We start from the raw sequence: 137,090 nt of genomic DNA, 5'->3' as shown, positions 1-137,090 counted from the left end.
TTTGATTCTGACTGTGCTTTGCAACATGCTGTTTGCTGGTTTACTGGCAGTTTCTCTGCTGATTTCTTTAACTTCAGCAGATGCTGCTGACCTGGGAGAGGATGAGTTGTGTATTTTTCTTGAAGCAAATGCCATCATTGATTGTTGAAAAAGGGTATCTCCACTGAGGAAGAGGAGTAACACAAACTGTGTAAGCCCAATTCTTAATGAATGCTGGTGAAATTGTTAACTTTAAAACTTAAGATTAGATCAGAATCTATTGTATATATGTAATAATGGAAAGTTCTACTTTCTTGGCATCATGCTGATGTACAGTGGGATGTAGAATAATTTTAGATATTTCTAAATATTTTAGATATTTCCAAACAAAATTTATTGGGTAACTTGGGTTCTTTTTTTACTATAACTTTGCTTAATGTTTTAAAACTAAATAGATACAGATTTTAAAATGCAATGGTCAGTTGCCTTAATGTCAGCTGTTCCATTTCCTCATTTATTCATGTTGTTGTTTGGTTGCTATAATAATGTTACATTTAAAACTCATTTGCAACTTAATCCTGAGGTGGATCTTTGAATTATATTTTAATGTTTATTTTGTTAATATTTATTTTAAATATTGTTTTAGTCATTGAATTACTATAAAGTTAATAAATAATCCACTGCTTTGATAGGAAATGTTTTCTTCTATATAAATAGATATTACAAAATACTTTGTCAGCTATTTACAAGTTATTGGATGCCTCATAATATAATTTAATGATAGATTTCAGTGTGGAAACAGAGAAAAATTGAATTGCTCTGTTAATGGAATAGTAAAACTAATCAGCTTATACAGTGACAAGTTAATGACTTTTAGAAAATAACCCATGGGAGAGAAAAACAGCATTTTTCAATCATGTTCCAAAACTGAAATTCATTATTTATAAAGCAGGAAAGAATACTGTGGTTACCTGATCTGTTCCCTTGCATCATACAGACCGTGTAATTTCAATGAAATAATGTATTCAGAAATTTTTATTTGAAAATTACTAGTGATGGATAAATGTACTACTTAATGTTCCGTTGGGCTCCAAATAACTTAATGTTCCTGTCAATAGCTTTTATATTGCATTCACGCTTTGCTTTTAGAATTACATTATGTTGTCTTTTAAGGTTTGCAACTATTTCATAGTCTCTGTGAACACAAATTTTCATCTTGTATTACCCTGCTACTGAGGTAATACTGATTTTTGTAATATTCATTAAAAAACCTTTTCTTTCTTTTTTCCTGTTTTTTGGAAAAAGAGCTGATACCTATTCTGAGAGCCAGTCCTTAGTAATTTGTGCTCTGAGTCACTTTCTTTAGCATGTCACTGAATTGTCTGATAAGTCATTTCAATGAATAGGAATGCTCTGCATGTGTAAAATACTGTTATTCAAAACTACAAATATAATATGTGTAGAGGCCTAGGTTTCTGTAATTATTCTTTTGATTGGTTGAACACCACTCCCAAACTGCCTTCTTGTGGAAATACCTAACGCTTGTCTGTAATAGTCTGTGATAGTTCTTCACTGTAGTCTCCAGCTCCAAAGAGACTGGGCCTGTGAGATCTTCTTGAAAAAGTCATCGGTTGGATCAATTATATTGTATTTTCCTTCTTAGAACTGTAAATCAGTCCTCACCAATCCCAATGTACAAAGAATGATGTTAAGACTATAGTGTAATTAGAAATGCTCTTTGGCCCACTGTTGTACTACAGTTCACATATTACTAATACCTTCTAATAGCTTTTATTCATTTTGAAAAAATAAATAAAAAAAATAAAGAAGTTGTTCAATTAGTTATACCTAAATGGAGCCTGAGGTGGTATTTTCACAATGAAGGAAATAGCTGATATGTTTCAAAAGGCAAACCTTCTGAAAGACAAAGCATGAGAAAATATATTAAAAATAAGATATTTTAAGTATTAGTATTAAGTAATTAGTATTAAGTCAGCACTCAAGAGCCCCAGCAGTGTGCCTTATTTTTCTGAAGACTGTTCAAGTGCTTGGGATATAATCCAGAGTCCAAATCCAAAATGAGATATTTTCTGTTGAATTAAATGATCTGTGGACCAGTTACACAGTAAGAGAGAACTTGCAACCAAAACACACGCAAGCTGCAAAGGACATGAGGATGGTGAAGGGACTTGCCAAAAGTCAGTCACTGGCAAAGAGGAGACTGAATCACCGGCCTCCTGCATCCTGTCTGCTCAGTTGCACTTGTCCACCTCTGCTCGCGGGGAGCTAGAACTGACACATTTGTGTTATGAAGTCTGTCACGCAAAGCAGGTGGCACAGTAAGTCCTGCCACCATTCAGCGCAAGCTGTTGCACGCTGCGCCCGCTGGCACACAACAACAGGATCCTGTTCCTGCTGCTACGATGTGAATTGTTTATTGATGAAACCCTACAAAGGCCTTATTACTTGCTCAGTTTTTTCTTGCAACACTTCCCATTACGGAGTGTCTCATGCAAGCAGAACAAGATTGTCATCCATGTTCTTCTCCACACCTTGGCTTACAGCTTTCGATAGTATAAGCCTTCCTGAACTGAGGAACTACTGAATCTTCCTCAAGAGACACCAATTCAAGCAATAACCTGGAAGATAGTATGGCTTTGGAAAAAACACATCTGTTAACAGACCAGAGAATTTTATGATTGGATACTCTGAAATGCTTATGATGAAAATAGGCAGGAGATGAAGCATTTGTATCAAAAGATAGTACAACAGTCAGAAATGCTGCATTCATTGATCAAGGTTTTTACAGATATCTTATACTCTGGAATAAACAGATAACAGGACTACCTCAGAGGAAGGCATCAAGGCTTTGTGAATTCTAGTTCTTAAAAGATGATCTCATAGAAAGTTTGCAATGGGGTACCATTGAACCAGAAGAAACGTAGCTGGTGAGAGTCGTGTATAGGCTTTAAACAAAATGTCTTATGATGACAGTATCTTATAATGGTCTTGTGTTTAGGAAAAGAGCTCTTTTTTTTTTTTTGATTAATTTCTTTTCCCCATGTCAGAGAGAGTCCCTGTTAATTTTAAATACTGTATTAATTAACATAATGTACATAAGGAGAAATAGAGGCTAGGCTTTCAATGGAATCACCGTGAAAACATCATCCATTTCACATTCAAGTTTTGCTGCGTAGGAGTCAGAGGATCCCACTGGTTTTGGGAGACTTGCTGGCCAGGCTTCAGGTAGATGGCGAAGGAAGTGCTGGTAGGAAGTGTGACTGAAGGTTGAGAAAGCATAGGGGCAGTGCTGCCCTCCTGGCCACTCTTGCAGGAATTATTTTTTGTGCTGACCTGATCCCAGGGCCTCACCATAAGGAGATCCTGGCTTGAGGAAACATGGGTGCAGTCTGGTGATGACAGGGAGCTGTAATCCTCATTCAGGGAGGAGGAGAACATGAGTACGTGGAATAAAACAGCAATGAGAGAAGTGGGAGTGCATGGGTAATACTTCTGAGGGCTAACTTTTTCCTCCCAACAGAAAAAAATAGAAATTTTGTTACAACTAGCTTCCATTTGCTTAGGTAGACATGGTATCCTGAAAAAGGAAGAGAGTGTGTTAACAGAACAAAAGTTGTTACATGTTCATAAGGGGAAGGGAATGGGAAAACATGGATGCCTGATCCGATAGAGATAAAAGCTAAACAGAAGTGACAGCTTGAGGGAAAGGTCAAAAGTTAGCATATGCAGTTGGCCATTTCCAGTGAGGTGTTTAAAGAAGTTGGTGCCTTCAGGTATGTTTCAAGACCTTGGGACACATTTTGCTGTCAGTGCACTGTAAATCTGGAGTTTTACAAAGTTCTTCTGTTGCCAGTGTAACTCAGAATAAGCTTTGGGTCCAGTTACATCCATCTCCAGCAAGCTGCAGCTTGCCTTATCCACAGAAGAATTCCTATTGACTTCATAAAATTTTGCATGAGTTAAGACATCTGGATTTGGTGCAGCAATACTTAACATTGGGATGCTGCTGTCAACACTAGGATATTTACAGAAATAAGAGAAGAATCAGGTCCTTGCTAACCATTTCACAGGAGCATAGGGTTTCTTCCAAGAAAAATATCTGAGAACTTCAGGGCGGCATTTGCTCACGGTATTCTGTTCTGCAGGAAAACCTATGTTTGGAGAGATAAAATTAGCTTCCCTTAATTCTTGTATAAAAATGCCAACTTGAGAATCTCCTCTGTCTTGCATTTGCTAATTGCACTAATTCCATGTCAGTGAAATTGCAATGGGAGCTGAGCGACTGTCTCCCATCCTTTGGGAATTCCAGACTTGGTCTACTCTGAGCCAGGGCATGCATGATTTGATAAATCAACACTTGGCCTCTGTTCCAAGTGAACACTAAGAGAGGTACTATGAAAATGGAAGATGAAGATGATGACTTTTTAGAAAAGGAAAGCTGTCTTTTAGATCTCTGTACTGTTGCATTTATGTTCCTCAGTTAGACCCCTTTGCTAAATACCATGCAAAGTATTCAATATCCATTCAAAGCAGATGATTTAGCTTGTTTTTCACTTCCTGCCGCTAATGATCCATTCCAGAATGCAAGTTTAAAACAGGTAACCACTGTGACATTTTGGAAGACAATTAGCACATAAAAGCCTTCATGAGCTGCTTCAGTTACAGTAAGAACTTGCTCATAACCTGGGAGGCACTTACTGTCTGCAATGTGGCAAAAGTGTTTGTAGCTCTCTGTGCCAGAGGTTAGCTGGCAGCAAGAAGGAGCTGTTGCTGCTGAGGTGGAATTAGCTGGCTGCAGCTTACATGGGTTGGTCAGGCTGCTGCTAAGCTGATGAATCAGCTGTAAACAGAGAGCTGGGACTCTCCCTATGCAAACCCTGCAAGCACAAGAAATAACCTTCTCTTCATTTTTCAAAATAACACAGCTTTCATTAACAATTCCAAAGGTCGTATACAAAACACAAGGTTTTCCTCAACTTGCCTGATACAATTAAAATTCTCCCTGACATGATTACCTTCTTGGGTTGTTAACAGCAGCCTCGAGTCTAAGAGCTTTTGCTGGAACCCTGTCCCTCATTTGCCAGAGTGGGGGCCGATGGTAATTCTTACTAATGCGATATGCTGTTTTGACAACCCTACTGGCATTTTTTTGTTTGATCTGTAACTGAGCTGTGGCAGACTAGTCAGAGCCAAGTAGAAATCTGTATTTGGGGATCATCTCTTCCATGTAACCAACTTTTTGGTTACATTTGCCATAACAGCAATGTGAAGCTATCATCTGTCTATTACTAATACAATACTCAGTGTTTCCTTGTTACTCTTCCTAGAGACTTTGTATGTATGCTAATGGTGGGGAAAGGCACAGTAGGAACTTCCTTTATCAGATCATTTTTCAGCTTAGGGGTTGCTCTTCCCACATTGCAAACAGGAGGAGGGTACTCCAGTCTCCTCCAGACAGACAGAAAAGTCTGTATGTCATTGTTGTTGTGTTTCAGGAGACCACTTTCAGATTAGAAACTGGTACTTCTGGTACTGGACTGCCTTTCTGCTAGTTCACCTGTAAAACAGGTTGAACTGTGAATGGAAGATGGTATTTCAGGGCCTTTGCACACTCATGAGAAGCAGTGCCAAAAAGTCATTTGATATCAGAGTAAACTCTAGAGCCTTCTGGTTCCAGCTGCCTTAATGTGCAGTTCATCAAAATTAGTGCCTCATACTGAGGGGATGACTGTCTCACCAGTATCAGAGTCTGCGGTAGACATTTCGCTGCTTCCCATCCCAACCAAAGCCATGTGTACCTGTGAACTTCAGTGTCTTGGTATCTATGGACTTACTTGAGTCAGACTCAGCACTGAAAATGGATGTTTAAGCTACCACACATTAACTTCAGCACCAAGAGTACCACTACAATGAAGAACCTGAAAAACTGTCTATGGATTTTCCTACCATGAACTCCACATTAGGATTTGGTCCTTGCACCATTTGCTAAGACCTGAACAGAAGTGTCCTGAATCCTTGCTGGGAAGTCAAAGGATGTTTGCTTTCATTCCTGTCTCAGTTCTGGGGACTCTGTGTCCCTGTGTTAGGCACAGATATGAGAGAATAGGTGATGGTAACTCTTGCACAAAAGGCATAAACATTGTGGATCTCTATGAGCCAAGTTCCAGTTCCCCAGAATCTATGTTGAGCAGTGCTAATGAAGCTGAAAATAAACATTAGATTACATTTAACAGATGCTCTGTTGTAGTTGTGAGGTCCCTCTATAAGCTGAAAGAAAGGATCCTCTGGTATTACTAATTTTGGAGCATAGGATAGGCCTGGTTCCTTGCTCAGTCTTCATTCAGACTGCTCTTCTTCTTGAGAAAGAGTTCAGACTGGAGAGGTTTGCATTACTATTATTTAATGTGATGTTATTTGTTAAGGAACTTGTCTGTGGGCAACTTGCATAAACAAAAAGCAGACTTCAGGCCTCAAAGTTGCTTAGATTATATAGTTTTCAAAGAAAGATTTTCAAGCTTACAATCTATTTCACAACTTAAAAATTGGCCTATGCTTAAAAAATAGATAAAGTAACTGTTAATGTTGGAAATTGTTTGCTATCATGTATAAATGGAAAGAAGAGTGTGATCAAAGTATGATCTGAAGAAAAGAATTTTTTTCTTAAAAATAAAACTTGAATATGAGCTGACCTTGTACTATACAATATACAGTTTCACGCAGAAGTAGGGGCTCATAAGGCATAACTGATAAATTGAGAACAGAATTGTTACCCCACTCTTGTTTCTATAGGTGACCTGGAATTTTTAGTCAGAATGTTTTTTCAGTACAATACCTAATTTCTGTAAAAATTTGTTTCAAGTCAGTTTCCTCTGACAGCGCTAGTCTGGTGCATCAAGGGATTTATGGGAAAGCTACAGTGAGTGATAAGAGATATATCACAGGAAAGCAAATATGGCTTACAGAAGAGTGAAAGCATGAGGTGTCTGCAGGGAACCATCCTGAGGCACTCTGGCCTCTGTACTTACATAAGCACAATTCTATGTCAAACTGAATTGAAATAAAAACATTTTCATGCATAAATGTCAAAAAAACTTTTTTTTACCTTTTTGAATCAGAATGTTCAGAAACCTTCCATTTTATAGAGAAGTTGCTATTTCCTATTCAGGATGAAGATAAAGATCAAAAGATCAGAACATCATGAAAATTGGAAATTCTGACTTTTTTGTTTTAGCTGTACTTATTTCACTGTATTTTTTGTGACTGAGCTACAGAGTAGTTTATTTTCACATAATTTTCAAACAAGCATTCTTTTATTGATCTTTAGGTAGAAGGGTTTTTGTTAAATCCAAATTAGGATGCAATATGATGAAGAGTCAAATTGGCCTAGGCTGTATAAACTTCACACTTAATTTTAATGTCTATCCAGAAATCAATGAAACCCTTGTCTGTACCAAAGACCTGACTGAGATGAAGATTCCAAGTACATTTTTTCTGAAAAAGAATCTTCCAATTCTAATAAGTACTTGTGTACATTAAACAAGTTAGATATTTTTGTGCCTTCAGTTGTGTGTTTTTTTCTTGTAATCAATATCATTTCATCTGATCTCAGTGACAATTACATATTCCTGTAGTCCAGATCACTGTAATAATGCAAAATTTCCTGAATTCCGATAGACAAATAACACTAGACCATGAATGTTGCTGAAATCAGTGGGCTCTCTAAAATTTAAATTGAATTCGGATGTCTCAATAGACATCTTTGCCTCAAAAGAAAAAGCAGAAATGATAAACTGTTTTCTCCTTGATTCTTTCTACCATTTTCCCCCTTTCAGTAATAGAGAAAATAAAAATTGTTAGTGGTAGCACAAAGCGACAACTCCAAGCTAACAACTCCATGCAAGAACAGGACATATGAGAATAAAAATTTTAAAACACTATCTAGCCAGTCACTTTTCTGAGGTCAGCTGCAAACATCTTTCTTTAACTTAATGTTATCTGATCTTTCCAAGGACTTTATAGGACACAATAGGAGCAGCTTCTCGTCTGGTGTAAATCAGTAGAGCCCCAGAGAAGTCAGATGGGGCAGATCTATCCTAAGGACTCTTTCCAGCATGAATGATGGTTATTCCTGTTACTGCGTTTGGATTTCTGAAACACTGAGGAGGAATCAGCAGGCCTCTGTCACTGTTCCCTCCAGCAATGGCTTGGAATCCTGGCTCATTTGCTGTTAATTTTGATGGAAATTATGTCAAAAATAACATGTCACAAGCCTGCAAATATGTGAGAGCCTGCAATGAAAACTTGGTCCTACTGTGGTTCTATAGCTGAATGAAAATGTGATGGTGACTAAAAGACTTTTATTTTCCCACTTTACTACATATTTTGCTGACTTATGAGAGACCAGTGTCCCTGTTTGTTGACTGACTACAGTCAGTAGTATACAGTGACTTGCATTTTAGGATGCAGGGAGAGATAATGCAGAAAGAACACAAATATGGTAAAATCTGGCTGTCCTTTGCATACATTTTTCTGGAAAAATCCTGCATGGTGTTTACTATCTTACTTTGATCTGTTACCTAGGGCTGGGAAATTTATTATTCTCTCAGCACATTAACCAAACATAACTGAAAAATACAATTTTGTGTAGGGAGAAGGGGGCAGAAGTTATATGCAAGTTTGGGTTGAATTTTGCAATGTGCTTCAGTCAAAACCAAGGAGAACAGAATTATGAAAATACTGAAACACTTTGCTTTGACATTTTGAATGACCTGTTTCATTTTGGAAAAGTCAAAAAAAAATTCTGAGGCCTTCAGAAATAAATGTTAGTTGTTTTTAAAATCACATTTCTCATTTTGTAATTGATCTAAGAAAAGAAATGGACATTTGAATTGATTCAAAATGTTCCTTTTTGTTGGTCTGCTTATTCTATCAGAGATAAAAATCCATTTAATTTCTATCCCAAACTTTTTTTTGGTTTTCTTTCTTAAGCTTGGCAATTGATTCAAAAAAGTTATTTGTCCAAATATACTGATAACACTTAAATCAACTGTTATGCTAGAAAGCAGTGTTTTGCAGCATAAACCAAACAGTAAAAAAAAGAGCAAGGTTTGCATTGTAGCTCCCTGACTCAAATTTAGAGGATTTTATTATGGCTGCCTTCCAGCACGGCAGATGATTAGAAAGGAAAAAACTCGTCCTTTGCTATTCCACAGTAAAACAACAAGAGAAAATCACAGTGCTTCTGCCTGCATGACTACAGAGCTGTATATGCCTAACTGGCTGCCCCAGTCAGCTACTAAAGCAATTCTGGGTAAATAGGGATATAAAAATACTGCTACTTAGTGATCTCCGTTAATGCATTTCTTGGCCACTAAGTGTGCTTCCTCCAGCTCTGCGAGTGCTGGTTTGCCTGCAGCAGCCAAGAGCTCGATTCTAAGGGAAGAGCCAAGCCCCCACATCAGGATTCTGGCCAGGTGGCTTTGCTGCTGTAGCACATAGCTAAAATTAATAGTTCCTTGTTTGCTTTAGTCTTTAGAAATGTAATGTTCTATTTTAGAGCCTGGAATACGTATTAGACAAGGTAGTAACATTCTAGATACAAAACAAGCTGATGCTAAAAACATAATAAACTGTCAAAAAAAAATCATTTCATTGGAGATCTTTGATTCACACCTGAACAACCCTGGGTGCCATGGTATTGCAAAAGGAAATGTTTATGTGTTCAGCATTAAAACAAATTTGACAGACTGCAGAACTAGGGTGGTAATATGCACAAAAGCCTGCTGTTGGAAAGGAACCTTTTTTTTCCTAAATACCATGTTTATTCCTCCTGGTGCTGCAGCTGTGCTATAGAAGAGTACACGTTTGACAGTGAAACAAACAATTCTGTATTTTCTCTATCTTTTATTGCTACTGCTGCCCTGTACTTGTTTTGTATTATTCAGTCTATCATCCCTGAGGACGACTGATATTTCCAGGAATTTTTACAATAGTGTAGAGTTTGCATAAACTTAATGTATAGTTTGAATAACTAATATTATTAAAAAGATATTAAGAGCATTTAGCAATGAAAGCAATTATGCATATTTTGCAAAACTGTAAATTTTCTTTAAAGGACTGACTGATGCTAATCAAAAAGTTAATATTGCTTGAAGTCCATGGGAGTAGATCTTCCCACAGACAAGGAAAAAACCTGGACAGGCTGGAGAGGTGGGCGGAGAGGAACCTCATGAAGTTCAACAAAGGCAAGTGCAGGGTCCTGCACCTGGGGAGGAATAACCCCATGCACCAGTACAGGTTGGGGGTTGACCTGCTGGAAAGCAGCTCTGCGGAGAAGGACCTGGGAGTGCTGGTGGACACCAAGTTAAGCATGAGGCAGCAATGTGCCCTTGTGGCCAAGAAGGCCAATGGTATCCTGGGCTGCATCAGGAAGAGTGTTGCCAGCAGGTCGAGGGAGGTGATCCTCCCCCTCTACTCAGCCCTGGGGAGGCCACATCTGGAGTACTGCGCCCAGTTCTGGGCTCCCCAGTACAAGAGGGATGTGGCACTACTGGAGCAAGTCCAGCGAAGGGCTACAAAGATGATTAGGGGGCTGGAGCATCTCTCTTATGAGGAAAGGCTGAGAGAGCTGGGCCTGTTTAGCCTGGAGAAGAGAAGGGTGAGAGGAGATCTTATCAACGTGTACAAATATCTGAAGGGAGGGTGTCAAGAGGATGGAGCCAGACTCTTTTCAGTGGTGCCCAGCGACAGGACGCGAGGCAACGGGCACAAGCTGAAACAGACAATTCCATCTGAACATGAGGAAAAACTTTTTCACTGTGAGGGTGACAGAGCACTGGAACAGGTTGCCCAGAGAGGCTGTGGAGTCTCCTTCTCTGGAGAAATTCAAAACGCGCCTGGATGCAATCCTGTGCAATATGCTCTAGGTGAGCCTGCTTGAGCAGGGGGGTTGGACTAGATGATCTCCAGAGGTCCCTTCCAACCTCAGCGATTCTGTGATTCTGTGATACCTTAAAGAAAGAATGTCACAGCTATAAAAAGGCCAAATTCAGCAGATTTATCTTTAGTGTAACTTTGAGAAAAATCAAATAAGGCCTAACAGCTTTCTCCAGTTACATTCTTTGGATTAATAACCATAATTATAATTTGTAACATGAATTAATGGAATATGTAAAAAATCAGGATAAATAAATATGTATGTTGAGGAAAAGAAGAGAAAACACTTTCCCAAATGCTACTTTCCAGGTCATTCTTTACTTTATACAGAAAAAAGGGGGCATCTGAGACTTCCTGAGTTTTAGACTTCAAACACTTTTCACTAAAAGGTCTTGGGCACTTTTGGTTTAGTGTCTTATGCACTGTGGGTTTAACTATTTCTGGAACCAACTGTTAGTTTGAAATTACTTTAATGAAAACTCATTTTCTTATCTCAAGCTGCTCCAGTTTGAGAAGTAACAGAGCCTGACTCCATAAGGATTTGTGTTTGGCCTCCTGCATCCACTCCTGTGCTGTAACACCAGTTTCTATTACTGCCTCCACTGCAACATGTTGCTTCAAGTTTTCTGCAGTTCCTACGTTCCTCCAAGAGATTGTGAAGCCAGAGTCCCAGAGCAGCCAGGTTGGGAGGGACCCTGGACACCAGCTGGTCCCACCTTCTGCTGAAAGCTGAGCTGTAGATGAGTTTATCCAGTCAAGCTAAGCCTGGAGCATGCATCCACCAGACCCCTTCAGCCCCGCTGCACTGGCCACTTGCGCCTGTGCTTGATGAGCCCTTGTCATTTGGGCCCCTGTGCCGATGGGGCTGCCAGCAGCTGACCTTCAGGGTGGAAAAGGGGAGAGAGAGAGCTGGCCCTTCTCTCTCTCAGCACTAACAAGGTTTTTCTTCTCCATCTACTTGTTTTACATGCTATTTTGTGGAACCTTAGATGTCTCTGAGACCTCTACCTCTGTCAAATTTGGTTGACACTAGCCTGTAAGCTCAAAAGTGGTCAGGACCAAGCTGGCAGATGGATGGTGTGATCACATGGCTTGCTTGGCATAACGCTTATATCCTAAGGCTCTTGTTGAATTCTCTGGGTACATCACTGTAATGTATCCAAGTTCCTCCTCATATGTACTAGTGTGAAAGCAAAAGCAAGCCCAGAGTATTTGCTTAAGGTCTCCCTCAAACTATTGCCTTCTGTGAAAGTGTAAGAGACAAAAATCAGTCTCCATTTGCAGTGTCACAGCTAGGCCCATATGTTAAGGCTGTAAACTGTCCAGAACAGGGACCATCTGGTAGTCCAAATAGTGCCTAGCACATGGCGGGAGAGTTCTCTGTTAGTGTCTCAGTGCTATCAAAATAAATATAACTATTATTAATGATAATGACTTTTAATGGAGCTGTGTGGTGTACAATGATAGAAATGTTCCCATTATGATGTTTGTAGAAACAGCACATGCTGACAAGTCTCCTGATATTTATTCATTTTCAGACTTCTGATGATGCACATGTCTTCGCAAACACAATACAGAGTAATTCTTCGATATAGTTGCAAGAACCTTTATCAATATTACGTTTGTTTGCCAATATCCTATTAGTTACACGGTATGACAGCCTAATGGGGACAATAAGATCATTGTAGACATGAGGTAATATTTTTTTCTTCACTTGAGCTATTAAACTGCTCTGTTTGAAGATCCCCTAAAAGCACCAACAAAATTAAGTCTGGGTTATTCCTCACCTAAAGAGTGCCTTTTTCACACAGCCCCTGTGTGAAGCTCCCTATTCATCAGTGTTAGGTCATATACACTGATATTGTCCGGAGCAGACTAATAGCTTTCCGGCTAAGTGCCTGAACTGAGTCTCAGATCTGTATTCTGACTCTATTATAGATATGCTTTCTGGCTTAAAATAAATTGCTTAATCTTTCTGTGCCTGAGCTTGCCAATGGCATCCTGGGCTGCATTAGGAAGAGCATTGCCAGTAGGGCAAGGGAGGTGATCCTCCCCTCTACTCAGCCCTGGTGAGGCCACAGCTGGAGTGCTGGGTCCAGTGCTGGGCTCCGCAGTGCCAGAGAGATGTGGGACTACTGCAGGGAGTCCAGTGAAGGGCTCCAAAGGTGATGAAGGGCCTGGAGCATCTTTCATATGAGGAAAAGCTGTGAGAGCTGGGACTGTTCAGCCTGGAGAAGAGAAGGCTGAGGGGGGATCTTATCAATGTGTATAAATATCTGAAGGGAGGGTGTAGAGAGGATGGGGCCAGACTCTTCTCAGTGGTGCCCAGTGACAGGACGAGAGGCAATGAGCACAAACTGAAACACAGGAAGTTCCCTCTGAACATAAGGAAAAACGTTGTTACTGTGAGGGTGACTAAGCACTGGCACAGGTTGCCCTGGGAGGTTGTGGAGTCTCCATCCTTGGAGATATTCAAGAGTCATCTGCACACAGTCCTGGGCAACACGCTCTAGGTGACCCTCCTTGAGCAGGGGGGGTTGGACGAGATGGTCTCCAGGGGTCTCTTCCAACCTCAACCATTCTGTGATTCTGTGACTCAGGTCTCTGTCTGCTATAATAAAGTATAAGGCTAATCAAATTTGCTTTGGTCTGTTTCATACTGTAAGATCTTATGATATTGCTTTATGTACTTCTGGTGCCTAATGCATTGGGGCTGCAGCTTCAGTTGTGGCCTCTATCCTGCAAATTTTCAGTACATTTATTGGGATCTTGTAGATCCAGGTCTCACAGCCAGACAAGTTCTTGAACTAATGCTTTAGTTTGCTGCAGGGATTGTGACAAACAGCTGATCAGACAGCTGCCCCCTCAGGGAAGGAGAGACAAGCCCCAAAGCCACAAAACCTCCCTCACCTCCTCAGCATGGATGTGGCTGAGATGCACGCGCACACTCCCAACTGCTGGGCCACACGCTTTAACTGGCCTGTGTTACTCATTTCACCCCTAAACACTGCTCATGGCCAAGACCCAGAAACTCAGCAGACCTGCCACATCTCCTGTTAGTGGTAGTCTGGTGCTTTGCAGTTTTGAGTGGGGAACTTCTGATCACTTGCTGGATAAATGATGACCTAATATGTGAGGGGCAGCTGTGCAGTCCGTGCACAAGGAGTTTGGTGCGCTGGGTGGGTCAGACCTATGGCACCGGCAGGATTGGGAGGACATAGTTTGCACAGATTGCAGGTCACCTGCTTTGGGACTGCTGAACCCGAGCACTTTACTACTTTACTGGGTCTGCACAGACCAGTCACACAAGAACAGCAAGATATGCTGGCCCTACTGTATTTGGATGTGACAATGTGGGCAGGTCTGGGCTAACTTCCATATTTTTGCGAAAAGTTCAGTGTAGCCTTTCATACCACAGATCCTGATTCAGCAAAGCCCTGAACACACGATGCAGTTAAAGTAAGTGCATGTGTCCCAGTGACTTGAGTAGGATTTGAGTTTTAATTGATGGATTTGCTGAACTGGGCCCTGGAACAAACTCAGTTTCACATATCATCTGGCAAATAACAGCATCAGAAGCACAGTGTGTTTGGCACCACCATATTTCAGAAAACCTGCTAGTTTGTGCGCTTTTAAAAACAGTTGTTTTATTTCCAAAAAGAAGAGGCTCTTTAAAGACATGAGAAAGAAATTCAAAATTAAAACTAAAAGCGTGCAAATGGAAATAGCTATAAGGTATGCAAAGAGTAATTTTCAGTTCATACATGCTTCTTCTTACCATCTGTTCAGGAACTGTCTCACTGTAACTATGTGATTGATCTCAATTGTTCACAGAACAATTACATTTAATACAGAATATGGGAATTTCTCTGTATCCACGTTGCTGTACAAAGATCTGAAGTTTGAAGATAGGTGGACTACTATATCCTTTTTAACTCTGGAGGACAACATTTTTGTTAATGTCAATTTGGTATGTTATGATTCTTTTTTAAAATTCTTTTGAAGTGAAGGCCAGCAAATAGAAAGCGATGCTAAACAGCTAATAACATTGTGCTTCACGATGGACAAAAGAGAGCTCTCACCGATATTTAATTAACAAGGGAAGAGGATTAAATGAAATAACAAAGGAATAATTTCAGTTGTTAGCCACAGTATTTTTTTTAAATAAAAATACACATTAAGAATGAACTAAAGGAGAAAGCTTCAGGACTATGGCAGTAAGAAACCATCTTGCCTGCAATGACAGAGTGCTCAGATAGGAATGAGAGGGCAGAGAAGACTGTGATAGATGAGTCTCTGCCATGGGGTCCTGAGCTCTAAGCCTGCTTTGCTGATGACTGCTACTCTGACTGCCAGCCCCGAGTCCTCTAGTCCTTTCCTTTTTCCCTATTCAGGGATCTTTCTGGTACCTACAGCTTTCCCTTTTTGAAGGAAAGATGCATTATTAAGTCATGCTTTAGATGAGCATAGTGAGCGATGGAGTGATGTGGCCTGGATCACATTTGGACCCTCTGACTTTCCCAGCCTGACAGACCTGGCTAGGTCAGTGGAAAGCACCTCTGTTGTGTCCCCATAATGATGGAGGTAGGCAGATGGAGATAGAGATGGAGAGAAAACTACTAGCAAGAGAAATACATTTTAGAGGTATTACACATGAAGGATACTGCTGAAATAGCCAGCTTACTTTCAATGATGTGGAGGATGCCTCATCAGATAAAGCTGCTGCGGCTGACTGATGGAGGGGCCCCCTGCGATGAGGCGCAGTGGAACCAGGCTGCATGCTGTCCTCTCCCCCTGGCGCACTCGCTGCCCTCCCGGGGCCTCTTCCCTCTTCTCTTGCTCAGGAGCTCTCTGCCCAGCTCCTCTGGGGCAGAGCTCCTGCAGCTCGCTGAACAACAGCTCCTTTTGGGCAAACCAGAGAAGTCCCAGCACAGAAGAGCTCAGTTTTTGCTCTGCTGCATCCATACTGAGCACTTTCTCACTGTTTCCTATGGCCCGCTGCCCTCCACTCCCCAGACACGCTCTGCCAGCATGTGGGGCCCTGCGCTCCCACGGCTTCTCCATCCCAGCAGCCTGTTTCCAGCCGCATCCCCTACAGCATCCGACTTTCAAATGTTGATCTATTTTGGTAGTGGGAGGTGAGATGAAAGCATTGAAAAAAAAAAATCATTTCTGATCATTTCTGAAAAAAGTATTATTTTAAATGGGAAAGGTGACATGATTCAAATTAAAAAGTGTTGGAACAAAACACTTCAACTTGTTCAAGTCCCTTCTCCATTTTAGTCAAAACTAGTTGCTGAACTGAGATGAGATAGTTTCAAGCCTCTCTCCAAGTTGAATTTGAGAGGAATTTGTTATTCAGAAGTGTCATGTTTAAAAATATAAAAACTTCAATGAGAGTCTGAATCAATGAATATTACAAGAATTTTAATCTGACCAATAACTATCCTCTCTTCTTTTGAGTTTGTCACAAGCAATTAGGTGAAGGCATAACCAATATGATTTGGAGCTAGAGATTTATATTCATCACAGAATTATATCTGGCTCCTCACAGGTTCCAGAACATTTAATAATTCAGACTGAAAACTGCTGGTCTACAACAACAAAAGACCCTTCTCATGCTGTCCAATACTCTTTTATAGAAGAAGGGTTTGTATCCCTATAATATATGTTAAACATTACTCTGAAACTAGAGCTGGCTGAAATTTTTTTGAACAGCATATTTTTGTTAGAAAAAACATGCTATGAAATTGTTTTTCTTTCTCCATAGGAATATATTGACTTGTAGAAAAAAATTAATGGAAAGAATTACTGCTTCGATAAAATTCAGTGGCTTCATTTTGAATTAATAGGGTATGAATAAGGTTGAAACTATTCCAAACAAAGGTCCTTTACTTTATGAGATGAAATACTTCAATAAGAGTTCTTTGACACTCTCCAATAATATTTTTTTGAATTCTTACTTCATGGAAGACTTTGAAAGTTTAATTTTTCCTTTCAATTCATGACAAAAGGAAAAGTCAAACTGGAAGTTTTCCACAGAGAAATATATTGACCAACTCAATTAAAGTACATTAGCTGAACTGTAGGTACAGTTGGAATAAGCAGCCATATATATTTCCATATGACTATAACTTCCTGTTTAATTTTTTTTCCAGAATTTAAGAATGCATTAAAAAAGTCACTAGCTAATGCAGGTAGGAAGGAAAACTTTAAACATGTTAACTAAATATAGATTTGTACTGCAATATCTCCATAAACCCACTATAAGGAGCATGCAGTTCATCTCTATGAATTAGTAAAATGAAGACTGATAATAATTTAAATGTATTGTATTACCTTTTCACTGACAATAATTTGAGTGGAAACACCAAGCTAATGTGTTTATCTGCCAGTAATGGATGGAATGACAAGCCATGGACGGGTGATAGCTGGGCTCGCAGGCTGCGGGGCTAGGGATGTGGGCTGTGGTCCAATCAGCTACCAGCTGCTCTTGATCCAGGTTAAGATCTTACTCTCTCCCAGCTGCTCCCTCTCCAAATCCTCATCTCTGCTGGTGTAACAGCTCAGCTGAGAGCTCCCTGACACAATTCTATAAAACAGTCTGGGTTAAAAAGTAAAAACAAACATTTTAAATAGCAGGGGGCCTTAATTTGGACCACTGTACAGAAGCGGGTTAGTGACTGAAGAGACAAATTGGTAAGCTAGCAGAGGCTGTTCCCAACATATTTCTTTACCACATACAATTCCCTTACCACAACCATTCCCTTAGGAACTGTTGCTGGATACATGTAATCCTTAATGTAACTTTTTGCTGGGAACACTCAAATAATTTTTGGATTCATGATTTCCACTCTGGTAACTGTAGTGTTGCCCAGTTTTGCAATTTTATTGTTAAATCTTTCAACACCATGATCATCATGGCTTTCACTTTAAGAAAAGTTTTTTCATTTTTATAGGATGCAGAAAGGCTAACACATGTACAGGCTTAAAAACAAAAGAAAATAGGAGATACTGAACTTCTGAGCTAGTGAAAAATCTGGGTTTTTAGCCAAATTGTTTCAGAATTGAAAGAATCACACCTCCCTGCCCCTCTCCAAATGTATCCTGCCTGTATATACTGCCTGTTTCCATATTTCATTAAAAATGCTAAAACATGAAACCTCAAATCCAAAACATTTTGATTCAGGATGGCACCATGTTCCCTGAAGTTATTGTTTGGTTATTTTATGGTCCGGTTCTCCGCTACAGACAAGATCTTCTGGTGAAGCTGCAATTCCTAGAATATGGAATGCGTTCTGAAATTTGTCATCTGTCCAAAGAATCCAGATTATACGGTACTGGATCTACAACTCCCGTTAGGAAGCAGTATTTAGAGATTAGGTGATGTTGTGATTTCAATATTGCTTTAAATAGGGTTGGTCAAAATGGTATTATCACTTTTCAGAAGATTATATTAATTTGAACATTCACAGAATTTTTCATTTAAAGTTTTTATGAAATTAAATGGTATTATTTTTATTTCAAAGCATTTAAATTTTCCCCTTTTTGTACCTTTTTTTCACTTAATTCTAATGCTCATAGAAAAGAGAGCAGATGAAAGAATGAGAGAAGTGTACTTCCTTGCAGTCTGTCATTTTTTCTATCCCTGGAAAGTCTGTAAAAATTAAAAATGTTTAAAAAGTGATGAAAATGAAAATTATTATTTAAAAAAGAAGTGCTAATTGGGACTTTCAACACTGAAATGGTCTTGTATCCTTTTCTAAATAACCTTCTGAATAGGAAACCATTTTAGTATTTAAAAAATTAGCAACCTCTCACTGACCTCTACTTTTCTCAAACAGATTAGTTCAGTATCAAATAATTTTGATTATTTTAGGGATGCCTGAATATCAAGTCTAGTCACTAGATCCTGTCCTCTTCAATGCCCGATACTATCAGTTCCACAGAGTAAAAGATCTGTGACCTTTGGGTCTAACTATATTATACTTTTTATTTTATATAACTGCCCACAGGTTGTCAAGGATGAAACACTATCTATATTATTGAGTGGAGTAGGTGCAGAAACAACGTTTAGGACCCAGATGTTCAGATTTGTTGCTGACTCTTACAGCTACATTTTTCTCCACTGCACAGTTCAGTCTGTCACAACACGGCTGCTGTTTGCAAGCCAGTATGTTTTGCATGCCTGTATGTGACAGAAGGATAAAGCTGAAGATGGGCACTGTTAGGCCAGCCTGAAAAGGCTGAGTGCAGGTTCCTTACTTGGGAGTTTATGAATCCTAATTGCTGTCATTTAATTGGTGTGTAGCCCTGAGCGAGGCATTTAACCATACGGCTTTCACATCTGCATTTACAAAACGAGAATAAGAACTTGCACTGCGAGTCCATGGCGTGACTCAGCAGGAACAATCCCCAGACGCAACCAGCAGAGGCTTTTATGGTCGCCTTACATTTATAGCTAGAAATCAAATGGATTTAGCCACAATTACAGAAGTAAAAGTCCCATTGGAACCCACTTGTGTTTTGCCTACAGTATTTGGGCTGATATTTCATATTATTTTTAGAGCAGCATGTCCAGAGTTGTGCACGGGGGCGGGGGGGAAGGTCCGTGCTGCTGGTAGTTTACATTTTAAATTACACATTTCTAATCCTGAAGGAAAACAAATAGCAAAGAATTTGTCTCTCTCTGACCAGACAGCATAATGTGGTACAAGAAAGCATGGAATAATACTCGATCCTAGAGGACCTATAACTAGGTGACATTTACAAGCATTCAGCTAATGAATTATGGGCTCTTGAAATAGAAGTCAAGTTTTCTAATGGAAGCAATATAATATTCCCTGCAGTAGAAGAGATTCCTTTCAAAGTGTTCATGCTGTGGAATCCTACGGCATTATGATAATAGCAAGAAAATTTATTATTCACAACAAAGAGGAGAAATACTTTTATATCAGAAGAGAAAATATTGTATCATATTCTCAGTGCTTCTGAAACATTAGGACACAAAATACAGTATCTACTTGACTGGTTGCAGATGGTTTCAGGAGGTTTATACATCAAGGGCAGCTGCCTCATGACAACAAGTTTTTATGAATGAGTTTGTTTCTTTAAAGATATATCTGAAATTCCACCAGGCTGACGTTAAGCAAAGGAAGAAATTGCTTTAACATTTTGGAAACTGCCTCGAAATCAGATGCTAGGTCTGAAAGTCACAAGACTGCAAATGTACCCAACAAGCAAAGTCTGTCAAAAACAATGTTTGTATTTGCTTCAGATTGTGGAAACAAGAGTCATTCATTGCTTCAGACCTTGTTATGAAAGTTGCCCACACAACAGCATAGACTTCCTTTAAAAACAGATAGCACAAAACCTTAAGCAACAAATGATCCTATTAAATTACCCCTTAGTTTATCTTGTGATTCAAAAACTTGGCAACCCAATGTCATCAGATCAATAAAATATTTTAAAGGGCATAAATAAGTCATGACTGCACCTGATTTTTTTTTGCCTGAATGCTCTTAGGACATTTGGTTAGACCTAATCTCAGCTCAGCTCAGCTCATCTAATGCTGGGGGCAGGAAGGACTGCACAGCCATACACTGGCACCACAACCAGCATGGCATGCACCATACTGACCACTGCTACGGTCAGTATGTTATGGGAGAACTAAGAACTCCTCAGCTTTCCCACAGGATAAATCTGCACAGTTGGTCTTGATGTAATCATAGGGAGTTATCTAGCAATGTTTTTTTTAGAGGGACTTGAATCTCTTTTCATTTGTATTAGTATAAATGGTAGCTCTGTTGCATTTACTTATCCACATGAGAAAAACTGATGAAGGAGGATAAGAAAGCCTTAAAAATGCATGGCCAGCCATAGATCTTCTTTGAAATGTGCACCCTAATAAGGTCAGCCTCTATTCACTGTAGTTAAATCCATTTTCGCTTTGATAGAGTAAGGTAGATTTTTGCCATACAGATTTTTTCGGTTTTGGAACAGTGACATGGTGTTTTTAGACTAATATATGGCCCAGGCCTTCTGTAGTCTTACCCAGTTGTCAGTGCTTACAATATGTTAGATCCAAAAATCTCAGAGGATGCAGTTCCCTGCTCCCAGTCAAAAAATTGGCCTGCCATAGGAACTTTTATGGCTACAAATGAAGACCTGCCTATTGATTCCTTCTGCAGACCTCTTTCTTCGGTATTGCACAATATCTTTAACTGGGACATTCCCAAACCTCCAGTACATGTGTTTATGAAGCAGAATGGATAGCTACAGCCCTAGTAACTTCCCTGCACAGCTGTGACTGGAAGGACTTATGGGCTAAAAGCCCGACCAGTGAAGCAAGGTTTTATTTTTGTCTCTGCAGCTGACCTGGATGTCCAGTTCTGGGTATGTTGCAAGGGTGTGAAAGGGGTAGAATTTCTGAATCCTGATCTGCTTTATTATGGATGGTGAAAGCTTTTTCCTTAATCCTCAGCCTTGCTTTTGAAATTCACTCTTTTTTGACACCTGGACATCTTTGTACTGGGACGATGCCATGCATTTCAAGGTCTTTCCCCAGATGACTGAGCACTTTGGGAATTCCCTTCCCAGCCCCAACCAAGATGCTGAGAGATTCACTGGCATTGGTCAGTGGAGTTCCCCAGCATCATTCTCAAGAACTAGATCACTATATATGGGGCTTGGACAGAGCGAAAGTTTTGCCACTGGAAAAAGGGAGTGTGCAGGATGCCTGATTTGACATGTGATTGTAGTCAGAAGTATTTAATATGAAGAAGTGGCCTATCTTCTCTTTGCAGAGAATACTGGCTCAATCAGCCTGTTTGGAAAGAAGGAGAGAAAAGATGGAAATTACTATAAAAGGCCAAATTCACAAATAGCTTAAAAACACACTGTTAATGTAAATCGATTTCTTAGTAAGCTTCTAAATCTGAGCATTCATTGTAATATTGCTCTCCTGGCTACACCCTTTTCCTAGTAGAATTGTTCTCTTCAGTATCGTATTGACAGCACAGTGTCTTTCATTGCAATAGCAAACCTGCCACTGATTTATCTGCTCCTTCAGTTTTGTCATGGAGAGCCAAAGAGGTACCAACCATTCTTTGTAACAGCCACTGTAGCTGTCCTTGCATCTGCAGTACACCAAAACTTAATCCATAGCTGAGATTTTTAGATGTATGTAGAAAGTTGCTCTATATGAGAGAATAAACTCTGACAAAACAATTACATTTGACCTAGATAAGCCAATAAGGACATTTCTTTTTGTCTTATCTGTCAATTTTAGAGACTAAGAAACAGAAATCTTTCAAGTGCATAAAGTAAAAGGGTATGTTTCAAGCCTCAGCTCAATTCTTAATGCATCTTCTAGCATATCTTTTATCATCCTACCGTATCACACTCTAATATGTACAAATAACCTTTCCCATTTTGTATGTGACCAGCAAATGTACTGGCATTGCTGATAAAAGCTCTGAAACATAACTACAGATGGAGCAGTCAGCAAAAAACCCATGGTGTTAAAGTGACATGTCCAAGTTTAAAAACCTTGTGACTTTCTTTCATTGTTCTTGTTCTTGTATGAACCCACCTGTGTGACTGAAAGCACAGACAATTAGGAATGAATTTTCAGACTAAAGGCTAATATCTTTTTGTGAATGATATTTAGAGCTTGCAAAACCTTTTGAAAAAGTTTTTTGCAAGAACTACATTGATTTTGCAGTGGTAGAAAATTCACTCTGGTGTATCCATACCAGCGCAAGCTGCCCCAGGCTGTCCATAGCTCTGTATGAAATAAATATTACCTGAAATGGAATACAAACTGGAGTCTGTTCACTCTCTTGTCCTTTTGCTGAAAAAAGCCCAAAAGGCTGCTAGTTTAGTAGTAGTGAACAGGTCATATTTTTGTGATTTTTTGGTCTGCTAGAGGAAGCAAAGGTCTCTAAATTAATTGCATTTGCTTATTAACTAGCTACTGGATGACTAGCCTTGGTCAAATTTTGAATTGTTTACACAGCTCATCAGAAAAGGAAAAGCTCCTGGTCTTTGTCTGCAGGCTCAGGCCACTGTTGGCCTCAAATGACTCTGAACCAGTCTCTGTACAGAAAAGGGTAGTGTTCTACAAGTCCTCTGAGTAGCAGATACTCCTCCTTTGGCTTCAGGACAAGCTGTGTCTTGTGTCTGTGGAGTAATGATATATTGCTTTGCATATATATGTGTCAGAGCCCTCTCTTGAAAGAAAACAGCTCCTCCATAGGGCCTCACAGAGCTGGTAGAGCTGTTCCTGCCTTTAACTAGTGACCCTGTGTTTCTAAACAAGCAGTTTTGTGCATAAATTCCTTGACCGTTTTTAGAGAAGCATAAAGAGGTCTTACAGTTGCAATTTTTTTTTTATTAGAACTGTACTAACTATGGCAGAATGACCAGAAATAAAAGAGACACAATTCCATTCCCTACTCACATGGTCTCTTACAGTCCCATCAAGCAAAAGCTAGCAAACAACAGGGAAGCAAACCCAAGTAAGTGATTCATAAAGTGATTCATTTTAAACAATGTTTTACATAGCCTGGTGCAACTTACCGGTATGTTTTTAAAGTAAAAAATGTCACACTGCCTTGAAGTTTGATTCTAATCACTGTTTGAAGACATTAAAGTTGAAATTTACTGTAAGCAAAAAACTTAAATGCACACATGTCATGCACGCCATCAAGGGTCTTGATTTCTTTGCCAGGGTACTCTTTTGGTTTAGCATGTATGTGCACAGCCCAACCAGATGTTCCTGGATGATACATTGCTTCCTGATCAGGCTTAATTATAGGGAGCTATCATGCCTTCCTGTGAGTGACCTGTGATAGAAACTAAAACTAAAGTTTTTTGTCTCATATGGTTGATAGTTTACTGGAGAACCAACCAGCTCTAATTGAGTTCCACTTAGTCCCTGCTGCTCCTTCTCCTCATGATGCTGCCAAAGCCAGAAATAAACTACAAGGCTGCATTACAGGCAATAGTGTGTATATGATATTTTGACCCTTGCTTCCCCTTGCAGCCCTCCATGGCACTGTCCAGTTCTATCACCTGATACAGGGATCTGATCTACAGCTCCTTTTCCTCTCAGATTTTAACACTGAAGTGGCATGTATCACACTATCAACTCAGTTTTGAAGTGGAAACTGAAAAGCAATGACAGGAAAAGCACTGGTGGTTGACTGAATCTTCCTAAGTTTTCTGAATCAATTGTCTGAGTCAATGCTAGCTAGCCTCTCTTTTACTTTTACAATCCAATAGCTCTCAAGTAGCAGCTTTATTTATAAAGCTAGTGATATAGCTTGGAATCACGGTATTCACTAAAAACAGAAAGATCATACAGTATGGCAAGGCTATCTAGTAAGACTATTGCAAAATATATGCAACAAAATTATTTATAGATAAAAATTGCTGAAGTGCAGCTACATATAACTTGTTAGTGAAAAAGAGAATTAAATCCAATATAGGTGTTGTTATATCAATGGCATTTTTATTTGTGTTTGATATGGAACTCCATCTCTGCTAAAAGCAGATTTTGTGCTACTAAACCTAGGAGCTACAATGGTCCTCCTGAACTCAGCTAGGTCCCCTAGATGCTATCATGTAAAACTCAGCCATTCACACAGCTCTTTTTGCAAATGTAGAGGCTGAGGGCCCAGGTCTTCCCTCTTTCCATTGTCGCAAATCAGACACAACTCAGTCAGGTTCCCCATGATTACACCATTACACAACTTAGGTAACTTAAGGAAGAATTCAGTCCTCAAGCACTGTCTAGCCTAGCTGCCAACCATAATGGTATCACATCAGAAAATGCACCACCACAGGGCGGACAGGGAGTCTTCCCTTCAGCCCAGGGACAGATTCCTCCTCTCAGACAGACCATGGAGAATGAAACCTGCGTAAAACAACAGGAGAGACCCACAGAGTTGAGAAGGGCCTCCTCCCCACAAAGGCAACCCATGAGTTGAAGAGGCGATATTGTATCCTGGGCACTGCACATGCGTATCGCACAGGAGGAGGTCTGGGTATCTTTTATTTAGAAGAACAACATCGTCCCTTCCTCAGCTCCTTTAACAACCCTACCCTACTCCTCCTGCCTGCATGACAACTGGAAGTAAAAGAGAGAGTGCAGAGAATGTAGAACTCATGAAGAAATCATTTTTACTCAAATTCACACTCTGTCCTAGGTTGTTAGCTGCTTCCTCAGAGTTTCAGGTGCAGAATCCTTTTTCCAAGTTAAATTAACTGGTGTACATCATTTCTGTGCTGTCATTTTGCTTCAGAATTGGTCTCATAAATGATTTTGAAATGGGGAAGCATTACCAAGATAATTTATCATCAGTTACATTTTACAGGAAGAGGTACCTCTATAAACAGTCTGTTGCTATCTCTCCAGCTAAAAAGAAACTTTTGTCAGTTGAAACCTTGGTTCTCGGGGGAGCACTGATGGCAGCTTTACTCATAACTGGAATCTTTGGAAAACTTTTGTTTCAGTTAAGAAGAGCAAACCCTCATATGCCAGCACTGCTGACTATAATGTATTTTCACAACTCAGAAGTAGTATCATGATCTGCTGATTCCTCTCTAATGTCTTACAATCTTTGGTCTAAATTAGCACAAGAGATCATAGGGTACGATAGGCTGCCATCTCTAAATAACCTTTATTTTGCAGATGTTTGTTTTTTTCATTTTGATACAGTTGAAGACTTCAGAGAACTAAGGCTTCATGATTTTGTTTACTTTCAGAGCAGACTAATTAATTAAGAATAGGAAGTATAAATTCTGTAATTTATTACAGCTATGTTGTGATTTTTTTTTACCTATGAAAAACTACTCCTAATTGACAGCTGTCACTTTTGAATCTTGAACATAAACAGCGAGTGCTTTTGTACAAAGCCACTGCTGAATGACTCTCAGAAGTCCTGGAACAGAGACTCAAACCACTAGCAGGATTATCCTTCAAAGATTATAATGACAATGAACATATCCACTTAAGAGAAGTTTTCATTCTGTATTTTTTCTGCTTTCAGATTGACTGATCCTTTGATCCTTTCTATCTTGCTGCTTCATAGCTCTGTAACTGATAAAGGAAGTCCAGTCTGGCATGATTAAAACTACATTGACTTGAAGGTAATTATATCCCAGTGCCTGGGCCAGAACACCAGACATTCCAAACATTGTAACAAAATATACCTGGCACCCATCTACCATAGTTTTTAATGGTTTTAAGTAGGTAGGTGGGCAATCATGTTGAAATTGAGACACCTGACCTGAGAACCATGTTAGTGTACATTTTCCTACCAAAAAATCCTTCTCATAATTAAAGATGGAATATGACAAAACAACACTAAACCCAAAAATTCACAAGAGTTTCTCTGATTCTCTTATAATATCTGTATGTCAGATGTTCTAAACACTTAAATATTACTACTTTCCAAAAGCTTTACAGAAAAGAATCTGATTCTGCTACCACGTCAAGTTTCCAGGCTATTTACAATTTTTTAATGGTAGAAGAGGTGTCCTTTTAGATAAGAGAGGCTTTGCTTGGAAAGGGATAACCATAAAAGTTTTAAAATAAGTATCAAATCTCTTGGTGGGCCTAGGCTGAACATGTGAACCTGAAAGATGCAAACAACTTCTTTTGAGGTCTCTGCTGTTTGAAAACATTCTGCTCTCAGATCTGTGCAGTGTAAATTGCATATGCGGCTTTGTGGGCAGATCTCAGCTGTTTATTTTTACAATTGCTAAATAAGAACACTCACGCATTAATATATCTACTTGCAAATGCATTTCGGAAGTATTTGTAATTTTTTTCCCCCTATCTCCATGTACAAAGAATTTCCAGACACAAATGCCTGCCAGTGAAAAACAACTGTGATTGTCAGGATTCGAAACTAGAAAGAGCTTAAGTAATTCATGTTTATTAGAAAGTGTGTCAACAAACAAACTGCATCTTTTTCTAGCATCAGAAACAAATATATTTTATTTCATGTAGAGTTACTAGTTTACAAGAAATTGTCTGCACACCTCAGTAACTGTCTTGGCATTTGATACAGGCTTTACTTCAGACTAGGAGAAAGAACTGAATTACACTGCCTCAAGAATCAATTTACATTTCAGTCTTCTGTTGACTTCAGTGACAGTGTCATGTACAGAACAATACTGGAGCAGATACAGATATTCATTTTCCATTTATGAGTAACCAGAATGAAGTTTCATTCATTTTGGACTTAAGCCAATAGAAAATAGCCTCTACAGTTGTTCATCCACCAAATCCTCAAGGGCCTTCTGGCCTGTAGGGCAGTAGTACTATGCCAAATTGCATGGTTCCAACTTGCCAGATTACCCTAAATAGCAGTTGATGAGAGAATGATGATGATTTTCAGGTGGAGTAGAAGGAGATTGCTCAGGGACTATAAGCAGGCCTATTCACTAATGTCACAGAAGCAGCAGATTCTTCTCTGAAAGACTGAATGATCAGATGAGATCAACTGAGGTATGAGAAAAGAAGTCCAAGCCACAGAAGTTCATTCTTCTCACTAAAAAGAAGCAATTTAAATAAGAAGCTCCACTTCCATCATAGGAGCTCAGTCCCAGCACCCAGGCAGTTAGAGAAAAAAGCTGTACAACACCCTATGTAATTAATACTGTTGATGCAGGTTGAACTCAGTCAGACACAGAGTATACCTCACCATGGTAAGAATAAGCAACACAGTGAACTTCACTTGTCCCATGAAAGACAGTACCAATAAGCAGTTGTGAAAACCAGTGACTGTCTACATGGATTCTGCCCAGCAATTTGTATAATTGCCTGCTGAGCAGATTAAATAATTTTGCTTAGCTTCTGTGAGTCATGAAGCAAATCCCTAATGTCTTCTGGAATTCCCTTAGCTAGATCATTATGTCCTGATCCTATAATCAAACCTGTGAAGGAAAAAAGGGGCCTGTTCTCAAGATCAAGGCTGTAATATAAGGATGGGGCAAACCTGAGAATGCTTATTATCGGAAGAGCTGATGCCTAGTATTAAGGTCATTTTATGCTTTCTCATACATCCCTAGCATGAAGATGGTGGCTTATGTTACATCTTTCTTTCATGTTAGAGTAAGAAAAGGTAAGAATCTGCTAAATCTTCTAATATTCTAGATGTGTAGCAGTCCAAACTTGGAACAGTCACATTTCTTTTTCTTACTCTCCACTGAACTTGGGTTAAATCCCAAGAGATGTAGGGCACCTGCCAACAGTTGGCTTGCTCTTAAACACAGCCTCTCTTAAACAGAAGTCTACGCAGATGGCAGAGAAATAAGGTCTTCAGAAATGGGGTGTAGAAAAACAAGTTTTTTAACAAGAAGTTTAAAGCTAGATAATACTACTGCTTGTGAATTAACAACCTAATCTTCCCAATTTGTATTTTTTGTGGCAATGAAGTATGTTTATATTAGTATGTTCCTTTTGAACCAGGTGTAAGGTCAAAATAAAACTGCTTTTCTCTCAGAACCACATGACACACTATATCACCTCAAAGCATGACATGCTTACCAAGAATAAATAATATTCTAAGGACCCTTATTGCAGCCATAACCTTCAAAATAATTTCTACCTGGCTAACGCCTCCTGTACATCTGGACTCTAATCCAAAGAGCCCAACCTGCACAGGCAGGCTCAGCACCCTGCACCTCCGGGAGCACGTCCAGGTTTCCAGCAGAAAAAAACATTTCGCACCACAGTGCACTAAAAGCCCGCAGGATCACCATAAGCCAAACATTCACTGTGAAAGGCATTACACAGGCACCACTAGTAACATTAAAAGGCATTTTTGAGTTGGTTGGCAGGAAATGTTTTGCTGAGGCAACTGCTTTAGCAAGGCCCAGTCCTGGAGCACAACACAGCCTCCACCAAAGCCAAGCAGGATTTGTTTAGATACAAAACAACAGCTGTGCTTGCTGCACCCTGTACCCAGGCCGTGACCTGTATGCTGTTACCCTCAGCGGCTGGCCACTCTGGCTCAGAAAACTCTGAAAAACGGTAACTCTGCTTCCACAGGGCGCTCCTTCCCGGGCAGGGCCCAGTTTCCACCCTTTCCACGCAGCTACCCCGGGCTGTACAGCAGCCGCCCCAGATCCCTGCCTGTCCCAGCCTCCCAGCCCGGCCCAACGGCCGCCGCGGACACGCGCAGATGGGAGCAGACACTAACCCTCCGGCGCGCACCGCCTCCCACGCACAAAGCGACCCGTCCCCCCCCCCCCCCACACCGCGCATGCGCCCGAGCGGCCGGGAAGGGCCGAGCAGGCGACATACGGGCACTGCGCCGCGCCGCGCCCGCGGAGCGTCGCCGCGGCGTGCCACTTCCCCGCCCCGCCCCCCGCGCCCCGGCGTGCCACTAGGGAAGAAAGGCCGCGCCGGCGCCGCGCGGTTCGGCTTGGCGCGCGCTCCCGCCCCTCGCGAGCGCCGAGGGACCCGCGCTCGCCGCCGCCGCGGCTCGCGGGCCCGGGCCTGGGCGCGCGCGCGCGGCTGTTGGAGGCGCGGCCGGTGGGGCCGCGCGGGAGCCCGGCTGGCGGCGAGGCCGGGCGGGGCGAGGGGAGGCGAGCGCCGCGGCGGCGGCGAGGCGCAGCGCAGAGCGGAGCGAGCAGCCCTCCCCGCGGCCCGCACCTCCTCCGCGCCCTCCTGCCGGCCGAGCGACGGCGACGGGTGAGCGGCGGCCGGCTGCAGCCGGCGGACGAGCCGGGGCCTGCGCCCCCGCGGGGCTCCGTCCCTTTGCTGGCCGGCGGCGGCTGCCTGGCAGCCGAATGGTAAACAAATGGCGGCCCGGCGGGGGCGAGCGGCCGGGGCCGCCCTGGCTGCCCGGCGGGGCGCGGGGGGTGGGGCGCTGCCCGCACCCCGGGCGGGGGCCGCGGGGCCGGTGTCCTTCCCCCCCCCCCCCCCGGCCTGCGCGGGTCTCGCCGTGCTGAGTGCGCGGTGGTGGTAACGCGCCGTGCGGGGCGGCCGCCCGGCCCGGCCCGGCCCAGCCCAGCCCAGCCCCTCCGCGGGCCTGCGGCCGCCGGGAGCCGGCGGGGGCGGCGGGGCGAGCCCTGCCGCGGCCGTCTGCGCCGCGGTGCCGCCAGCGCTATCCAGGGTGTCGGCGGCAGCACGTGGGAAGGGGCAGAACCCGGGTCGGCCTGGTACTGTCGGGACCGAAATCAGAGTGGCTCCTTCCTGCATGGAAGGAGAGGGGAAGAGGGCAAATAATCCAGAGGTATTGCTGAAATCCTTCTCTAATCCTCTGTGATTGTGTATTTCGAGCAGCTGCGCTCAGATTATGCAAGAGGATGTTTTCTCTCTGGATTTTTGTCTCTCTCTCAATTCCTTTCTTGAGGGGTTGTAGATGTGCACTGGAAGCTCTTTCTCCTTTATAAAGGTGAAGAAGGTTGCATAGCTGTACTCCTGTAACCCTAAAGATCAGCACTCAAGTGTATCAGGAGATAACAGTAACTTCTTTGAAGGGCATACACCTTACAACAGCCATGTAGCCTCACTTTCAAAGCTCCTGCTGCTGTTTGCAGCAGATCTTTTGAATTCTCCAGGGAGAAAACCCATGGGCTGGAGAGACATTTTTCTTTTGTTCCATAAAGTTCTACTCAGATTTGGCTGAGGAGCTTTTCATAATCCTTGTTTCCCTTTTGCTGGTTTTATTGTTAGTGTGCCAAAATAAGTGTGTATTAGCATACTAATCTAAAGCTGGGCCTGTGCTGCTGCAACATCACCTTGCTTGTGCTAGCACTCTGGACAAGAGAAGTCTCTCTGCCTTCTTTGGAATCAGTGTATAACACAGATGGGTAAGTCCTTTCCCTGGACAGCTGCTGTCTGCTGCTTGCTATTATCATACAGCTTAGCTTGTGCTGTGATTTGGAAGGTTAGGATTTGCACTTCTCCAGTGATACATGATGATGAGGATGTTAGTGATGCTTATTTATGGTTTTTCCCCTCTCCCAAAAGTGCAAAAATATTAAAAGAGCTTCAACCAATAGGCAAGTTAAATACCTAGAAGACTGGAAAGTGCATTGGGAACCTTAACGTGCTTTCCACTGTATATGCACCTAAATATTTTTGCGTATTTTTTTCTTAGCAACCCAGCTTCATCCAGAGGAGAAATAGATTCAGAGGGTAAATTTGGGTTATGTAGAGAGCTGCATCTTTTTTGTGGGATCTCTGTCCCAGCCTTTTCACAATTTGGAAAGTGTTCAGAGAACAGGAGAATCCCAGCTGAATGGGCAAAAACAATGTTTTTATTCTGCCTCTTGGTTGCTCTTTCTCTTAGGCACTAAATTGGTCTTTTAGTCAATTCACTTCTTAATCTTTCTTTATTTTCCTTGTCTCCTGCTTTGATGTTAGAAGTTTAATGGCCAAAAGAAGTGCTGAGTTCATTCCAACCAGCAATGCCTGGTTGGAAGCTTTCTGGCAAGCTTTCTGCAGGTTTTTGGAAAACCCAGTTTTTGACATAGGTACTAAAGGGCCTCCTGCAGTACCCTGGTGAAGAAAAAAATCATATTGCTGTTAGTCTTCAATTAAGTTCTTGAAGGAGCTCTGGATTTCACCTTGGTAACAAACCTATATGCTTTTGTATTCAGTCAGATTGACCTAAACTTAAAATAAAAAATTAAATTTTCTACAAATTGGTAAACCTATTTATTTGGTGAGCTCTCTCTCAAATGAAGCAGATGCTGTTTGCCTCTGGCAATGAGATCCAGTGATATAGAGATGGGAGCAGAGCATCAGGCTCTCATTAGTGGTCAGTGTATTAGTGACAAGTAACTTTCAATTTCCTTTTCTGCCCAATAAGAATAAAGATAACTTGATTTTTTTTTTTGATGTGTCACTTAGATTGTATAACAAATATATTCCTGAACAGAGCATAAATAAATAAATAGTTACATTATTGAGGGTTAAGAAGAAATACTATGTAAGCTTGCTTATGTCTCTGTCCTCTATCTAGTCTCTACATTGGATAAAGGAAAAAGATGGAAAAATCATGTAACTTAAACTGGTCTAAAACAAGACAAAATAGTTAAAATTGCAGGGGAGCTCTAGATTTTGACTTACTTTGCAGGGTACTGTTTTGAGCAGTTTTTGAGGTGAGTCTTGTAATACATACTTTGTGACACTTGATGTGTCTTTTATTTTATTCCAATCTGTTAATACCACTTGAATCTAAAATACCCTGCATGTCCTTAGGACCTGTAGAACATCTATTTGGGCAGACTGCACTGCTGTTTACCAAATGCCAAAAATTGATCCAAGTTCTTAATGTGAAATCATGCTGAAAGCCTGATAGGTTTAAACTTAAGGCATGAGGACTTGAGAGATACAGTGAGGTAAAATTCTAATTGGCATAGTCACAACTCTTGATATAAAACGTAAGTCAATGGTTCATGTTTTTCACTGAATACTGATACCTGGTTCAGACTTTTTATATAGATGCCTGAAGGTGGATGGTGGGTTTTTTTGTTTGTTTTTTAAGGTTAAACTTCATATTTTTCTATTTAGAAGCATTTTCAGTAGAAACTGTAGTTTTCCAGGAGTCCTAAGGAAGAGAGAAATTGGCTGGAGTATGACAGATTCTTAGCAAATAAGATCTTTCTGTGTGTGCTTGTGTGTGTGCTTTCTTTATAGTTGTAATGCTCTTACAAAACTTGTTTTAGCTGAGTCACTATTATCACCAGCTATGGAATGTATTTGGATGGGAAAGTTTGGCTGCAGTCTTTTTAAAAAAAAAAAAAAAAAAAAAAAGAATAGCTTCGTGCCTGTTGACATTTGGAAAAGACAGTCTACATTTATATTGGAGATCAGAAATTGATGACTCATTGTATGCCCTAAAACCCTACTACAAACTCAAAGTGCAGATCTTTGTGGGTTTTTTTTTTCCTCCTCACTTCTTTGTTCAAGTTAAAACACATTGTAGAGCTGGTATTTTGAAAGTTACCAGTACATGTTCATTATAAGATATGTTCCCAGCTTCCTGTCATCAACTATTTGGAATACGTTTTTTTAGAAAATAGTACAAAATACAAATTAAAAAAAATCTAAAGTAATATTTCCATTGCTTTTAAAACCAAGTAGTTTGGAAGAACAAAAAAAGTCTGCTAGGTGCTGCAATTTATATAGGTGCATATAAATATGCAAATAATAGGTGCATGTTTGATATGAAGGTTAAATACTTGAAAATAGAAAAGGTTGAAGTTCTGAATACCATCTTTGTTCTTGTTCTTCTACCCTTTCTATTGTGTTTTTAAGTTGCAAACTATTTTAGGACAAAACCTATCTTTTCAACTTTAGTATTATATCTGATCCAGTGGTGTCCTGTTAGAATGTTTGTGTTCTAACTACTTTTGGCATATCAGGCCTTATGCCACTAACAAGGCTATATTTTTAATAAAACAAAAAAACCCTACTCTGTACAGAGTGTATTACATCTGCATTTCAGCCTATGATGTGTTCACGTTCCATTTATTTTAAATTTGTTTTCTTATTTTGCTATGGGAACTGGTTAAACTTGTGTAGTAAGACCTGAAATGGTCTATTAGCAAGAGTTTTGGCCTGATCGCTATAAATATAGAGGTCAGGAGTTCTGCTGCAACATGTATGAATTAAAATATTATATAAGACGAAGGATGGATTTTTGGCTTCTTTTGGGTGGCTAAATCTGCCTACTGTAATATAGAATGAATTATTTTTGCAATAGTTTTGCTTATGACTTTTAAGAAATTTTTGATTGCTTCCTTTTTATTTATTTCTGGAATAGTTGGGAGCTGATGTCTGGGGATAAGGACATCACTTCTTGGGGAGTATTTCACCTCTCTACCATATCTATTAAGTTTTAATAGTAATCCATGGGTATGAACACATGGAAGAAGATTCTTTTTACTGTAAAAGTCCTTTAATATTAAGCAGCTATTTAGTAAGTTCTTCTGTCTCAAGAGTGAAGATGGATAAATTTTATCAAAGATAAAATGCAGTTTGTAAAAATAATTAAACTTTAAAACATTTTTTTTTTTAGTTTTCCAGCTGGTGCAATCTTGAAATTAGTCTTGAATCTTAATGCATTTTTTTTCTTAAATGTTTGCTGGTGGGCCACACCGAAGGACTAAGTGAAGCAGGTCATAGTAAATAATTTTTAATAGTCTGTTTTAGCCTTCAATGTAATGAATAACCGTCTAGTCTGACTAACAACAGGCAATAAACTAGAATGACAGAACATACATTGTGGTTGCAAAGTCTATTAAAAATTTGTTTAGTTTCCATAAAAAATGCAAATGTTTAACCATTTGTAGCTCCAGATACTGTAAGCATGTGACTTTTTCAAAGGATTGTGCATATGGAAAGCAATCTGTATACCTGAAATGAAACTTTATTTCTGATCTCATTTTTGCAGAGTCTGCAGCAATCAAGGAGTTGTGCTGAATTCAAATTCAGAAGTGCTTTACACATGAAATCTGCTGTCTCTCTAGCTGATTCTGTCCTGTCACCATCTCAACAGGTAGAGTGCTTTTGTGCCTGAGCCATGCACCAAGCATAGCTGTTCTCGGTGTGGTGGTCCTGTGGTAGTGTGTGGCTAACGGCACATTGAGACTTTTAGCCTTCTTATTTGGGGAATGTGTCAAGAAGTCAAGAATGCATGGCAGATCTGTCACAAAAGTACTCTAAGGAAAAGCTTTTTGATCTTTAATGTTCATAGAATTTGATAGTGATAGAAGTGTATTCCCATTCCATCAGAGCTTGCGTTCTAAAACAGAACAAGTCAGACTGATGGGGCACCATTGGAGGTCCACTTTAGTCATAACAGTGTTTTGTTTTCCCTTGAATTCTTTTTTTTTTTTTTTTTAATCTGAAATTATTTGGGAGGAAATACCTAGCTGAATCCTCTGAAGGGGAGGAAGGGGTTTAGCCCTGGGGAAAAAGGAGCTTCTAAAGAGTCACTGAAAAGAATACAAAATACAAGTCAGCTCCTATAACTAGGAAGTTTGGGGTGGGGGGGGGGGTAAGATTTGGAAAATCTTTTCTTTTTAGGGTTAAAATCACAGAAGCTACATTTTTAGAATTCTGCTGATCATTATTTTTGTTGTGGTTAGAGGTTTCTGTTTTTTTAGTCCTTTTTAACTTTTTAAATGATGCTTCAGAAAGCAGTCAGTACATGCCAATGCTTTGATCATTCATTATATGCTAGATCATTGATAAAAGTAGAATCTTGCAGGAGTGTGTATCCCCCTGTATATTTTCTTGCAATAAGAAGCTGTGTTTTGAGCATGACCTTTTTCTGCTGCTATTGTGTAGTATCTAGAAATTGTCATAGCCTGTGATGATAATGGTGAAGGTAACATACTGTTTGTGTAATAGTTTGGGCTTTAGTATTTCAAGCTCATTCTTATGAATTCAGTGATTTAAAAACAAACAAACAAAAAAACCCAAAACCCTTACTCTAGTGTGTCCCACATCTGCCAGTCAGTACCAGCCAGGGAAGATGCTCTCTTTTTTGTTATGGATCAGTTTACACTGTTTAAGAATGCAGTAAATGATGATTTATCCAAATATTTTGAATGTAGTTTTTAACAACTCCAGTCTGCCTAGCTGTAATGGAAGCTAGGGCTGTCCTGATGATCTGAGAGAAAAAAGGTGCTTTGTATCCCCTAAGGTTGAAGGTGGAAGTGTGGCACCTGAAAAAACTACTTCTTAAAAGCATGTCTGGAGTGAACTAATCTGGAGAAATACAGGGCTTCATAAAATTCCTTTCAGAACTTCTTTCTGAAAACAGAAAAACTGTATAAAAAATTCTGTGGTATGTAAAGCATAAAAGACAGCCAACCTATGCTACTGAGGCACATACCTTTTAAATTTATCACCTCTTGTTTCATTTTAATAACTAGTAATTTGTAATGTTGTTTGCTGTTCTTCTGAATTTAACATTTTAAAAAGTAGTTGGAAGTTAATGCAGCATTAGATTAACTTTGCTGTAGGTCCCTGCTTCCTATTGTGTTTCCTGTGGAGAAACATTTAATGAGAGTTTGAGGTAGCCAGCTCCCTAATGTGAGGCTGCACTGGCTTTGGAGAAGCTTCAGAATGGGGCTGCTTAACCTTAGTCATTGTGGAGTCTTGAGGAGTAGAGTTAGATCTGCCTTTTATTGCTCACTTCCAGCAGGGGTGGCAACTAGTGGTGGCACTTGCCATTTGTTGGGTTGAAACAATGTCAAAAAAGTTTTTATTGAACTCCCAGTTCACAGAATCCATCTATCATCTGAAAACTGATGAAACAAAAAATAATAATCAAAAAGTGTAACATGCACACTAGACAGTTAATGTGGCCATGCTTATTGTAGTAACAGACTGAGGTGTTTTGTAGATGTGAAAATTATTATACTTTTTGTGCCAGATAGGAATGAGAAGACATGAAAAACTCACTTTCTGGAAGACTACAAAGCTTGCTTAAGGCATCTGGTAGACCTAGTGGTCAAGGTGAATGATAGTTATTCTCCCATGTGTGGTACAATATAGAAAAATAAAATAGCTCGTTCAATATTTATCTGTTATCTACCAATTCTATTTTGGCAAAGTATTCTAAAACTTTTTTATACCTCTTACCTTTTCAACTCGTGAAAATCTGTGAATGATGCTTTTTTATTTATTTTTATATACAAATGTCACTTAAATCTTGTCCCTTTGCCCTCTAAAATGTATAGTTTCCACATGTTATGAGCCTAGTTAGCCACAGCTATAGACCTTTTAGCCGCATACTTGGGTAAAAGGTGGGAGGTTCAGGAGCATGGCAGTGTGTTCTTTTGTTTAAGTCGCACCCTCCAAAACTTTTTTTTTAAGACTATTTTGCATGTATCTGGCTGCCTGTGGGTGGTTTCGGATGCCCCTGGGAATTTAACCCGTAGCAGCACTGCTTGTGTCTCTCTGTTCATCTGCTTCCTTAAACCAGTAATTTAAGAAACTGTTGGCCAATTTAATCAGATATGAAAGAGGAAAGAGTCTCAAAGACAATTGAGCTTTTATAGGTTTGCTGAATAAAAGGTGGCTGAGTAACAGAGGGTTCCAACAGCGGGAATAGTCACTGTGGTTTCATATCTGATTGGTACAAAGGAATTTACATAGGGGAAAGTAAGTAAGCAGACATTGAGTTTGATAATACTAAGTACAGCATCTTATACTTTGCAGTGGAGGAGACAGTGAGAGCTCCCACTTGCAGCTGAAGTATTGTGTAGTGACTGTTTGAAACCCTTATTATGCTATTTTAATATTTATGTTACAACAGCAACTGAAAATCATGTGGCTGTAGCAGCTGGAATTTTAATCCTTTTAATTATGACAGATTTTCAAAGCATGTTCTGGCTGATTTGGTCAGCTGACTGTATAGTATGTACAATAACATCAAGTGATTGCACAAATTCTGAGAGCAGTGGTCACCTCACTGGAACTGGATGTATTTTTAGTTTTCTCTGCTAGTAATAGTCAAGTATGCATACTTAAGCATCTCATATGAACTCAACCTAGTTGCTGACATTAGGCTATCAGAAAAGGACAGCTGTTCTTTCTTGCTGTAGTCACTGATTTGACATTCTGACTTCTTACCAAATTTTGGTAAGGAACACAGTAGGGTATAAACACTATAAATCTCGCCAGTGCCTGTTTTAATGACTGGTATTTTTCTTCTGGTCAGTTTGCAACAACAACTATATTTGCTAGCTCTTTCAATTTTGTATCTCAGAGTAACTCAAAGTACAAGTTTAGACATTGTTACATGCAGCAAGAATTTTCTTTAGCTCTGCTTTGCCCAATATTATTTTTTCTTCTTTACAAGACAATGTTTGGGAAGAGGGTCCTCCTTCTAGTTTTCAGTGTGATACTAGGGATATATTAGTTGTGCTACTTCAAAGAAAAATGATTCACGTGTGGATGCTTTTAATCTGTGAATCCAAAAGATGCTAAGTTGTAGTTCACAATAATACATAATTTACAGAATTGAATGAGTAGTGACCATTAGCTGATTGATGAATATTCAAATTTTAGAGATAATATCCTTTTGTTTCACCTGATGCCTGTTTGATAGGGTTGTTTGATTAACTTTTGTATTTGGACTTAAAATTTATGTTTGGATAACTGAATTGTATGAAAAGTCTTAACTAGTTAAGCAATCCAGGAACTCATGACTCCACAAAATAGTTGTGGGGTTTGAAGGCCAGGCACTAAAAGAAGAAATGTGTGAAAAGGACATTTAAAATGCATAAAAGGCCTTTCTAGTAAGCTATAAATAAAATGTGACATTCTGACTAAACTGAAGTTCTACAGCAAGTGCTATGAAATTAAGGCCTGAGGAGCACACAGAATTTTGGTGAATGTCATGCTGATGTTCTACTGATGTCCAAAGAGATTTTAAATTATTTAAGGTGCCAATGGATTCAAATTTTAAGAGAAATGGCAAGTAATATCAGACTTTTTAGTGACGTCTAACATTCTGATTTAAGGAAACTGAGGGAATAGGTTACTTCAGCTATTTAACTGATCACATGCATAACTGCTTTTTTATAAAAACAATCACAGGCCTTTGTTATAGGACTAAATTAGCATCTACCTAACCAAAACATGGTATTTTTAGTGTCTGATCTGGCCTTTGTACACTGTCTGTCAGTGGTATTTGATGTTTTCAGCAGATTATCTCTTTCCTATGCACTTCAAACTTTCATTTGTGTGTGTGAGATCATTAAGTTTTGGTGAATATTAGCTAATGCCTGAAAGGAGTCTTGGAGCTTGATAAAAGCTGGTATAATCACACAACTCGGGTTTCACAATCTGACTTGTAAAGACCAAGATAGTATGCTAGGGAGGAGGATGTTTTACTGTCTTAATAGAATGTTCTTCTGTGTAAGCTCACATAGGCTATTTAAAGACAGTATTTAATGATGGTTGACTAATTTAGGGTATGTCTACACAAATGGTGCAGGCAGACATGAGCTCGCTTTGACTGTGTTCTGAGCTGTCTGAATGCGAGCCAGCTTTGACCTAGGAGCAGTATAACTGAGCTAGCACAGCGGTGTGCTCTAGTTAACAAACCTGCATTCTGGTCTGCAAATGGCTCATATCTGGCCATCTTGAAGTGAGCAAGGTGCATAGTTTTTTTGCAAGTAAGTAGTAATATATGGGTTTTTTAAACATAATTGTAGGAAACTGATTAAGCTTTGCTGCTACAGGACTGCTTGTTGTCTTGTTTTATGGGAGCAGCACTGTGTTTAGATTTATGGAGCAAGGGCTGGGCCTGATGGGGGCAGGTGAGTTAGCAGCTAGCAGTTGTCTTTCAGGACTTAATGTATCTCCATTTTGTGTGTCGAGTGTTTTAAAATGCACACATAATCCGAGACCCTTCTGATCTCTACTCATTTGTTGACTCCAGGAAAATTGGAGTTTGGTTTCAGTATTGATGCAAAACTTGGAAGGTTTCAGTGGTTGAGGAAGAGTGGGGTGCATGGTTTTTTTTTTTTTTTCTTTTCACCCTTCATGCCTGCTAGATAGACAGTTGTAGGTTGTACTGGAATATCTCCAAAAAGAAGTTTTTGAATTTAGCTAGAGTTTCTTGGGATTGTTGGTGAGTTTGAATTGTAAGTGTCTGATAAGTATCTCATGCTTTCAATGAGTGTTTAAAACTTTCTTACCATGGTTATATTCTGCAGTCAATTTCACAGCAATTTTAACAAAACCCATTTTTCCAGTGGAGTCCTACCCATAAAAGCAGAGTGGAAAGTACCCCTTTCCTGGTTACTGCTATGTAACTCTTATGCCGCTGTTTCCTGAACAGTACAATTCCCAGCTCTTTTTCAGTAGAAACCCAATGATCTCAGCAATATATATATATATATATATATATCCCACTACTTACCTAGTGGAAGTAGTTTTGATGGCTGGTGTATAATGAATACCTAGTTAAAAAGCAGAGATGTGAAAAATAACCATGTAAAAATGTCTCTTGAGCTTGCAGCTAAGCTGCTAATATGGCTGGCCATCTTCAAGACCCTTCCTTTGTGGGATTCTTTATACAATACTAGAAGTTGAATGTAGGCTGTAGGAGAACATAGGTGGGAGATGGTTGTTTATTAAAAAAACTATATGATGAAAGAATATCTTTAACATTAAGTAACTTATTATTGTAAAAGTAAGGGTAAAATTTTATAATAGTGAAAATTCTCTTAATAGAAGAAAATAGGTTCATTAATGCAGATGTGTATATATTTGGCAGGAATTGCCTAAAAAGAGGGGTTTGGCAGAGGAACTAGGAATAAGATTGCTTTCTCACAGAAGTCCAGTAATTTTCGCTTTTTGATTCTTCATGGAACATATTTCAGCTCTTGGCTGTAGCTGCTATCTGACTTAATATGTAAGGTGAAAGCAGGTTGTGTGCCAGAGAGGTTTGCTAAAACCTTTAGCAGATCAGCCACGGAGTTCAGTGAGTGGCACACTTGACAATGTGTGATGAGGAAACTTATTTGTTATTCTCTCTTTAAATTCAGCTGTGTTTTGCCTGCTAAGTGTAGCACATATGCTTCTTTGTTAGAAGTGTTCAGAAGAGTGGGTGGCTAAAACATTTGAGCTATCTACATTACAAGGGATGGAGGTATGAGATCTGATTGCTACTTAAAGTTGGCATGAATTTCAAAATATTAAAAGAATACATCTGAAGTAAGTGTCACATAGAAATTTAATTAAATGCTTTAAATAGTCTAAAGTCGAGTGCCTAAAATGCTATTTTGTTTTCTCTTACTTTCAGCTTGAACAAAAGGAGTAATACTAATCAGTTTTATTTTTACAGTCAGTTTTGAATATTTTTAATTTAAGAAGTTTTAATTCATTAAAACTGCAGTGTTTCAACTGAAGACACTACATGAGGATACTTGCTGGCCAGTAGAATACAATAAGGAACCATTTCTCTTCTATTAATCTTAAATTCTGCGAGTATTTTATTTTTCAATAAAAATAATTTTGGAAGGTGGGGGATAAAGAAAAGAAGAAACTGAACAGTGTATTTTAACAAAATGTTTTGAGCTCAGCCTCTGTGTAGTTCATTCACTGATATCTCTGAACAGTCATCCCTAGTGGTGTAATTTCTGAGAGCATTATATTAGAGCATAGAGGAGGGCTTGGACATTTGCATGGGCCTGTGCTCGAGCTAATAAAGAGTATCAGAGCTTTTGGAAGTATGGTACAAAGACACAAATTTTACTCTTTTCTCCATACCACAACAAAGAATTCATTTTTTTTGTGTGGCAGTATGTGTTTTAATAGAATACTCATGGATTTTTAACTGACTTTGTGTTGCTGTTTGGCCTGGTTATGTAAAGTTGCCACATTACCCTTACACTTTGAACTATCTGTATTGTAATTAGGGAGGGTCACAGGGTGTGGGGGGAAAAAAGCACCTTTTTGTAGGTAGAACTGGAGGTGTACATAGAGCCATGTTGGGCACTGGAGTTCTGTGTAGAAGTTTTCAGTGAAATGAAAAGATTTATTTTGAATGCATGGTGTAATTGCTACCTTTGTGCAACAGCTACTGTAAAAATAAGAGGCTATAGATTAGAGGGGAAAAAAAAAAAGTGAGAAGCTATTGTAGAGGAGTGCTGTCTATGCAGAAGTGTGTGTGTGTGGGGGGGAGAATGGCACACAACAGGAGATTGAGATGCACACTGAATGTTGCAGATTGCCTTAGATGGAACTGCATGAAGAGGGACTAAGAAGCATAGGTCATAGCAAGCAGCCTAGGAAACAGGACGCCTCTTTAGAGAACTGGAGGTGTAACACAGATGAGAATGAATCTGGGTTCCTCTGTTTCTTCTCCCTCCTCTGTAGAGTCATATGGTCTTGGATTTTAAGTGATAGGAGATAGTCAGTGACGATGCTTCATTTTTAGTTGAAATATCCATTTGAAATGGAAAGGGGCACAAGAGCTGCTTCAGAGGGAAGTACTGTACAACATTTTTTTTTTTTTGAGTTGTGTATTTCATATCTAGTGAATACAAATGTGTGGAATATGTCTTGAACTCTTGTATAAATGTATATCCTCAATCTTCAGTGGAACTTTTAAACACCATTTTTTAAGATAAAATGTTACATACTCGTTCTCTTAAAGGGCTACTGATCAGTTCATGTTGTGTTAACATGCATCTCTCCACACATACAGAGAATGCAAAACTGTGAATAACTGCTAGTAATTATTAATGATATTAAATTAGTATTATACCTTTCTGTCTCCTTTCTCTTCACTCAGAATTGGATTTACAGTCATGGAGGAACATCAACAGCATTTGCACTGTGTAAACTGTGTCAGTCGTCGCTGTATGACCAGACCAGAGCCTGGCGTTTCCTGTGATTTGATTGGCTGCCCTTTGGTTTGTGGAGCAGTTTTTCATTCATGTAAAGCTGAGGAACATCGCATTTTATGTCCACTTGAAAGAGTGCCTTGTTTGAATAGTGGCTTTGGATGTCCCTTCATAGTAGCCCGAAATAAAATTGCTGATCATCTAGAAGTTTGTCCTGCAAGTGTGGTATGTTGTACCATGGAGTGGAATAGATGGCCGGTCAGTTATGCAGACCGAAAATCTTATGAAAATCTGAGTAAAGATGTTGATGAAGTGGAGCAGCTAGATATGGCTTTAGCCCTTCAAGACCAGCGCATGTTACTAGAATCACTTAAAGTAGCAACTATGATGTCAAAAGCAGCTGATCAAATATCAGAATCCAGAGAGCAAACCTCTGTCAAATCAAGTGCCCCAGATGCAGTGTGTTCAAATGGTTTGATGCCTGTAGATGAAGATTCTTATGGTGCACTTTATCAAGCTACTGTAGAAACAACAAGAAGTTTAGCTGCTGCTCTGGATATCCTGAATACCGCTACAAGGGACATCAGTATGTTAAGTTCAAGGCTCTGCGTTTCACCATATGAAAGGAGAGAAGACACGGAGATTAAAGAACAAGCATCTAATGGGATTATTCAGGATAAAAAGTCTGACCATGAATATCCAGATGAAGATAACATAGGAGCAGTTGGAATTAACTTTGATAGCCTAAGTCAAAATTCACAAATGGAACAAAATGGTTCTAGTGATATTTGTTATGATTTAATGCAAAAACGTGACTTAAATGTAAACCTCAGTAATTCTTCACTTTTGTGTAATGGCTTTCATGTAGAAAATGAAAGTTCAAAGGTGTTGGACCAGAATGAAGATCTTGGTGTGTCTAATTCAGAACCATCCAGTGTAGCAAATGGTGAATGTACTGCATCTCCTGAGGATGAAGTGTTACAGCCTTGCAGTTCCTTCCCTCCAACACCACAACTTAGAGAAGTAATACCACCTGATCACTTAGTTAATGGCAGTGTTAATCATGTGCTACCACATAATGCTAATGAAGAAGAAATGTTAGAGAGACAGGTGGAACAAGAAAGACTGAGAAATGTAGATGCCTTTTCACTTTTACGGCATCGATCATACAAATTCCTTGTTAATCACTATTGGTCCACACCAAAAGAAGACAAAGCTGTTGATACATCAGATTTGGAGATAACAGAAGATCCCATGGGTCTTCAGGGGATTGATCTAATCACAGCAGCTTTGCTGTTTTGTCTAGGAGACTCTCCTGGAGGTAGGGGGATATCGGAAAGTCGCACTGTCGATGTGTATCACGTTGACTTTGGGACCCAAACATTTTCTCTCCCATCTGCTATATTGGCCACAAATACAATGGTGGGGGAAATAGCTTCAGCTTCTGCATGTGATCATGCCAACCCACAGCTCTCAAATCCAAGTCCGTTCCAGACCCTTGGACTGGATTTGGTATTGGAATATGTGGCTAGATACCAAACAAAACAACGTTCAATGTTTACATTTGTTTGTGGACAGTTGTTTAGGAGGAATGAATTTTCTTCACATTTTAAGAATGTGCATGGTGACATTCATGCTGGCCTTAATGGCTGGATGGAGCAGAGGTGTCCACTGGCATATTATGGGTGTACATATTCTCAGCGTAGGTTCTGCCCTTCAACGCAAGGAGCAAAAATTATTCATGACCGCCACCTACGGTCATTTGGAGTTCAGCCTTGCATATCTACAGTATTAGTAGAACCAGCAAAAAGCTGCTTAATTGGACTGCACAATGACCACCTGAGTAGTCTACCTTTTGAGGTTCTGCAGCATATTGCTAGTTTTCTAGATGGCTTTAGTTTATGTCAGCTTTCAAGAGTGTCACGTTTAATGAGAGATGTGTGTGGAAGCTTGCTTCAAGCACGAGGAATGGTGATATTACTTTGGGAGAAGAGAAAGTACCCAGATGGAAGTTCTTCTTGGCAAATAAAAGAAAAGGTAAGCTATTTTTTCCTTTGAAGGTGAAAGGGAAAAGCTATTAAATTGGCTATGTCTCTGCTCTTTCCCTGAGCATTATTATTTTGCCTGGTCACCATTGATACTACTGGTTTTAGATATGATATCACTTCAGGAAGCAGGCTGTCTCATAGAACAGCAGTTAGCAAAAAGTTTAAGCAGGTTGGTTCAGTTGCTACTTCCCTGATGTATTCAGTTTTCTCCACACTTCAAGAAGTAGGAGTTGAGGTAGTGACTGTCCAGTTTTTACTTGATGTAAAATTAATATTTTAAAATCTTGGGAAAACTGGAGGTTTATCAAGCAATTACGTACTTCATGATTTTCTTTAATACTAATATTCCCTGAAAGCAGGAGAGTTACCTACAAAGTTTGCATTTCATGCTTTTATACTGTTTAAAGCAGTTTTAATTTTTGCCTGTCTGTTAAGATCATATCCCTTGCCATGATATTATGCTTTAGTCAAGTATGTAAATAATTCTTAAACCTTTCGGTGCCTTCTGTATAGTATGTTTTTCACCATTTCCTGCCCCCCACCCTGAAGTGCCGGGGTATCTGCAGCAGTCATTTGGAATTGCAGAAATTGATCACTTTAGAAATGGACTTCCACTGTGTTTTATGGTGATGTGGCACTTTGTCATTTAACTGCTGATCATGTCTACTTTGTAGACACAAGAAATAGTGCCTGCCTTCAACTTGGAATCTGAATCGGCCTGGGACTGACTGTCCAAAAATTAGCATTGTGTGTTTCTTTGTCATTTTGATTTTTAGCAAGAGTTCTAGTAGACCCAAAAGAGTGTCTGAAAGTAATAGCAAACATTTAATTCCCTACTCTGAGTTTAGGTATGTTTGAGCCTAAGTATAACTTGTTTTCTAGGTCTGGCGATTCAGTACAGCCTTCTGTACTGTGAATGAGTGGAAGTTTGCTGACATCGTAAGCATGGCTGACCATTTGAAGAAATGTAGCTATAATGCTGTAGAGAGAAGAGAGGAGGCTGTTCCACTGCCATGTATGTGTGTAACACGAGAACTCACTAAAGAAGGACGTTCACTGCGCTCTGTTTTGAAACCTGTACTTTAAATATTGAAACCACTCCAGTTGCACATACACTCAAGCACCTGATATAACCTCGGTAATACTATGTGACACTTTATTAATGTACTAAAGATACTTTCTAGCTAAATCTACTCTGTCACTGTGTATATAAGGTTTGAAGTGACATTTATTTTTATAATACTGTTTAGCTGGAAAGTAATGAAAGTTGCCTTAACGTTTGAAAAATTCGGAACTTGCTGGACAGGGTAGTTTTATCTAACTTATATAATTTAAAAACAAAACCCTAAGGTGTGTTTTCTGAATCACTGGTGCCCAGGTTTCTGTTGACTGATAGCATTTCAAAAATGGCCTCCTAATGGTATGCACATTTATATAGAAAACATTGAATTGTAGTGGGGCAAGATCCTGACCAAATGTGCTCTCTGTATTTGGTCTTTTTTTTAAATAACAAATTATCATCCAAACATTTGAAAGATAAGGAAAAAGTCAAAGCTTTATAATAGATGTCTCAGACAAACATTCAGCTTTTAAGCACATTTTTTCTCATGAGATCAGTGTTCTAGTGCTCTTCCTAGTTAACAGGTGATCTAGGATAAGCATTTAAAAAAATGTTAGGAATGATCTAAGTGAATTCTGATTTACAGCAGTTTAATTTTTAGTACAACTTGCTTTTGACCTATCAACAATTTTTTTTTTTTTAACTAGTAACAATTATTTCACTTTTGGGAGCAAAACTTTTAAAGCTAAAACATGGAATACTAGTTTTTACTCTCACACCTACAGTGACATCTGATTTAAAAACTTTTTTCCTTGTCCTGCAGTTGGCTGAGGGTTAAATTGCTTGAGCAGTCAGAATTCAAAGTATGTGATTAACAGTTATGAATTTATAATGCAGCTAATGAAAGGGCTTTACTTGTTTCATGGCATCGTGAGATGTATTGTCTCCTTTCTGTTAATTTTTCTATAAAAATGCTGCTTTTTTGAGGAGCATTTTAAATTACTGATATGAATATTAAATGTATCATCTTCATAAGATGAGACATGATTCATTATTTGCATAAGGCATATCAGAAATATATATTCAACTACTTCTGTTAAATGAACAGCTCCAATTTGCTTCCGGTCTTCCATAACAAAAGATCTTACAAAGCATTTGTGAATAGGGAATACATGCTATGAAAAATGCCCTGGTATAGCAAAACTGTAATAACTTGAACTGACTTTCCAACTTGTTTGTATTAATGTTAGTGTCTCTAGCCTGTTGCACTTAGCAACTGTGCCACAAAGCTAAAACAGAAACAGACCAGTGCTTGGAACAAAGAAATACAGTACATATTTCCATTATAGGAAAAATAAAGAGATTAGTAAGGAGATGTTTACAAAAATGGCTAAATTTATTGCTCGTAATTTCCGTACTGGACACTTGTTTATGGCTAGTCTGGCTGCAGTTCATAATTTTGGTATCTGTGCATTTCCCATTCTGGGTCCAGTCCAGCTAAACATTCACTGCCTTTTTCTATCCAGAGTGCTAAGGGTGCCCAGAAAGAAATTAAATCTTGTTCTTCAGTGCCATGAGTTGAAATTACTGAAGAGCTTAAACAAAAGCTCTGCCTGGATCTTGAAACTATATATGTCCTCTTTCCACACTTTCATTTTTTTGGTTGGAGGGAGAAAGGGAGTGAACCCTCAACAGAAGTTATTGGTATTTGTGGTAATTCTTAGCTGTTGCCACAGTTATGTGGGAAGGAGAATCTGGATCCATGTACAACTGACCACGCCAACTGGGTTTTAGGTGGGTTTAAAAAGAAACCACCCTGTTCTCTGAGTACACGCTATAAGCTTGTTACCCACAAATTCTTCAGTACAAGGCAGGAGACAGGCTTTCATCAGTTCTTGTCTTTTAGCTCTAATGGCTCCTTGCTGCTGCTCTCCAGTGTTTAAAAGTAGTTTTCTGACTGGAAGGATCCTGAATGTTGAGGAGTTTATGGCTGAGTTTATGGCTAAATCTACTTTAAAACATCTGTCTTGGGTTACTGATTTTTTTTTTTTTTTTTTTTTTGGTCAGGAATGTGGTGGGTTTGGTACTTGGCATTCTTTGTAACTACCCAGAACCCTGATAATCTTAGGGTAGGCAGAAGTGTCTTGGTTGCTTAGGAGAAGAGGGTGCTCAGTTATAGGAGCTGGTGTTGGAAGAATCTCACTTGTAGCACAGTGCAGATCTACATCTATCATCAATTGTTGATCTACTAAAATGAACTTTTTAAGTACTCAGTGTTCTTCAGAGATAACACTATTTCTCAATACATGCACTTTTGTTTTCAAATGTAGATACAGGCTTTTTTGTTAAATTAGTTTATTTTTATGAGAATCCAGAGCTATTAAAATATCAATGTTGTAAACAAAATTTCTGCCTTGTAAGCTGCTCCAAATGCAGGAATACAGTATCATTAGGATAACACTTTTTTCTTTTTTCTTTTCTTTTTTTTTTTTTCTTTTAACGCTGCTATGCAGTTTGTAAAACATCTGTGGTGTGTAGTCAGTTTATCAAAATGTGGCTTCTTGTTCATATTTGCCCTTGAATTTTAAAAATGTCATATCCCTTTCCTGGTACATCTTCCTTACAGCATATGTAGACAGTTGTTCCAGTCTTTCTTTTACTCGATACCACATTGCTACTTTGTTTAAAATACAATGTTTTCAATCATTATGCAATATTTTTTGCAATGTCTGTTAAAATCCTAATAAAACTTTTGGAGTTTCTCTTTTAGTACAATTGTACCTTTTTTATTAAAGCTCATCACCAGTCTTTCAGTATTCAAACGTGGTGCTAAGTGTCTGTCTCTAGGATTTCAGTAAGTACTTGAAAAAACAAGCTACATAAAGCAGTCTATTTACAAACATTTAAACGCTCCATAATTTGCAAGTAATTAATATGTATTCACATTCACTTCAGTATGAAGATCAATCATTCCTTTTTATGCTATAGACTCATTTCTATGCTTTGGTTTATTATGCAGCATAGATTCAATAATTAAAGATTTAACTACATAACACTAAAGATTCCAGTTGTACCTTGTAGATTTGGGGGGAGAGGGGTTTCCTGAGTAATAAATTAGAAAGATTATCTGATCAAAAAATAATATATACCTATGCTACCTGTTTGTGAAAAACCTTTTTAAGTATATTGTTTCCAGTTTTTCTGTAGAAAGCCATTGCTCAAAATGGGGTGGTTTCAACTTAGGGTGGTTTCAGAGAATAGTTGTAGTTCAGACTGTATGTGGAATGGCAAGACGCAAAAGAAAAACTCTAAGACACTGTCTGGACATTGACCTTTTGTTCTGCCATTTGCTAGTTTGAGTATATTGATAGTATTTAAAAATAAAAATGTACCTATACTCCATAAATCTGTTACCTAATAAATGAATCTAAACTGTACTGAGTAATGTGGTGTGACTCAGTTTAATTTCGGCCACCATTACAAACTTGTGGCTAATATACTGTTTAGACAGTCATACCTAATGTGCCATGTTAGCCTTTTGTTTTTGCATTCTCCATAAGTGGATTTAGATATTGCGGTGTGTAAGGAAATTATTTTTTGTCTTGCTTTGTAAGTTTCTTGATGCTTAAAGTATTCCAGAGGATTTTCCTGTTGCTATTTTTCAAATGTTTTAGCTTGTTTTTCCAAGAATACTACTGGTAAACTATCTTCGTATGCTCTTACCTGCTGAATGTACTTTCCTAAATTGAGATTTAAGTTCAGTGGGGAGTTTGCTTCCTGTAATATCAGAAGGCTGATTTGAATTCTTTCAGTCAGAAATCTATTGAAGCATCTTTGATCATCTTTAGATGAGCAAACTGTTGTGGCTGTTTACAGCACTAAGGGAAAACAGCATTCAGATAGTGTTTATAAAAAGTTAGGACATTTAAAGCAGAGACAGGGTTTAAAGAATATTTTTGTTTGTTTGTTTTTTGTAGTAAGAGCTGTTCTGCACATGGTAAATATTGTAGCAGTAAACCAAATTGGAGAAGAAAACTGAATGGAGAAATAGGCTTATAATGAAGGCATCCATCTCCAGAGTAGAGACTCTTCTGAGGGATTGTGTTTGTGAGAGTGCAGGGAGTTTGTGACCTTGTGCATGCTGTCTGTGTTTTACTGACCATGATTTCATCGGTCTTTCCATGATAGGAGTTACCCTGCTGCTATGTTAGCTCTGTAATGTGCTTTAGTTGTAAACTGTCTCCAAGTGCTGCCAGTGTTCCTGAGTCAAGTATTAGTTGTGTTGAATTCAGTCCTCTCTACTGAACTGAAGATACGTATTTGGTGCAGGTTCTATGTGCTGGTGGTGTCAGGCAATTTTTGGTAAAGATAATAAGCAAATAAGGTCCTTTTGATACGGAGAATTTATCTGCTTGCTTTTTGTCAATATTTCCCAGAGGAGGGGAACAAAAATGAGTGAGAGAATAGAAGGAAGAGAAAGGAGCAAAATAAAAAGACTGACAGGTTTGAATGTATCTTGGTAATGGAATAGCAGTCTAAGACATTCTTTATCATTGTTAAATGCACTGTGAAATGTGACAGCAAAAGTTCACAGCGCACCTGCCATTTTGACAAACCAAATTCTGTAGCACCTGCAGCAGAAGGTATGCACACTACTTATAGCCTCATGTAGTAGAAAAATGTGTACGCAATGATAGTGTATGGTTTTAATTGCAAAATACAGAAGAAAAGAATTTCCCAAGGTAGGAAGTCATACAAGGCAGGATTTGTAGAATTGATCAGAAAAATAGGTTTTCTGTCTTGATGATATTCCCCTGTTCTTGTACTTAGTTTCATCCTAAATTGTCACAAAAACTTGAACAACAAAACACAAGAATGAAAAACTGAACAGAGGTGGGGAAAAAAAGTATCAGCAAACATTGCAATGATCTTATTAGAGAACTTCATTTTGACAGTATCAGAATGTAGTATCAATTGAATATTTTTCAATTTAAATGGAACACAACAAATCAGATAGGTGAAAAAAAAAACACCTCAAATCAAAAGCTTGTATTTCAAAGCATGTAACAAAAAGGCTATCTTCAATCTTACGAGTTAAATGGGTAAAATTCTCCTAGCAAGATGAAAGTTGGGTTACATTAGTAGACTGTTTTCATGTGAACATCCCAATAAACAGGTAGGCTGCAGAACAAAACTAATCTGTCCCATTATATGACTGATTAGAAGATGAACAGTCAAGGACCTGGCATGAATATATGTTGGACTTAGTTCAAAAGTGTTAATGTTTGATAGTTACATATAATGTAACTTTATGAATATACTCTTATGAATGTATTCTTTGGTATTGTAATCATACTATTGTGTTCAACACCTAATTCTGGAAGCCTCTGCAGCAAACAGAGAAAATAGTGTTGCTTAGTGAGATCAGAACCTTGGTTAAGCTTAAAATATATGAAACTGTTAGGTAGTGTGGCAGCTATTTATGGGCATCAGCTGTCTGTGGAGTTCCACTTCATTGTATGTACCAAGAGTAAGAGATGAATGGATGTCTTGTTGCCTAAGCAAGGTTGCTTTAGTTCTGAAGCAACAAGAGTTTATTTCACATGGTGTCTCGCTGTGCGTATGTGTTTTTGATAGGCAGACGAGTAGGATGTTCTTGATTTAACAATGCAGTAAGATTAACTTCCCAGCAAATGGGATTGTGCGTGACACAATTGCTTCCGCATTTTGTGATAAAACAGGTTCAGTCTAAGTGACATGTGACTTGGACTTCAGTTAACTGCAGTTGTGATTTGTAATTAGTTTTTTTTCCACTAGCGCCGTTTTGGATAAACACAGAAGCATTTATAATTAAAGGTTTAAAAAAACCTAAAACAAAACAATCTTCTCACTGATGGATTTCTGTCCTGTTCCCATATATAAAGTGTGTTCATTAATGTTTGTAGGAGAACCTGGCAAGTAAATAAGTAACTTTTGTAAATGATTCTTTTTGCATGAAAATGATACACTTTCTTATCTATGTGCAGTGGATTTCATATGAACAAAATGGAGTTTTGTGATTGGCTAAGTCACCTTTTTATTGTCCCTTTAGTCTTCAAGTGAAGCTTAAATGATGATATCAGAATTACTAATTTTAGTATCTAGATGTTCATTGTTTTATTTGACTAGCTCTAGTATGTAAATAGCTGAGAAAAATCCCAGGGATTTCAGTGTTTTCTTTTTTTAATGGGCTGACACCATTTCAAGTATAAGATTCTACCATTGATTTTATTCATGATCCTAGGAGGTCCTCGCTAAGATCCTGGCCGTTGTAGACCTCAGACATAACTAACTTTTAATTCTTCACTTTTTAATTCCTCCATTGAAATCAGATTACTCTGCCTGATTCAATCTAACAAACATATATGCAGGATTGAGCCTTCCTCCATGGGGACATAAAGCATGCTTTATCTTGAGATAAATATGACAAAACCCATTAGGAAGCAGTTCGCCTTTTTGTCTCTGTGGGAATTTGTTCCTCAGGTATGGCTATCTCCATTCAAAGGAGAGGTCATATGCATGTAGAAAACATTAGCCTCTCATCACTGGGAGGCTACTTAAGATATAATGTCCACATACATGTTTACAATGTGCCATTGCCAATGGGACTTACAAGCTGGAAGGAACGTGTGCAATTAAGAGGTTGAGAGCTATGAAGTTTGTTGTGTCCATTTGTACCATATGTGAGACTGCCAGGTCCTGTGGCTCAGCAAGACAGGTGAGCACCAACCCCGCTACTTGTGAGAGGGAAGGGCCTCTGTCCATGAAGGTCCTAGCACAGACTAAAAGGTATTTGGTTTCAAATTGCTGGATACATGCATACGCATAGTATGAATGTGTAAAAAATATTACCACTCAAAAGATTTCACTTTCTAATAACTTTCTTGTTTCCTCTTACTCAAGTGGTTGAACAGTTTTGATTCAGGATTTTGATCCAAAGTAGCTGCTGAAGCCTTATTTTATTTATCAGGGTTGCGGTGTTAATGATGAAGTATTAACAAAATCAGTTATGTAGTTTAACATGAATCAGCATTTATGGATAAATCAGCATTATTTAGTTGGACAATTAGAAAGCTGTAATTCCATTTTGCAAAAAAAAAATTTTTTTAATCAGTATTTTCCTTCTGCTGTGGAATGAAACACAGATTTATTTTTAATACATACTATATGAAGAAAGCAAGTAAGTAACAAGTCCGGTGGTTAGGGTATTTCATATGTTGATGAAGATCTAGTTTGTCTTGTCTACAAATCAAGCAGAGAAGGAACATGAAATAAGCCTGTTTTTCACATCACAGTCGCCGACAGAGATGATTCTGAGTTCTCGCCCTCTCTCTCGAGTTCTCGCCCTCTCTCTCGAGTTCTCGCCCTCTCTCTCGAGTTCTCGCCCTCTCTCTCGAGTTCTCGCCCTCTCTCTCGAGTTCTCGCCCTCTCTCTCGAGTTCTCGCCCTCTCTCTCGAGTTCTCGCCCTCTCTCTCGAGTTCTCGCCCTCTCTCTCGAGTTCTCGCCCTCTCTCTCGAGTTCTCGCCCTCTCTCTCGAGTTCTCGCCCTCTCTCTCGAGTTCTCGCCCTCTCTCTCGAGTTCTCGCCCTCTCTCTCGAGTTCTCGCCCTCTCTCTCGAGTTCTCGCCCTCTCTCTCGAGTTCTCGCCCTCTCTCTCACCATAGAAGAAATGATGTTAAATTACTCTACTACATTAAACAGTCGCAGAATCTCACTGTAGTGAGAAATCCATTGGAAATTGTTACCTATACATAGCTCTGTTAAAGCTGGACAAAACATCCATATGTGAAATAAAGCATCAGTAAAAGATCTCCAAAATAAATGGAATACATGGGGAAAATTATCCTTTGACAGTTAGTCAAAATAAATGGTAACTGCAGTCTTTAGTTTTGCTCTGACCAGAGGCAAAAACAGATTTGAGAAGTACCGCCTTAGAGAGTAGGGTCCAACCTGCCCTGTGAATATGCAATTTGAAATGTAAAACATTTTTAGGAGACGGAAGTTGGATGAATGATTTTGGGTTAATTATGGTAGTCCCTGAGAGCACACAAAGCTGGTTGAATGTAGTCAGTGAATTGTGATGACCTAACAGAGATCAGGAGAAGGTCAACCGAATGGCCAGCTGAAGGGCACTGTCCTACTTGGATCATGGGTAAGTACCCAATTGTTGCATGAGGAGCAGAAGAGAATGTTTGGGGTTTTTTTTCTTCAGAGTTTGATTTGGCACATCAGCTTAGAGTGACTACTTGCATCCATGGGGATAAAATGTGTTAGCTTAGATACTTTTCAGAGTTGTGATTAAGCTGAAAATACCCTGAGGAGGTATCAAAGAAAGTATGAAGGACATTACCAGCTGCACATCATCATCTGGGTACTCATCCGTGGTAAGGGAGTCACCAAGTCCTAGCTCTGTGGCCACATAATTTATAGTTGCAAGTTACTGCAGTGTACTGAGTTACCCATTAATCAGCTGGGACATGGAGGCGTGTTAGCACATGTGTTTGCAGCTGGAACAGACTGAAAGAATTTATATGGTCATTTACCACAACTCTGCTAATGAATCACTCCACAATAATTTGATACGGGAATTGCCATGGGGTATACTAGGAGCCGAGATGTAGCCTGTTCTCTCAGTAATCCCATCACTGTCAAATGCGGTCTCTGAGCAGACTCACTCAGTCATTTCTCTTTCCATCTGTGGCATTAGACATTACTCTGTTGGTTTTTTCATCAGTGTAAATGGGATTAACAATAGAAGTAGTGATTTTTCAAAATGCTATTTAAAGACAATATTAAAGACCTTTAAAGTTGCTGTTATGCTTCAAGGGGATGTTCTGACAAACTCATCCGTAATGCAACTTGGGTTGGGGAGAAAATAATCACTTTATTGCTCCCTATGGATCATATAGATGTAATCACATTAAAATGAATGAAGTGAGATGCTAAAGCTGTGAATATGACTAAAACTAATTCTTTGAAATTCATGCAGAGTCCATTTTATGCTTGGTTTGATCAATGTATCAAACATATTTCAGTTTTTATTTCCTCAAATTTATGCTGGCAGTAATGTTTAAACAAAGATATGCGATAGCAAAGCAAATATTAATAAATGCAGAATGGTAAGTCTGACAAAAACATTCATTCTCCAGCAGTATGGACAAAAATCTTAACAAAACTTGTTTACTTTGGAAATATTGCCTGCAACTCTTTTTTTTTTTTTTTATCTTAGAAGTACTTGAGCAAAATGTGATGCCCGCTGGACTTACTATTTAAAAAAAAATACGATTTTTGCATATTTTTGGTCTCAATAGAAAAGTCTTAAGTTTGTTTAGCTATGGGGAATATATGTATTGTACACTTCCGTGTTTGAGCACATGATAATGATATTAAATTTACAGGAAAAAGAGCTGTTTGTGCAGAAATGAGTGGAATCAATTGACTTCATGCAATTTTCAAAATTTTATAATCCAGGTTATACTGGGTACTGCTTAAACTATGTCTCAATTAAACACTTTGTTCTAGAAGTCTGAAATAAGCTGTCATAGGTGATAATGTACAATTCATCCATCACTCTAGTCAGCTGCCAAGTAACAGTTCAGTAGTTTTCCCTTTTCTTTTTGTCTGGTTGATGATGTCCCTAATGACAAAGTTATACTATTTGCAAGCATTTCTGAAAACCAGAGAAGAATCGCAATATTCAAAAAGAAAATAATATCCAAATCAGTAGCTGAAATGTAATTAGCTCCTTTAAAGTTTGACCTGATTATATGTGAATTTTCGTGAAATCCATAGAGCTTGGCACAAAGCACGACTGACAGCAGCAGCAGTGGAAAAAGTGATTTGCCTCTCTTGAAGTCTACACAGTCCAGACAGTGAACAATTTCTTTGTCCTATTCCCTTTTTTCTTCATTTCTGTTTTTACTTGCATTGTTCTAAAAATAATATCCCATTGGATGTTCCCCAGTGAGCCTCCTAATTTCTAGATATACTAGCCTAAACTACATATATGTAAAGATCACTATTTAATAGCTTTATAAATACCAATTAGTTTTGTTTTTATAAGTCTTAAACTGAAATTTGCACTGATGTTAGATACCCAAATATGTGGCTTAAAAAGCTGAAAGGTAGATTTCCAGAGGGTCTTAATCCTTTAACCTCCTGATAAAATCAACAAAGGCTACTGTTGTATCTATTACTTCTAATAATTTGAAGTCTTAGCTTTAGACTTTCAAATTGAAATGATTTTGCCAGAGTTGCTTTGAATCTTTCTACTGTATGTGAAGGCACTGACACCCAGGATTTTGCATTTTCACTTTTAAATATGAGGAAATAACCCAACATCATCTACTAAGGTTTAGTGTTCTAAAACTGTCAGAGAACCTCCTTTATTAAGACAGATTGGTTTAACTTTCCACACAAAGAGATGGAGACCAGAATGGTATCAATACTGATTTGTGTGCTCTACATAAAAAAGAAGGACATTATAAGTTAAGTCTAATTTTGCTGTTCCAAGAGAAGACAGCATCTTGGTGGACCTGGCTTTTGCAGTATTAAGTCTAAAAAGGTGTAAGGCTTGTTGTGCTTGTTCGGTATACAGCTCTTTCTGGAATAAAAGGATTCTGAAGCTCTTTTTCTTCAGATAATTGTTGTATATGAATGCGTGCAAGTCTGTGATTGCCACCTCATCTGCAGTGGCTAGCTCTGAGCATCCTGTAGCATGGATTTTGCTAAACTGCTTAGTTCCATCCCACAACCAAATGGTAAATATATACCAGCAAGTATCTGTAGATAGCCACTAAGAGAAAATGTGTATCAACATGTAAATATTAAACATGCTTTTCATGTATGTAATCTGTCATTCAAAATACAGTTTTAGAAAATACTGTCAGTTATTTTAGATTGTTTAAATATTGCTATATATTCATAGAATCTATGTGGTTGGTGGAAATGAGCGTATAGCAGAAAATGAGGTAATTCAGAGAGTAAAGATAAAATAAGTGGTTTGTTATACTTGGATTCCACAGTCAATACCACACAATATACTGTTGTTTCTAGTTGAGGAAGAACTATGCAATAACACTGGAAAGATTCACTAGGCTGGGAATGATACTATCAAAAGTTCAGATTATGGAAGGAACAAACAGAGTTGCTAGATCTTTTTGAAATGCTGATGTATACAGTTTATTTTGTGTGTCATTTAATGCAATTAGGGTAGTGAATATTTACAATGTTAGTATTACTGAGTGATGGCTAAGGTTAAAAAAAAAAAAAGTTACTTTATTCACACATAGAATAGAATTGAAAATATAGGGCTTACTTGTTGCTTTCAGTTAAGTCATTTGAAATGTGGATGCTTACAAAAGAAATCTATTAACTGCTCCTCAGCAAGTACTCCACTGTGCTGCCCCTGTAAATCCAGACTGGCCATCATGCCAGCCTAATAGCTTTATTCCCTTTCCTCTTTAAAAATATTTTGTTTAACAGTAGGATAACTGTAATTAGTAACTTAAAAATATTCATAAATGTATACACTGTAAAGAATTGTTTTTTTCAACAAGACTAAACTCAAACTTGGAACGCACAAGCTATATTAATATATTCTATCACGAGCTCATTAAAGGACTACTATATGCTGGGAAGAATGACTGGTGGGCTGGCAGGAAATCAAGAGTGCTTGAATATTGCATAAGACTAGTTTCAACATTTTATATATAAATATATTCCCCCTAAAACCCTCGGTTTCATTGTTATGTTGGTAGGAACTTGAAAAGTGACACATAAGATCAGGATTTACTCTGTAGGTTTCCTGGACAAGGAATTTGCTACCATGCAGAAAATAATTCTGGTAGTATAAGAAAACAATTCCACTTACCTGCACTTCTCTAGAAGTGAGGGTGATTAATCAGGATTTAGAAAAGCATGTAATTGCAGTAATAATATGCTTGAGCTTATGAATGACATAATTGAGAACTATTTAATTTTGGTTGAATTAGTATCTGTTACTAATCTGTGAATAGATCTGTGAATCTAAAAGTTTTTCTGCTTAGGTGTATCTCAGATTCAGAAAGGCTTTTGGCAACAATGTTTTTTATAACATTAAGTCTTCTATAATGATCTTGGCTTGGGAATATTATACCTGTGTAAGTGTACGTATGTAAGACTTAATGTATATAGTTAAACCAAAAAGGAATCTGTAAGCAGGACAATAGCTCTACATATTAATTTCAAGTAAACTTACTGCAATAAGGGTCAAAAGATAAGTACTGAGGAAGATAATGTAATTTGAAAATGCAAACATGCACAGAACTGTTCAAGACAGTCTGAATTATGTAATACACAAGTCTAACTCTACACTGCGATTGTTCATATGCTTAAAATGAAACACATTCTTGTACTTGAAAGGCTATAATATTGTTTATTAGCACAGCTGATCCATTTTCAGGTGCAAATGTTCAGACATCCTATTCCTTCAAAATATATAAAGAAGAAAAAAGAGGTGGCCATCTGGTGGCTTATGGGCCATGTACAGTTCTTGAGCAGTGAGTTGTGGCTCCCATACTGGGATCACTTTGTGGGACTAGCTGTGCTAATAGAAAGGCATCTGTGGGAGAACTAGACTGAAATGGAAATGGGTCACTATGGTACACTGCAGTACACACATACTAAATTAAGTCGCAGGAGTCCCCTGTCTGTGATCTAGTCTCTAAAGCATGTCATATGCATCTTCTGACTCTTGGCTGCAAGATGCTGCCATGACCTGTGGAAGTTGGGAAGGCTGCTATGTTTCAGGCTGTTTACCCACTCCTCCTAGACTGCAGATCGTATTTTCAAGAGTTTCTTTACAGCTGGATGAAAATAGTGTTTGTTCCTCAGCAAGGGTTGTTTGTGTGTCAGATGAGTGAATTCAGTGGAGCTTGCTGAAGCATGTGCCAAATCAGCTGGAATAAAGTTCTTGTTCTTCTTCTTGTTGTTTTTTTTGGTTTTTTTTAACAGAAAGATGAAAACTAGGCAGCTGAAAAATTGGTAAATATATGAAAAGAAGAAGATAAGGAAGAAATAGCAATATATTGGTTTGATACAGTGGTATAGCAACATAATGATACAAGTAAAGAAGATAATGTAGTAGATTTTCAAGATCCCCATACACTATTTTGCACTTGAGCAGCAAATTACTTCTATACTAGTTTTAGCAGATACTCCAACCTCTTCTTATTTTTCATGTGGTGGGGCTCTTGGGTAGGAGGCGGGGGTGTTTTTCCAAATTGGGTTTTTTCTTTCTCCTGCCACTTTGCCTACACTTTGAAGATGATTGCTCGATCCATCTCCAGTTTCAGTCTAAAGGAAGGGCTTTAAGTTGTGATTATTTTTTAGTATAACTGGAAAAAGCAGTTGATGTCTTTTAATACTGCATGTTAGAGAGCTAGAGGTAGAGATGTGTTGAAGTACTATATTTGTTGCTCAAGAGCATACTGAGAGCAAACTCTTTTCTTGTTTCACTTTCTTTCCCATGGTTGCTTTGGAAGCTAATAAGGGCATCCTTTCACCTTCTATACAGCAACCACCACTGTCTTGGATTTCTATTGTTCTTGAATTCAAAATCAATAATTTTGTCATTTATATTCTGAAGATAACAAATTAAGGATGATTTATAATACTTCAGTGATGCTAAGATCTTAAAGACACAGCAAAATTTTTGGCATGGTTTTTGCCAAATGTTTTGCCTTCTACTACTGTAAATTTCTGAAGTATTGTTGATCATATATAAAACATTTGCCAAAAAAAAGTATACATAATGAAAACCAAGCAGTAACTTTTTCTTGAAGTAGTCACAGATGTATAACATAGGAACTTTCTCTCAACCAGTAATTTGCTGAGGTTCCTAAGAAAACTGAAACTGTGCTTAGATCCTGATGCATTAATTAAACAGGATCAGTTACTAGGGTCTGTGCATTTGCTTTTGAAAATGAAAGGACTACATAACAAGTCTCTATAAAGAAAGCACATCATCTACTTAAAAATTCACATGGTGTATGTCACGTTAACTTTGGGTCAAACTACACTCTTCTGATTAATGGAATAATGTTTTGGTATTCCATAGCTAAGTGTTTTGTTTCATACTGTTTCTTATTTCAAAAGGGCTGAACCTCTTTTCCTCTAAGATGGGTATTTAATGAGAATCTTGACATTCTATTGATAGTAAAAGGCTGGTTTCAAACAGTGTACCTTATAATTAGTTTGGCTTAGAAACAATTTACTGTTACATACTATTTTTCAGTTGAGCATATCAAGTTACTTTACAATCATTAAATCTTTGCTCTCCTACAAGAGTTTACACAGTCTCTCTGTGGAAATCCTTGGCCTCTATTCTGGCCCATTGTGCCGGGCAGAAGTGTCACGTTAATGTTAGGATAGAAGCTCCAAGTTTGCCCGGAGCTTCTATATTTTCCTGGTGTGGATGTTCCACAAGAAAAATATAAGGCTGGCACAGAGTTTTCTTGAGAAAACTGTGGGGGTCACTTTGCCCAAAGCAGAAAAGGAGCTGTATTCTGGGCTCATCTGCAGTAGATATTGGTATTTGGGCACTGATGAGGTTTATAAGACATACTGAAAGGGCCCTCTGGTGAAATATGTTGGGATCTTCTCCAGTTCCCAAAACACTTTGGCAGGGCCAGATGCAGAGATGACTTTTTATTAGAAGCACTTGAAAAAGCAAGCTTACTAGAATAGTTATTCCTGTATGTATTACTGTAATGTTTTTGCATATTTAAGCTGGCTAGTTACTTTTAAAAATAAGAAACTATTTTTATAAGTTTAGGAAAAATGCTATACAAAATGATATGCAGAAGTGAAAGTTATCTCCTGTAGTGTCCTACCTATTTTTCCAATATAATTTTCTAATGCAATTACTAAAATGGTCAGTCATGCCAGAATTACTGTAGCTTAGCCTGCCTAAAAGACTGCTACACAAACTAGCACTCAGAAGCTAAAGCAGTTTCTTGGAGTTGTCTGTGCTCTGAAACAGCACCTACAACTATAAAAAGAGAATAGCAGTGCTTATGTGGTAACTAGTTTTTAAATTGTTTAATCTTTCAATCATCACACTATAAAGGTAAAATCTCAAATTTTCCTTAGTTGTTGTACTATCAAGTTGGAACAAACAGTGAAAGTGTTAAACTTCAGTTGAGACTTCAATCATCACCATCAGGAGAAGAGCAGTTAGACTTCAGTTAGAAAGCTTGGGTCCATGGATCACAGGTTAGTTTAGATTATTAATCAACATCAGCAACTTTCACTTAAAACATTAGTTTTAAATTCTTTGTATTAGACTAATTATTTTAATATTTAGCTCATTCTCTTTAAAGAAACATAGGCTGTCTAAATTTTCCAGCAAAGAACATTTTGCTCAAGTCATGAATGCATCTAAATCAGTTTACCACATAACACAAATGTATTTGCTCTTACAAGGGGAACTGTACAGTGTGCTGCCTTTCTCTTTTCTATAATTAGACCAAACATTTGGAAATTGCGATAACTTTTTCTATATCTTTACAACAAAGAAAATGACCTAAAAAGGGAAGAAAGGCTTATCTAGGAAGAAGCACAGTTAATCCAAACATCACCCCAAATTACAATCAGCATAAAGAAAGACCTAATTATCATCCCTTTTTCAACCAAATCTTTTCAGTAATTGTGTGTTTTCAATTTGTTTTTTCAAAGTCTATCTTCACTGCAGATTTCCCTACTTGGAAATATCATTTGAGATCACTGTACAGCAACAACAGATAAGTTTGCTGCTGTGCCAAGCAGCAAACAGGCCCATGGTGTAAAAGCTTGCAATCAGTAAAGAACATGTATGGTACAAACACAGGCCACCCTAATATGAAAAGTATTAAGTTGATCTGTTATTTTAGTAGTGTATATGTTGTTCAGATAGCTGTGTGCATTTCTATACTTAGCCGCTTTTCAAAACAGAAGAAGAAAAGCGAAGAGCATGAACAATTGTGGATAAAAAATATGACTTTCCTCTTGGAAAGTTGAATTTTGGACTGGTGTATACTACTGTCAAACTTCTTGATTAGTATCTTTATTATATTTCCAGCCAGCAACTTTCTCTGTCCAAGTTTCCTGAATGTAATGAATGGTTCAGATCCCAGAGTTCATGAAAATACCAGAACAATTTTGTGCCAGGAAGAAGCAGTATAAGGGATTAGAGGAACCTAAGGAAACTGCAAGAATGTTAAAGCAGGTAGGACTGAACAAAAAGGACTAGCTTTCCTGACTGGTTAATCATCCATAGCAACGGGAGCTGTATGAACACAGAATCTCAGTAGTAGTATTTCAGCAGGGCCCTATGTAAAGTTAGATTTGTGATTCTGCAAAAGTTTAGTGCATGGCAAAAGAATGTAAGGTTTTTAAAACATCTCATACATGTTTTACATGTAGGAAAATATAATCACAGCTCCAATTTCTGGATACTCAAACTTTTCCTTAGAGCCCATGTAGCCACAGCAATGAGGCAGGAACTGAAGACCTAACCGTTGATGCCACAGCTGGTACATAGCCTTGGTAATTCCCCATGTATAATCTCGATCACCTTCACAAATCTTGGAGGATGAGCTAGATGGGGGGGGGGGAACATAACTGATTAATGTGAGGTTATGTAGGGCAAGATTGACAGCTCAATAGTATTAAGGAGAAGTCCATGAAGCAATCGATCCTTGCACAGATAGCATACAGGAAAGGACTCCAGACATGTGTTACCGTTCTCGTTCTTACCGAGGAGGCACGGGGCCTTCCCCCAGACCCCGGACCATCACCACACAGACACCAATATGAGGAGTGGCAAAATGGCGTTTAATGAAGCGCGTCCTGCTCTTTTATAATGCTGTAAAGCCCCGCCTTCTTTTCCGGCAGCAGTGCTCCGCCCGTTACGACCTTCCCATGTTCTGCCCCGCAGTGCCTCCCTGCTCATCCTTTTTCCTCCACAGACATGGCAAATTTCTTTGGGAGAACAATTCCCTTCTCATACTGTTCTTCCCATTTAGTCTGTCAAAGACCCAGTCAGCACTGACAAACACGTGGGATGGTACCAGTGACAACTAGCTGGATTCTTTAAAATAAATTTGGCACTAAGCATCACTGTGTTGCTAGTCTAATGTGATATTTGAGGTAGATCTAGGCTTCCACATGGTAGATGCAGTAGATATAAGTGTACTGCTAGATCCTAAATGGCTGTTAAGGACACAAGGGCACAATGTTTACTATTAGATCCTGGCAGGCCACATTGCTAAGATGGTAGTTTGTTACCACAGAAATGAACATTTAACAGTTTCTGGGACAGTTAAAGGCAACTTGATTATTAGGGTTTTGACCTGCGTTGTTCCAAAATCTTCTGATGAGACTTGCAAGTCAAGTCAGGATGAAGACTTCAAACAAACAAAAAAGTAATGTTTAATTCTGTGACTGTAAGAGATAACCGGAGAGATAACTACAGGGAAGGCTTTTAGGTTTGAGAATAGTGTTGAGGACTGTGGAGAAGGAGCATTGGGTCATGCAGTTCTAGGATAAGGTGTCATTTTGACAGGGGGGAACCAGTTTATTGCTAATTGATTAGGAGGTTTGGGGACATGCTTAAAACTAATTAGCATTATAGCAACAGCCCAACAGTGAAAGTACTTCAACTCTTGCAATCCCAAACAATAAGTTTCCCTTTTGACTCTAGCTTAAATTCCAGTTTAGAGACTAGAGATCCATAACCCACACAAATCCAGCAATGAACACGCATCTTCATTTCCTTCTGAACTTGAACCCAAATCTTTCTGTATCTATACTAGTCTCAGGTCTAATGATAATCCATTCACTCCTGTCTACAGCTTTCATTCTAGTCCTCAACTTGGTAGTATTCCCCAGTAAGATCTGTTCTTTTATCCCCACTGTCCCCAACACATGGGACTCCAGAGTCCCAAGCCAAGCTCCAGTTCTTATCCCAGTCTTGCAGGATCCAGTACTAAATCCAGCTCTTCAGCCCCTCTTGTCCTGAATCTTAATGTTAATCTGAACTGTAACAACAATTTGGAAGCTCATAGCCAACAGTTTGGAAACCTAAGAATGAATCACAGGCCATTTTATAGGAATTGCAAATCCAAAAAAAAAAAAAAAAAAGCTTAGTCTTCAGTTACTACTTTGCCAAAACCTCCCACTCAATTTAACTATAGCCTGGTGACCTACAACTGATGATCAGCCATCTATCTCTGTCAGCTCCAACATTCACCTTAACTTTATGGGTTTTGGAGGAAAGAACAGGTAGTCAAGTGTCTCAACTTCTGTCATCTTTAACCTTAACTGAACACCTGATATTACAGAATCACAAAATCACAGAAAGGTTGAGGTTGGAAGGGACTTCTGGAGATCATCTAGTCCAAACACCCTGCTCAAGCAGGGTCACCTAGAGCATGTTTCCAAGCATTTTCTCCAGATGACTTTTAAAAATCTCCAAGGAAGGAGACTCCACAACCTCCCAGGGCAGCCTGTGCCAGTGCTCAGCCACCCTCACAGTAAAGAAGTTTTTCCTCATGTTCAGACAAAACTTCCTGTGTTTCAGTTTGTGCCCGTTGCCTCTCATCCTATTGCTGGGCACCACTGAAAATAGTCTGGCTCCATCCTCTCTACACCCTCCCTTCAGGTATTTATACACATTGATAAGCTCCCCCCTCAGTCTTCTCTTTTCCAGGCTGAACAGGCCCAGCTCTCTCAACCTTTCCTCATAGGAGAGATGCTCCAGGCCCTTCATCATCTTAGGAGCCCTTCACTGGACTCACTCTAGTAACTCCATGTGTCTCTTGTATTGGGGAGCACAGAACTGGACCCAGCACTCCAGCTGTGGCCTCACCAGAGCTGAGTAGAGGGGAAGGTCACCTCCCTTGACCTGCTGGCAACACTCTTCCTAATACAATCCAGGATATCATTGGCCTTCTTGGCCACAAGGGCACATTGCTGCCTCATGGTCAATTTGTTGTCCACCAGGACCCCCAGGTCCTTCTCTGCAGAGCTGCTTTCCAGCAGGTCAGCCCCCCCAGCCTGTACTGGGGCATGGGGTTATTCCTCCCTAGGTGCAGGACCCTGCACTTGCCTTTGTTGAACTTCATGAGGTTCCTCTCCGCCCACCTCTCCAGCCTGGCCAGGTCCCTCTGAATGGCAGCACAGCCCTCTGGGGTATCGGCCACTCCTCCCAGTTTTGTATCGTCAGCAAACTTGCTGAGGGTGCACTCTGTCCCTTCATCCAGGTCATTGATGAAGAACTTGAACAAGACTGGACCCAGTACTGACCCCTGGGGGACACCGCTAGCTACAGGCCTCCAACTAGACTCTGTGCCACTGATCACAACTCTCTGAACTCTGTCATTCAGCCAGTTCTCAATCCACCTGTCCACTCATCTAGCCCACACTTCCTGAGCTTGTCTGTGAGGATGTTATGGGAGACAGTGTTGAAAGCCTTACTGAAGTCAAGCTAGACAACATCCACTGCTCTCCCCTTACCTACCCAGCTAGTCATCCTATCATAGAAGGCTATCAGGTTCATTAAGCATGATTTCCCCTTGGTGAAGCCATGCTGACTGCTCCTGATCACCTTCTTATCCTTCACGTGCTTAGAGATGGCCTCCAGGATGAGCTGCTCCATCATTTTTCCAGGGATTGAGGAGAAGCTGACTGGCCTGTAGTTTCCTGGGTCCTCCTTCTTGCTCTTTTTGAAGACTGGGGTGACATTTGCTTTCTTCCAGTCCTCAGGCACCTCTCCTGTTCTCCATGACCTTTCAAAGGTTATTGAGAGTGGCCTAGCAATGATGCCCACCAGCTCCTTCAGCCCTCGTGGGTGCATCCCATCAGGGCCCATGGACTTGTGGATGTGCAGCTTGACTAAATGATCTCTAACCCAATTCTCCTCGACCAAGAGAAAGTCTTCCTGTCTTCAGACTTCCTCTGTGGTCTCTAGGGTCTGGGATTCCTGAGGGCTGGTCTTAGCAGTAGAGACTGAAGCAAAGAAGGCATTCAGTAACTCTGCCTTCTCTGTATCCTTCGTCACCAGGGAACCCACCCCATTCAGTAGTGGGCCCACATTCTCCCTAGTCTTTCTTTTGTTACTGATGTATTTGAAGAAGCTCTTCCTGTTGTCCTTGACAACCTTTGCCAGATTCAATTCCAAATGGGCCTTGGCCTTGCTAGTCACATCCCTGCATACTTGGACGATGTTCCTATAATGCTCCCAAGCGTCCTGTCCCTGCTTCCATCTTCTGTGCACTTCCTTCTGTTTGAGTTATGCCAGGAGCTCCTTGCTCATCCATGCAGGTCTCCTGCCCCCTTTGTTTGACTTCCTGCTCATTGGGATACACCGTTTTTGAGCTTGGAGGAAGCGATCCTTAAATATTAACCAGCTCTCTTGGACCCCTCTTCCTTCTAGGGCCCTATCCCATGGGATTCCTCCAAGTAGGTCCCTGAAGAGGCCAAAGTTTGCTCTCCTGAAGTCCAGGGTTGCGATCCTACTTTTTGCCCTCCTCACAGGATCCTGAACTCCACCATCTCATGGTCACTGCAGCCAAGGCTGCCCCCAACCTTCACATCTCCAACCAGTCCTTCTTTGTTTGTTAGTACAAGGTCGAGCAGCACACCTCTCCTTGTTGGCTCCTCCATCACCTGTGTCAGGAAGTTATTATCAATGCTCTGCAGGAACCTCCTGGATTGCTCATGCCTTGGTATGTTGTTCCTCCAGCAGATATCAGGGTGGTTAAAGTCCGCCATGAGAACCATGGCCTGTGATCGTGAGGCTACTTCCAGCTGTCTGTAGAAAGCCTCATCTACTTCCTCTTCCTCATCAGGTGGCCTGTAGCAAACACCTACTACAGTGTCACCCATGCTAGCCTGCCCTTTAATCCTTACCCATAAGCTCTCAACCCGCTTATCATCCACCCCTAGGCAGAGCTCCATACATTCCAGTTCCTTTCTCACATAAAGAACTCCCCCACCTCATCTTCCTGGCCTGTCCTTCCTATTGACAGGCACAAAATGGATTAATACTGAATCTGGAGAAGAAATGGTCTTAATTATTTTTAAAGCTAGTATTTGGCATATCAGAAGCTAGAAAACTTATTTTTATAAGTTCCTACATGGCATACAGGTCTAAGATGATTATTTGGTACTTACAGGCACAAAGAAGTTAAGGTTTGTCTTAAGATAGGCATGTGTTGCTGGTCTCTTTTCATATTGAGGCTTAAACAATGGCCAGGAACTAAAATAACAGATTTATCACTGGATCTTGCAATTTCTTACCTGGGATGATGTCTGGAATCAGCAACAGCAAATGGTTTTAGGTAGGCACAGGCTGCTTGATTACTTTCAGGGCTACTGTCAAGCTTGAACTTTGGGATAGCAAAACTAAGTTTGGTGTTCCATTCTCTAATGCCAATAATACTAAAATTAAGATTTATGCTGACAGGGCAGATATCTGAAAGACAATTTTGACAGAGGTTGTGGATAACTGGACTGTAAGGCTGGGCAAAGGTAAGGATTAAAATGCATTGCTTTGTTCCGTAAAACTCACTGTGCTACAATGAGAACTGGTGCTAGCAGAAATGCAGGGAGGAAAGCCAGGATTCCCTTAGCTTTGGTTATGTCTGGAACAGTTGTGGCATATCACTTACATAAGTTCAATCAGGACCAGTAAAAATGAGCTAAAGCACTCTTAAAAATAAATTTGGCAGTACATACACTTCAGTGTGTCATCACCACTGCACACAGGAAATAAGAAGCCATCTTTTGAGGCAGAATTTCTTTTGACTCATTGAAAGGCCTTTGTCCTGTTCCCAGAACTTGACCTAAATAAAGTTAGTAATCCTCTGTTTCTGTCCTTAGTTACTTCTGAAATGGGTGTATTCAGACAAGGACTGCCCTATAAATGGTTGGATTGCATCCTCCCTCTCAGTCATTCTTTGTGAGTCCTGAATATTGCTACATATAGGACTTGCCAAATTAAGAGTCAGAAGGGCAAAACAAAATGCATGCAGTTGAGAGATTGAGAATTTTTAAAAAATCTATTCTTCTCTTCCTCAGTACTTCACATTTCTGGTCTTAACACGAATATCTGCCTATCTACAGGGAAGATATAAACCTCACGGACACTTATTCAAGGTTAAACCTGGAGAATTGTTTGTAATGCTGCATGTATTGTACTTGTTTAATGATGTGTTTACTGCACTAAATTAAGTCTGGACTCTCAAGAGTAATTGCAGAAGCTTCATTTAACGAGATAATAATCGTTTGCTAAAGTCAGTGTACATAACGTGCAACCTCCTGTAGCCACAGATCATTACAGGTATTTACCTGCGGAGATAATTCTCCTTCCCGGTCCTAATTTTAGAAGGAGATCCGGCGCTGGAGGAGGGGAGCTCCCTCATAGGCGCGCAGGGGGCGAAGCACCGCCAGAGCCGCGCCAGCAAAAGCCCCGCCGCAGCGGCCCGCTGCCGGGGGCCCGCGGGCTCCGGCACCGCCACGGCCGCCGTCCCCGCTCACGTCCCCGCCGGAAGTGAAGCGGCGGCGTCGGAGCCCCCCTCGCGGCCGCGCGGCGGTAACGAGCCCTCTCTCCCACCGCACCGCACCGCACCGCGGCCCGCGCCGCCCCCATGCTCTTCCGCTTCGGCGTGGTGCTGCCGGCCCGGGCGGCGGCGGCGGGCGCCGTGCTCTGCGTGGCCGGCTCGCGGCCGGAGCTGGGCCGCTGGGACCCGCAGCGCGCCGTGCCCATGGCGCCGGCGCGGCCCGCCGCGGCACTGCCAGCCCAGGAGCCGGCGCTGTGGCTGGCGGAGGTGGCGCTGCCGGACGAGGAGGCCGGCGGCCCCTTCTGGTACAAGTTCCTCCGGCGGCAGGGCGGCGACGTCGTCTGGGAAGGTAACGGGAGGCGGTGGCTCGGCGCGGCACCCGCCTTCTCGCGGGGCGCGAGCGCGCGTGCGGGCGGCGGCCGTTGGGCGGCCGTTGGCGGGGAGGGAGAAGGGGCGGGGGCGCCGCGCTCTCGGGCGATGTCGCTGGGCGCCCGGAGGAGACTGCGGGGCCGGGGGGGGGGCTCGGCTCGGCTGGCGCTGCTCTCGGCGGGCGCGGGCCGCGGCGGCGGCGCCTTCGCCGTCGCGCAGCGCCGCAGCCCGCGGGTGGCCGTGGCCGTGGCGGCCGGGCTGCGGTGGGAGCTCTCTCGGCTTGCTGGCGGCTTGGAGAGCTCGGGGGCTCCGGAGATGGCCTGCGGGAGGGAGCGGTGTCCCTGGCCAGCTGGTCGCCCCCTGGGCTTGGTGTTGCGGGGGTGTTGGCGGAGCTGGTGTCAGCTTCCTCCTGTGCGGAGAAGGCCTGAGTCATGCTTGCAGGTAGAGCTGGGCCGCGGTTACGCGATGAGCGTACTCACTGGCAAAGACAGGTTTTAACCGTTTGATGGGGGAGAGTGAGTGCAGAACGAAGCTGCCTTTCTGGGTTGGTAGAAGTTCTTTGAAACAGTTTTCCTATCTTTTTTTACTTTGGGCATTCACTGTTCTGATGCGGCTTTTTGTTTATTTTCCAGAAGTCAAGGCTGTAGAATTTCCCCAGATAACAAATCACACCTTCTCCCAGAAGTTATTTTATCTTAGTGAGCTGCGTTTCTAGAGTGTCAGGATGGCCTTTTCAGGCTGGTAAATTTTACCATTAGACTTGCCAAAATATTGGAGCAGACCTGTTAGAACTTTAGACTGTTGGAGCTGTCTGTATCTTTTAGCTATTTCAGTATTACTTCCACTGGGTTTTTCTTCTGTTTTGTGCTGTTAAATAACTTTAATCAGTTTCCATGTACTGTTTTAGTATATTTAAGTACTCTAAATAAAAGAGAACGCTTTTACACTTGCACACTGAATCAAACAAAGCTCTAAATTTACCTCTTGTCACTGAGAAAGGGATCAGACTTGGTGAAAGCAGGACAGACTAGAGAATTCATGAAAAAAAAATTAAAACTTTAAAATAGTTTTCTGATCCATCTACAGAAGTGACAGTTGCACTTCACCCATTTTAAGGATACATGATACTTTTAAACTGCTGTTTCATCATATAGACTAAAACATGGATGTTATAACTGTTGTATTTATTTTTTTCCTACAGTAATGAAAGGTTGTATATGTTAACTTTTGTGAACACATTATTTACATCATGAAGCATGTGCTAGTAATTATTAAAATAGGCGGAGTATACTGTTTGTTTTAGCTGCTAAATAAAAGAATGTTTTTCTTTTGCAGAAATGCAGGAAAAGTGAATTTATTAAATAAAAATCTTTGGATCTTTCCAAGGAAGCAGAATTGGGTCTTTTTTTGAAGGTGCCAAGTTCTACATAAAATTTTGGTGATACTGGTATATGAAGAGGCTTTCATCACACAGAATATAGTAATTTAAAAAATTCCAATCTGTAAAGAATCTGCAACTGTGAAGTTATGCTTACTGTCTAGTTTGAAAATAATGGTATCAGGGTGTTTGTTCATTCCTGGGTACACGTTTAATGGTGTAGTCTACTGAGTAATAAACAATGTTTATTACTGTTTTGGCTATTGTGCTGTTGGATACAGTTTTAGTATGTGTGAAATTTTATTCTTGTTGTGGTGAAAGTTCAGCAGTTTGAGCCTGATGCTTGGCTAGAAAGCTAGAGAACAAACCGGAATATTATCCAACTGCAGAGTTTTTTTTTTTTAATTAGTCACTCAGATCAGCCATTTCTTTCCTGAGTTGTTATTTACTGAAAAGAGCTAAATTTGCTTAACTCTTGAAGTTTGTTGTTCTTTATATAACATGTGAAAGGGCCTTAAAAATGTTTTTCTATCCAGAAACTAAAAAAGACTGCAAGATACTGCTTATATCAGTCATTTCAATGATCTTTTTCAACTGTAGATCAGCAGAGCTTTGACTGTCATCTGCTTATTCTTGTAAAAATTGCAGTTCAAAAAGACAACTACCTTTTTTAAAAAAGGACACAGCTTTTCTTTGGTGGAAAGTAAATGCCATGCGTTGAATGTTTAGTGTCCTGTATGTTTAGATTAAAAATATGCTTTGGGAGACATTTAACAGTTATGAAAACATCTGCAATTTTGAAGAACGTGATCATGAAGGATAGTGGAAAGTGTGAAATGATACTTGCTCTAAATTTGAGTTGAGGCAGTCATATGCAACTGAAGGGAGTCCTGTCTAATTATGGATGTGAGGTATTTACACTGTTGGATGTGAGATAATACAGATCATGATGACATGCTGTATTTAAGAAAATTACTCCTCTTTTATTAGTATACTTCAAGGGAGATTTCTACCAACAATGCATATTATTTTTATAATGCTAATACTACATGTTTAACTTTTTTTTTTTAATTTAGTTAATCCTCAAAGCATTCCAATGCAATGACAAAATCGGAAATAGAAAATGAGGCTATCTGTTGCCTCATTGGGCTGGAAGAGTCAAAGTCAGGGTCCAGTGTTCCCTGGCTTTTGAGTTCCACCAGCTGGTCTGGTAGCAAGAAGACTTCAGACCAAGGTCTGGCCTCTGGGAGAATTCCTGACCTGTTGTCTGGGTCCTGTAGGAACTAGTTTACCTCTCCAAAAGGACAAGATGGGAGAGGAAACTCTTGTGCCTCTGAATGATCGAGCTTTTACATCTGCTGTTGCAAACTCTCTCCTACAGTGGTGATCGTGGTCTGCATCTAGCGGCTGCCACTTAAAGCTGTTGGGCTCGTCTGGCTCAGATCACGTGGTTCCTATAAATGTTGTGGCCCAAGTAAGGTTTCTTCAGGAACATTGTTTCACTTACCGCATGTGAGCTCAGCTGAAAAGTCTGTTGTTCAGGTGGATTTTGAACCTGGGGAAAACAGGATGATAATGTTAAGCTTCAGGATTGGGGAAGTGTTCTACCCATTGTAAAATATAAAGAAATGTATCCGTTTTTTCGAAACAACTATATCCTGTATGTCTTTATACTCTGACTCTTCAGAACTGGATTTTCTTTCAGTTTGTAAAGTACAAATGTATTGTGGCTACTGTCAAAACTAAATAAATACAAGGTGGAGCTTATGTTTGAACTCATTTTTCTGAATTTATGCTTGAACACTAATCTAGACCATTTTTTTCCCCTTTGTTCTAAATACACTGTAGATACTGTACAAGATGTATTGCATAAAAGGACAGAGAATACTAAAGGTATGCCTGAAGCTCTGTATTTTGAAATGATAAAATACAGTATCCTGACAAGTTACAAGAAAGTTGCACCTGAAAATTTGAGAAGCGAAAAATGCACTGCAAAACAAATCTAAGCTGGTATTTTAAAATGCTTATCCATTTTTACATAAACTTGTGTTCCTGTCACATAACCATTGGTTTGATGCAGTTGGTGCTTGCTTGAGGCTTGACAGATTATTCAGCAATGCCAGTTAAAGCTGAGAAGCATGATTGACCTACATTCTAGTAATTTGCACATGTGAACATAGCTTTATTCCTTAAAAAAATAATAATTACTAATTTGGGGGGAAGAGGAGAGAAAAGGAAATGCGTCTTGTCTGCATTCATCTGTCACCATTGTTTTCTGTGGTTTCTTGGGGACCCAAAACAAACAACACAACACGGTTCAATTTAAAAACAGCTACGTTACACAGCCTGTGATTTAGTGTGTTGTCCTTCCAACATTTCCAGTTCCTGCTCATGTGAGCTTGTCAGTTATAATTCAAACCTTCTGTTGGATAATGTACACCTCTGAAGATAGTTCAAAAAGGCTGGTAAATTATGGAATAATACAGTTCTTCATAATATTGTGATATAATTAGTGGAAATATTACCAGAAGTAAAATTTGTTCATGACTTTCAAGCATCTTAAGCACTTAATTGGATGAAAACATTAGTGATACGAAAGCACATTAAAATGTTCAGCTCTAGTAATAATTGAAGCAGACTGCACATTTTGCTGTGCAGTTCTAGCTTTCTTCTGTGGTTTAAATGCAGTTGCTCAGGACTGGCAACTTTCTGCTTCTCTTCTCAGTGTGAGGAAAAATAAACAGCTATATGACAGTGGACTCCTTTTCTTTGTTTTGGTCCTTATTCTGTTGGCTGTCAAGAAGAGTGTGTGGGGTTTTTTCCACGTTAAATGAATTGGTTTATATGCTTACTCTTTTCAGTGGCATATATGCCCCATACTTTTTGCATGCAAATAGGAAAGGAGCAGTTGGGAGCTTTAATTGTTGTCCTTCTACAAATAACTGGTGAGAGTCCCTGCTTCTTCTGTTTGCAAAACCATGCAGCCACTCTGCAGGAGTTACTGGATGTGACAGGTGGTGCTGCAGCTTCTTTGGAAAGTCTGCAAATGTGGGTCCCTGATTTTTGTGTTCACTTCTAGCTGGAAGGCATTCTTGCGAGCTGGGTTCCCTTCCCCCCCCCCCCCCCCCCCAAATCTTGTCTGTGGTGCAAGTCAGACCATTCGAATTACATAAATGTGTCCCTCAGCCAGCCAGCCTACAGGTATTGTGGCTCAGTGACTCTATAGCCTCTCTAAACTTCAACTCTGGCCATTCACTTCCTATACAAAGTGCTTCCAGAAATCATTTTCACAGATGACTTCCGTTATTGTGAGCAATCAAGCAGATAAAGAGTAAGCTATAAGGAAATGCTCCTCAATATATATATCCATTGCAGACCATCTTGTGATGGACTAATGAATGTCCTCTGTCCCTCTTTGGGCTAGAGGGTGCCTATAGTTCCTCCCTCCTTTTTATCTTTTGCCATTCTTTCTGCTAGTCATTTTCTGGAGGCCTGTAGGTGCTCGTTCCTGATCTGTCCCCTCAGAGCTCGGTGCTGCGTGGGCTAAGGTAGCGGTCCTGGGGCAGGGCCCGCAGTGTCACAGTTGAGCTGTGTGCTACAGAGGGAAGTAGGGTCTGGTGGGATTTTCCTGGAAACTGCAGAACTCTTCACAGACGCTGTTCTTGGACAGGGTAAGGAAGTTCTCTTTTTAACAAGTAAGTATTTATTTAATTTTAATGTGGCAGCATGTCTATAGTGATAACCTTGATGTATCTGCCTTTTGAGGCCTAAATGATCTCACTTCCTGGCTTCAACTCTGTAGAACAGCACTGGCACAATTTCTTCTTTTAATGGTGGAGTTTTTTAAAAGCAGTATGGGAAGTTAATACCTTGTTGCCATTTGAGTAGGAGAAATTAAAACAGAATAAAACGTATTTCAGGCTGAGTTGTAGCAGGAAAGGCAATGTGAGAATTCTTTGGGGTAATTTTAGAGAAGTACAACTGGATACATCACTGTTTTTCTGTCACTAAGATGCACCTCTTCTTATGTCTTTCCCAAAGCTAATCTACTGATCCCCAAATTAGGTAGCAGTGCTATTACTAAAAAAGAAGGAAAGAAGGAGAGGATCCTTGTCTTTTTCTGTTTAGTCATTTTAATTGAGATACTAAGTATTATTCCCGCTAGGTGTCGCCATTTTACTTGTGTATAGTCACTGCTTCCAAAGCTCTTGCAGCTACTTAAAAATTTCATCAATATTTAGTGTAATCTGTTCTACTTCTGAAGATAATCTAAGGCTTTACTTGCTTCCCCTATGCCAATATTATTTTTAAATAGGTAACATTTAGATGGAAACATGAAGTGTAATTGGATGTTGATATTTGAATAATTGTGTATAATATGCATTTTGTTAGTGTAAGCCTATTGCTTCCTTGAAAATGCTAGATGCCTTAATATCTTTCAGGCATAAGGAAACTTTGATATAAATAGAAGGGAATCATTTTGAAATCTGCCACCCAATAAGTCTTTAATGTATGTAGAGAAATTGTGTTTACAAGTATAATAGCTCCTGCTGCGTTGTTCTTCAAACCCCTCAAGATATGTACTTAACATGGATTATGGCATGATTGGGAGCAAGTTTTTCATTACTTCCTATCTGTATGTCAGCATTAACCAACTTACTGAGCAGGCTACTGGAGATCTGTAAAACTGTAAAGAGGTGCCTGTGAAATTGCAAAATTAGAAGAATAAAAATAAGCATGTGCACATACATTCCCTTTGGTTTTGCTCATATGTGTCACTTCCTGCCAGCAGGAATAATCAGAGGCCATATCTAAGTGCTGTGAGAGCCTAATTAAAACATTTGTGGTTATAATGGTAAAATTACAGTAAATGTGTTGTTTATGTAAATGCTTTATTTGTTTACCATTATTCCCTTCCCCCAACTTCACTCCCTGCCCTCACTTCACCATTTCAAGGGATAGCAGCATGCAATGTGGACCAAGAATTTATTCTCAGTGGTGAGAGGCACTGAGCACTAATAAATAAAGTAGCTGGGATGACTGGTTAACATGCCATGGTTGCTGTTTTGCTGTAGTTTGTTTCCTGCCTATAGTTTAGTAGTCTTTTCTGGTATGGTGGAAAGTAGCAATCAGTAATATACAATACAATGCCATAGAGAGACAGTATTACATTTTACATTTTATTATCATACGTTTGTCTATCATCTGCATTTCCTTTATTCTTATCTTCACCATCTGTCTGAGAAGTATCTCTTGTTTTCATGAGCTGAATTCCCTTTGAGTTGCTATTCTCTGGCTTAATCTACATCATTAGACTGGACATTTGGCTAAAAACTCTTAGTAAAGTGGCAGCTCCCATTGAGAAACACCTGTGCCACAGCAGACCTAGAGAGAGAGATAAAACAGGTGTTTTTGAAAGCTGCTTTCGAAAATTCTTATTTTCTCGTCTCTGATGGTTAAAAAAGAAAAAGGGAAGACAGAAACCTTGTTGATTAACTGCATCAAGTGCTGAATGGGGGCTTTCCAGTAAATCATTTAGTTCTGGGATAATTAAAAAATCTAGAAAAAGAATACTGTTAGGAGTACACTAATAGACTAAAAGCTAAAAATCTTGAATGCACACTGGATTTTAACAGACTTAAAAGTTACTTCCTTGATAATATATCAGCCCTACAAAATGAGAAGTTGAAACAGTCTCCCCGAAGACTGGCAGAAAATAGACTTTGTATATCTGCGAGTGTATGATTCAAATGGTCTTCTGTTTTCTTAGATACCTCTTTTGGTCTAGCAAATGCAAAGAAACATTTCTGAAAACCAAACCAGCCACAAGCAAGGGGTTAGTGGACTAAGTGAAGAACTAAAAATTTTGTCAATCATCTACTTAATTAAAACAAGAAAGCTAGCTACTGCTTTCTGAATCTGCATGAAAGACAGTTTAGAGACAACAGAAAAGTAACATTAAAAAGTAGAGTAATCATATTTTTATTAAGCATATGTGCAAGGATTAGTTCATGACATACAGAATTCAAATGTGTTATTTGGCAGTATTTGTCAGAGGTGTAGAAACAAAGGTTAACTCTTCAGGGACTTAGTTTGCTCAGACTTTAGAAAGGTAGGACTCTCTACTCCAGAAGGCTGTGACAGACTCAGCCAAAATCTGCCCTAGCTAAATTCCAGTGAGAGAAGTTCAGCCTCCTGTATCTCTTATTTCTTAACAATCAATAGCAGTTCATTCTTGGTTGGACTGAGGCAGAGCCTATTTCAAGGCATCAAAGATTGAATTTCATTCAAACAGGCAGCAGGGAGACTTTCGTGGCAGAATTTGATGTAAAGGGTAAGTAAATTTGAATATTGTAAGTGTAGTGGTGGAAGTCCAATTACAATGTCTGATAATGACACCATGCAGTAGCATATACAAATAACTAGAAGAATCAGGTCCAAAATAGACCTTGAGGCTTTTTTCAGTTAATATAAGTAGTAAAGAGAAGGAAGCTAGCAAATACTTTATCTTTCAAATCCTTCATTTCAGGGAGTTTCATGTTTGCTTTAGTTCCTGCTGTTCTATTACAATTAAACAAACAAACAAACAAACCTCCCTTATTTAGCCCCTCCCCTCACTCTCAGAGTGTTTGTATTTCTTATCATGTTATTAAACTTTTCCAGAGGAATTTCTGAGCATGATCTCAGATGTTTTATTTTTCTGTTAAAAGACGTAGTTCAATATTTCAAATGTGAGTATTTATAATAGTTACACATACTTAGAGCCTGATTTGACATGTATAAGGCCTGCTGGTTCATGGGAAACTTATGAAAAGGATTATGAGAATGAGTATGATTTGAAAGCAGGAGATTTGAAAATCTGGCTGCTCTCTGTCTGGATTTGTAGGTTGCCATTGAAGCTAATGTGCATATTCAGAGTGATCTAAGTAGCCCTGTGATTTTTCAGAACTAACAGTGATTTGAAAAATACACTGTGACCTTGCTGCGGTTTGCAGGTTTGGAAGAGGTAGGCCTGTGGCTTAGGCTCTGGCTAAGGCAGGAATGCAGTGCACAGCATCTCTACAGCTACTCAGCAGACACTGTTCTGCCCAGTAGATTCTACATACCGCCTTGCTTCACACAGTGAAAAACAGAAAAAAATATATAGCTTTCAGCAAGTTATGCAACAAGCTGGTCATTGGGAGAGATGTGGCTGAGCAGTGTACTGAAACATCTTTACAGGAAAGAGCTCTGTAGAGATAGAAGAGAATTTTTTTTTTCATTCATTTTTACTCTGACTGGTGCTGAGAAATTTCATTGACCTAGATTTGCTCATTATCTTTTGAGATCAAGCTGATAATGTCACTTGTGTGACTCTTCCAAAATAAGATGCAAACTGTGTACAGATGTCCTGTGTGTCAAGATGAGTTTACTGTTGACAAACTGTTGGCATATACTGTTTACAGCTGTACTGCGAGGTGAAAAGAAATAAAATAGTTACTGAAGGTTTTTCTTTGTATTCTGTTCCTGTATGTGGTTAGTTCAAATTTTGGATGATCTTCTAGTTCCTGCTTATCTTCTTCCAGTCCTTGATCTTTGGACAACTTTTTCTTGCTTACTGTATCTTCATCTGTTTTTCCTTGTTTTGTTCTTGTCTCAATCTTTTGCCAGTGCCATTTTTCAGTTGCATGGAGATCTTTGATTTTAAACTTGTTTGTTTGTTTGTACAGCCACCTTCCTTAGTATGCCATTTTGATCATTCTTTGTTTGCATCAAACCAGGAGCCATATGTGCAGTCATGCAGATTTTGGAAGAGTACTGTGTATGAAGCTTAAACTGTAAGCAAGGCTGCCGATTACTTTGTTCTTGAGCAATTTCTTAAATCCATGGACTCTACCAAACAACTATCAGCAGCAGAAAGAGCAACAAGTAGATTACAAAAGCAATGAGACTTTATAATTTAACCTCTAGAAACTTATGTATAATTTTCAGATAAGCAATTTTGCTGTGGAGAGTTACAAAGATGGAATTTTAACAAAGTTGTTCTGGATCTCACTGAAGGAAAAACAGTGCTACATTATCATTTAAACTAGGACCTGTATCTTATAAACTCTTCCAGGTTCCTTTTGTTCTTTAATTACGAAAGTCCACATGCCAGATTAACAAGTTGTAAAGATGATCCAGTGCTGTTCAGATATTTAACTTACTATTTTTATGGCTGAGTTTTACATATTTTCAAATGAGTTTTGTGTTTGCCTCCCAAAAATAAATAATTAAACCAACATTTTGCCACTTGGAAAGAATCAATGAAAACAAGATTAAGAAAAATATTAATTTAAAAATGGTCTGGGTTGTGAAAACGTGCCCTTCCTGCAGTGCGTTGCCCTTTCTCAAAGTGCATTTGTGCTTGCTTTCTTTTCCCCAAAGACGAGTGAGTGAGTGGAAAATAGATTTAATTTTCTTTGCTTTACTACTGGCTGTAGGAGTGGAAAAGTTGAAATATTGAAAGGCCATTAAAATTCCCCCAGATTTTCAAGGCTACTCAATCTTTTCTTGACTATAGAAAATTAAAATTTCACGCATATGATTGTTTATTTCATATAAAAGGATACCTTGAAACCTACCCAGTGATTTGCTATTGTGCGTTCTGCACAACATGTGAGAACTTAGTTTTGAGTCTTGTGCTCTTGGAAGTGCTGCTGGGGCAGCACATAGCTGCTCTGCCTGCACAAAGCATTTAAAGACAGGCTCGTAATGAATTCGCAACTGGAAATTGGTGGAGTTGCATAGAGTTTGTCCACTATCTCAGACTCTTCGTATGAGGTTTTGGTAAGCTTGGAGAGGCTATGTTAGTCAATGTGAGGGGACAGACTGAGGCTCTTGGGGGGGGGGGGGAGGGTTGCATTAACAGTTTAATGGAAAAGTGGCTCCTTTTGGTGAGAATTTAGCTTTCATCTGTACTAGAAATTTTGCAGCATGCACGTGAGCTCAGCCAGGGCACACTTAAAGCTGTTTCCCTCCTAACAAATCCAAGTCTAGAGCACCCAACTATGGATGCCAGGTCTTCTAATAGTTAGATCTCTGCGTGTGGTATGTGCCTAGGACTGGCAAGTGGTGCAGGCTTCATTGCTGGTAAAGAAGTGGTGTGGACATGTGGTCCAGGAACCATAACGGGGCCTTCTCTCCCTGTGCCATGCCAGTCAGTAATGTCGATGTACCCTGATGGGCGTGGTTGCCCAGCACAGTCAGGCTAGTGTTCCCACCTGGCAGATGAGGCCTTTCCGAGCTTCAGATACAAAAACTAAACTTCAGCACAGATATGTGCCTTGGCCTTTTGTTAACTTTGTGAAATGTTGTGTGCATTTGAGAAATTAAAAAATAATACTTTGCATTGAGCGTACAGTTTCCGTGTAGAATATCTGCTGCCCCTGACTTCTTAATGAAGTCACTTAATGAGGTCATTTAGAAGATCCAAAGGTAGGCTTTTATTATTCAGATAATTCAGATAATTGGGACCTGTGGGGTAGGACAAGCTTAAGGATTAAGTGGCGTGGAAAGTTGCTGTAAATAATGAGCAGCTTCAGTCATGGGCAGATATGGCCAGATTCTGCATACAAGCAGTCTCACTGCACTTCTCGCTGCCTTGACCACTACCTTCTCTCTCGTGCTGCAGCAGAAGGTAAGAAATTAGAAAGGGCAGCAAAACATTTCTGCTGCACTGAGAAAGAGTCAGATTCTGCTGAGCTCAGGCCCCCTGCTTTCCTCACACTCTCTGTTTCCCTCCAAACTAACCAACCATACTCTCATACAACTCTGGACCGGAGAAGCAAGGAGGAAATGATGGTCTTTAATTTGGTTGTTTTGTTGGTCACTGCCTGTAGCTAGAACTCTGCCCAACACGCTGTCCTACGAATGGAAGTCCCCATGCTCCAGTGATCCAGATTTAGAAAGGGATTTGCCTGGCCTGTCATTGTGGGTTGAGTGGGAAGTCAGTGTTTCATTCAGTGTACTGAGGGGTACCAAATTTTTGTGGGGTGCCACCCTATCAGAGGGGAGCCTCTGACAGTTATTTTGTTCTTGGCGCAAACTCTTCTTGCGCTTCTGAGAAGTCTCGTGCCGGCTCTTCTGAATCTGGGAGCGATGGAAGCTGCAAGGAGCCTTGTCTGTCAGCAAAGATAACAGGGCTAGGATGAGACCAAGACAGGTTTTGCTTGGACATACCATGAGGTTGACAGCTTGCCCCAGGCAAAGGAAAATCGTGAGGGTAGCTTTATAAAGGCCGGGAGTAGAAAATGAAGAACTGAAGGGTTCTTCCATTAAGGATTTCTGCTCATCACCCACATTGTGCCCATATTCTTAATAGTGTACATTCTGCACACTGCAGGGATATAAAAGAGTGTATAGCAGAGAGTGTAAGTGGTGCTAATTGGTTTCTACTTAAAGCATAGTTTACGATCAGTTAACTTGAATGAAAACTGGTTTCATTGGCTGATTTTTTTGATTTTTTTTGTATTAAATGACTCTGGAAGATAAAAGTTAAGAGAGTTGAACTTTGAACCTTTTTAGAGTATCTGTAAATTATAGATGAATTCTACATTACTCCTCCAAACTTTTCATGTGGGTCTGTATATCTGAAACTGTTTCTTGCACTGTCATTTTATAACATTCAAAAAATTATGGTTTTCCTGTGACAAAATGTGTTAACAGAAGCATGGTGTAAACTGATCCAACTTTTTTTTTTTTTATAGATAACTCTTAACTTCTTTGTTAAATGCATCTTGTGAAGCAAACTTGTGGTAAGAAGTACTTGTGAGGGAAGCAGTATATTTTGGATACTACCCTGGTAGTGGGATCCTGATAATTTGTAATGATTTTCTTCCTTCATAACTCTTGCAGAGGGGATATAGAATTCAGTGTCCTAAACAGCTCAGTATGAACATTTTTTTCTGTGAGTTTTCTGAATTAGTTTTTCTTAGATATGATAGCCCTATTCCCTTCTTGTATGAAATCATAATGCTGTATTTGTTTTGTATTTGTAGATGTTCTGTTGCAGAAATGTTGATAACAGGTGCGTTAATTCATAAATCTGTATATAATGTGAACAGTAGTAAAGAGTAAAGGGTTGTGTAACTCTCATGAAAAAATGCTATAAATGCAAGGTCCTACTGTTCACCTGAGTATTAAAGTCAAAATGGAAACATACTTTTTGATTTTTTTTTATTTGACTGTGGGCCATAGCAGGAATGTGAGGTTGAGTGGTTCAGAAAAGTGAACAGTGATAAATAGCAATTAGAGAAGGAAGTTTTTAAGAATGAGGTTTGAGAGGGAACAAATGAAACAAATGCCTAGTGGCAATTTACTCTTGGCCTCAGTTTCATGTGTGGTTGTAGATCCGTTGCTGTAGGCTAGATAAGGAAATGAATGTTGCTGAAAGTGAAAAGATTATCAGGCAAGGAGATTACTACCATTTGAAAAGGTAAAAAAGAAAAAAGGAGGGAAAAAAGAGCTAAGAATTAAGGTTGAAGGATTAGAAGGAAAAGGAGGGCGGACAATAAAATTGGTGAATGATAGAAGTACATGCACCTCAAGCACAATTTGGAAATGGGAAAGTACAAGGTATGTAGTGGTGCACTTGTGATCGTGTAGGAGACATCGCTGTCTTCTAGGACTACCTAGCACCTAGGGAAAAGGAGAAAGCAGAAGGGAGGGAGCACAGACTGTGATTGCTGTCCAAAAGTTCATGCAGAAACTCCCGACGGGAGAGGAGAGGGACTGTGAGCAATGAGAGGGACAGTCCTTATGGGAACCAGAGTGTGTGCAAGGGGGCACACATAAAAGGAGGAGTAAGGCTGATACTAGTAAAAGAGCCAGAGATGCTGAGAACGTGGCCAGGACTTGTCAGGGCACCATGATGGTGGTGGCCCCCCAGGGCCATTAGCAGTGGGGGCTGCTGGTGAGGCTGGGCCAGGCCTGGCCACCAGAGCCAGTCCCACTGCCCTGAGGGAGCAGGGCCCCAGGGGCAGCCAGGGCAGCCCCAGCATGGGGGGCATTGGGGACTGCTGCAGGGCTGGGGCCAGGTCATGGTGGGGGCCGGGGGTCCCATGGTCAGGCAGGGGCAGGGCCGTGGCGGGACTGGAGCCGGCACTGCTGCGGTGTCACAGGGTCACGAGTGATGGCCCCAGGCTGGGCTGAGATGGGGCTGGGGCTGGGCAGGGTGGGGAGGCTGGGAGTGGGCAGGAATGGGGAAGGCTGGGGAAGCCTTCAGCACCCTGACAGAAGTGCAGGGGACGAGGGAGAGTGGTGGTGGAAGATGTAGGAGAGCAAGAGCAGAGGCAGATGTTTGTGTTTACTACGTGAGGGAGGGGACTGCAAGATACCCAAGGAGCAGGAGCACAAGAGCGGAGAGCCGGAAATGATGAGAGAGTCCAGATGAGGGACAAATGATGGAGAAGCACTGAGAAGGGTCACCGGAGCTGCTGAAGAAATCAGCTAATAACTGCTTTTTAAAATAGCTCTCAATATTTTTGGTTGTGGGTGATACTCATTTCCGTGACGGCTATGAAATGTGTTTATACTTGTGAAAAATGAGTAACATCAAAGAAGTTGAAGTCAGTTGGCTCCTAAGCATTGCTACAGACAGTTGTCAGAGAGTAAAATGGGGAAAGCAAGACATAATATTTGTGGCTCTAAGGATTTTGCTGAATGTATGAAGTCAAGCTGTCATGTAGGTAAATGCAGCTGGTAGATAATATGGTAAATATGCTACCAAGCAACTTTTCTGTATTTAAATTCAGACATGGAAAACTATACTAAGTATTTCCAACTACCTTAAAAGCCTTTTTTAAATTGCTCTGTTCTGTCCAATGAGAATATTTTAACTGAAATCAAGCTCTAAATTTCTAATTTTTAAAAACCTGAAACAATTCTTAGTGGAAGTGCTAAAGAAATTGCAGTTTGCCATGGAAAAATGACATCACAAATACAAAATGAATAAATCAGTGCAAAGTTTGGATTAGATTCTTCAATCCTTACTAATACTACTAAGCCTTTATTAAAGAAGTAACAGTGATTTTAGCTTTACTCTTATTTCAAGAAATAAAAAGGAGGGGGAGTTAAGCAATAACTTAAAAAGAAGATGAAAAAGATGTTTAACATCAATAGCCCTAATCATTATGATTTAAGGTGTACTTGTGTCATAATCTTTTTTTTACTCCATGTTTTTTTACTCTATTGTATTTGTGGATGTACACTGCTGTCTTCAAATATTGTTGTTTAAAAGAGGTAAGAAAAATATAAACAATTGCAAACGTGAAATAAGAATATAACGATATAATTTTTAGCTTCAAGCTGTATATACTGATCTTGTTCATCTTATTTATCCAAAATTGTCATACCTTTGTGTATGGTACATAATGGTTCAGCAACATAGAGTAAATATTCATTTTTAATATATATTTTAATAATATTTAATATGTATGTCATATATTTTTCATATATTTATACATAATAGTTAATATTTCATATTTAATAATATCAATAATAGTTGATATTTATTAAAACAAATTTTTAATAATATTTCACAATTAGGATAAAAAGTGCGGCATGTCATCTGGAAACAAGAAGATGGCTTGAGCTCTTACATGTTAGTTTTGTTCTCTAATCCTTGCATTAATACACCTCCTAAAATGCTCTTGAGCTAGTAAATTACCCTAAATGTGGTGCTTGGAAGCTGGTTATAGATTTACATGCAGGGTGAAATTGAAGCTATTCCTTCAGGCATAATTTTACTCAGAAGTGTTCTAACATCATTAATAATATGTATGTGTAACAGGTTTTCTTTAAGATTTCTTTAAGATATTTTTTAAGGTACAATTGTTTATATAATTTCTTGAATGATTCCTTGATACCATCTGATCCAAATGTACCAACGGTTTGAAAATGGGTCTTTACAGAATCACAGAATGGTTGAGGTTGAAAGGGACCTCTGGAGATCATCTAGTCCAACCCCCCTGCTCAAGCAGGGTCACCTACAGCACATTGCCCAGGATTGTGTCTAGATGGCTTTTGAATATCTCCAAGGATGGAGTCTCCGCAACCTCTCTGGGCAACCTGTTCCAGTGCTCTGTCACCCTCACAGTGGAGAAGTTTTTCCTCATGTTCAGATGGAACTGTCTGTGTTTCAGTTTGTGCCCGTTGCCTCCTGTCCTGTTGCTCGGCACCACTGAAAAGAGTCTGGCTCCATCCTCTCGACACCCTCCCTTCAGATACTTGTACACTTTGATAAGATCTCCTCTCAGCCTTCTCTTCTCCAGGCTAAACAGGCCCAGCTCTCTCGGTCTTTCCTCATAAGAGAGATGCTCCAGTTCCCTAATCATCTTTGTAGCCCTTCGCTGGACTTGCTCCAGTAGTGCCACATCCCTCTTGTCCTGGGGAGCCCAGAACTGGACACAGTACTCCAGATGTGGCCTCACCAGGGCTGAGTAGAGGGGGAGGATCACCTCCCTCGACCTGCTGGCAACACTCTTCCTGATGCAGCCCAGGATACCATTGGCCTTCTTGGCCACAAGGGCACATTGCTGCCTCATGGTCAATTTGTTGTCCACCAGGACCCCCAGGTCCTTCTCTGCAGAGCTGCTTTCCAGCAGGTCAGCCCCCCCAGCCTGTACTGGGGCATGGGGTTATTCCTCCCTAGGTGCAGGACCCTGCACTTGCCTTTGTTGAACTTCATGAGGTTCCTCTCTGCCCACCTCTCCAGCCTGTCCAGGTCCCTCTGAATGGCAGCACAGCCCTCTGGGGTATCGGCCACTCCTCCCAGTTTTGTATCGTCAGCAAACTTGCTGAGGGTGCACTCTGTCCCTTCATCCAGGTCATTGATGAAGAAGTTGAACAAGACTGGACCCAGTACTGACCCCTGGGGGACACCGCTAGCTACAGGCCTCCAACTAGACTCTGTGCCACTGATCACAACCCTCTGAGCTCTGCCATTCTGCCAGTTCTCAATCCACTTCACTGTCCACTCATCTAGCCCACACTTCCTGAGCTTGTCTGTGAGGATGTTATGGGAGACAGTGTCAAAAGCCTTGCTGAAGTGAAGGTAGACAACATCCACTGCTCTCCCCTCATCTACCCAGCCAGTCATTCCATCATAGAAGGCTATCAGGTTGGTTAAGCATGATTTCCCCTTGGTGAAGCCATGCTGACTACTCCTGATCACCTTCTTCTCCTCCACATCCTTGGAGATGGCCTCCAGCATGAGCTGCTCCATCACCTGTCCAGGGATGGAGGTGAGGCTGAGGCTGACTGGCCTGTAGTTCCCTGGGTCCTCATTCTTGCCCTTTCTGAAGATTGGAGTGATATTAGCCTTCTTCCAGTCCTCAGGCACCTCTCCTGTCCTCCATGACCTTTCAAAGATGATGGAGAGTGGCTTAGCAATGACATCCGCCAGCTCCCTCAGCACTCGTGGGTGCATCCCATCAGGGCCCATGGACTTGTGGATGTCCTGTTTGCCTAAATGATCTCTAACCCGATCCTCCTCGACCAAGAGAAAGTCTTCCTGTCTCCAGACTTCCTCTGTGGTCTCTAGGGTCTGGGATTCCTGAGGGCTGGTCTTAGCAGTAGAGACTGAAGCAAAGAAGGCATTCAGTAACTCTGCCTTCTCTGTATCAGTCTTCACCAGGATCCTTGCCCCATTCAGTAGCAGGCCCACATTCTCCCCAGTCTTCCTTTTGCTACTGATGTATTTGAAGAAGCTCTTCCTGTTGTCCTTGACAACCTTTGCCAGATTCAATTCCAAATGGGCCTTGGCCTTGCTAGTCACATCCCTGCATACTTGGACGATGTTCCTATAATGCTCCCAAGCGTCCTGTCCCTGCTTCCATCTTCTGTGCACTTCCTTCTGTTTGAGTTTTGCCAGGAGCTCCTTGTTCATCCATGCAGGTCTCCTGCCCCCTTTGCTCGACTTCTTTACATTAAATCAAGCCATAGACTAGGTCACTTCTAATCTGCACAATAATTCTTACATGGCAATAAGTATTATCCTATTTAAAAATGGGTGTGTGGGGGGAGGGAATGAATATGCATGTACTGAATTTTTGGAAGCTAGAAAACCTTTTGATTACTGACATGACCCCGTTCAATTCAGATTGCTTATTCTGGCATGGTGTTTAAAATTGGTTGCCTTGTCTGTACTAATGCTCACACTGTTGCTATAAAAGAAGAAGTAAGGGCAGTGGATATTAGATACTAGAAAACTTTGGGAAAAGTTTCTTATTTTAGCCAAAGCCATTTTAGGCAGTAGTGGTCCCCCAGGACTGCAGATGTAACAGTCTCTTCCTGGGTAACTTTGGGCAACTTTTACTGTGTGAAGAGACTCTGTAAACAGGACACATGCATCTGAAGAGAATAAAGTGATTATTTATTTGATTAACACATACAAAGGACAGCTAGGATTTGATGAACTACTATGCTAGGCATTAGTATGCTTGCTATCACCAGTAAGATACTTGAAGAGTCTTGGCTGGCTACGCAGTTGTCAGTCAGGTGGAGAAGTCAGCCTTCACTGGCTCCCTGAAACAGATCTTTGTTGCTGCTGCATTGCTGTCTCCAATCTGCCTGTTTTTTTTCTTTAGGATTTTGTACCTTTCTATATTGGTGTTTTTCCTCTTGAATCCTTCATCTGGTGACAATTCAAGTCTCAACAACGCTACCTCTGTTTGCAATTTTACCTTTCTTATCTTGTATGGCTGTACTCTGTGTATATTCTTGGAGGTCTTTCTCAGAGCTTAGCCATTTCCTCAGAAGTCTGAGGCAAGGTTGTGCAGCTGTGCTGTATCAGAACTAGACTTTGGATCACAGAAAGATGAACCCCAGAGTGGGAAGTCACACAGCAGAAATGTGGAACCCTAAGCTCAAATATTATCAGATGGCGAATGAGGAACTTAAATGAAATTAATTATTCTTGAAATCGTAAGTGCTGCCGTTCGTGGTTTGGGAGTCTTATACAGCTTTAATATTCTTTAAAATCATTTCCAATAGTTGATTTTAATGCTGAGTGTTTATTTTGTGGCAGTGGTTCTGTTCCAACTATTTCAGCTGTTGATCTATTCTGAGAAATGTGGTCTGAACGGGTAGCAACCACCACTCCTTGCCTTGAATATTAAATTCACATCCCCTGCAAATCTTTCAAAAGATTTTCTGGATTCACAGCCTGCAATTGTCCTTTCTTCTGTTCTAGGTAATGGGCCCCATCATGATCGAAGCAGTGTTTACGACCAGAACAATGTAGTAGATGGAGTTTACTGCCTCCCAGTATCACACTGGATTGAAGTCTCTGGACATACTGATGAGATGAAACATACAACTGACTTCTATTTTAATATTGCAGGACATCAAGCTATCCATTACTCCAGGTAAAAAAAAAAGAAGTCCAGGGCTTGGCCTGTTTCAAGTGTTCAGACAGAAAATCTGTCTTGATATGATATCCACAGACTTTGACTCTGAAGTGGGGAATGGGAATACGTATGAAACAGTCCTTTAGAAAAGCTTAACAAAGACTGAATGCCTCTTTGTAGTTAAACATCATTTTTGGCAATAAAAAGGAGAGGTTCTGAGTTCAAGGATAGCTTCAGTCTGTGAAAAGCTGCGTTAAACAGCATCGCATCTGAAAATGCCTATCAGTAATTTATGGATAAATTTTATGAGGGACTGTTATTTTCAAGTGCTTGTCCACATACACACATAAATATGCATAAATATAATTCATGTATTCCCCATGTCTTTGGGATTATTTTGTTGAGGAATATCTTTTGGGGACACAAACAGGATGTATGCTGGTACCAGAAAGCTAGGGTGTGATGTTATCACTTATGTGCGGTAGCAACTGCTATTAGTGACAGCTGTAATAGATGACTTTTGTTTCATAAATACAGTCCATGCAAGCCCTTTAAAAATGCTAAAACTCAGGGAAGTCTTAAAAAGTTTGTACTTCCTTGGGGTTCACTGGAGTCCAGTTTGATTCCCAAAGACAGCTGCCTGTTGTGTCTAAAAGACACCCAAGAGCTTGGGTTCTTGTGATCATTGCTCATCTTTGAAATATTGGGTTCAAAAAGTGCTGCTAGAACCACTCCTGTTCTTTGAGGGAAAGGAGTACAGCTGGTTCTCTGAGAACAGATGTCGACCTCCACAGCTTACACTGAAAAGAAATCCAAAGTGCCTCTTTGCTGCCCCGCCAGTGAAGTATCCTGGCCTGAATTAGGAACCAGGGATGCTTAAAGGGAAGATGATATGCATCATTTGGTGCTGCACATAAAGCACAAATTGTGCTTAGAGGCAGTGGTCTCAGCACTGGTCATTAACAATGTGGGACTGGGGGACCATTTGTAACTTTTTGCTTGTCCCCAGTTGTGGATGTGGCACCGAGTTTGCTGATTGATAATGGTTGCATCACGCCTGGCAATGCTGGTATGCCATGTGTAGCTGATATTGGTGGCAGAGCAGTTAATGATCCCAGCGGAACACCCATTTCTGAAGAAATCGAATTCTCTCTTACTTCCAGTGGGTCATAACATTGCTTTGTGCGATTTCCTCTGGAATGGTGTTTCAGCTACTCCAGCCTCACAGTCTGTTTTCTCTTTCTGTTCTTCTCTCTGAACAGTCAAACTATGCAGAAACAGAATTATCTTATTCTCATCAGATTTGTACTATATGAGGGAAAGATTTTCTTCTCTTGATATCTTTCCAAATATGACAAATTCATAAACCCTGTTAGGCCTACGTTAATAGTCATATGACTTGGTACCTTTTCCCTGGCACCTATATACTAGCTATATAATGTGCCTGACAGACTGTACTGTTATCTGTGTCTTAAGCATCCATTTCCAGCACCCTATCAGAGAAAAGATCTTGTTTACTCCAAAACAGAGTCGTCAATCCCAATAATCTTCGGTTGGCAAAGAAAGCTTGTGAGAAAGAAGAACAGCTATCAGAGAATATTTAGGCACAAAAGGATAACTTATCTTCCTTTCCAGAGGCAGCAGTGATCCATTTAATACTGTCTTATCTGCATGACTGTACATTTCCAAGATTAGGTAAAAAGCTGCAGATTCCACTTAATATTTGGGTAACATTTTCTGAATTGTGTAATAATATGCTAAGAAAAGTGTTTTGCCAAATGAGGACCTCCTCTTTTCCCTTCTTACACATATATACCTTCACTGCAAGGCAGCCTTCAAGCTGTATGTACATCTTCAGTGAGTAATTCTTATCTTATTTCTTTAAGCTATATTAAGTGAACAGGCCCCATAACAGTGCTGTTGCATAATTATTTTTAATACTTTGAAGATATGCAGCCTTAAATGACTTTTTCATTATTAACACTTGCGCAGATTCATCATTCCACTGGTTATAATAAAGCAGCCAAAAACTACTGGCTAGTTAAAATTTTTTTGGCAGAGCAGCTGAAATAAGCTGATGAAAATGCCTTTATTTTGTAACAGATTTATTGATTCAGAAGACTACTGTGGAGAACAGTACTACCAAAAAAAAAAAAGAAAAAAACAAAGAACCAGTCCTTGTGTCTTTACAGTTAAAAGTATGATCTAGTTTTCATTAGCCAGCTAAGATGACTTTCTTCCACTGTATAGGTGAGGCAGCAGTACCACAAGGAGCACAAATGCTGGAAACTGTCACTAATTGTAAGATTTTTAAAGAACACAGACAGCTGGAGAAAAAGTGACTTATCAGTGAAAACTTTTGACATGAGTCCGTTCTCTTTGTCGGTGCTGATTTATTACACTTAATAGAATTGCCACATGCAAATTAGCTGGAAAGAAAAGTTTCTCTCTGTCAAAATAGCTTCCCGCATGAGCTGCTGAACTGATTTGACTTGTGATCTGTCTAATCACAACAATTAGCAACAGTTGCTCATAGTTTCACTACCATAGTTCTTCATGAAATATGTTCTTAAATTTTAAATGGGTTTTAGCAGTATGAGAAGAGTCTACTTCCTGTTGGTGCCAAAAATCATTCTGAATAATGCTAAAGCTGACAAATGCTTTGAGGAATCAGATTTTTAATTTATTTAACTCATCAGTGAATTTTTATTTAAATTTATATCTGGAGAACTCCCTTTGTGTTCACCATTCAACTTGGAGATTATATGCTGTATTTTTTAAACATACATATTTGAATTCATTTTTTTAAGTGTGAAATGTAAGTCACCCTCAGCTACAGAGTCATGGCAGTCATCTCCATAGTATTAGTATTCACTTGTTTTGGGCATGTAATGACACACATCACTGAAATCTGATTCAGGGCTAAAGTAACAGCCTCCTTCTCTTTCCTGTTAGATATTACTGCAGTAAGATGCCTTCAAATTACAGGAGTGTTCATTTAGGACACAATAATTTTCCAAAGCAAAGAAGAGTTATTGCCTTCTTTTCTGGGGCAGGAAGACTTCAGAAAATCTGTAAATTTGGGTCACTTCAGGTCTGTTTCAGTTCCATCTGTGAAAGGTGGAACTTACTAATTCCTGGGTGTTATAAGCCTTAATATTTACATAAAAACTTCTGCAATTCTGAGAAGAAAAGCATTATATAAGGACAGAGGGGGAACGATATCTGAAATTACAAAATCCTTACATAATATGTTAGACACATGGACTGTTGATGACAGAATTAGGTACTGCAGGAAGGAACATCACTGAGAAGAAAGGTCATTTAGATACAGGTTTCTATTTTCAGACCTAAATCCATATTTACCACCCTCTTCAGCTCTGAGAAATACTGAGTTCCCATAGCTTTTGCCAACTCATTTGAGGATGATGTATGACCACCACCTTTTCATTTTAGGGCATATATTTAAATTTCCTTTATGGTGTCTAAATTTTAATAATCCACATTTCAAATTTACAGCCTTCATAATCATTTTATTCATTGTATATGCTTTTTGTGAATCATAGCTCCTAAATCTGATGAAGAAAAATATTTTTATATGCTTTGCAAAATGAACATGGCTATGAGAAAGTAAACTAGGTTCTGTAAGAAATTTCCTCAGACAATACTGATAAGTGCCAGCCTATCTGTAATTGAAGTATTTTTACTGCTGGTGAACATTTTAGAAAAAAATGCATAATCAGATTTCAATGTAAAAGAATACAACAGGGAAGTCACTACCTGAGAGTAACTCATGGATCCTGACAGTTTTTTGAAGGTATAGTTTTTATAGTGCACTTTACTGGTTAAACATTTCATGATTACAGAATGTTTAGGATGTTCCGGTAACTGGATATAATCCAAGAAATTGGCAACTTGACTAATGTGTTACTATCACCGGTTTTTAGGTCCCTGAATTTTCCCATAGGATAAAACATAACAAAAGATGAAAGAAAACAAACCCTTGTGCTTGGCAGTACTAGGTATTTTGTTTGTTTCTTGACTGTTGCAAATCAAACTTGATTTATGATGTAGTCCTTCCAAAAGCTTTGAAGCTGGTTGGTAAGGCAGTTTCCCTACTCTCATTGCAGCATGCAGGCACCGGCAAGTCAGCATCCTGGTCCTGATGTTCTGGCTTGGTACTGATTTTGTTCATGACAATTTGAGTATCTCACATTGTTCAAACTGTGGGTTGGATTGTGTGGTCAGTGGGGAGCTCTGAGGCTGTGCCTATGTTGGGAAGTCCTGCAGCTCAGCAGGAGCAAGTGTGCACAGCAGAACAGCTAAGGGCTCACTATGAAATGCACTATATGCATTTCAGTCTGTTTTACTAGCTCTAGTCTGTTCGCAGGGACTGAATGCCTATTAGTGGCTGAGATGACACAGGGGCATTCTCAGAATGTGTCTTTTAGTTTAGCTTTATCAGAAAGCAATGTGTTTTGTTCATTCTTAAACTGCTCTGAAATGTGAAGCAGTGTCGTAAGTGGAAATGATTAGGATATTTGCATCAAATTTGCACTTCTTATATGTACTGAAATGCTAATGTAGATACAATGTAAGTGAATGAGGAATAATCCAGGGCAAAATCCAGCTGCTTATTGCTTACCTTTTTGAGGCACTAAAGCTTGATGCAGAATTCTGCTGATGAACACTGAGTTACCTTTTGTCTGTAGCAGTTCTCCTGTGAAGAAAATGAACACTTACTTGATTGACATGCGTTTTTAATTGGGGTGGAAAAACAAGAATCTGGTTGGGTATATTTTACCTGAGAATCACTGGAGAAGAGGAATCATGTAATTTATGCTAACTTAATTGCAAAACATCAGTGGCATTTACTGCTGTTTGAATGTTGGAACAATGTTGGGATTGAGCGATTAAAAGATATACTTAAAGAAATCTATGGTAGGATTTAGTCTGAGATTAAGACCGCTAAATGTGGGTGTCTATATATAGCAATTCAAGTAACTGGCAACTAGGTGTCTACTTTAGAATGAATAGAATTGGTCTCCAAACTCCACTGACTGAGTTAATGAGATCTCTTATTGATTTATAATGAGAGTTTAAACACCCAGTGCTCTGTTTAGTTGCTTGAATGTTGATGTCTAGTGTCATTTAAGATGACACTTGGGTCTTCTGTCGGGTCTCCAGCTGCTACACTACAGGAATGTGATCTCTTACAGCTCTTGGGTCATATCTGTGAGCCACATACAGATGTTCCAGATGCTATAGGACATCTCGGGTATCAGTGGAAAGCTGTATTTAGGCAATGCATAGAGCATTGTTGTGCCTGAAGACACCCATTTGTAGATACCCAAAGCTAGGTGTCTTCATCTTGATCTTGTAGCCCATCCCTAGCCTATATTAATGGAAAATTTCCATCTCAGTTCAAAATGAAGTCAGAATTATCTTTGAATTATGCACATGAAAAAAATTTAAGTGAGAGAGGTTTTATTTATTTTCACTCCTTTAGCCTGAACTGGCTTTGCCTTCTGACTTACTGGTTTTAATTCATGCATAAAATAAAATAAAATAAAATGCCCTTCTGCATGAACTGTCATTCTGGGGTAACTTTCTTATTACTAAATTATAAAAAGAGCTTTGGAGAGGAAGCTGACGCACACACACAAAACCCTACAATGCAGTGAACTATGCTACTATAGTAGAAAGCTGAGCTGATACTTTATGCCTACATTATAAATTAAGAGAAGAGGTGATGATGTCTACTGGGATTACTACAAATAATGTTAAAAGCTGAGAGCCAGCTGTCCCCTGTGCCCAAAGAGGACTTGTGGCAACAATATCAGAGAAAAGAATAAGAAATAATGAGCTCCAGAAAAAGTGTCTTCCATTGTATTCTAGTAAAATAATCCTGATTAAAAATACATAGCATCAGCAGGAGTTTGGCCTTTGATTTCAGTGGATATCAGTACTTGGGACTCTTAATTGTAAAAGCATCTGGCAATTTTATACATTAAATAATGAAAATATTCTAAACCATATTTTGTGATGTTTATCACATAAAGCAGGTCATTTGACCACTTGTTTGAATTTTGTTTCATTATACTGAGCTGTAGTCTTAAACTAATCTAAATTTGATCCCATATTTATTACCAGTGGAATAATCTTTTATAGTATTGTTGTAAAACTTAGGGTGTTTTTTCCATCCCTGTATATCTTCATTTTGCTCTATATCACCCTCACCTGGAGCCGTAGAATGTTTTATTCTCTGCTAGGGAGGAGAGGGGTTTCAAATCAGTGTAAGAAGTGAAGTGTCATTTAAGTTCTTGAAAATTAAGAATGTGTATGGTCTGCTTGTGTGACGGACTAGGAGCAAGAGTGAGAAAACAACCTTTTATGTTACAAACTCAGAAGTTTATCTGTTTCTAAAGTCCTTGTTTGTTTACATTTATTTAAATTGAGTGTATCCCTGTATTGGGTAGCGAATGCATTTTTCTTCTACATTTGTTGCTGATACAAACTAAAAATTTCCCTTTCATGAGCTCTCCACATTGAGCCCTCTCTAAGGGTGGCAAGCCAGACAGCCATTCTGCACTATTAAGCTGAAGGTAAATCCATTCAGATGTAGGAAAGGAGAAGATAAGTTCTGCTGCCAAGAATACACTTTCCTCAGTCTCTCCTCTTTAAATTGGAAAACTGACTCTGCTGTTCCAGGTTTTGTGATTTTGCATGAACAAGATGGCCCCTGGCTGGGATAACCTAAGCAGGGTATCACAGATTTAGCTATAAAACTCAGTTCCATGAAGTGTGCACAGAAATATACAGTTTGGGTGTGTCGGCAGTGGGATCACAGATATGACTCTAGTAAAGTGTAGAGATATTCAGACTGTAAAATAGCCATGTTTAAACAAAACAGATACCAAGTTGGTTATGACAGCATTGGCATTTGAAGATTGTTTGCCTGTGTATGACAGAGTAGGTAACTTTTGCATTTACTGAGGGAAAACTTGATTCCTGCATGCAAACAGGCAGTCACCACTTGATAATTTGGTAGGAGTGGGGGAAGCCTAGCCTGGCCACCAGTCGACTGGTGTATGCCTAAGATAGTCCCGGTTATCATTGCTGCTAGCAGGATTTGCCAGAGGAGATTGCTGAAGGGCACTGTGGGGCCAGTTTTGGAGCGCATGACCTGAATTTGAGTCCCTCTGTGTAGCAGTACTTTCACAGGACTGGGGTAAAGATTTCCACTTTACTAGGCAGAGAAGAAGATTACTGCCCTCTCCTTATCCTTGCAAGAATGGGAAATGCATAACTAGAATTTGTAATTTCCTTGCCTCTTGAATTCTGTCCTGTGCACCTGCTTGTTCACTTGTACTAGCTCTCATACAGCAGTGCCAATAAATCTAATGAAAATAAATAATAGTCTAGCCCTTGCTGATGTCTCTTCAGTATAGCACGCTGATATGTGTGCATCATCCACAAATATGCTTGCAGTTATTTTTGCTAAGTAGGAATCTGTTTGAAGCTTAGAATAATAATAGTAATAAAATCCTACTTTCGTTTCTGTGTTACAAAAACCCAGAAATGGTGTGTTCTAACCAGAAGCAATAAAACGAGAGAAAACTCTTTGAAAATAATAGTTTAGGTAATACTTTATATGTAACTGATACGAACCTACATCCTGAACATTACAAAAGCCTGTGGCACCGTTGTAATGCTGTGGGTAAACTGAATCAGGGGAAGTCACTTTTTGATCATTTTGTTTTCTTAGTATAAGCAAATATGTGTTGCCAAAGTAGCTCTAGACTCTCTCACTATGACCTACCACCTGAGCATTAGAAAGGAGCTTGAAATGGGAACTCCTGGATCTTAGCAGTTCCTAGTCACGTTTCTCACAAGTGCCATCGTAACAAGCAAAATCTAGCATAAGAACAGGGGCCGCAAATTTTGGCAGAGGAAACGATCTTGGAGCTTTTAAGTTAAAGATTTTTGCATGATTGTCGTCAGTTTTTGAACTCCCATTACTACCTCTACCTGCAGTAACTCTTCTATTAAGTCTGATGAATAGCCACTATCCAGCGTGCTATCAGGTATACTGTAGTGCCTGAGGGACACAAAGTACTGTCTAGACACTTGGATGACACTGTTGAAGTAATGGCTGATGCATGGTAGATTATCTCTGTAAATATGTTAAAATTGAGGGAGAATGATTTTGGCAGTTAATGGGATTGAAAACTTTAGCAAACTTGTGTGAGCTATCAATATTTTTATGTCAGCTATTTTTCCAATAGCAGACATCATTAATATTCACCAGCTTTTCCGAGCGTTTTTTCCTCTTTCTATAAAGCTACCATGTATGTGGTCAGCCTTATTGATAAGTTAATAATTTTGAACTGCTCATATATAGTCTAAATAGCATAATATTTTAGAAATGATTTAATGTGGAATTTTGCATTGGTTCAAATTATAGAGCAGCTAGAATAACTCTTGATAGCACAATTAGGACACACACACGGATATGTGGATTTCACTTTTGATGGAAACCAGAGTATTTCTAATTAATCACAGAACATTTTCACAGTTCAGAAATTACTGAATCTCTCAAAATAATATCTAGCACTCATCTGCACTAAAAAGCAATGGCTTGCACAGCACCTTCATTACATCTTGTTTGCTACCTTTTTCTTGCCTCTGTTATACTCCTCTTCATAAGGGAAAGCAAGCTTGTGAAGTTCTTTCTGTTTCTCACCCCTGCACAGAAAAATAAAGGAAATAAACCCTTTGGATGTTGCACATCTGAAAAAATGGGTTATTCCTAACCATGTTCTGAATCATATTCAGAAGTAATGTCAAGGCCTTTAAACTTCCATGTGGTTCGGCTGAGAACCAGTCAGCTTCCCAAACTTTGATGGCTAGTGAAGTGGTATGAATATGCAATAACTTCCTGATAGTGTTGCTAGAAACCCTAAAGACTAAGATCCTCCAGGCAAAAAGAGAGATTTTTCAGCAGCAAAGCTCTTAATATACTTTCATCTCAGAAGTTAATAGAATTTTGTGTCACAGGGATGGGATGAGCATTTTCAGGTCTGTGCGGTGCCACTGCTGGATTGTCAGCATGTGCATGGCAGCAATAGCAAAATGGGACCACAGCAAGAATCCTGATGCTTGTAATACTGCACAAAGCTTTGAAGGGCAGCAATTATAGGACATGACATTCCTCTGGAAACTAAATAATTTATATATAAATTGAGCATGCCTCAATGTGCTTCTGATCAGCTGGGTGAATTTGACTTTTAAATTTTTTTTAAATTATATTTATTATCAACATAGGTGTGGATATTATGTGGGGTAGTATATGTTTTCTTCAGTCAACTTTTTTCGTCCTCCAAGCTGAGAAGCGAATCTAAATAGAAATACCAGTGGTGGGCTGATTGGTCTTTTTGGTTCAGATCCCCTCTGGGATCCAAAGTACAAATTATTTGTTGATCATATTGGGGAAAAAAAAACACTCAAAACCAAAACAAGAGCACGATACATGTTTTCTGCCAAGTGCCATTGGTGAGATGGATATTTTTCAGGGTCCTCTGATAAATCACTTCAGGAGAACTCAGGAATAAGCTGTGCTTCTCAGTGTGGACTGGGAACAAAGACTTTCTTCACGAATATACGGTGGCTTATCACTACAGCTTTAAATCAAGAGTAACACCGATCATATTAAACCCACTGTGTGCAGAAATACCTGGTAGTAAGTCCGTAGCTGAGCAGGCCTGGGTGTTGTGGCATGGCACAGGGAGAGCAAGTTGCAAAGACGTGTTACCTTTCGTGGAGGCAACTGCTGTTTGTTATGTGCCAGCAGCTTGTGGCTTGCAAGGTGCTTTAGGAGGAAACCTGGAAGAAGGACTCAACATAAAAGAGCTAGTAACCTAAACAAGTAATTTCAAAACAGGGGGTGGGCAACAGACCACAACAAGCTAAAGAGGAGCTTAGCATGATATCTAATAATCTTGTGATCTTTAGCTGTTTTTTTATCTGATTTTTTTCTTTTCCATTCTACCATTCATAAGTGGTCTTTGGAACTGGTATTTGATTGAGATTTAATTATTTGAAGAGGTGATTGTTCAGAAATGAATGATTTCCTTAATGAAGTCTGATTTAAGCTCTAAAAGCAACAAGCAGACACTGTTGATGGCAAGATGAAATCTTTTCATCAGCTGACTGGTAGTGGGTAATATTTGCTTAAAACCGCTGTTGCTCTTTAAAATGGATCTTTTCATAGCTGCGTTGCTGCACAAAATGGTTTCCTTATTTCTTAAGGAAAATTTACAATTCCAAATCATCCTGGAAGCAAAAAGTAGAGGAAAAACTAGGAACCCTCTATGAAGAAAAAAAAAAAAAAGAGGAGTAAACATACTTATTTGGTCTGTTTTTCTCTGTCAGATATAAAAGACAAATACTAATAGTCTACTACATATGATTTTTATGTGGGGTATCGCTGCTAGGGGGCCAAAACTGTTATTCTTGTTGTTTCTAATTTCTCTTTCTGTTTTACTGTGCCTCCCTGTCCCTTGTCTGTTTTTCTTCTGAATGTCTTTATCCCTTTTTGCTGCCTCTTTAGCATTCAGGCTGTCAGCGACAGAGTAGAGCTGTCTCTACTGGAGAGCAATTTGCTGGCATTGCTGGCTGTGAAAGAAATTGAGTGCGATTGTGAAATCCTGGGCAATTTAGCTCACAGTCAGGGCTATGGTGAGAGGATGTTGCACTGTTCTTCCACCAAAGACGATGTTCCAGTTGTCTGGCAGATATTTATTTCTGTTTTCTTTTACATGTATTTATTAGGTACCCTGTAATAGCTGGGATTTGTTAATATAGTTTATCTAAAGAGAGCAGAAGCTGTTTTTTTAAAAACAGAGATTGTGTACTCAATCTTTTTCTTATAGCTAATCAGCTTACCAGGAGGGAGAAAATTCAGATGTTAGTTATTACTGAAAAATCTTTGCTAAGAAGACTCCAAGGCAATCACCAGCAATATTAGTGAAGGACTTGCCTTTGCAGTGTAGTCAAACTCGGACTAGCCTTTCTGTGTTTTTAGCAGGTACAATTCCTAGGTCAGATTAGCCCAGGAAGCAGTCAGCTGACTCTTAAAACCTGCTTACAGAAATATTCCAAAATGAAAGAATTTTCAGTCTCCAAATGTGAGAGATGACACCATCAGATAGTTTGCTATTACCACTGGCTTAGCATTTACTTGATTAGTATATACTGTATTCTGAAATGAGTAACTTCTAAATTACAAAATCTAAAATAAACACTGCATAGTTGTTTCAACTTAGATGAAATGGAAAAAATGTAAAAAGATACTTCATAGATATCCTCTATCTTTAATTGTTATAACTGCTGATAGATATAAATGCAAGTTTTCATGCTTGAATGCTCTAGACATTTACAAGATGATTTTAACAAAGTTCCTCCACATAAAAACATGGAGAAATCTATTTTAATTATTAAAAAAAATACTTACTAGAAAGAAAACTTTAATGTAGCTCTAGTTTTCTTGAAGTTTGTCTCAGAAACATTAATATTTTATTTTCCAAGAGTAAATAAACATTGCCAAATTGCTGCTGTATTTTCCTGTGTATAATTTTCTTTCTGCAAGGAAAAAAAAAAAGAAAAAGAAATGAACTGTGTCCGTCTTCCTGGGGAACACAGTAAGAGGCAATACTGACAATCTCTTGTTCCCTCTTTTAATGCTTTTACTTTGGGAAATTTAATTGCAGGGAGTCAGATACATAATCCCTTCTATTCAGAATTTAATGTATGTCCTCTTGCGACTGTGATAAAAATTGAGTCAAATGTCATAGAGGTTGCCAAGTTATAAGAAATGTGGATTTCATCTTTATTGGCTCAAAAGACACAGTGGTTTGCAGGTTAAAATGGAACGTCTGTTTTCTTTGATATGGAAAAAACAGATAATAGCAAAGATGATTTTAAGCATGCAAAAGAGGAAAAAGGGGAAATAGAGAGGGAATATAAATTTCAGTTTTAATACAGAGACAAGAAAACGTGAAATATGAACAAGATCAATAATGGAATAGAATCTTGATTTTCATGTGAAGCCATCCATATATATATTACATAATATGTAATATATATATTTGTATATATTCATATATAAAGCAATTGAGTGAAGAGGAGCAGCAGGAAGAGGGATGATAGCAATCACGCACAAAGTCCAGTCATGAGGTGCGGGACAGCAACAAGTCTCCACAGCTGCTGCCTTTCAGTTTAGGGGCTGGATTAGGAGCTGGTGGTGAGATCTGTGGGCTTCTGGAGACTTTTTCTTTAGTTTGTCTAGCTTCTCTGGTACCGCTTTTTCAAAACCCTTCAGAACAGATACCCTCGGCCTCCATTCTCCCAAGGTGCAGGTCTGATGAGTAGGATATGCATTTTCCTTAATAAAATAGTTTCTTTAGTGTTCCTTATTTCTGCAGTCCAGCTCACAGCTTGAAGGGCTGGCCTCGTGCAGGCTATTCCTAAACACAGCGTTAACTGTTGCTATCACAGCAGAAGACTGGATTGCCAATCTTCCTGTAATACTGAGTTACTTCCCTCTGGTGACTTGAAAGGAGGAAAAAGCTTCTTGTATTTACTTATGGTCTAGGTAATAAGGCTGTCCAGTACTGAGTAATGTTATACACAGTTAAAAGGCATGCTTCAGCTGAGAATATGAACACATTTCTGAAAACTTCAGTAACAGTAGATAACTTTTAATGTATTTATTAAAATGCCTATGATTCCTATTTCCAAGCAGGTGAAATGATATTTTTAAGAAAAGAAAGAAATCTGCAAAAAACCTGGCACTTTAAAAGAGTAGACAACCTTTGGTAATTATTATTAATCTCTTCTCTCATAAAAACTGTAGCATTGTTAGTTCCTAAAATTTCTAGTCAAATGATTTTTTTGCCTTTTGACATTCAAAGCTTCTTCAAGAATTCACAATATGCTTCAGTTTTATATTAAGAAGACTTAAACAATTCCTCTGGGGCCTCTCAGCAACTCTGTTACTGTCTCAGCCATTTCTGACTGTAAAATAGGATGACATGCTCCTGTGAGCGAGAGGAGGAGCAGCCTGCGCTTCCAGCAGCCAGTATTGGTGCATCTTACAGTGTCCATCACATTCCACCCTTCCTCCTCCTCTTGCTCTTCAGGAACCAGAAGAGAAAAAGTAGAGCTAATTTTCTCTTTCATGGATTATGCTGGTAGACCTACCAGATTTTTATGAACTAGTTTAAGTACTGGAAGTGGGATAGTCTTTTTAGGAGAGTACTTTGCAGCAGTACTGAGCTAACTCTACTCTCCACATAGCACTCTGAGCATGCTGTGAGAAGATGTCCTAATGCTCACTGCTGCCTCTCTATCTGTATTACCCAGAATTTGCAGGCCTGGGAATTGGAATTAATCTCATGCTCTGCTGTTCATTTGATCTTAGAGTACTGGAGGTGTTCCCTATGCTGCGGTGAAGAGCACAGACTAGACTGCCTTTTTTTGGTAAGATTTGGAGGTTAATTAGGCAAAAAAACACATGTGCACATACACATGCAGTCCATGGTACTCTAGAATGTGCCTGTCTCTCTTTAAAATTAATATAAATGTACTGACATGTTTTAATAAAATCTGGACAAATATTTTAACTGGAGTGAATACAGATAGAGAAACTGTCAGAAGGATTGCATTTGGATGATACCACAAGTGATGAATGTGTTTCTTCCTGACTGTCTCCCAGTTCTGAAGAGATCCCAGTATTCTGTACATGTGTATATACTGCCATTTAGCTTACAAGGTCCCCTTTCAACGAACTATGTTTTCATTTTCATGAAGATGTTTCACATTTTCATGAAGATGTGTTTATTTCTGAAGTGTTGCAAAGCATTTCCATTGGATCTGAAAAGCAGCATTTTGGAAAGTAAATTCACAGTTTATTGTTTTCAGTCTAGATTTCACAGTTTGTTATTTTCAGTTGAGACTTCTAAGCAGCCACTCATATGTAAACTCTGAATGAAGGTATTTTTACCAATGATCCCTGAAACTTCTCAGGTACTAATTAAAGTTCATCCTGAGTGGTTTAAGTCAATTTTGTTAAGATGCTTTAACTTAAAGATGCCAGCAGTGGCATCATTCCCATTGCTAAACATTAACGTTAGAAGTTCTCATTCCTAATGCCAAGAGATTCATGGCTCATTACTACCTGGCTTGGCTTAGCAGCCTGTTGTTCTTGTGTTTCTGAGTATTTGTTCTAATTCAAAACAAATTGAAATATTGGCAACTTAACAGACATATGTGGGAAGTAACCATTGGCAACCAACGCATGAGACAAGGTTCTATAATTAGGGCGTTTAAATATTAATCTCCACAAGCCAACTGAGAAGTCATTTGCAGAACTAGATCCTGAGATTGTTCAATACAAGCCTTGGAACTTGATTCAGGCTATATTTTTGCTAATGGCACATCATTTGATTTAGATAATGTTTATACAAATGGAAGTACAAGAAGAGTCAAGCCCCCTGAAGGCAAATCCTGCTTTCTGCTATGTACATGTGTTCCTTAGGAATCAGTAGAAACTTTACATGTATGTTTGAAGGTGAAGTTTGACTCAGTTTTATAAGGTTAAATTTGGACACCCTGTCCTACAAGGTATCAGTTTGTATACAAATATTTTCCTATCTTCACTGTAGAAATGTAAAGTGAAATATAACATATAATATTTCACTTTGAATATGAGGAGGATAAAATTTTATCTTCCACAATTTAGTTTTGGTCATGTATGTAAAGTCTTGTGTGACCAAGTTAGCTATGTCAGATCATTTCCAAAATGGAGAAAGAATAGATTATAAGATTTTATAAGATACAAATTCATTGGCTTCAAGCTTTTTAATGAAGAGAGGTGAAGGGGAGGACGGGAGAGATGTAGGTTTTGTTGTTTTTTTTTTTAACCCTGTATAGAGTCAAATGTACTGCAAGCTTAATAAGAACAATTCCATTGAGTTCAGTGGAGCGTACCCATATATCCTAGAGATAAATGTCGATATCATTTGAGCTATTATTTTGACAGAAGAACAGAGATGGCTTACAATCCCTTTTGCACTTCCATTTCCCAAGGTGGACAAATTTGGGGCATGTTCCCATTCTGGCATGAAGGAGCTCAGCTTTATCAGACTGGTTTATTTCATGCTATCAATAGCTGGCCTTTGAGGTAATGGTGTAATCCCTGTTAATTGGGATGTATTGTCTCTTCTTTGTTGCCTTCTTCATGGGAACACTGTAGTCAGGAGATATCCCACAAAAAAGAGTCCCCAAGATTTCTTGTCAGGAGAACTTTCCAACCTCTTTGCTCCTCTAGGAGCAGCAGGAATGGTAAATTTGGCTTTGCAAACCCATTTAAAATAGTAAACGATAGAATATCCTTTTTTGTTTCTGTGTCAGGGATTCCCTGACATAAGATATGTCTTCATCACAAACTGCAGCAGAAAGCAGAGATCTCTGAGCTAACTTTGAATGAAAGCATCCTCCAGGGGCTGTGTAGCTATCATGACCCCGGAGTTAGACCAAAGTAAATTGGCTTGCAAGGAACTCTGTGCTACCAGAGCTTGACTTCTCCTGGTATCTGAGATAGCATAGTTAAATGAAGACTGAGAAAGAGATATATCGCTATTTATAAAAGACATTCCAGAAATTAGTACAAGGAAGGAAGAAGAATTATTTAAACTGAACCTTCTATAAGATCAAATGGATATTAATCAGTTATGAATGAATTTACATTGTAAATTAGAACAAGGTTTCTGACAACAAAGGAATGATGTCTGGATTCTGACATGACCTTTAAAATAGGACTGTGAGGACAAGGAACCCTTAATTATTTCAAGGTGGAGCTTGATAAATTAATATGGGTAGTGATTCCAGAGATGGAAATTAAAGTTTATGACTATAATGTCATAGATCATAGGCTAGAAGAGACATCAAAAAAAAGGCATCCAATCCATTTTCTTGCTCTGAATTAGTCTCAATTACATCTAAATCATTCCAAATTTGTCCAGCTTGATTTTAAATATGATCTCATCTCAGTGATGTAACCCTGTTACTCTTTCATTCTGTTACCTCACTATTCTTACCATTAAAAAGCTTTACTAATGTTAACCTAAGTCTTCCTAGCTGCAATATAAGTTCATTTCTTCTTGTCCTCTCTACAGCAGACATGGAGGACAAATTAGTATCCTGCCCCTTTATAGCCACCTCCTTATGTTTGGAAACTGCTATCGTTTTTCTTCTCAGTATTTGCCTTTTGATATTAACTCCCCATTCTTTCAGTCTTTTCTCTGAAATCATGCCCTCTACTTCTCTGCTTGCTTTGCTACTCCCTGCTGGGCTCTCTAGCTTTCCTTTTCCTTCTTAAAGTGCCCATTGGACCTATTCCTCCAATTGCCAGTCTACCAGTACTGAATAAAATAGAAAGATTATTTTGTGGATCTCGGGAATAGTGCTACTGCTTAATTATCCTAGTAGCATTGTCATTTTTACAGTAGTATGATGTTTTTGATTTAAGATTAACTATAAGCCTACCTTTTCGTTAGGTCTGTTAGCTAAGGAGTTGTCTCCCATTCTGTCTTTGTGCAGTTGATTGTTCTTGTGAGCCGTTCTATATTTCCTTTTTCTCTCCCAAAGTACCTGTTATTCTTGCTTTCTCCGCTTTCTTGTAGCCATTACTGTGAGTACTTAAGACTTTATATGAGACTGAGTTGCTGTTCCATGGTGATGGATTTGAAGTGATGCTTGGTACTTGTTGAACATGTTTATTGCATTGTATTTATAACACTTTTAGATAACCCCATGTTCCATCATTTGTGTGTATAAAGTGGTGAGAATGTTTTACCTCCATTTGATTTGGCTTCTAGAGCTGTATTGACTTTTTCTGAAGTGTTAGAGACTGGAGACAGCTAGAAGTGTTTGGGAGTTGTGGAGAGAAGGTTTTGTAGTTGGTTAATTTGCCTTGCTTCCATACTTGAGCTTAAGTATCAGGTTCAGTTTGTGGTCAGGAAGGCATTTATGTTTGAATCGTATTAGCAGGGACTTCAACGCTACGTGTACATTAAGAAACAGTTCAGTGCAAGAGGAGTGGGTCAGTAGACAAGAGCAGTTGATAGAGGGCTCTTCACATCTCCATTAAATGCATTGCCAGAGGGCTCTCTTCAAATTAGATTTAATCTGGCCTTCTAGCATGCATAACACTGTTCTTTTGTATGTCTCACACAGCTAATGTTAGCACATCAGTGGCCCCAGTACCATTTCCCATAGTAGGCCTTGCATGTGAAGCTTTGTTTCTGTTCCTATTTCATGCCATTCCCACTCTGTTTGGACAACATCCATTAGAAGACACTGGGGAAAGGGGCATGAACTACTTCATCCTGCAGCTCCAGTAGCTGCTCTGGAAGGACACCCTGAGTGAACTGATACCTCATCTCTTGGGCCTCTTTTTTCTAAAGAACAAGACATCCATGATGACTTTCTGGGAGCCTATGCCATTGCAACTGCTTTGCCTGTAATTAACTAAGGGTCATGGACCAGAGAGATGAGCCAACTCTGTTGGAATCACTTCACCTTCAGACATGGGACAACAAGCAGCAGATGCGAAACCTTTGAAGATGAAGGGACACTGTCAAGACTATCTCCTGTGAGCTGGTTTAATGAATTTGTCATCCTCACACAACATTTCAAGACCTCTTGCCTATGCTCAGTGTTGGCTTCTACTAGTGCATTTAAGCTATGCGTGTGCTGAAGGCTCTTCTGGTGGTGCAGCCCACTCATTGGTTTGTATGTGCACATCCCCGTGAGGTACAGGAGTGTATTTGGAGTGGAGCCTCCACTTTTCATTTCCTCCAAGTTAAATCTAGGCTGCACACACCACAATAACTTTAAGAACCAATCTGCTATAAGTGAAGACAATTTAAGTTAGCTTTAAAACCACAGTGATGCCCTATACCAAGTTGCTAGTGTGGACACAGCTTCTGGGATGCGATTTTCTTCCCAGAGTTATCTAGGTGTTCTCATCAAATATCTTCCCTGCTGTGGCAGGATATAAGATGCTAATAATGCCCTTGATCTCTGCTAATATCTTTATGAAACGTTTTGCAATTTTTGTGAGTTTCTAATAATAAAGCTCTTATGCTCCTTCTAGGGAAGTGTTTGGGTTTGCTGTGAAAGGGGGAAATGGGCCATGAACAGAAAGCTTTGTGGGCCCATCTAAACTAAACACCTCTCATGTGGCTGACTATTTTTCAGGTCGTTAACTCGATTACTCAAGGGGTTCTTTCTTTTGTATTCCTGGTGCATTCAAAGTTAGGACAGTCAATAAAGTAGACCTACCCTATGGGCTTCCCCAGAGTCAAAATCACCCAGAAGATTATGAGTGAGGTGGAGGGCTGTGCTTTGGCATTAGCATGATTGCTCCTTGTCTCTTGACCTGAAGAGTGCAGCACATTACCTGCTGTTAATGCAAGTGGGTGGGTGAAGAGGGGCAACTATAGCCCTTTTGTGCCATCAACATAATGCTACAGAAATCTCCTAAATCAATAGAACTTGAAGGCACTGTATAAATGAAATTGCTTTATATTTGGATGTCTGTATAAACTTACATTGAGATAACTCAAATGTATTATTCTTACTTGTTGTTTTCATTTTAGTGCATTGTCAGCTTAAGGTCAAATCTTAATGGCTTGTTCACCCTGCATATCAGCAAATGAGGTAGTTTGATGCCACATTCATAAGTAAATTTGTGAACATTGAATAAATAATATATTATTAAGCATAACACTCAGAATTCAAGGGCTTCAGAAACTTTTCATATTGCTAAGCTGACAAAAGTGTTGTTCTAGAATGATAAAAGCAGGTGTTTCTTTTTAGTTGCCAAGTCTGCTCCCATGTGAGAGGCTAGATAAGTAGTCCAAATTACATTTAAGAAGAAAATTTGCCAGAGCTTAATTACTTTTCATCACAGTGCCAAATGAGAAGGAAAAAAAAATGGAACTACATTGTAGTCTATTTAATTCTCCTCATTTAAAGCCCTGAGTAGAATTCTTAACTTAAAAATAAACTGTACTCTTTCAGTGGTAAAGTAGAACAAATTTATAAGCAATGACTTATACTCCTTCTACATTCGGCATTTAGCTAAAGTAATTTTTTTTCCAAAATAGAAATAGTTTTTACAAGGTTTACAGCTGTGTCATTTCAGCAGGGTATACTTTTATCATTAATCAGTGTTTTTCTCTGATGACTTCTGCTAAGGTTATGACCATTTAATCTATTGATAAGAGTGATGTTATTAAGCCTGGCTATTAGATCTTAGTGTTCTGTGAGTTAGACCATAGTATCATCAAACCTTGCTCTCCTAATCTCGCCGACAGTGCTTGTCCATGTGCTGGGCAACTGAGTGCATCAGACTGTATTCAGTCAATCCTACTGAAGTCAAGGCTCTCATCACAAAGCTTCAGTCAGCTTGTCTTCTGCAAGGAGACTTTATCAGTAAATCAGCAGGAGAAGGGATTAAGACCACAGTCATTTACCCTCATCCCCTGTGATGTGCAATGAAATACCATGTTGTAACCGCTCAGTTCTGCATTATTATTTCATTAGTAAGGACTCATTTTACTGAGGGATCCCTGTCCCCTTTATTTAAAGAGAATGTAATGAAACCAGTGTTCTTGTACAAGATCCAACCAGGGATTCATTTGTTTTGATATCTGCCTCTGTTGCCAGTACTTTGAAGGAAGATGCAAGAATCAAAAAAAGAGGGGGAAGGGGCTTTCAGCAGTTTTTCTCACCCCTTAGCAGTGCTTTATAGCAGAAGCTATGTGAAAGTTTGGATTCTTTACCTATTTTATGTAATGGTATGGAGCACTCCCTTTGTACATGTAATTTTTCAGTCCATTGGGAAACCTAGTTAAGTTCTTGGCCTTGTTGATATTTTTAGGCATTGACTTCCATAGATTGATTATGTAGTGTATTAAAAAGTTTTCTTACTAGTTTCCTATTTGTTCTCATTCAGTTTTATTGGATAGCCCTTTGCTCAATAGTTTGAAAGGATAGATAGGTTCACTTCATTTGCCTCTCCCATATTCTTTATCCTTAAGCAGTCATCCAACTCCCTCTTATATGTGCTGCGTTCTTAGTCTGTCCTCTTTTGGAAGTATTTTCGTAACTAGTAACTGGAATATCCTGTATTTTGAATGTTTTCATTTTTACTGTATCTTTTTTGTTACAGTAAAATAGTTAATAGAAAACTTGAAGTTTGAGTGCATAGAAGGGGATTGTTGATTTTTGGAAGGTTGTTATAAATTTTCTATAATTTTCAGTTCATTTCTTTGTATAGGCTAATATTACCACTTACTTTGACCTCTCTATAAAGCAATACTTTCACCAAGCATCACTGCAGTTATGCACTGTTTCCCTTTCTGATTGATTATAGTTAACTTAAAACGCAGTGATGTGTGTGAGAGGTTCAGATTATTTATTCCAAGATGTACTACTGATATGCATTTGTCAATTGTGAATCTCATCTCTCCTGTGCCGCATATTCTTCTAGTTACTTTTGACACCACTGGGAGTTGTGACCAATAGGATCTTAGATAATTCTGTGTTTCAGGCAGATTTTGCTCTCTCCTTGAGTAGTCTAGTTTCTTTTGAGAGATCTTAACTTCAAGACAGAATTCCGTGTTGAATATAGGTCAGCAATGCCATGCGGTAAGAGGACAAGCAGGCAACTATAAATAGGGATATAGCCTTTGGGGCACAAGAAGTAAGTAATCTTCACTTCTGTTCAGCAACAGTAAGGCTTCACCTCTCTCCAGTATTGGGCATAACATCTTAGAGAAAGATGACCAGCTGGAGAGTTCAAAGGCAAACAGGAAGGACCAAACGTTGTGAATATATGACAAGTAAAGAAAGATTGAAATAATTGGATTCATTTAGTATAAAGAAGACAAGGCTGAAGAGGGATGTGTTAGTAATTTTCTGATGCATAAAAGGATTTTGCAGAGATGAAGGAAATAATCACTTCTTTGTGTCCGTTGTGGAGAAGACAAGAAGTCACTGTGATCACAGACTATTCATATTAGACATTAGGAAAATATTTCTAAAGGCAAGGATAGTCATCAGTGTGCTCTCTGCATGTCAAGCAATATTTGAAAGTGTTCTAATCTTCCACTGGAGAGCAGAATTTAGTCACTTGAAAATCCCTCTCTGTTTGAAAAGGTATTTCAGGATATTAGGTAACAATCTAAGTCATTTTTCTAGATTGCGCTGGCAAAGTTACAGGAACCTTATCTGGATTCTAGCAAAAACTTCTAGCAAGTACTTTCACTCTCACATAGATTCAGGAGAAAAGAGCAAGGAAGGCCCAGAAGAGAGATGTCTAATTTGGTACTTCAGGGAAGGCATGCATCCAAGAATAAACTGCTATTAACTTCTTGACACAGGTGGTGGAGGAGCCAACAAGGAGAGGTGTGCTGCTGGACCTCGTACTAACAAACAAAGAAGGACTGGTGGAAGATGTGAAGGTTGGGGGCAGCCTTGGCTGCAGTGACCATGAGATCGTGGAGTTCAGGATCCTGCGAGGAGGCAGCAGGGCACCAAGTAGGATCGCAACCCTGGACTTCAGGAGAGAAAACTTTGGCCTCTTCAGGGACCTACTTGGAGGAATCCCATGGGTTAGGGCCCTAGAAGGAAGGGGTGTTCAAGAGAGCTGGTTAATATTCAAACATCACTTCCTCCAGGCTCAAGAGCGGTGCATCCCTATGAGTAGGAAGTCAAGCAAAGGAGGCAGGAGACCTGCATGGATGAGCAAGGAGCTCCTGGCAAAACTCAAGCAGAAGAAGGAAGTATACAGAAAGTGGAAAGGGGGACAGGCCGCTTGGGAGGAATATAGGAACGTTGTCAGAGTATGCAGGGATGTGACGAGGAAGGCCAAGGCCTGTTTGGAATTAAATCTGGCTAGAGATGTCAAGGACAGCAAGAAGGGCTTCTTCAAATGCATCAGTAGCAAGAGGAAGACTAGGGAAAATGTGGGCCCTTTGCTGAACGGGGTGGGTGCCCTGGTGACGAAGGATGCAGAGAAGGCAGAGTTACTGAGTGCCTTCTTTGCTTCAGTCTTTACTGCTCAGGCCAGCCCTCAGGAACCCCAGATCCTGGAGGCAAGAGAGAAAGTCTGGAGAAAGGAAGACTTTCCCTTGGTTGAGGAGGAGTGGGTTAGAGCTCATTTAAGCAAACTTGACACCCACAAATCCATGGGCCCTGATGGGATGCACCCACGAGTGCTGAGGGAGCTGGCGGATGTCATTGCTAAGCCACTCTCCATCATCTTTGAAAGGTCATGGAGGACAGGAGAGGTGCCTGAGGACTGGAAGAAGGCTAATATCACTCCAATCTTCAGAAAGGGCAAGAATGAGGACCCAGGGAACTACAGGCCAGTCAGCCTCAGCCTCACCTCCATCCCTGGACAGGTGATGGAGCAGCTCATGCTGGAGGCCATCTCCAAGGATGTGGAGGAGAAGAAGGTGATCAGGAGTAGCCAGCATGGCTTCACCAAGGGGAAATCATGCCTAACCAATCTGATAGCCTTCTATGATGGAATGACTGGCTGGGTAGATGAGGGGAGAGCAGTGGATGTTGTCTACCTTCACTTCAGCAAGGCTTTTGACACTGTCTCCCATAACATCCTCATAGACAAGCTCAGGAAGTGTGGGCTAGATGAGTGGACAGTGAGGTGGATTGAGAACTGGCCGAATGGCAGAGCTCAGAGGGTTGTGATCAGTGGTGCAGAGTCTAGTTGGAGGCCTGTAGCTAGCGGTGTCCCCCAGGGGTCAGTACTGGGTCCAGTCTTGTTCAACTTCTTCATCAATGACCTGGATGAAGGCACAGAGTGCACCCTCAGCAAGTTTGCTGACGATACAAAACTGGGAGGAGTGGCCGATACCCCAGAGGGCTGTGCTGCCATTCAGAGAGACCTGGACAGGCTGGAGAGGTGGGCAGAGAGGAACCTCATGAAGTTCAACAAAGGCAAGTGCAGGGTCCTGCACCTGGGGAGGAATAACCCCCATGCACCAGTACAGGTTGGGGGTTGACCTGCTGGAAAGCAGCTCTGCGGAGAAGGACCTGGGAGTGCTGGTGGACACCAAGTTAAGCATGAGGCAGCAATGTGCCCTTGTGGCCAAGAAGGCCAATGGTATCCTGGGGTGCATCAGGAAGAGTGTTGCCAGCAGGTCGAGGGAGGTGATTCTCCCCCTCTGCTCAGCCCTGGTGAGGCCACATCTGGAGTACTGCGTCCAGTTCTGGGCTCCCCAGGACAAGAGGGATGTGGCACTACTGGAGCAAGTCCAGTGAAGGGCTACAAAGATGATTAGGGGACTGGAGCACCTCTCTTATGAGGAAAGGCTGAGAGAGCTGGGCCTGTTTAGCCTGGGGAAGAGAAGGCTGAGAGGAGATCTTATCAAAGTGTACAAGTATCTGAAGGGAGGGTGTCGAGAGGATGGGACCAGACTCTTTTCAGTGGTGCCGAGCAACAGGACAGGAGGCAACGGGCACAAACTGAAACGCAGACGCTTCCATCTGAACATGAGGAAAAACTTTTTCACTGTGAGGGTGACAGAGCACTGGAACGGGTTGCCCAGAGAGGTTGTGGAGTCTCCTTCTCTGGAGATATTCAAAACACGCCTGGACGCAATCCTGTGCAATGTGCTCCAGGTGAGCCTGCTTGAGCAGGGGGGTTGGACTAGATGATCTCCAGAGGTCCCTTCCAACCTCAGCAATTCTGTGATTCTGTGATTTGTTGTTAAAAAAAAAAGTCAATGGTAAAGGAAGGAGCACATACAGGATGATAGTTGTGGGTCATCATAATCTGGTGGTATCGCTGTTTAAAATGTGTCATGTCACAAGGCAGAGGGCAGAGAAAAGGTAGAGGAGGATCCCAGCTACAGCTGATGGGGTTTCCTATATTCTCCTTCTAAATATGCCCAAATCAATACTTTTGGAAGTCTCTTTTGTGTCAAATGAAAGATGGGGAAAGAGAGGTAGGAATTCTTTGCTGACATCCCCCGTCTTTATTTCTCATCAGACATTTAGTCTTTGTGCTAAGAATTTTTTTCCAGTTTAAATTTAGTTAAAACTAAAACAGTGCAATCTTTCACTGCAAGATTTTGGTTCAGACAGATCAACATTTTCCATCAAAACACCACTTTATCAGAAAATTCTGAACCAATTCCTATTTCAGTGTCATCAGGGGAAGAAATAGGAATGCACTGCAGTTTGAAGTAGTCTCCACTAGTCACAGTGCTGAGTTATACTTCAGGCCTACAGTCCCCTCCGGCTGCTTGCATATACTCACATCAGGGTAATAGTGCTTCTTCAGTACAAGAAACACTCCATATGCATGCAAGCACCACAAAATGCCAGGGATAAATCAGCCTGAATTATATATGTTGCTCTTCTGGGAATGCAAAATAAGTGTTGCTGCAAGTTACATGTAGCTGTAGTTGCATGCTACACCTTTAGGAAATAAAAGCCCTAAGGGAGGACACAGCCTTTTTAATTATTTTGTTTGTTGTTTCAGCTAAATTGCTCTATCTTGTTATATGTATATATTAGTACTCATCTTTCTGTCATCAGATTCTTAGTGGGATCTAAGGAAGACTGTTTTGCAGCCAACTGCAGTGAATTGCAAGCTTTAACATGAAGCTATGTCTTGAGCTGGCTCTAAAAGATGAATCCATCACTTTTCATTTAAAATAATACACTGGACCTTGGTCAAAAGTATTATCAATAAACAAATAGAGTGGTTGGTGGATCACTCTGTTGCCAATAACTAGTGAAAAATACCTTAGTTTAGCAAAGTCCTCTTTCTTGATTAAAGCTGACAACTGTAGAGATAAATAGACTTCTGAAATATTGTGTCTGATTGATGTTCTAATGAAATGTGTTCCCCAAAGGCTTGAATCCAACCCTTTTCTGTAAGAACGATGACTCCTTAGAAGGGGTGACTGGTTTTAGGAGAGTTTTTAAGATGACTGCTCCTGCTACACTGATGATTGAACTGATCTTGAAACAGTACCTGAGTCATCCCTGTTTACAGCTCAGGAAAATTGAAATTGGTGCCAGTTTGCCTTAAACCATTATGAGCAAAAGTAATACAGGAGCTGCTTAAGAGGCAGTGTAGACATCTGTGTCATGGCGGTGCAGTAGACAGCCAGTTGCAGTAACTTGGTAATTTCCTCTGAGGCAGGTCACCCTTGCTGTGAATCAGATCCCTTATGCTACAGTTGCTGAGTTTGTTTTGTACTATATGTGGAGGTCTAAGATTGAAATGCAGAGTGTATCATTCTTTGAGGAATATTTCTTCTAGCAAAAAAATGACAATCTGCACCATAAAAAAAAATCAGTGCTAATCTTTCATTGCCTCAGACTCATTGTCTTCTTATGGATGGGAAGACTATTTGCATATGCATTGATTAAATGGAATGAATTTGTTATTTCAGATACATTCACAGTGAATTATTATAATTTAATCTAGGCTTTGCAGAGTCCTGGGGGAAGTAGCCAAGTGTGATATATATCTGCATCATTAAAAATAATTTAAGTTGTGATGACAGCTGGAAAATAACCATACAAGTGATTTCAGTGTTCCATATTTATTCGCTGTTAGTGATAAATTGTTGTTGGTTTTCTCAGTTTACAAGTCAAAAGGCAGATTCTTAACATGTCAGTCTTCAGTCTGGGATCTGAAAGTCGAGTGAATAGAGTAGACACCTACGTAGGTAAATGTTTAGTCCTTGCTACCACGAATCTGAGCTTCATTTGCTCATTTAATCCCAAGCTGTCCACTTGAGGTAGGTAAATATTATCTCCAGGCTACTGACGGGTAACTGAAACACAGGGCTGAAAGTAACTTTGCAGAAAGTAGCTTTAAAGAAAGGACTTTTAGAAAGGATACAAAATTCAATGTCCCAAGTTAGCTGAATATTTTTGATGTTATTCTAGGTGATTTTTTCATTGCTATACTGCCATGACTGAACTGATCACAGGTCTTCTGAGACCAAGCATAGTTTACTGTCCGTAGTAACACAGGGAGTTGACATGTACGATGAAAAAGTGCTGTTTTTATGTTAAAACAGAATTCTGAGTAGAATTTTATTGAAACAACATCTTATTCCCCTATATTTGGGGAATACAGAAGGAGTTACATGCTGAAAAGATTATAGGTTTACCAGTGACACACAATTTCTGAATGTTTTTTGAACTGTATGTAAGGATCACTTAATTTACTGCTGGAAAAAAAAAAAAAGCATATGAGCTGGAAAGCAGCAGCTGTTGGACAGCTCAAAGCAGTATTACATGACTCTTTCCCATGCCAAATACTGTCCTTGCCAAAATCTAGTTACCTGATGAAGTACACTTGCAACTTAAAGAAGCAAGATTGCATTGGAAAAAGAAAACAAAAAATCACATTTTTAAAGTAAGAAAGAGATGTAATACTGAATTTACCACTTTCTAGCTTTATTTAATATATATGATTCCTAGTCTTCAGCACAATAAAGCCTGCAGTAGAGTTATCAAAATCAACATAAAAAATATAGCTGTTAAACTTCTCATCAGTTTCTGCACTTGAATTTGCGCTGATCCTTTTCTTCTAATGTAAGACAAAGTAAAGGTATGAACTAGAAAAAGCCAAATGGAAATATAGGTACAATACAGTAAAATTATCGCAGATCTTTTAAATAAATTGGCCAATAAGACAGCTCTGCACTACTGTTTTGTGCATGGAATTTCTTCCTGGGGAAAGAGCTGTTAAACCTAGTCCAGCAGTATTAAGACTCTGCAGTCATTACAGGTAGGTAAGGAATGAGCTTGAAGTCAAAGATCAAGACACCATTTTGATCCTGTCAAAGGCCAAACCCTAGGAGTTGATCAGGAAGCTAGTTCACAAGAATTGTCTGTCCTAAATACAGGCAGATGACAATTGTAGTTTTAGTCATTCTCTGAATACAGCCACTAGCCTGATTACTTACCAGGAAATACAGGGATAAAAACTTGGTAAATGCATCGAATTGTTCACTAAATGTGATTACTATCACTAAATACAGGAGGTCTCATGATGGACAAAAGCCTTTATGGTACAAAAACAGAATAAATAAATGGTGTATAACTCAGTGATCTTACAGATAGTGCAGCCATGATGTTCACCCTCTAAATAATCTTTGGAGAGAAAATTGTTAGGCATTGCTTTGTTTGTAACCCGGAGTACTCCCTAGAATATTGTTTATCTCAGGAATGCTTTAGTCACTCCTGATTCAGTCAAATGTTAGAATACACGCTTTTGCTCTCCTGTCACGGTATTAGTGTATTAGATGTTTCCCAAAACATCAAGAGAATTACATATGTATGAGTCTCCAGGAAACCCTTTGAAGGAAGGATGCTAATGTTCTTTTTCTTGAAAGAATATCCGTGTATTGTTGCAAGGTATCAGCGATGTTGTCATTTCTCTTTCGTGGTTATTAAGTGCTGTGGGCACTGCTCACCTCTAGTCGCTCACAGGAGTCTGAAGGGCACTTGAACTTGCACCAATGCAACAGATTCCTATGGCAGAAGCAGCCTGACAGTTCTCTTTTTTTTCCAGATTAGGAGCTGATTTACTGTAGGTCTAGCAAAGAGGAAGTGGGGCAATGAAGGAGCTGCTGCAGTGGGCCTTTGCTAATTGTAGGCCCCTCTGATCAGTGGGAATCTTCTAGTTGGTTATGCTAGGTTCAGGGCAATTTTGTGAAGCTCCCTTCCGGTACCAGCATGTGGGCTTGTGCCTTGAACATAATGATAATACAGAACTGTTGTGCTTTATTTGTTTTTCTTCAGAGTGCTGTGGAGGCCACTGTTGATTGAGTATTGATACTTCTTAATAAATGAACCAAATTTAATTTGTAGCTTACAAAATTCAGAGCCTATGTATTAGAGCTCCTTTCTTTCTATGTCATCTCTCCTTTAGAAAGGCAATGTTCAGGAATATAAGCAAAGTGACAGAGGAAATGACTTTAAGGTGTAAATCTTAATTTTTGAGATCCAGAGTTAAAGCTTGCTTAATGCTTAGGAATAAAAGCATTTTCTGTTAACAGTGAGAAGTACACTTGTGATAATCTAGACCAGGACATGGACGTGAAACACTTAAATTAAATCAAATCTCTTCAAACAACCTCACATTCATAGCTACATGGTTGACATGATTATTTTAACATATATCTAATCACTGTGTCATTGTTCAAATTATCAGGATTTTATTCACTCTGTGATCCAGCAGTTTGGGACCTGGTTACAGTATACCGAGATCAAGTTCTTTGCCTCACTGAAACTGGTGCTTTAAAGGCCAAAGACTGTGTTTGTGTAGCTGATACATCATTCTTTGTGGATATAGTTGAAATACAGTAAATATTGGTAATAGGTAATTCCTGGAGTGAATTTTTCTTTATGGCAATCTTTCAGTAGTAATGTAGCAGGATTTAATCACTGTCAATTGCAGAGCTTAATTAAATGCTAGTAAGCACTTATTACTGTGATAGTCCTATCAAATGGAAGTAGCTGCCTGATGATTTAAGGGCTGTTTATATGAGTAACTGCTTCTCAATAAAAATAAAAGTTCCCCCATTTGTCCCTGTGATTAAAATTGGAAAAATTACAGGAAATGCATGACAGACTTATTTTATTTCTGAAGATCTTGTTTTCATTGTAGTTTGGGTTCACTTTTTTGCAGTGAATAATGTTTGCAAAGTTGTATGTACTCTTGTGTGTGCGTGTTTTGTTTAGTTTGTGGACTGCATGTTCAAAATAGACATTTATGCATACAAAAGACCAATTAAGTAGACCACTAATAATTTGCGCATGTAAATTATCCATTTTAGATACCACCAGCTTAATTCCATGTGCAGATTAAAAATCCCCATTTGAAAAAATGCTCTTAATATTTCAGTTTATTTTTATGTTAAAGTCCACTGAGATATGTAGTGATTTTTATGATAATTAATCTTGGGCAAAACATGGAAGTCTTGGAGGTTTGATTTGGATAAGTACCAGAAATATGGGTGTTGCTCCATCTTAAGCATATCTCAAGTTTTCTGGCAAAAATTCTGGTTCTTCAAGCCTTGAGGGAACTGGACATATATTGTAATTCTGTGTTTGGTTTCCACTGAACTCCACAAGGTCAGAGGAAAATCACAGAATCACAGAATGGTTGAGGTTGGAAGGGACCTCAGGAGATCATCTAGTCCAACCCCCCTGCTCAAGCAGGGTCACCTAGAGCACATTGTACAGGATCGCATCCAGGTGAGTTTTGAATATGTCCAGAGATGAGGAAGGTTATTCATTCATTATTCATTCATTCATTTTTGAATTTTCTCACAGAAGGATGGTGTAAGCTGTTTTTTTCTGTCTGCTTTCCCCATTATAATGATAGCTACAAAGCTGGAAGAATTCGATGCATTTGACTTATTACTAAAGTAATTTGGTTTTGGATTGCATGAATCGATTAGGTCTTTTATTTTTTTGTGCAAATCGTGTAAGTCTTCAAAGTTTTCTTATTCTAATCTGTGATGTTAGTAAGTTTCCACTCAAGATTAATGATGGATGCCTTTGAGACGTGTGCTACTAATTACGCTCTGAACTTTTTCTCAGGCTATCTGGCTCCTTGTGGTAGGTTAGGAATTTGATCCTCAGCATCCAACATTACCAACCAAACTGTAATGAAATAAGAAGCTGTTTATTGCATGACATGAAAAGAGTGTGCTTAACAGTGTTCGTGTGATGATGCTAAGCAGGTTTTGAGCTGGAATACCACTTAATTTGTCAGTTTCTTTGTTAAAATATTTTAATCAAATCCACTACAATGTTTTCTCAATGCTAGAATTCTGCCAAACATCTGGCTGGGAAGTTGCCCTCGGCAGGTGGAGCATGTGACTGTCAAGCTAAAACACGAGCTGGGTATTACAGCTATAATGAACTTCCAGACCGAATGGGATATTGTGCAGAATTCCTGGGGTTGCAACCGCTACCCGGAACCCATGAGCCCTGAAATCCTCATGAAACTATATAAAGAGGAAGGTCTTGCCTATGTCTGGATGCCAACCCCAGACATGAGCACTGAAGGTAATGCTCAGACCAATCTTGCAGCTAAATTAGCAGTAGCAAAACCTTTGAGTTACTAATCTCTCTTTTCCTTGGCTGCTTTTTTTTGTGTAAATTTTGTGTAAAAATATAGCTAGAGCACAAGGTGTAATTTTTGAGTGTTGTCTGTAACAAATTATGTATACCTTGTTGTAGGTGGAGAGGCCATCGATAGTACTCCCTAGCTGGCAGCAGATATGTATTTGAGTTTAAAGTCGTCTGACATTGATAGCTGCTTGATTGTTTTTGCTTTCAGCTTGAATTCAGCCTGTATAATGAAAATATGCTGTGTAGGTGGAAGACTGCAAGTTTGCACAACAAGATAACTTGGCATCCTTGTTGGCTTAAAATGGAGAGACAGCACTGTATATCCGTCTCTGCCATTCCCTTCCCCCAAAAAGCCATTTTTCCTTCTCAATAGTATCCCAGTTGGATGAATTTCTATATAGTCATGTATATAATGGCTTGTAATTAATTTAGGATACACATAGCACATTATTTTATAACATAAATTATTCTTTTTTAATTCCTCCATCGGCTTAGCGAAAACCCTTACAAAATCTTGTTTTCAACCAGGAAATTAGAAAATATGCTTATTTTTGTGAGTAGCCTATCAGCAGACTAGAATACTTTCAATAGAGTGAAACACTGCAGCCACAAATAGAGAACTGTCATAACAGTGATAGGACATCAGGGAAGACAGGAAACCTTAAAACAGGGATTTGAAAGGGCTTAACATCCATGCTCATCTGCGCCATGAGGAAAAGTCAGGCTTTGATGTTTGCAGTTTCAATTCCCAGGGCAATAGGGAGAAAGAGATCTGGAAACAAGGTATATTCATCCCTTTGGAAGTGAAAGCCTGTTCTGTGTTGTTTAACCATATGCTTGATAGATAATCGAATAGTAACCATGTTGAGCTCTAAAGGAAAACACTCTCCCATTCTCCCTCCCTCATTGTTACTAAACTGTTGACCTTCATTATAAGGTTCTGGAAGGTGGCAGTACCTCGGTAGCTTCACAGACCTCCAGGGCTAAAAACATTTCGGTTTTGACTTTCTAACTTTAGTGCTATATAAGATGTGCTGTTTGATATAATTTGCTGCCTTAGCTCAGTCCTGTGAAAATGAATATACCACACACATTTAGTGTTAATCATAATGTATTTTCGAAGAAGACTTGGCTGTTTTTTATGGATTTTGTGTCATCTGGACTTATGATGCAAGAAGAAACAAACATTAGGATGGAAGGTCATTAAAAAAAAGTAAAATACAGAAGGTTTTTAAAAGACATTAATGACTCTGGCTATTCAATGCTTAAGACATTTTAAAATCAAACCCTTTAAAAGTATGGAAATACACACGTTCAAAATCACAGTTTCTTTTGAAAACTTTCTTCATAGCTTACTTAGGAAGATACTCAATTTCTGGTTCACCAGAAAGTCTTCATAGACACATGGACCTACATAGGTCCTATTTCCCTACCACTGTAAGAAAAGAAACTAGCTTTAATAAATTTTTTGCCTGCCATTGTGTTTCAGACTGCATCAGGCTATACAGATATAATCTCAAACATGAACGTAACTTCCTCAGATGCAAGTGAATGTGTCTTGTTTTTAATCTTAGGAAGAATACAGGTGTTGCCCCAAGCTGTCTGCATCTTGCATGGGCTACTTGAGAACGGACACACTGTCTACATTCATTGCAACGCTGGCGTTGGCAGGTCAACAGCTGCTGTCTGTGGCTGGCTGAAGTATGTGTTGGGATGGAGTCTGCGGAAAGTGCAGTACTTTGTGGCTTCCAGGAGACCAGCTGTCTACATAGATGAGGAAGCTCTGATTCGTGCTGAAGATGATTTCTACCAGAAATTTGGACATCTTCATTCCTCATGCAAACTTCAAAACTAGAAAAGCAGAAGAGCGGAACGGAAGTGAAGAGGGATCCTTACATGTCAACCCCAAGGATTTAGAATTCATGAGTCAGACTCCTGTCTCACCTCTTCAGATTACAGGCTTGTCTTAAATGTCCTGAGAATTTTACTAAGAAATGCCTCTGAGTGTTTTTTTGTTTGCCTTTTTAAGCTGGTATGATTCATGCTTTCAAGCCTTTTGCTGCAAGTATGAGAGGCAGAGACTCTGTAAAGGGGAAACAAAGATTCTCATTTAATTGTTTGCCTATAGGAACTGAGGTTTTAGGGTAGACACTAAATAAGAGAAGACTTGAGATAAAATAATGAAAGCTGGCAATACTGCAGTGACAACAAAGTGAAGGTGTTCCCCGAAACAGAGATACGAAGGTTGACTGTATCAACGTTCAGGTTAGGAGGGAGCTGATAGTCAAAGCTGCTCAGGTATTTCAGGTAGAGTGTGCATTATTGAAGTGTTTTGTAGTGATTTTATAAAGAAATTGTATTAATGAGAAAGATCAGAAGGAAATGGGTTTTTCAACTCTATTTCTTAAACACAAGCGGAACATCTATGTAGTGAACTAAATTTTTCTCTTGTTTACCGTAATGTTAAATATTATGAGTTATAACTATATTCTTTAATAACATTGAAGTTATGCTGGGATGTGGCATGAAGAGAGGAAACAGTTCTGTTTATGCAGACTTACTCTATTGCAAAGCAGAACTACTGTTTATTGCATTATCCTAGACTGTGAGGTCTCTAAGTCAAAGATACATTTTGCTCTTCTGATCTATGCAGTGTTGTCCAATGGGATCTCTAGGTACTGTGTCAATCTAAATGGTAATCCCTAAAATAAAACAAAATATACAGGAAGAACTGGTTGATGAGCTTTTAGATACAGTTCTTGTTGCAATACCAAGAACCAGGCTGAAATTCTGAGCCACAATCTCTGTTTTGTTGACCTGGCTAAATTTCTTCACTACAGCAAGAGTCTCTCGTTCTTGGGCAAGCAGTGTGTGGATATTCATAGATGCTAGATTTAGCCAAGTGAAGCTAATGCTAGGCTATCTCCACGGTGAATGGAAGAAATATACTCTATAGGAACAAAAGAGCAACTCTATAGAGGGGTTCTCAGGAGCTTAGCCTCAGCTGGCTAATGCTGGCTTGGTAAATGATCTCTAACATTTTACAGTGCTGTTCAGTCCCTTAGCTAAACTAGGCAGTGGCACCAACAGCTTCCAGCCCTGCTCAGATAAAACCAATTTGCTGTAGTTCAGAGCCAAGACAGAGGGGAGAGAAAGCAATCCCCAAGAAACAGAGGGGACTGACGATTAAGGATGCATAAACATTAAGAAAATAATTTCTTTAGGTTTATTCAGTGAAATCTCACTTTTTTCAGCCAAACAACTTGTTCCTCTAAAAATTCAGTGAGTGCCAGAGTAGTTCAACTGATATATATTGTTTATCTGAACACTTGATGGAGAAACTGTTAGATATGAGCTGTTTATGGAGAATATCCAGCATTATACAATACAATGTTTTATTTATCTTGCACTTCAATTGTCTTCAAAAGGAGGAATGTTAATTTAAATTATTTGAAATGTGTGGTTTTGATCGTAGCTTTGTTTCTCTTTTCTGCTTTGAAATAATGCTGCCTGTTTAAAAAGTGGATGAGGAAAGATCACAATTAAATAAAAACATCATGACAATTAGACCAGTCCATTTTATCTTATGTCTTTGCCTCCCAATTTCACAAATAGCAAAAAGTGCTATGACTGATATTCGTATGTAGAGGTGGGACCAGCCAGTTACCACAGTAACTGTCTTATTTCTTGTCTCCTATGCTGTGTCAGTTTTGACAGGTTGTTGCCAAGGAAATCTTGGAAAATAGGGCACAGCAAAGATGTTTGAGTATAAAATGGACACAGCACCTCTGGTATCTCCAGAGAACAAAAAAAGGGGTTGTTTCTCCTAGTTGGACATGCGAACCAGAGGAAGTGTGTCAGTGTTGCTCTCTGGCTGCTGGGCTCTTGGGTGAGCGTTCAGTTACAGCTGAACTCTCAAGAGCACCCAAGAGTTACTTCATTTTGACTGAATTTAAAGCAAAAATGGTAAGCTTGTGCTACAGTGTGCCTCAAAAAGCAAGCGCTGAGACAAGGAGGATGGCATAAGAAGAAAGTAGAACTCACATAAATTTTACATTTTTTTTGAGACACATTTGAAACTCCAAGTTTAAAATGTGTCTGAAAGCATTCCTGATGGTCCTTTCTGTCAAAGGCAACTAGTAATATATATTGGGACAGGTACTTCTGGTTTTGGTCCTTACATTGTAGTTGTTTCACCACTAACGATATTTCTTTTTCAGGGCTCTTGGGACTGAGCAGCGTGTAACACGGCCTGACTAAGTAAGTATATGACTAAGTAAGTACAGCTGTGCCATAACAGCTAATTCTGATCTTATTGGCAACAGAAGCAGACTGTTGCTCCGTCTCTTGTAGGGCAGGAATTCAGATGTTGTAGAAGCCACAAATCCAAGGGAGCCTTAACACAGGGTTGTTACTTCACTGTTTATTGTCATTTTAGTTTTCTTGTCTGCTAGGCTGCTGGGGGCTTTATCATATACAGATTGTATTAGCTGATGAAATATATATTAAAAAAACCTTGCCAACAACGTGTTAGCAAAGAATGCAAAGAATTCCCATGGCTTGTGGTCCCTTTGTACCTATTTTTGGTATACATATTTTTCTCATTGCCACCTTCTTGCCTTCCTCATTGAAGGCCACCCTGTCAAGTAACATTCATTCAAAGCCCTGTCTGATGCAACTAGAAAGCATCGGGAATTTAAATGCTAAAGAAATTATTGCAAGAGGCTAGGCTAGAAAAAGCAACCATATAAAAATATTCCATTTTTTCCAACTGTATAATTACATGATAAGCCTGCATCTAAAGCTTATCTATTAGAATTCTAATTTGTAATATTTTCTTATGCTGCTTGGATCATTAGCTATTTCCACATTCTAGACTATTTATGCAATTTTGAGGGAAGGATGAGGACATTTCTGTAGTTTATATACTTGAATATTTCCTTGCTAGTCTAGTCATAAAAATCCTAAAATATTTAGAGCAGAATAAGGCCTATAGAGAGAATTAGAAACAGGTGAACAGTAGCAGTTGTTTTAAAGTGTACCCAAGAAGCCAGATTAATACACGCACCCACTAAGGGGAACTAAATGCAAATATTTTGATAACATCATTGAAACATATCAGTTGGGGGAAATTGTTTTCTGTTAGTAAGAGCATAGTGGTATTCCCTGCCTGTTATAGCAGGTTTTTACCTTTGTTAAACTGAAGAAGAAAGTAGAATTTGCTAAATAGAATGAGACCATTTATAATTCCAGGTGCTTAGAATATCTCAATGTCATTATTAGGCCAAACAATAAAATATATTTTTTCCCAGGGCTACGCACGTGAAGATGCTAAGCACTCTTAGCTCTTATGCATAATTTTGTAACAAACAGACCTGTATGGGATGACTTGGGATTTGAGCAGTGTGGTTTCATGAGTATTTTTCCTTTTGACATCAGAAAGTGGCTAATAAAAATCACCTGAGTGAGATTTTCAGGTAGGCAGTGCAGTCTGGTGGAAAGGAGACTGGGTTGGCTGGCAGGATTGGTAGATACTTTTTTCTCTTACTCCGTATTTGTTATTTCACACTTTGGCTTTTGGTCCCTTTGGCACTTGTTGTCTGCCCTAGTTGCGTAGGTTGTAAGCTTTCAGTGTTCCCTTTCTGTCTGCACAGCACCAAGCACAGTGGAGCTCTGGATGTGGCTGGGACTGCAGTTGTAATAACAGTATATAACAGTTTTTTAAAAATCTCATACCTGTGAACTGAGTTCCGTGTGCTGCACAAAACAATATAGAAAATGCTGCCTCTGCTCTGGGGTGGAATTACAATTTGAGACTGCCAGCCAAGTCTCCTTGGGCAAAGATATCTAAAGGGAAAAGCTAAGCTATAGGTTGTGCAGGAACAGGTAATGAAACTCCTGTTTAAAACAAGAATACACAACACACCAGAAAATGTACGTTAGGAATTAGAGTCTTTCTGGCAAAAAGCTGGACTTACTCCATTACATACTGCGATGGACTTTTTCAGTTCTAGTTTATAGATTACATGCTGACTTTACTGGTCTGCAAATGATAAGAAAATTTTGGTTTGAAGTAGTCAAAGAAATACGCTGTAACTTCATGACCTTGCCTCTTTTTTTATTCTTCCTCATTAAATTGCAGTGAGAGTTTTCATATCAATGGTAGACTTAAAAAAGAAACCAAACTCAATATAATTCATTAAAAAAAAATACACTGGGACTGTGCAATGGGAAATTGTGAAGAAATCTTTAGAAGTGTAATAACTACCAAGAAAGCCCATATTTGGCAAGCAAGTCCTAACCTCTTAAAGGATAACGGACATGAGGCTGCCATTAGCTAAAATGGAATTGGATTAATGTAACAGAGGACAGGATTTAGATGACTGTCTCTAACACTGAATGTTTACATTCTCAGAGTTAAATCAATGTCTCTGCAGTTATTTCTTTAAAAATATCCCACTGTATAAATTTGTGTTTTATTGTCTACATGTATATAGCTTAAAGGGAAAGGGGCTGTTCCAAGGAAGCAGTCTTTTGAACAGTGGGAGTATAAAGGAATTAAGCCTTTTTCTCATGGCCAGTGACACAACAATGACATCACCAGCAGCAAGGTCAAACCATATTACTTCATAACTAACCTTCTTGCTAAATTAACAAAGGAAAGCAAATTTTTCAAGGGCAGTGACACTTCCACATATTAGCATAACTGCCTAGTTCTGACGTAAGCAACTAAAATACATGTTCGCCTTTCAGTTATGCTAACATTACACCTATAGGGTGTTCATTCTTAGTTAGATATTTTTCCCTCTTGCTCAGGTCTTTTGCCCCAAGATGTTTCATTCCAGTCTTGACTAGTTTAGGAAGGGTTTGTAGGTAAAAACTGTCATATTTGTAAAGATAAACTAGTGAGTGTTTTATTAACCCTTTTTTACATATCAAAACTTGTCTCAGGATAAAGAAATAAGAATTGTTATACCCAGTAAAATGAGGAGCGTAACATTATAAACCTGAGTACTCTATTACTCAGCCTTTTTGTGCTTAAACATATTGTCTTAATTGGGATTGAATTTACAAAGACTGCAGGGTAATGTCTGTGATTTGATAATTACTTCAATGCTGATGTTGTTATATTTACATCAAGCAAAATAGAAGGCCTGTTTATTCATTAGCTGATAAAATACTAAATATCTCATTCTTGATTTAGATGATGTGAGGAAAAAGCATAAAAAAGCTGCCAAGAAAAATTTTCTAATGCTGGGCAGGTTTCTGTGGTCTTTACTTAATGCCATTATAACAAAATTTGTTTTCTGGTAATGCAGTTTCAGCAGGGAAATAATTAACAGTCAGGCTGCCATCCAAGAGAAGCAGCCATGTTTGAATTGGGCAGCCAGCCTGAAGTCACTGCAACAAATCAAATGCCGAAAATGAATCCAATCTGAAAATTCAATAAAATATATAAACATAGAGATTAAGGAATGAGTATAAGGATTGTATTTGGAAAAAGGAAGAAATATATAAATAAACATTATAATCATAGCTAATGCCAAAGGGAAAAGTATTTTGGAGTGAGATAGCAAACACCACAACTCAATTGAAAAGATAATCAATATGTTAGATTAAAATATGGCTGTTATTTAAAGTTCACTAACGAGTTAAAGGGGTGCTACCAAACTGGTTTAAAAAGCAGCTACGATGTTTAATGGTATAAAGAAAGAAATATAGAGCGGTAAGTTCTCAAGAACATAGACCAGCTTTATACCCTCTGTTGTGCAACCAACTCATGGAGTGAACTTTAGCAGGAGGTGCTTTATGAGCACAAAAATGGCTGTCAGTGCACTGTGGTTTGGCAGTCAAATAAGTCCCTTGCATATAGGATGTGTTTTGAAATAGAATCAATGAGACTTTGCTTTAGAAGAAGTAATGGGAAGGACAGCTCTTAAAATGTGCTTAAATGACAGCCCCAAATGGAAGTCTAGACAAACATATGTCTCTATGGAGTCTTTACCATCAGATAGACATGTAAGATATATCTTGCTGCAAAAGCATAGCCTCTTAGCATGTTTTTCTAAGCAACACCTGTGCTTAAAGGCAGAGCCCCAGAACTGAAAAATTTTAATTGTGAGTAATAGTGGCTTTGACACCAGTTAGTTAATTGTTAAATGCCATCACTCAGATCATCGCCAAGTTTGGCAGAGCTGGCCAGATTCAGAGGAATAATACTGTGTGGGTGTCCAAGGTAAGCCAATGAGAGAGCTAAACTCCATCTTGCAGAAGCTTTAGATGGCCCAGTGGGATCCAACCGGGAGGTGGGTGGCCTGGAAAACACAGGACAGGTCCTGCACCCAGTTCTGTCACTGACTCTGCAGGTGAAATGGATTAAATCATTTCCTCTCTCTTTACCTGAGTTATTCTGTCTCTTAAAATGATGCTAATAATACTTAAATCAGTCTACAGTCAGCAATTGACTGGATGGGACAATTGTTATTCTCGGTGTCTCCACCCACAATGACTGTGTGGGTGCCAGTGAGAACTTCTGCAGATACTATCTCAGGTTCTTTGCAACTCTATGTTAATATGGTCTAAATGATCATCTTAAATTTCATATGGAGTTACTTGTCCATGTTGCCAACTTTCTTGGAGGGAGGGGAGGGGGGATGTTTTGCAGTGTGATGGCAGGCACAGGCAACATATGGTCTAGTTCTAAGAACTGGGACTCTGATCTGGCATTCTTCCCAACTGAGATATCTTATTCACTTGGAAATAAGGATTCATGACCAGATGCCATCATCTTCAGGCAGACTTTTCCTAATTTTTTTGGTGCTATATATGGCAATTTGCACTCAAGGATCTCTGTGTTCTTCAAAGCTTAAAGAAAGCAATCATAATTGAGTGTCCTCAGCACCGCTGAAAATAGAATTTATGTGCTTTGAGTTTGGTTTATTTATTTAATTTAGATGCTCAGCTATGGGCACCCAAAATGCAAAGTGCTGCTCTGAGTTTTTGTCATCTTCTACGTTTCCTAAATATTAGAAGAAAAGAAGACCTTATCAAAAGAAGAGTTTAATCAAACCAAAACCATTAAAACTTTTAGTAGGTGCTATATTATATGTACAGTAAAATAAATGTGTTTTTCTGTAGTGTTCATGCAGAAAGGACTACAAAACATTTTGAAAGGTGAGAACTAGATAACTGCTAGAGCACCAGAGAAAGATTTAGAAGCAGGAATGGGAGAAAATGTGACTTGAAGAAAGGAGCAATGCAGCGAGATGGGACAGAGTGAGTGGCCAGCTGGCCTTCCATCAGTGTTGGGTCATATGGAAAGAAAGAGAGCAGAAAGCAAGGGCTTGCAAAGTAGGCTGAGGACAGGGAGGTGAAGCAGCCCAGACAGAGCCGTGTGGTCCAAGAATGGCTGTGAAATGGCCAACAACCTGGGGAAAGGCTTGGAGGTGAGGTGTGAGCTGGATCTGCTGCCTGGGGGAGAGCAATGTGACCTCTGCAGCTAGGTTACCACTGTTATTTCTGTGCACTTTGAAACACTGTGCACTTTGAAAAAATCTCATTCAGCAGTTGGTAGACACAATATGGGGACTGGATGACTGAGAAAATGCTGCAGTGAGACACAAAAACATCTCAAAACCTAATGATCATCAAAAGCACAACAAAATCCACAGGAACAGCAAACTTGGCAAGCTATTTAACAAAACCAGCCAAGATCATTATTTTTGAGAGGAAAAAATTTGATTAGGTCTCTCTTGATTGCTGGGAACATGACTTGAGTACACTTTGGAAAATGCTGACCTGTGCTATTCATGTATTTCTGCTTATGGAACTGAAATCAATAACTTTATTTTAGCTGTGAACATGGTTCTTATTTTGCTTTACTGAATAACAATAATGTTATAACTCTTTCAATGGCATCCTGATTAAAAAAAAAAAAGCAGAAATTTATATCAATGATATATATTTCTAGGGTAATTTCTGTGCTTTTAATAACCATCATCATCCATGTTTATTGGGGTATTATTGAGCTTAGAATGTGTAGTTATCTTCTCTTTACTTAACTACTGTCTTGTATTCTAGACTAAAAGATATGCTCAGATAGCAAAGGAAAATATCAAAAATAGCTGGGTTTGAAGCTGTTTCTGTAACTATCATGTCCTTGTGCTACTGTAAAAATCCAGAGTTCATGGTGTTAAATTTTTTGTTAAAAAAATCTGTTAAATGAACATTAATGAGAAATGCAGTAGTTACCAGAATGTTTACCTGCTATTAATCTACTTTTCATATGAGAAAACAGGAGAAAAAATGATTTGGAAAAAGTTATTAAATTCAAACAGAAGACATGCTTATGCACACCAACAGATTTTGTTCCCTTTTTTAGCAGTGGATTCAGGCAGATGATCTGCTGCTGCTTCTTCCGCATTCAGAAAGGCTCTGCTCAAGGGACACCTCCTTTAGATAGAAACTGATCTAAACAAAGCACTTACCACTTGTGGAAATTTAACTACAAGAATAATCCCAGGGATTTCAAGTTGAAGATTTTACATTTAGTGCCTAAGCACTTCGCTGCATTCTCCAGCTTGGCTTTTGATGAGACAAGTTCTAAGTTGGTGTATTGCTGCAACCAGGATGCCCCCAGCAAATACCATGAGTTGTAAGCCTTTAGAAAAGGGTAAGGACACTTGTTTGTTACATGAGTCTGTGATTCAAACAAGCTGTGTAAGATTGTAAAGTGAAATCACTTAATTTGTTGAGGGAGTGGGTGATGATAGGTATGGAAACTCGGTTCTCCCACTTCATTTGCAATACAGTATCTGAAAACTGTATTGTGAATACCAGCAGAGTTGTCTAAGTTCCTGTGTTCATACACCTGCCTGCAAAAAAAGAAAATGAAGAGAAGGCCTACTAAATATCAGAGTTTTCAGGACTGCAAATTGAAAGAATGAATGTGTATGTATCAGATACATAATGGCAGGAAACGCAAATGAGTCCTGCAGCATCTTGGGGAAAGCCTGCAGTTTTTAGCAGTTTCTGTTGTGTTATGCATGAATGTGATTTTCTGCGACCTGTACACATTTACTCTTGTTCTACTTTTCTGCTTGCTTTTTGCCCTTACTTCTCCTGCTGTGTGAAACAAACTCAAATACTACAGAAGGTTTGAGGAAAATTCTTTGCCTTGTGACCTTTTTTATCTCCATGGGCTTCCTTACCCTATCTCAGTAACAGCTTGTTCCAGACTTGCAAAATACCAGAGCTGTATTATATCTACTTCAGTGCCACAGCTCCTGCTTTTCATCTCTTCCTTTACAGTTCCAGAATGTTGCAGGGAGAAGCACAAAACTGTGTAATGATTCTGCACAGCTCTGGATCACCTCTGACAGATGTGCAGAAAGCATAGCGGACAGAGTCATACTCATCACCTGGTTGTCTATCTCCTGAAAAGTCTGCATGATTTTTCTATCAGTCCTTCTAGACATAATTTGAACTAATGATTTTTTCCCCCCTTCCAGTTACTGGTCAGGCAATTTCCTAATGGGTTTCCTCCTCCTTCAGGGATGAGAACAAGTCCAGAAGAACACTCAGCTACTTGCAATGGCTGTGAATGATCTTTTGGTCTCTTCAACACACAGGCAGCAGTATCAAATTTTGAGGTGTGCCCTTTGGACCCACATACTAGATACCAGAGCTGCAGCAGTTTCCTGTGAATGGATCTGTGCTGGTTTTTACTTTTATTCCGTATGTAGCTCCTACATTACCTATTTTTTGGCACAGATGTGTTGAAGCTGTTCACTGATTAACTTTGGTTATTATTTCATTTTGATAATGGTCTATAATACAACTCCTTCACCCAGTGTTCATGACTGTTGCCGAAGACTAGGCCAGAAGAGTGCCTGATCTGTGTGCCAAGAGCAACTTCATTCATTTGCTTACAAGTGGGTGGTAGGTGTGAGTATGTACCTGACCCTGACAGAATGGAGCTCACAGCTGTCCTGCTGTTCAATTTCATAAAATGTTGACTCAGATTTTTAACAGTTAACCCAACACAAATGCTTTTTGAGACAATCTTTTTATTAGAAATATGTTGTCACTAGTGAGAGGTGTTTCTAAATGCTGCACAGTAAAAGGACTGCACTAGGTTTGTCCTGCGCTCTGATTTTCAGCATTGGAGGGGAAATGGAGGGAGTAGAAGAACCTCTTCTCAGCGGTCGAGTTCTGGCAGGGAACATCTGACTTGGATGGTCAAGTGGTGAATGAGAAAAGTAATGAGAACTGATCACTAACAGCTCTGTTCTTAGATCCTGTATTTCTAATGTGAGGCTAATAATATTGTTTTCCCATAGGTCATACCTGCACAGAATGGTTCACTTGAAGAGTGGCTGCACCAGGTCATATGAAGGATTCATCCAGCCCAAACTCTTGTCTCCAAGAGCGGCTGCAAGCAGGTGCCAAGGGAAGAATTAGAACAGGGCGAGTGTAGGTCTATACCACACTCCCCCCAGCCTCTGACCATTTATTAGCTCAGGGGTTTTCCAGAGCTTGTTGTGGTCTCTCTATTTAGTAACCTATGATATACCTCTATTCAAGTGCTCGCTCTGTCTCCTCTGGGTGTAAGCTTCATGCAGTCACAGTGGCCTCTGGCAAGAAGCTCCACAAGTCTGCTATACACTGGATGAAGAACCACATTATTTTTTGTTTTGAGTTTCATTTAATCTCCCCTAGTTTGTGTACTGGAGCGGCAGAATGCAACTAATCCCTTCTTCACCTTCTCCATCAGAGAAGCGTCTGCTCAGTTAAGTACTTGCATAACAAAATATTAAGTGCTTGATGAAGCTAATAGGAATAAACAAAACCTTAGCCCATACCTAAATATAAGCTCATCTACAAATACTTTGCTGAACATGATGTCTCCAACAGCAGTGCTACATTTTCTTTGTTCTATTTTAAAGTGGAAATCATTGTTCTGAGCCTTTATTTAGGTGTAGATATTTAAAAGGTTACTTCTAAACCTCTGCATTCCTTAAGAAAAACTTTCCCCCTTCATCCCTGTTTGTTATGTGTTGCCTCAAAAAACCTCCTGGCATATTAAAGTATCAAATATAATGTGTATGCGATTCCCACAAACAATTCATTATTCTAAGTCTTGCTTATCTCTGATTTCCACTCATTCACAGCCCCTGGTCAGAGGCCACCAGCACAAAGATGGAAGTTAACACCTCCACTCAGCTGACAGTCCTGCAGAGATTTGAAGATGCAAAAATCCTGCTGGTAGTGAATGGTGCTTGTGAGTGGTTAAACAACCAAGTGAAAGCAGTCATAGTCTTAGTGTTGTGCAGCTCATATGATGTAATTCTAGTGGATTGTTTTATTTTGATTTATATATATATATATATATATATATATATATATATAAATCAATCCTGATGAGTAAATGCATATTTAAAACACCCAAAGGTAATGGAGTGTAACTTTAAAGAATGAGTATCCTCTTGTACATGTCCTAGTATGTTTCTGATTAAAGCCTCCCAAATTCCTTGTCCCAGTCCCTGTTCTTCTCCACAGAGCTTTATTTCTGGGTATGTGACCTGCAGCAGTTGTAATACCAGAGCTACAAAGCATGTAGCAAGAAGGTTCTTAATAAGCTTCTTTTTATTACCAGATAAAAACTGAATTAATCCATGTAAGATTTAGGGACCAGACCAGGCTATAGAAGCTTGTGTTAAGTGCCCCAGCTCCCACATGCCACCTGCATGCTGAACAAGGAGTCACCTAGAGATACCTAATAGGAAAACACAAGGTCAGGGACAAATCTGATTCCCTGCTCTAGCTTGGGGAGCTTCAGATAAGCACCTCTCCCTGCCTGGGGCATAGGGCATAGCGTTGACCCCGGGGGAGGCACCTTGACTTCGTGACAAAGTGGCTGGCTTAAACTTGTTGTGGATGGTGGGAAGGTGGTGATGGCTGTAGCACTCATCTTCTGTACGATTGTCCAGGGCTTAAAACATTTGCCTAGAAAACAGGAACCTAGGCTCAATTCACTCCTCACCCCAAAATTGTTCCCAGGATCTCCCAAGATGTGGCCCTGAACACTGAGCTGTAGAGAGCGTGAAGACACCTTATTTTAAAGAGTCCTCACAATTCAGAAGCATCCTGGAGAGCAGGGAGCACAATACCTGTCTCCTTCTCCACCACAAGCACCCTGGTCTCCAGATTACCCAGCCAGCATCTCCATCGGGATTTCCCTTTCTTTGGCTGAATGAAACTTTGAATCTTTTTTGCACGCTGGTGCAGTTCTGGCATGAAGTTGAGGGGAAAAAGGACTTTGTCCCACCATACTGAAGCCTATCCTATAGCCTCCTGGTAAAGGGACTTGCAGATTTGATGTTCATTTCCAAAGCAAGGGTTCTTATGAGTAGGCTATTATGCAAAAGATATCGCTATCATTTCTGCTACCTCAGAAGAAATGAGAGAAGTGGTGTATACTCACATCAGCCTCTAAGATACCTACAGTTAGCAAGTGATATTTGTGCTATGAAACTTAGTCTCTGTAAAGCATCTATGAAGCAGTGTTGTAAATCCTGTCCCTGGTCACTGACATACAGAAGGTGCCCAAGTGCTCCCTGCTGGCACCGCTGGCTCCAGAGAACTGAAGTGCATTTTTGGATCTCATCTTAGCCCTTCTGAGGTTGTAATCTGTAAGGAGAGACAAAAAAGTGTGCATGTGCAGTCTGTTTTTTTTTCAACAGCTTGCAAACATTTGCTAGGAAAAAAGGCTGGAGGGAAGAAAGGTATATCTTAGGGAAGGGGGAAAGGGAGATATGATTGGATACTGCCTCACCAGGTGGGAAATAGTTCCTTTCTTCCCCCTCTCACTCCTCCATATAAGACACTCAAAAACTGCTAGGAAAGGGTGTAGTTCAGAATGGAGAAAGATTATAGGTTTGTAATGAAAAAATTTTGTTTCTCCTCTTTTTTTTTCTTTTTTTCTTTCCCACAAATGACCACATCATTTAAATAAAATTTTAAAGGAGGAAAGTACTGGTAGCCATAGAGCGGTCATAGAAAACTCTGGTTTACTGGTGGGTTTCTGAAAATGATAGCTCTGGGGGAAAAGGAAAGGGAAAGGAGAAAGACACATGCTTTAACAGCCATTCCAGCTTTCTTCATCTGCTTCCGTCAAACAGCTTGTACCTGCACAGTTGGGAAATTCTGAACTAGGCTACAGACCCTCAGGAAATGTATTCATGAAAAACAGGACATACAAAATCGTGACCTAAAAATGGATATCAAGGTGAGGGATGATTTTTCAGTTGCTGTGGGAGTTTGTTCCACCTTTGCAGTCTGGCCTCTGGGAGAGCTCTGTCTTGCACAGGCAGGCTGTGCCCTTATGGTGGAAAACGCCTCGTGCCAGAGGAACAGATTTGACAACAGCCTCCCAGCAGAAACCAACACCTCACCTCAGAGCTATAAATGATCTTTAAATATCCTGGGCCCAAGCTGTCAAGTGCCTGCTGTAGTGGCATTTTAGGCACTGGCAGCCTAGCCTCCTCTCACAGTGCACGTCTTCCCCTTGGAGAGAGCGAAGGGGAGAAAAATCGAGCAAAGTCAGTGTACAGAATCCATTACTCATCATGACATGCTGCTGGATCAGTCAGCAGGGATTAGCATTAAGGAGAGTTTATATAAATGTCAGCTGTTACAGCCTGGCACAAAAAGGGAGACAGATTAAGGCTTAAAAAATGCACGAGCCTCCTTACATGAGTAAGATTTTGAGAGCTGTAACAAAACGTGTTTGAGATATGGCAAAGAAATCTTGGTCAAACTTCTCCCAGCGTGTTTCGGAGGATGATGCAGAACCTCAACCTGCTTCCTGCCCACTGAGCCAACCTGCTCCATGTCTGGGCAGACAGGCCAAGAGAGACCCCAAAGAAAGTTTGCTATTTGATTTTGTAAGAATGGGATAGCTGAAGAAAATAGCTTGGAAAGGAAATGAGAGGCATGGAAAGTGAGGCAGAGCACACAAGGAGAAGAAAATACGCAAATAGTTGTGTGTGTGTGTGGTGGAGGTGAGGGGCTGGCAAATTTGTCTAAAGGTTCCCAGCATCACCAAGAAGGTGGTGAAAACAAAAGGCTCTAGCTGTGCACATCCTTGTGTTTGTGGGATCCTAATAAAAAAGTCTGTGGCCCACATACACGTCTAAGTCTGCTGCCTACATATAGTTGCAAACATAAACTGCTGTTTCTTAATTTTTTATTTTGTTCTGTGTCTTGCTGACTGGAAAATATGCATGGCATAGGGGGAATATAGAAATCCACAGAATAAGATTCTATTTTTAATATTCCATTCTGTGATGATTACAATTTGCCCTTGCCACATGTTTGTTCTTTTGTAGTATGCCACAATGCTTTTGCATTTGGCAAAGAGTAGCTATTTAGCCTCCAAGTGGCCATTTTAAAACTGGCAACTTTTCTTAAATTCAGCAATATTGTCTTCTACTTTTCCATCTGAGATATTCCTGGGGAAATAATGCATTCTCCTATTATAATATTTCACATAATAACATCTATAAGTTAATACAAAAGAGAGGAAGGATGAGCCTCCCCTGCAGCTCTCACATAATTTCTGTGATTAACTCTCTTATGGGTTGATCTTGACAAGAGTGCCCAGGGGAGCTCAGATAACATTTTGCTGGGAAAACACCTTGCTGTGGAAAGGGCAAGTTCCTGAGAGACCAAGTAAAAGGGCCTTTCGCGTAGGTTTGCCTGGCTGAGCAGAGCCGTGCCAGGGCCACGTGGCCTCCAGGGCACAGAGTGGTGTGAGAGCGGGTTTTTTTCTCCCTCGTTTCTCATCCTCTGTCCCCTGAGACTTCAGGACATTGACCTCAGCAACACAGGATTAATTTCCTTTGTTCCGTTTGTGTCTCTGAAACTGAGTTAAAAATGTGTACCCGTGGAAGCCCCGAATTCGCTGTATGGTTTGGGGCAGGGGCAAATTTTTCCGCTCTTTGTCTATAGAGCTGCCAGTGTAATGAGCTCCTTTCGCTGCTGCAGCTGGATGTCATGTCTGTAAAGCAAGTGGGGATCTCAGGAAGGCAAACACTGAGTGTGTCTCAGTGCTTATGGAAAAATCCAAGCAAGCTCCAAATATTCCAAAATATACTCTTTCAGTCAATATTCATTATGCTCCAAGTGGTCGTTCCTGGGCATACTGCCCTTTATCTGTATCTTTTCATGGTCAATTAGTAAAGAATGTCAAGCCAGCTGACTGGAAATCTTTACTGTAATACGTAGACAAAGGGCAAAACTGTAAACCTGACAGGTGAGCAGCTATTCGCACAACTCATTCGTTTTTACCTGCTAGCACTGGTGAGGTGAGTAGCTGCTTACCACTGAGCTTAGGGAATTCACACAGGTGGTTGCTTTGCTCATGAGAATATGATCATAAAGATTAACACACAGATACAGACTCATATTGTGCTTTGTAATTCAGGTTAAAAGTTTCATTGATCTCAAAGGGTTTAGCACTGCTATGACTTTTTCAACATTTGATCTGTAAGAAAATAGAACGTGCGAAGGTGAAATAGATAGAGCATAAAAACGGGAAGTTAAAGATAAAGCCAATAGCAGCACTTTGCCAAAAATGTTAAAGATTTAAATGTTGATCTACACATCAGTACCTTCTTTTATTACTAATATGCAGAACTGGGAGTCCCAGAATGGCTGTAACAGTATTCATAGTCTTTCAATATGCTTCTCTTAACACATCTTCCAAATTAGCTTGACTTCATCTCTATCTGCCCCTCTCTCCTTCTCAAGTGCTCCCTTGCTAGGTGTTTATTGAATTTTGGAGTCATTGCAGTTTCTGTTGGTCTTGGAGTAAAAACTATGCAGCACCTGCATATGGTTTTGAACAGCCTGATTTGCAGGACTTCATTTTTAAGCATGTAAATGACAGTTTTAAAGAGGTTTTTTTTTTTTTTTTTTTGTGAGGCTGTTGAAGATCTTTTCCATCTCAGAGAGACTGTTCCTCTTTTCGTGTTTTTAAAAATGGGATTTTCATTTTTTTTTCTATTGCTTGAGGAAAATGACACTAAGCTCTAAGGAAGGTGACTTTCCTTATTCGTATTACATTGGTATGGTTTCTTAAAAAAAAAAAAAAAGGAAAGAAAAAAAAAGCTAATGAAGAATTAAAAAGATGAAGTGCTAGACTGTGCACCCGTATCAATCATCCCAGATTTTAATTTCGGAAAGACTAGGGGTTTCTGAGTTAGTCTTTCATCAGCATGTCAGAACATTATTTTCCTTTATAAATGATAAGATCCATGTGCATTTCTGTAGCATCTTCCATCCCAAAGGACTGACAGCACCTCACCTTCTATCCATCTGGTCTGTCTTCTCCTTCTATTGAAGTACACCTGCCACAGTCTCAGGAGTACAAACTGGAAATGTGTTTAATTGTGTATAACCACACTGTCCCATAGTGAAGGACAGAAGCAAAGCAAAATCCAGTAGAAACAACGAGGGAAGTTTAGACAAAAATGTAGCTAAAAGTGAATATTCCTCTAATTTCACTTTTTGACAATAACACATCTCAATTCACCTCATCCCTTACCTGTTTTAAACTTATTTATATTGCAGGTATTATATGGAAGGTGCCTGATCAATCTGTCACACCCTATAGCTAGTATTTTGACCAATATCCAGTAATTTTTAGACATTTTTGAGTTTGCTTAGTTAGGAGATGTGTGCTGAATCCCAGAGGTGCTTACTTCTTTGGATAAAACCAGTGGGCCCTGATGGTGCCCAACTCACTTATTCGTCCTGCTGAAACCCAGACCTGCTGATAGCCCAGTTTGGGAATGTATGCCAAATGAATGCTTATTCCTGAAACTTTTGGTTCTAATAACAGTACCTTGTTAATGCATCACAAACACATTTCAGCAAACTGGTCAGGATCATTATAGCCTTTTCTAGTTAATAAGGTGGTTCAGGACCTGAGATAGCCACAGACATTCAGGGGTTACTTTTATGCCATCTGCTATAAATGGTGCCATTTCTAATGGCACAATAGCAGCAGCATTCTGGGACTTTGATTCAGCAATTGCATTGTCAATGATATAATTTGTGCAGCTTCTGCCTCGTTCTTTGCAAAAAAGCAGGGCAGCAAGCACAGGTGCCCAGAACATACCTTTGATATGGCAACTTCATCTGCTTAAAGGTCTCCTGATTTTCTAAAGCAAGGGCTATTCTAAGGGGGAATGGGAAGAAATGGAGTAGCAGTGTGCTGGCAAGCATGGGCACGGGTCCTTTGCAAATAGCCCCCAAAGCAACTGGCTTACCAGACTGAAAGGTTCCAGCTCCAGTTAGCTTAAATGGCAGGGAATGATCTTCAGCTAGTAGAGAAGAGTCTGAAGGACTGAAATTTGTTGCAGTCAGAGAAATGCTGGTTGTTTAACACAGAAGAAAGTAGTAGAGTCATTCAAGTAGATAGGTATTAGAGAGTCTCCATGCTGAGGCCATGTGGGTGGGAGGGTGTAGTTTCAGGTTGTCTTTAGCCCTGGCCTTATTTTTTTTTTTAATCATTCTTTGACATGATTTGCAAGTGAGTCAATCTGCTGAGGAGATTTGGTATTCATGGTAGCAATCCCCTTCCCCACCTTCCAGTCATCTCAATGGACTCATTT

The 137,090-nt window shown here is 39.6% G+C and overlaps 2 protein-coding genes across 7 annotated transcripts; both read left to right on the top strand.

Annotated features, from left to right (window-relative positions):
• The first annotated feature begins 29,500 nt into the window (after positions 1-29,500).
• On the top strand, positions 29,501-71,530 carry FBXO30 (F-box protein 30). Of its 6 annotated transcripts, none has more exons than XM_067293530.1 (5): positions 29,501-29,647; positions 30,635-30,771; positions 34,365-34,469; positions 42,237-44,325; positions 45,219-48,158. In XM_067293530.1, exons 4-5 carry the CDS (start codon positions 42,253-42,255, stop codon positions 45,420-45,422), a joined length of 2,277 nt encoding a protein of 758 aa, XP_067149631.1. In that variant the 5' UTR covers positions 29,501-29,647; positions 30,635-30,771; positions 34,365-34,469; positions 42,237-42,252; the 3' UTR covers positions 45,423-48,158. The 6 variants fall into 6 exon arrangements, 5 of the variants coding, with proteins under 5 accessions (XP_067149631.1, XP_067149635.1, XP_067149632.1 ...); XM_067293531.1 differs by lacking the exon at positions 29,501-29,647 and adding an exon at positions 29,659-29,748; XR_001292959.2 differs by lacking the exon at positions 29,501-29,647 and adding an exon at positions 71,145-71,530 and having other exon boundaries at positions 30,085-30,771; positions 45,219-45,474.
• EPM2A (EPM2A glucan phosphatase, laforin) lies at positions 67,665-120,964 on the top strand. The gene is made up of 4 exons (XM_067293536.1): positions 67,665-68,365; positions 86,976-87,150; positions 117,101-117,342; positions 118,983-120,964. Exons 1-4 carry the CDS (start codon positions 68,104-68,106, stop codon positions 119,261-119,263), a joined length of 960 nt encoding a protein of 319 aa, XP_067149637.1. The 5' UTR covers positions 67,665-68,103; the 3' UTR covers positions 119,264-120,964.
• The last annotated feature ends 16,126 nt before the right edge of the window (positions 120,965-137,090 follow it).

This window comes from Apteryx mantelli, chromosome 3 (assembly GCF_036417845.1).
Source record: "Apteryx mantelli isolate bAptMan1 chromosome 3, bAptMan1.hap1, whole genome shotgun sequence".
NCBI lineage: Eukaryota > Metazoa > Chordata > Aves > Apterygiformes > Apterygidae > Apteryx > Apteryx mantelli.
This window is presented reverse-complemented; position numbering and strand designations above follow the sequence as displayed.

Excerpts from the sequence above, each read along its gene's own strand:
- EPM2A (XM_067293536.1), top strand. The coding sequence starts at position 68,104 with ATGCTCTTCCGCTTCGGCGTGGTGCTGCCGGCCCGGGCGGCGGCGGCG. Across the intron at positions 68,366-86,975 it reads CGGCGACGTCGTCTGGGAAG|GTAATGGGCCCCATCATGAT; the intron begins GTAACGGGAGGC and ends CTTCTGTTCTAG. Across the intron at positions 87,151-117,100 it reads CAAGCTATCCATTACTCCAG|AATTCTGCCAAACATCTGGC; the intron begins GTAAAAAAAAAA and ends TCTCAATGCTAG.
- FBXO30 (XM_067293534.1), top strand. The coding sequence starts at position 42,253 with ATGGAGGAACATCAACAGCATTTGCACTGTGTAAACTGTGTCAGTCGT. Across the intron at positions 44,326-45,218 it reads CTTGGCAAATAAAAGAAAAG|GTCTGGCGATTCAGTACAGC; the intron begins GTAAGCTATTTT and ends CTTGTTTTCTAG.